At 42.0% G+C, this 144,179-nt stretch overlaps 1 protein-coding gene and 2 long non-coding RNA genes across 9 annotated transcripts; 1 reads left to right on the top strand and 2 right to left on the bottom strand.

The window, feature by feature from the left end:
• Nucleotides 1–38,364: 38,364 nt before the first annotated feature.
• On the bottom strand, nucleotides 38,365–40,999 carry LOC146642077 (uncharacterized). The gene is made up of 3 exons (XR_014909545.1): nucleotides 40,861–40,999; nucleotides 40,377–40,634; nucleotides 38,365–38,948 (listed from the first exon to the last, which is right to left on the bottom strand). It is a non-coding gene; the product is annotated as an uncharacterized LOC146642077 (long non-coding RNA).
• On the top strand, nucleotides 40,874–141,202 carry zeb2b (zinc finger E-box binding homeobox 2b). Of its 7 annotated transcripts, none has more exons than XM_085397557.1 (11): nucleotides 40,874–41,016; nucleotides 42,439–42,579; nucleotides 45,263–45,323; nucleotides 114,646–114,897; nucleotides 121,362–121,430; nucleotides 124,565–124,753; nucleotides 126,149–126,363; nucleotides 130,158–130,266; nucleotides 132,536–134,538; nucleotides 137,253–137,433; nucleotides 138,992–141,202. In XM_085397557.1, exons 2-11 carry the CDS (start codon nucleotides 42,529–42,531, stop codon nucleotides 139,564–139,566), a joined length of 3,705 nt encoding a protein of 1,234 aa, XP_085253683.1. In that variant the 5' UTR covers nucleotides 40,874–41,016; nucleotides 42,439–42,528; the 3' UTR covers nucleotides 139,567–141,202. The 7 variants fall into 7 exon arrangements, with proteins under 7 accessions (XP_085253683.1, XP_085253682.1, XP_085253679.1 ...); XM_085397556.1 differs by lacking the exon at nucleotides 45,263–45,323 and adding an exon at nucleotides 51,873–52,001 and having other exon boundaries at nucleotides 40,880–41,016; nucleotides 137,253–137,355; XM_085397553.1 differs by lacking the exon at nucleotides 45,263–45,323 and adding an exon at nucleotides 51,873–52,001 and having other exon boundaries at nucleotides 40,880–41,016.
• LOC146642076 (uncharacterized) lies at nucleotides 130,606–131,345 on the bottom strand. The gene is made up of 3 exons (XR_014909544.1): nucleotides 131,273–131,345; nucleotides 130,967–131,198; nucleotides 130,606–130,745 (listed from the first exon to the last, which is right to left on the bottom strand). It is a non-coding gene; the product is annotated as an uncharacterized LOC146642076 (long non-coding RNA).
• Nucleotides 141,203–144,179: the final 2,977 nt, after the last annotated feature.

Here is a 144,179-nt window from a genome sequence, read left to right as displayed (position 1 = left end):
TAATAAAAAAAGAGAGAGAAGAGCGTCCCACACAGCTCTGGGATTTCAACCTGCAACCCCGTCTGCTGCCAGGCCCTCAGCGAGCTGCCTTTTTCTGCTTTCCCTCCGTCTCTGATGGAACATCCTCTCGCCGGCTCAGAGCTGCGAGGGGCGTTTATCTCTGACCCGCAGGTTCGGCCTCGCTGTCTCAGCTGCCAAAACAGTCCCATTCAACATTGTGCTGAGTTCATCAATGCTCCGCTGACACAGTCACACACACACGCACACAGATATGCGGGCATGCTCGCACAGATGCACACTGCAAAAAATGTCCTCTGCAAATTGTTCGTCTGTGAGACTCGTTGGCATTGGGCTGTTTAGTCAGTGAAGGTGGGATAGACTGTGACATTTTCTTTATTTGTTAAGTTACATTTGAGCTTTTGATATTTTCATAAATTATTCTGTAACTTACTATCAACTTAATTACTATCTGTGGTACTTATAAAGTGCTTTTCCACTCTAATTGAGCACTCAATTAGGGTTATGGGTTTAGAGCTGGGTGGGACTTTATTCTCTTTCTTTATTAAAAGCTGCGTTCATGGATAATGACTAAATTACAGCTGTATCATATTTTAAAACTCCCCCCCTCATGTACGTTAATGGCGTGAAAGTTGTGAGGAAAACTGGCCGCTATAAAAAAAAGTTTTATGAGAAGCTTCATTCCCCTATTCTCACACATTCATGCAGCACTTTTAGTCTACGCCTGATCACAATCAGAATCAGGGGGGTTACTTATGTCAAATATGAACATGAAAGATAGAAAATTTAAACAATGCATAAAAAGGAACAAGTAAAAATAATTAAGTGTAATTTTAAATTTGGAAAAAGTTAAAACAATGCTATCTGCTGTATAGTGATTAGTAATATAGGAGTAATATAGGAGGCGGGATAAGTATTCTAAAAAATAGTCCAGGTGTGATAACGTGGAGTTTCCTGACTTTCTGCATCGTGGTTAATGAGTCTTTTACTAAACATTGTCCAGGGGCTGTGCAGCACGAGTGTGAAAGATTGTCCTGTATTGACTGTTACTTGGACAACACTGTTTAGCATTCACTCACTCACTCTTGTGGGCAATTTGGGGTTCAGTATCTTGCACAAGGTTACCTATGCCTCATTTAAATGTGCCCGATCTCCTCTTTAGGTTCCTTATTTTTAGATCCCTCCCTAAAAGGTTTTGATTTGGGATGCTCCTCACCATCAATCAGTCACACTGAGCATGCCCTAACAGATTAGGTTAAACTTTTGTATTGTTATGAGATCCTTTATTTATCTTGGTACAAGTCAAATTGCAATGAAAAAAAAATCTATTTTTTAAGAGAGCAACAGAGACTGCAACAAATATAAACACAAAGTAAAGAAAGAAGAACAAGTGATGCACAGTGCAGGCTGGTTGTATGGAATAAAATGTCAAGAACAAGAGAGACTTCAAGAGCAGCCACCTAAACTCCTTCTGACACCTCCAGCTCCTTCTGTACATTATTCTAGGAATCAGACGCAGAATATTTAAATGGCTTTTTTTCTGCTCTGACTCTGAGGACAACCATTTCCCAAATATTTTAAAATATTTAACAGCTGAATGAAGCTGTTACTATCAAATTTCCCAGTAATCAAACTGTGTTTCAGATGTGTGGCATTGTGCACAGATTAAAAACAAGGGTGAGTAATTAGCTTTGAGAAACTGAGACTGGCTCTCCACAACAGTCCCAGTTTCTCATGCAGCCCCTTGGGAAAATTAACTGCTCACCCCTGCTCTATAATGTCGTGCACGTTGTCGTTTGACATTGTACAAGTGCATTCGTTAGGAAGATCCTACTTTTCTCTCACCTTTATGGTAAACATGTAACTACAATACTAATGACTTTTTCATCGTGTTTTGGGATTTCTTACATCGTCTCACATAATGGCCACAAACAATAAAAATCTTGCAAAAAGAAAAAAAAAATCCTGGAAATCCCCATCTAAAATTCATCCAAAGACCAAACAACAGTTTTTCGGTGGGAATGCACACAATCTCCAAGCCTGAAGGCAGTGCATCAGATTAGGTACGTGACCGGGGGAAAATTGTTGCTTGACATTTGTGAATATGTCAAAGAGCTTTCCACTGTTACGGCAGTTTAAGGCCCTGCTTGCCGGATTTGCCTCCCTGTGACTTTGCATGAAATATGTCCTGCACTGTGTCAACACAGGAGCCCTTCAACTTTAAATTTCATTCTGGGTAAGAGAACAGTAAGTGCACAAGTCAAGTGACTCTAAGGGGACTTCCAGGGAACAATATGAAAATCTTCTGAGGAAAATGCTTTTAAGGGAAGATTGTGGGTTTTTTTCCCTTTATTAAGCTAGGAACAGTTGAGAGATGACAGGAGTGCAAAGACACACAGTGCATTCAAATCTGGGTCGCCTCGTTGCATATGGGTCACCTGGTTAACCCGGTGAGTTAAATGGCACCCTGAAAGGCTGGCTACATTCAAATCAAACTTTACTTCTTGAACTTAAAAAGCTGTAAAGCTTTAAATCAAACTGACATGGCTTTGTCACTGACAGTTGAGCCATAGATTATATAAAAGGAAAGTGTGGATATGAAAAGTGAAGCCAATGCAATGCAAAAATGGTAGCAAAAAGACTTGTGGTCTTATAAAGTCTATGGGCTCGACCTCACAAAACACTTTCCTGATGAGTTTATGAGCTCAATTACTGATTTCGGGTGAGTGAGCCCATAGAGATGGATAATCCAGTTTATACTCATGTCAAAGTAAGAGCCACACCTCCTATTTCAAATCCAATTACAACACAATAAAATGGCGATGGCAAAACTGGTCAACTCCAGTTCTCAGAATGAATGGGTACCATCCCAGGACAGCTACGCTGGTCTTTTTAGCTTCTACTGAAAATGAATCCCACAACTTCCAACTGGAATTACGCTGAGGACAGGAAGTTGGCAGGGTCAGAGAAAAACCTTTACCTACTTCCAGGTGAGCGACTGAAGCTATGATCAATGAGGATAACGAATATCACTGATTGACGTATGACCTGGTAGTAAAGAAATTAGAAGGTTACCTAGGCAACCAAAGCCTAGCATGTCCACGAGCAACCGGCTTCAAATTCCAGTGTGGACGCAGCTTTATATTGTCTACAGGTGGATCCCTACTGGATATTTAAAGCTATAGTTGCCTAGGTAACCCTCATATTTATTTACCACATCATTACCACATTATTAACATTCATCGGTCCCTGATCACCATGCTAGTTGCTTCCTCTGTGGATGCCTCTTTTACTCTTAATCCAAATAACAATTAAGATCCAACTATGTATTAATAAAGCTTCCACATGAATTTGTTAACCTAATAAAATACAGTCTCATATTCTGAATCTCGCTATAGCATAAAAAAAAGTCCTGAACCCAAATATAGACATATGTAAAAATACCTCACATTATCTATTTTTATGTGTTTACTGAAAACATCAGATAAATAGTTTTCTGTTAATCAAGCTGCCACTGATATAACATTTCACTTGTGTGTTAAAAAACAAAGGATTCAAGCTTCAGTATTGAATGCAGTTTATTTTTTATAGTGTACCCATAACTTGCACATTCACACAAAAACACAACAAATCCCAGGCAGGAAAGAACCGGACAACCTCAGTCCTTTTGGCTGGATATCTGGGGGCCTCTGTGACAACTCACGCCCCCTCCATCGCCTATACTGCCTATCAACCTCCGACAGGTCAGGTCCTCATGCACACGTTCGCCGAAGGTCCCCAACACACGACCTCTCCCCTGTCACAACTGTCACTTGACTTTAGCAAGCAGAAACCCCTTTTATCAGAAAACCTGAAGCTCGGCTCTGACAAAGCCGGGGAACTGCCAGAGACTGACCCTAGTGTATATTTAGCAGCAGCTTGGCAGTCGCCCATCCCAACTGTTGAGGCTGTCAGAGCCTCACATGCAGAGCAGCCTGCCCTCTTCCCCCACCTCACTTTGATTATGTTGAGAGGGAGTCACACAGAGTGGGCTCATTGTTCATTCAGTGGCACATAATCAGGTAAAGGCACATTTGTGGCATAATTATCCTGTTTAGCCCTGTTGAGACTCTTTGAAGTGTTGATATCTGAAAGTATGACGCAGGCTTCTGAAGGTTTGCTGGCAGTTTCAACATCTTGCAAAATTTGGTGTCCAACAAAGAGGTTTTGGGCTTCCTCCAGAGGAAAATCACTTGCTTAATCAGCTTTCTTTAAGTTCTGATTAATTTATTCAAGCATAAAATACATTTTATATCAGACAGCTAGAAAATTGACAGACTTCTGTTAAGTAGGGTCACACTGATGCTATGCCTACACTATATGCATACCAATTGTACTTAGGTTGGCTGACCCCCCCCCTAAAAAAAAAAAAGATAAAAAAGAAAAGAAAAGGCACATTGTTGCCCAGGGAAATCCCTGTTTCAATCCTTGTTAACAAAGATTCCCAGATGTGACAAAGTTTGAAAGGCCCAACTCAGTTTTCAATCCAGGCAACGATTTTGAAATCTTGCATCGCTCGTTTAAAGATTTATCTGCTTTTAAATTTAAACTAAATGTTAATGCTAGATGAGTAAAACTCCTTCTCATGTACATTTGCAGATTCTCACTAACTTACAGACTCAACCTGTATTCAAGATTACAGTCATCACATTGGGTTTCTGTTAGTATCCACTCCTACCTACAGATGTTCACCATTCACTTGCCAGGTCATCTTGTTTCCTTGTTATTCAAGTCAAGTCAAGTCTTTCCGGCTTTCATGAACTTTTGGACTAGTTTTTGTTTTGCTGTCTATAATTTATTGCCTTTATTTTATTTCTCTTTTATGAGCTCTGCCTGATTCAGATTAAAGACCAGATTTTAATTCCCTTTTGCTCTAGTAGGAAGCTCAGACCAGAATTTTTTTTAGGATATTCCTGAATGTGGCCTCTATAACTCTCGAGATATTTCACTTTAGATCTGAGTACCAGAACCAGCGACCAGACCAACATATATGATATTTCGCTAGCTATAACTAATGGCATCTGATCAAAAGTGATGATGTTTGGTCTAAAATGGCTTTAAAAGTCATGAGCTGACTGATTCATTTGATATATAAGGTCAACTGCCATCAGAGCTATCTCTTTGTGCACGTCTGGATGACTTGCAGCTTGGTGGATATTTTTAGCTCGGCTCCTGGAAGTGCTGTGTAAGCATACTTACCTATGCATTTGTAGTGGATCTCCCTTCTTGTGTCAAAATGACAAACATTCAACTTGAATTTCATTTTGGGGGAAGAGGACAAAGTCAACTATGGCGAACAGAGCAGGTGTAAGGATTGTGTCGGTCTAGCCAAAAAAACTTCAGTGTGAGCAGATGGACAATGTTTCCTCTGAGGTATCAGGATATTCACAGAACTTGAGCACAGTCCTGTGAATGTCCAAAAACAGCACTTCCCATTCACGCCCTTGACATGTTGCACCGTCTTCGGACCGGGACACTGTGGGTTCTTCCACTGAAAATTGCTTGTTTTTTCTCTGGTTTTGGGAAGAAGAACACGCTCTAATCTGCAGTTTTGCTCCTAAATGTGAAGGTTAGGTCAGTATGAAACAGAACTAGACGTCTGCTCTCTGTCCAAGTTTGAGGTCCATGGGGAAATCACAGAACACGAACGTGGAAGCACAAGACCTCAAGGGAGCGATCTAAAAATAAAATAGTGCTGGAAAAAGTCCAGACTTGCACAACAAGTATTAAAGCACCCGAATTTTAATCTGGAAAGTTTGTTTGCTTATCTGTATTTGTTTATTAGTTTTTTCCTGCTGTAAAATTGTTTATAGAGAGATTTAAAGAGATTATTAATGACTGAGAGATACACAAAGTGGAAGATACACAATATAGTATTTAGCTACTGTCATGGATATATAAAATCAAGCACCTAGCTATTCTTTTCTTCCTCCTAGATATTCCACCATCAACTTAATTGATTTATTGCAAAGTGGAAGTGCTAGCAAGCTTCTAAATTTGCTCAACCTCTAAAGTAGGGATGTTTTATAAAAGCACGGCACGTCTTTTATAACCGAAATCTGACGGTTTCATCTTTTATAACCCTCAAAACCCCATAACCCCGCAGTCTTCTGATGAAGTGGGCCAAAGGAAGTTATCTAAATTAGACATTCAGCATCAATGCAAAATGAAGCAGGGCCCCATCACCTTTCGAAGCTTTGAGTGACTTGCAAAAAAAAAGTGTGCTATCACATGAAGTTTGCCACCACTTGGGCATTACCAGGGGTGGGTTGTACTTTTTTTTCATGCTTCATAATGTTCTTCATAACATCATAATGATATGCCCTTGTTATGCCCTGCTAATACCTTTGCTTCCCTTAAACCCCAAGTCAGCTCAGCTTCAGCGTGATCTCCCCAGCATTCAGGACTGTGTCATCTGCAGCTTGTTTTCTACAGTAAGAGTGAAAAAGGTTCCAGTGTTATTAACATACAGGCTTACCTTTGTTCCCATGCATGCTTGCATTATTCCGTGTCAAATCGATGCAATGTGATGTGTGGTTATTGTGGCGAGAGGAAACACATGAGGTCTCCTTTGCTTACCTTCATCTCTGTAGCTGTAATACAATGAGCAGCAGTGCAGTGGTGCAAACTTTGAGCTTTAGATGATGTTCGTAGACACACATCTTTTAGCAAGAGGGGACGGTGTGAATTATTCAGCAGCGCAAGATGTCGTCTCTTCTTCCACTTTGCTTTTTTCTCTTCTTCCTCTGCTGTGCATGCTTTCCTATTTTTCCTCCTGATCTTTTTTCTTTTATGTCTGAGGTCTCTCTAAACTTCAAATAAACTGATTAATTTAATCTAGAAATGTATTCGTTATAATTCTTCTAACAATAAAATCTTAATTTGTGTCTTAAAGTTGGACGTCAGGCATTAAATTGGCACTAAATAATATAGCTATTTCCAAAACAAATGCTGCTTTTAAGGTGCATTAGATAAGCTGCATGTAGTAATAAACTAGAGGAAGTAATCTTTTATGAAGTGGAAGGTAGAAGCGCTGCCTTCGTCTTTTTCGGTGTGTTCACAGTCTTCCCGTTGAGTTACCTTGCAGGCCTCAGGGAAGTTAACACACACTGACTTTCACTGTATCCGAGCGCTCGCTCTGGCTGAGCGCCACACATTGCTTAGCGAGAATCTCAAATTGAACCTAATCGGTTCTCCAGTCACCGTGTTTAAATGGTCTTTCTGCCAGGTTAATGGGATTTCTGTTGAAAGGTCTGCGCTCGACGTCTAAAGTGGTCCAGACAATCGCAATGAGCTCCGAGTCAAGTGTGATTAACCCGCTGACCCGCCTGTAGCCATCGCGCCTCTGCTCCCTCTCAGCTCCACTGGAACTGTGTTCGAGTCAAGTCCGATTTACTTATTAGGATGTAAACAAGGACGCAATGAAACAAAGAGCAATGAGTAGAGCGGACAGGAGAACTTTATCCCAAGCCACAGGGCCTGCAATTTTTCTTTTTTTTCTCTCCCCTAACACCTTCAGTTCAGAAAAACAAATTCTGAATCCAAGTCTTGACACTCAACAGCCATCTTGGCAATGCCTAGTTATTCTGAAGCCCCTACAGTATCTCAGTGATTGTGGACAGATGGTTAACTTTCATTTAAAAGGTCTTAAAATCAGATCTGAAATCTGTGATGAAAATTAAAAGTTTTCTAGCATTTGCCTAAAATAAGGCCAAAAATGGATAAGACTTTAACTATTTCATGAGTTCCTCCTCAAAACACTTTGGCTGGCAATTAATTATCAGTTATTATTGCTTCTTCAGCAGATCATCTACCTCCATCTCACCCTCCCACGCCTCACTTTCTGCCCAGCAGCTCCATCTTCACCTTCTTTGTCCAGTATAGCTACTATCCCTCCTCTGCACATGTCCAAACCACCTCATTCTTACCTCTCTAAACTTTGTCTCCAATCTGCTTGACCTGAGCTGTCCCTCTGATGTACTCACTTCTGATCCTGTCCATCACTCACAGTGAAAATCATCTTCAGTTTGGCCTCCTGTCTTTTTGTCAGAGCCATCATCTCCAAACTGTACACCATAACAGGCCTCACTACCATCTGGTAAACCTTCCCTTTCACTCATACTTCTAGCCTTCTGTCACACATCCACCTGTTTTTGTTTCTGCTGACATTCATTCCTCTTCTCTGCAGAACATACTCCACCTCTTCAGGCCATTTTCTACCAACTCTCTACACTCACTACATCTCATTCTTGATGATCTGCATGCTTGATTAGGCAAAGATTTTATATTAGATACCCTTAGTGACGCAACCCTCCCAGTTTGTCCAGGCATGTTCACTGCCTTGTGGTGCCAGTGGATGTGTTACCAGTTATTATTGCTTACTGTTCTTAAAATAGTTAAAGCAGACAAACCTCTAGCTTCAACCAGATTGCCTTCAGTTTTTAAAAATTTGCGTGTGCAAGGCTAATAAATAGGTAGGTTCTGTCAAGTATTGGCCAATGAAATCAAATGTTTAAACGCTCTCAAGTGCACAATTCGGCTCAAGTCAAATTCTGTCCCTGTAAAAAAAAAAAGCCAAGATATTCTTGCGTTACTGGTGTCTTTACACCTTCTACCTGTGGTTTTGCTAATAGTACCTGGAGATATAAATGCACTAATTAGTAACTAGTCTTACTATCAAGGTTTTGCAACTGACTTCCTGTCCAGTGGAAGACAGAGTTACAGAGACAAGCTACATGAGGCAAGCACTATAAAGATAAAGCCCATTTAAAATGAGTTTTCCATCTCTTCCAGTGGTGCATGTTGATATCACTATGAGATTATGTACAAGTAATTCCTGCGAGCCAAAGGCTCTCTTGGATCAGGTCAAAGAGAGGAAATGCCCTTTATATGATCACCTCAGGTAGGTGGAGTCCCTCCCACCTCCTGTTTGTGAGGGACAGCCAGTATGAGGAATCAGAAGATGGCTTCTTGTGAATCATGCAAAGCTACTGGAAAAGAGCTAATAAGGCCCCATTTAAACAAATGTGCTGTACTTTCGTAAGCTAATGATTAATTTGAGTGGTATAATGGGAATTATCAACAACTTTGCAGGTGCTTTTAGGTTTTGGTGGTTGCAGTGGTATAGCCAGCGCTCACCTCACCAATGTCAGTTTTGTGGTCAGTACCACAAGCACAACTTTAACTTGTGATAAACTTGAAAAATGGAAATTTTCAGGGAGGCAGAAATGAACACTTGAGTTGTCCTTTAAAAGTCTCATTCAGAGGACATATGGGACCATTTCCAATTCCCTTTTGCTTTTATGTTCCGGTATTTTATCATCTTATTTCTGGTAAACTTTTGTTGCTTAACGTATCGTCTAGTCTCTTGTCTAGCTATCCAGCCCTGATAATGGAGATTTTTCCGCATTGATCCACACGGAGCTTTTATGGCGGTAATCAACCGTTTGTGTGGGTCAGTGTCTGTAATGATTTCTCTTGTCTTCTGCCCCCTGACCTTCATGTAGTATAAATCTAAGTGTGTGAGTGTGTGTGGTGTATTATTGCTCAGAATTAGCCAGTGAACCGTCGTCGTACATGTCAGGGAGGCAGAAATGAACAGTGTTATCACCTCCGACGGCATCCCCTGAATGAGTATTCACTTCTTTCTGATTCAGTATGTGAATCAGTGAAGCATTGCTGCTCCTGCATGTGTGTGAGCACATGTTTATTTTACCTTTATTTAACAAGTGAAGTCTGACTAAATGTGACAGCTTTGTTTTCTGTTTGCTACCAAGAGAAGCCATCAATATCGGTCTTGACGCAGGCTACATAAATGTCTGACATTTGAGCTCTACCTTAGGCAATTTCAGTGCCTTTATTAAGTCCTGCAACTGTATTTCATGTTAAAGATTAGCTGAAGATTAGTCAGGGTGTTCCTGAGTAGCACAGTGGTTAACACTGTAGTATCACAGCAGGAAGGTCCTGGGTTTAAATCCACCATCTGGCTGGCTTCCTCCCTCTGTCCAAAGACATGCAGTTAGTGGGGTTAGGTTAACTGGTGATCGTAAATTATCTGTATATGTTAATATGAGTTTGAATGGTTATCGCTCTGTTTTAGCTGTGTGATAGACTGGCGACCTGTCCAGGGTGTACACTACCTCTTATTCTATGACAGCTGGATAGGCTCCAGCCCCTCTGCAACGCTGAATTACATAAGTACAAGAAAACAGATGAAAGGCTGGATAGTCCGTGTAGCGGGTGCGAAGTCAAAGTCAAAATGGAACTTGTTTGATAACTTTACTGCTGCACTTTAAAATAAATTTCCGTTCCAGGATTTTGCTTTTGTCAGCAATATAAGAATTTTTTTTTTTTATGGAGCCACATGATCCATAGTAGTAACTCCTAAAGAGAGCAGGCGGAAGAAGAAGGTCCATTGGGCCGTTTTGTGTAGATTTCGCAGCTGGCCAGGCCTGGGACTTAAACCTAAGCAACGAGAAGAAATTTTTTAAATAATTAAAAATTATTTATTAACAGCTCAAATTAAGTTACATTATAGAGTAGAGTGCCAACAATGGTAAGAAGTAAGAGAGGATCCTTGGAATGTAGATGCTGGTGGCGGTGGCTTGTCACGTGACAAGGATGAGGTGGGTCACATTAATGAGGGTCTGAAAGGCAGAATGACAAAGATCACTGAAAGTGGGATTATGGTGTCTATGTCAGTGTGTCCGCTATGGTCCAGTCGGGTCTGAGTGATGATGACAGTGAGGATCCGTGATGATGTTCACATACCTGCTTGTTTTTTTGTGACCATACACCTAAATTGTTTTCCATGAAAGTAAGACTCTGTTGTCCATGGAGAACTAACATGACAATGGACCAACTCCACTCTGGTAGCACAAGTCTACTGTACTACAGCAATAACCACAACCAGTCATGTCAAAGCTGTCCAAAAATACAAAAAATACTAAGGAGGCTATGGGATTGGCCATGTTTTGTTGGTTTGCTTGTTTGTTAGTAGCAATAAACTTTTTAAGCTGATCTAGACCTGAATCCATTAATTAAAGGAAGGATTCTTTTTCAAATTAACAAAACTGAGAGAAATCATGTTAATAATCTCTAGTAAATATGACAGACTAATGGATTAATGAGGATCCAGTTATCTTGGGCTTCTGAATTGCACATTAACAACACTACCTGGACCAAAGAGTAGAAAAGCTTCTTTTCCATCCATAACTGCAGAGGTTCAGGCCCTGACAGCTGACGGTGGAGTCCTTCCCATTTGAGGCTCTAATTGGGAGCTTTAATAATGAGATTTTTTCAGCATTAACCTACCTAATATCTATTCCACCAAGAGTTAAAGAGATCAGGTAATATCCCAGCTCAAAGCCTATAAACCACTTTGTCAACCGGAAAGCTAAGACACACCTACTGTCCATGGAAAATTGCCATCATTTGTTTTAACTGAGCACTTTTTGATGTCGCAGTCACTTGTCAGTGGATATCTCGTTTGGGAGGAAATCTTCACATGTTCACTTCAAACGCTCCAGGCAAAGGATTTCCCCTCCCTTTTTGTCAAAAGGAGCTTGCTTTCAGAAATTGGGGTTGATTCTGTGACAGCTACAGTACATGTGTGAGAACTAGGTCACACAGTATTTAGAATACTTATTTATCAGCACTTAAAGAGGTTACTCGTGCCCACCTAGTGTGATTGGAAAGTGTTATTCCATCAACTTCTGTAAGTGAAGGGCTTATTTCAAATATTTTTGACCAGCTTAATAAGATGGTGAAAAAAATTAAACATGACGATAATTTTTTCTCGAAGTTCTTGGTGATGATAATAGGTGACATACAATTGTATTCCTTCCTTAATCAAAGAATGCTCACTTCCACACACATATTTTAATCTTGGACTCTTCTAAAGTACCAAGCTTTGGTACAGCCCCTCAATTCATCCACTCTCTTAAACAACCAGTTTTAACCCCTCCTTGACTTGATCCATGATTATGTTTGGAATCCCTGCTGTCTCTGACATGCATGCAGAGGCAAGAAAAAAAACAGTCAAAAAAGCAATCTGATACGTGGGCTTTTGGCTATCAGGGATTATTTGAACATATAAAGTCATCTTTTGAAATCTGAAACCATCACCTTGAGGGTGCAAGCAATAAGACGAATGTTAGCCAAGTAGTTGGCTAGCATTTTTGGTAGCCAAGTAGTTGGCGCTTTGCATGTTTTTAAATTATGGCATATTTAAATGAATAACTTTCGCATTTAAGAAAATCTGTGATGTGTATGACTTGAACTTGGATCCACAGCTGACCCATTCAACCTCCAAATCTGTTGGAAGTGAGGTCTTTTTGCATTTAAAAAAAAAGTGTAAAATATTACTTTAGTGTGCACAGACATGACTCCTGTGTTCATGAGAACACACAGATCAAAATTTGTGTTCAGTAAATGAATCAGGAACACAATAAATGGCAGTTTATGACTAGTTAATGAACTGCTGTGTTGGTGAAACACTCATAAACTGCTGTGATGCTGCATTGTGTAGTAAACCAGGAAACAAATAATATTGACAACTATTAACAAAAAGTTCCATTAATATTAAATTGAGACAAATATTTCAGAGCCTGAAATTGTGACAATACATACTCGGTAGACATTCTTGCTTTAAGCATACAAGCTGATGTGTTGGAAAAAGCATAGGCCTGATTTATTTGTGCATATCCTTTCTAAACCCAGCTCCAGGATTCCCCATTTAAAGCATTAGGATGTTTCTGCTCCGCTGTAGTCCTGGACTGAAGCTGTTTTAATTCTCCACAGCTGAACTCCGCAGCTTCAGTATTAAAAGGGATTTCAAATAAAACTCACGAGCCAAGTCTGCTGTATTCACTTACTAATGTTAACGGTCGTGCCTCGGGAGTGGCTGACATAATATTTGACGTGAGATGCCAAGTGTGAGAAAGTGTGTTTTGTTCTCCTCAGGGTGTGGAGGTATTAAACCAACTGGCTGGATTGGACTGGAGAACCTGTTGACTGACGGGCCAGAACAGATGCACAGGTACACACACACACACACACACACACACACACACACACACACACACACACACACACACATTATGTACAGTGCATGATGATACTGTGTTTGCCTTTCATGCCTCATTTTTAGATTGGCAAACCAAAAACCATACACAATGTGGATTTTTTTTAAATATTCTTCCTGTGTAGGAATATTGGAGGCTTAAGCAATAAAATTTTTTATTAATGAGTTTTGCTCAATATTACCTTCCTTACATCATATTTGACCACAGCCACGTTCTTCCTATACACCCCATGAGGCATGAAGCAATCATTTTTAAGTGAATTGTAAATGAAATGTAGAAAATCAGTGGTTGTTTGAACATCAATCAGTAAATAATCGTAATTAAGGTACAAACATTCGGTGCAAACTCAATGTATACCAGTCAACTAAATTTCATTTAACCAGATCCCATTCAATTTAACATTTCACACAGAGAGTGAAAAAATGTGAGTGAACACTCAGTGCATCATGGGAAACACTCATCATAGGGATATTGCCTTACCAAAAAGGAAAGTTTTAAGTCTAACCTAAAAAGTAGAGAGGGTGGGATATGTGACTGACCAGGTTGGAACATGAATATTTTTCCCTGGTGACCAAAAGTTTTGATAACATCCTCTAGGCCTGTGTGACTGGGCCTAAATTAGCTATAGAGAACAAACCAGTTTTTGTACCAGCTTACTTACTTATTTTTGTTTATTTCTGCTGTACAGCATATTTTAGCACAGGTGTCTATGTATATCTACAACTGTGGCTGAAATACTATATCCATGAATATCTAAATTGCTCGCTTCAGCCCTGAAGTTTTATCCTGAACTAAGAATGAGCCAAAATGTCATCACTAACTGCGATTACCCGTAAAATTCCTGTGCACAAAACCGACACGCACAGACACACACGCTATTTCCCAACAGGTGCAGAAGAAGATCAAGTTGCAGCACTTTTTCTTCCTCCCTCCTCCTCTTGTCCTTCCCGCCTCTCTCTTTCTCAAATTAATGCCAGCGAGAGCGGCTTTAGAAACATTTCTGACGTGCTTGTGTATGTGTGCGAGGGGGTGAGGAGGAAGGAGGGGGGGTTGCTAATAACCAGGCAAGGTACACTAATCTCCGATGGCAACATTTGGTTTACCTTAAGCTGGAGGGACAGCTGTATTAAAAGCAGGAATTATCCTAATCAGTTCAAACTCCATCCTCCTCCCTCCCCACCTCCCTGCTTCACCTCTTTGCATATAAAACTTCCACATTAGGCTTAAGAGTACAACGGCTTAGCTGCTGTTCGCCCTACATCTGTCTTCCCTCTGTGACGACCAATCAGAAAGGTGGATAGAGGAATGAAGGGAGGGAGGAGAGACGGGGGGAGGGAGAAGGTGGATAAAAAAAATGAAAGATGGAGAAGAGTGGAGGGGAAGACAGTATAGGAAACAAGAGAAGTAAAGGGGAAGAGGGAAGGAAGGGAAAACTGAGAGTCGAGGATACAAACGTGGAGAGCTTAGTGGTAGTTTTGAATATCTAGTTGTATCTTCTACTCGTTTTACAGTTTGTGTGTTGAGTTGTTGCAAATAAAGGCATGTAAAGCCATGATATTTTCTAAAGAGAACCGGACAGTCTCAGTCGTTGTGTCCTTGGGCAAGACACTTCACCCGTTGCCTACTGGTGGTGGTCAGAGGGCCCGGTGGCGCCAGTGTCCTACAGTTGTGTTACATTATGCTTTATTTACCTCTGTGTTAAACAATGAATATTGCACCCATGGCACTAATAATGCATTGTGTTGATGGATTAATCAGACACATGTGAAATTTAAGTGTTTCGCTCATCTCACTCAATGTATCTCCAAAAAGTAACAGTAACTGTTTAAATTCAATTGTTAGATATGTAATCTCTAAATGAATCTGATTACTTAACATGTTGCTTTTGTGTAATATTTAGTGTAACTATTGCCTTTTCAAATTCATCATCCATTCATATTTAGTGATGAGTGAAACAAATTTTGGTGACTGTAATGTTACGTACGGGCTTATGATAATCATTACAGATTGAACAAATGGGAACGCGGAAATATTACGTTCACAGGGTGATGATGAGTTTGAAACTCAAAAGAACTGTGTTTTATCATACATCTTTCTTAAAACATATAGATGTTAATAATGGCTGCATGTGTGTTTATTGGGCAAAGTTTCATACAGACTGACTTACCGGTTAAGGAAGAGATATAATGTATGCAGACATATAGACACTGATTGGCTACATATTAAATATAGCTTATGCCGAAAGGTTGGTGAATAAAAATGAAATTCTCTAAAGAGGAACAGAAATATAATATGGCAAATAAATCACCACATGCAAGAATCACGTGCCTGAAAAATGCAGAAATTTAATGCATGAAACAAATATAAAGGCCATATTTCCTGTACTGTGCTTGCCACTATTTTAGGTTGGGCTGTTGCTCTTTTAATTGCACAAGCTCTTCCTTTGCAATGCTTTAAAGGCACATGACTCAGAGTAGCACAATAACTTGTCCTAATATGCTGGATTATAACAGGAATAAATGCAAAAGCACATTAGTTTGTATTTTATTTAGCAGACTTTCTGAAAAGAATGCCGTGCATTTGAATTGAAACTCATGCATATTTTACAACTATTAATGAGTCAATTTTTTTCTTTCCTACAGCATCCTTTGGTGGTTGAATTGACGCTCTGGCATTGGCGTAGGCACTGAAAAAGGAGCATTTTGCTTATGCTTCTCAACTCTACATTAATGGGGAACACTGGTGCATAATTACATCATTAAAGTGACATGTACTCATACCATGACTCTTAAAATATGAAAGTATTGAAATAATCCATTTAAAATTCTAAGGAATTTATAAATCTTTACCTTCAATACTTTTGTATTTTATCTTCTATTCTGACCTACCTTTAGGTTCAAATGTTCACAAATGGTTTTAGGTGTAATTAATTTATGTACGTATTAAAAACTTCCCATTTTAGTAATTTTTTTTTTTTTTGGGGGGGGGGGGCACTGTGATTAGTTCAGGTGCAGTAGGAAGCAAGATAAACTCTGCCCTTAAACAGTTTTTCTGCATATGAGGTATGTGTATTTCAGACCTGCTCTGCAAACAGCTTCTATCTGGCTTTTTTTTTTTTTTTTTGCCTCTCTCCGAGGCCCTCGGCACCATAAATCCGACTGATTACTCCGCACCCCTTTTGCTTGACTGAACCTTCACAATCAGCCGTGGCCGCCAACAATGAGGCCCTGATGAATCAAACATCCATGGCATTAGTTTCACCTTGCTGCCCCTTTCCCATGCGCCACCGCCTCTTTGTCAGGCCCCGGTTTGATGAGAAGGACTACTGACACTGGCTGCACCTATTGATAGACAATTCTGTAAAGACAGACCTCAACAGCCCTACCAATCCACAAATGCTCCTCCCTCTTCTGCACACACCACAATTCTTTTACCCCCAAAAATAGGCAACAAAACTTGACTGGTACACCAAAACCCCTGATGTCTGTTTTGCAGGAGGCCTTGTGTTAAGGTTTGAGCTTTTGGGGTGCTTGATTGCACTGTCCGAGTATTTGCCAGACTTTTATGAACTGCCCCTACAGTGCACACAGGCAGCATTAAACACATTAAAACTTAATAGATAATGATAATGGACTCAGAAAAGTAGTTTGGCAGTGAGGCATTGCTTTATATAAAGGCTAAACAATTCAGCCATTAATAAGTCTTAAACCCCGATTTCTTTTCCAACTCTAAGAAAACCAACCTGTACTTGCCCTAAAAAATAAAGCAAAGTAAAAGATCAAATCTTACTCCATTAAAAGAAAATGCAACATTCAAAATTGTACCACAAACCATAGATGTACACTCACATCTTTATCTTTTATAAAGTTCAAAAGTTTCTTAGTGTAAATATCAGCCAATCACATGGCAACAACTCACTGTGTTTAGGCATAGGGACATGGGTGAGCACGAAGTTCAAAGTGAGCATCAGAGTGGGAAAGAAAGGATTGTTAACAAACTTTAAATGACTGAATGGTGCATGGTTGTTGGTTGTTGGCACTTCTAAAAAATAGCCGTAAATGGCTTGGTGACGCCAGAAGTAAATTCATACAGGCTCACCTGAATTGAATAAGAGAAGATTGAAAAAATATTGTCTCATCTAATGAGTCTTGATTTCTGCTGCAACATTGAGATGGTAGGGTCGAAATTTGGTGTAAACAACATGAAAACATGGATTCATTCTGCCTTGTATCAAAAGTTCAGGTTGCTGCTTGCTAGATTTACACCAAATGTTGTTATATGTTAAAATTTAAGTACCGTACATGGACATGCAGTGTCAGAACCAGTTTATGCCTTTATCCCATTATCCCCTAATGGTGCCCATATTCCAACACTTTAACTGTTTCTGGCTATGGTTATGCTAGGGTAAAACCAAAAGTGCAAAGGTTAAGCTGGGAGCTTCTCTCAGTTCATGGACCTCTTTTGTTTGAACCTCCAGCCCCATTTCCCTCTGATAAAAAGCAAATCTTTGAATGTGAATATAACGTATATTTAATACTTGTGTGGTTTTAGTCAAATTTGGCACCGAGCTTCCTCAATGAGCTTCTTAGGTTACACGCTCCTGTCCAGAGATGGGCAGTAACGCGTTACTGTAATCTGATTACTTTTTTCCAAGTAACGAGTGAAGTAAGGGATTACTATTGTAAAAAGGGTAATTTGATTACTGTTACTTTCCCGTAAGCACGCTGCGTTACTAAAACCGTGATTTTTTTGCGTGTCTCATGCCAAAGATGTAAGCGAGTGCCACGTTCGTGGCAACAGCTGTGTGCAGATCAACAATGGATAATATAATGAGTGCGGGAGAGAGTATGAGCATGCAGCGTTTAAAGCGTGGAAGTACTGACCTTACTTTGAGTTTGATTCTGTAAAAAGTGACAAAAACATTAGTGTCTGCTGTACAGTGTGTGAGAAGAAAACTTCTTTTTACAGCGAAAAAAACCCCTAAACTTCCGAGCAAGCACTGACAGTACGCTGCTACGGGAATGTGAAATTCCAGGATCCTTCCACTGAACGCTACGACACCTGCACCAGGGTAAACCTCCGCCTGCCCCACTCCTGCTATACAGGTGAAAATAGAGCAACAGGACTGCTGAGACTTTGATTTTATTTATTTTCTGCTGTGTTTCACTTGCATTTATTTGAAAGACTGAGTGTAAACACAAAAAACTATTTTATTTCATATGCTGGAATGTGCAGAAAATAGGTTTAAATGTTAAACAAATTTATTCCAGTCAGTGAATGTTGCATATAATTTAATGCTTGCTTGATGCATGAAGTTAAAAGATTAAAACTAATAAAATAAGTTTTAAAAAGAGACTTTTCCATTTGATTACGTTTTATATGATGGATTATGCAGAAAAAATAGAATTGGGCTGAAAGATCTATTGTTTTATTACCTATTCAGGTTGTAAATCATTTTTTTTAAAGTAACTAAGTACTTTTGAAATTAAGTAATCAATAAAGTAATGGGATTACTTTTTGGGGGAAGTAATCAGTAATTAGTTAGTGATTACTTTTTTCAAGTAACTTGACTAACACTGCTCCTGTCAGAGCACTTAGATCTGCTACCCAACTTCTTCTGGAGCAACCTCGTTCTTGGCTGAAGCCTCGGGGCGACCGTGCATTTGCTGTAGCTGCCCCAGTCTTATGGGACAATCTTCCTGCTGCTATCCGGGCGTCTGACTCTATGCCACTGTTTAAATCACGGTTAAAGGCTTATTTATTTAATCTTGCTTTTCCACCTAGCTAATATTTGGTGTGCTTTGATACATTTTTATCCGTTATGCTTTGTTAAGTACTTTTATGTATTATGATTGCCATGGTTTTATAATTGCTACGTGCTAGCTCCTTTCTCTTTTCCCTCCCATCTCCTTTTTCCTATCTTATTTTGTCAAGCACCTTGGTATACCCTTGATTTTTTTAGTGTGCTTTATAAATAAAGTTTATTAAACACCTACAATAAGTAGCAACACTGATGGGTTAGATAGAGCTAAGTACTGCAACAGTTACAACCTTGGCTAAATTTTTTACTGCTATATTTTCAACTTTCCAACTTATTTCATACTTCCTGTTCATAATCGTTTTCTCCTTAGACTAATTTTAGCTAATGTTTTCTTTAGTTTGGTGAACTTTGTCACCACTCAGTCCATACTGCCTGACAAATTTAAATATTTATCACCCGCATTTTCTTAACCATTTAATTTGGTTATTCATATTATTAGCTATCAGTTTCAGGTGGTAGCCTGTAGTTCTAGAGAGCTATTTTCACAATTTGTTTATTTTTTGACTGTTTTTTAATCAGTTTGAATTTATTCCTTTTGCCTGTATATTTCTACAGCTTTTCTGTTATGTGTAGTTTTCTCAAAAGCTTTTATGTCTGCTCAAGTCCAGTTAAATATGTTGTCTATAACACAGGTGTTTTTTCTACCTGGGTTTCCTCTTCAGGGAAAATGAAGTCTTCGCTTGGTGAAAACCTGATTTCAAACAGCAAGTCCTTATTATCCTCTGCAGCCGGCACAGAGGTGAGTTTCTATACGGGTTTAAGTGGTCCTCTGCCTGTTTCTATGGATTGCCTATACCCTGTGCAGCAGGCAGCTCGGCCATGCTGCGCCATCATATCACTAGCAGAAGATCAAACTCTAAATGTACTGTGAAACTGTTTGGGGCCACTAACAGCGAGCACACAGCCTGGTGGAAATGTGTGTGTGCGGGGAAGCGACGAGAGCGAGAGAGAGGGAGTTGCTATAATGCTCAAGGCTGGTTCTAATGAGAGAGAAAGAGAAATGGCGTTCACTGTGAGCAGCGAAAGCTCATCCAACGTGCTACCCACAATGTTTTATTCATTGAGATATATTTGATTATATTTGAATTTAATTGACATTTGGAGATAAATGAAGAGTTTCGTTCCAAAACGAGACATCCACTATTTAACAAACTTAACACCTCTTCTTAGAAAGTGATGACTGGCATGGAAGTGAAATCATATTTAAAGCCTATTGTTAATTGTATTTATTACCTGAGGATACATTTTCTGAATAACAGTGAATATCGCGATTGTTGAGAATTGGTTAGTCTTTTTAAAATCTGTTATAGAAAGCAGCAGTATATTTAAAATAAATTCATCCAACTTTGCCAACAGATACAGTAATACAAAGAGCCATTCTGCATACTCTTTTTTACTACTTTTACTTTTGGTAGCTGTAATGTACACCTATGTACCTACTCAAAGATCTTTAAAATGTACTCACAGCCAGTGAGCTATTATTTCAGTCTTTTAAGAAATACATGAAACATTTTTACGTAACATAACTTTTCCATATGTTATTACTCCCCGTACTGAAAGTAGTAGCGCTGATGATATAATAGGTTGTTGATTTTTAGTTGATCAAATTGTGCCTAAACCCAAGTTTATGGTTAATAAATTGCAGGAAAGAAAGACATTGTATATGGGACATTCAACATAACTGTGAAAGTTAGTTTGGTATTGAAATAAAACACAATTTATCCAAGAGAATGATAAACTGAACTGACTAATTAAAGTTGGTGCCTTAATCTAACACATAGTTGAGTTTTGGCCCCGAAACCTAGCTCCCAAAGAAGTAGAGTTATTGGTGCTTAAACCTCATTGATTGGTTCAGATTAAATGTCTAAACCTAACTAAGTGTTTTAGTTTTGGTGCTTCAACCTCATCGAGTAGTTTGGTTTTTGTGCCTAAAATTAACCGACTAGTGTGGCTTTTGGTTCATAAACATAACCTAGCAGTTTAGGTGCATAAACCTCAGTGATTGGTTTGGTTTTAGTGTCTAAACCTCACTGAGTAGTTTTGTTTTTGTGCCTAAAGTGAACTAGTTTAGCTTTGGTTCATAAAGATAACCTAGTACTTCCTGGCTAGGTTTGAGAACCAGTTTTTGTGACTAATCTATCCGAGTGGTCTAGTTTAGATGCTTAAGATGTGGCTCTTGATGCTTTGTAGTGGGGTCCAGTTTGGTTTTGTGGTAGACGAACTGGTTCAGGATATCTACATCACAAAGTTCTGCTTAACAAGTCCTCTAAAGCTTCAGAGGTCTAAAATTATTGTATAAGTAGTAAAACAACTAGTATACGAGATACTTGCACTATTTTGACCCATAGTTTGTCCCTTGCAACATGATATTTGGAAAAACTTCAGGGTATTTTCTCTTTAGAGAGAACTAGGCTTGCTTTTTGCACCTATTTCCAGATTTTATGCTAAGCTAGGCTGAACAAGTCTTGGCTCCAGCTATGAACAGATATATTGAACTTTAAATATTAACAAACAAAGTAATTTGTTAGAAATATTGAGGTTTGACCCTTTTAGTCAGAGGTTCAGTCATATTTCTTATGACAAATTGTATCTGGCATCTTATGTGAAAGAAAGGTCAGCAGGTACATTCATGGGAGGCTAAACTAGACAGATATTTCAGGACATCTAAAGCCACCTTTGTGCTATTATAAAATGATGCCCAGTCTACATTTTTTATATATTTTCCAGTGTTCCATAATGTATTCGGCAATTCATCCACTATTTTCTGTGCTGCAGTTTGAAGGTTTCAGAAACAGCACAGGAAACATTTAACAATGTTGCTTTCATTTGATTTCATTTTTTTTTCTAACCATATAAATGCTGTCTCTTCCTCTTTCTTTACTGCACCTCTCTAATTTCTGTATGTGTGGGATAAATCAGTCATGTTTCTCTCTTTCTCTCTCTGTCTGTCTCTCAGTAATTTCTGTTTCCTTTCCTCCCGTGGAGGCGCTCAGCAGGTCGCTTCACATCTCCACCATTCCGGATGGAAAGGAGATAAAACACAGGTAAATATGCAGGGACGTGTTCAGTTAACCAGGCGGTGTGTGCGTGGGGGTCGGCAACTAGTTAGGAGGTAATCTAAGTGTGTGTGCATGTAGACTGGACTTTGCCGAGTTTGTGCACAGCAGTCTGTGCTTTTTTCTCCATCTACAGTATAAAGAAGAGTTAAGCTTTGTTAGTAAAACTACTACTAAAATCAGAAATAATGCTAGTGTAATGCAATATATTTGTTTTTAGTGTTCTTGTAGTCCAAGTTTTACCTGTTTATCGACTCTTTCACCTGAACCAACAGAGGAAAAGAGTGGTACCTAAGACACCAAAGATGATTTAGGTTAGAAACGTGTTAAATAGTCATAAAAATGTAATCTATTCTTGTACAAGGACAGAAATTGTCTATTTTTTACATTACATTCAGCATGACCTTCAAAGTATTTCTACTGGAGGAATGTGATGTAAAACACATTGTTTCCATTGTGCTTTTCTGCTCTTACTGATTATTAAAGACTGATAACAGTAGGGATGTCTAATTGAGCAGACTTAGTATCTAAACGCAAGCAAATGGTTGTGGTGTTTTTACCTAACTTCCATACCTAAACCTAACCAAGTAGTTTAGTTTGGTGGATAAACCTTAACCTGTAGTTTTGGTGTATAAAGCTAATGTATTAGTTTACTTCAAGATCTTAAACCTAACCAATGTTTTCTAGTCAAACATCTACACCTAAGTGATTGGTTTCTGTTAACAACGCACTTTGGTTTTGGTGCCTAAACCAAATTTATTTGTTTTCTGTTGGTGAGTAAACCTAACACAGTAGCTTTGGTGAAAAAAACATAACCAAGTGTTTTGGCTTTGGTACCCAAACCTAATTAATAACTTCACTAGTCCCTAAACCTGACCCGGTGGTTTTGTTGAATAAACCCTGTGTGAGCAACAAAACGACTTCCTCTTCCACCAGCCGCTCCAGCATTCAAATTTGGACTTTTTGACCCTGAAAGCATAAAAAAAATCACTTCCTGTTAAGATACACAAATCATATAAGACTGGGCAAAAAATGATAGTTATGAAAAAAGAGGCAAATACCTATGCAGGAACATGAACCTGTTAAACTTTTTCATAGAATTCATAGAAAGTGTTAGAAGTAGTAGTAGTAGTGGTTAAAAACTGCACCATTATCAGAAGCTGAAGAAACCTTTAAAGCGCCCGTGTAGCCTATCAGAACTTCATGTTTAGTTATTGTTTTGCCACTGTAAACTTTTGACAGTGGTAAGTTCAGTGTGTCACCTTTGAGCATGGTGCCATGAATGAAGACTGCAGTTCGAACAATAGCCATTGAAAAACAATGTGACCGGGCTCCTTTATGGAGAGCCTTTCATGTGTTTAAACACCATAAAGGTCCTGTGTGGAACCCTGTGAAATGGTACTTGGCAGCAGCAAATGGATTGTTGAGGCTTACATTCGGAGCGCTGTTTTGAACAGTTTCTGTTGCATGTACGCAGACATTTGGAGTTTATCCATGGAATGAAAAAAGAAAAATCCCTCTTTGTTCGGGATGATGGCTTCCCTTCAGTCTCAACATGTGTCCAGCCCAGTGAGGTTTAAATCTGCCCACCTGTCCACACACTAATCCTCCCAGCCTTATTACAAAACTGTGCAATTAATTAAAGGCTCAATCGCCAGGATTAGTAACCTACATTCAACCTGATACTCATATCAGTATCTACAGAAATGATGTTTGCAGGGATTTAGGGAGGGAGAAAACGCTGAATTTAAATGTCTCGAATAACATAAAATCCACAAAATGAGTGAACAAAAACAAACCAGAGGTGGGTTTCATGCAGCAGCACTGCTGTTCTCGTTTACAGTGGCATTACAGAGATTAAGATTATCTGTGCTGTATGTTTACAGCATAATGAAGCAGGTCTGATATAATGACCATCAAATCTGGATTAGGTCATTCACAGCAGAGGAGGGAATTTATTCCGGTGATTATTGTGAGCGGGCTGAGCTCCACGACAATCCCAGGCCAGGCTGACGTATGCCTGAACACCACACACACACACACACACACACACACACCTTTGGATACACTTATTGACTTTGTAACTAGATTGTTAGATTTTCTCAGGAGTGATGAAGAAGATTCCCACCTTGGATTTCTTCCTGTTTAACTCGTTCACATGTAGAAAATCACACACACACACATTCACACGGAAGAGGTGAAGCGTGCGTGTGCATTTATGTGTGTGTGTGTGTGTGTGTGTGTGTGTGTGTGTGTGTGTGTGTGTGTGTGTGTGTGCCGTTACAAAAGCAGGTTATGGCGGCACAGAAATGACACGGTGCAACAGATGATGGGCATTATCCCATCAACCTGCTGTTTCTGTACACTCTCTGTCCCCTCTGTGTTCTCTTTGAAAGGACAGCAGGAGTGTGTGTTTGTGCATGTGTGTGTGTGTGTGAGAGAGAGAGAGACATGGATGAAGGGAGGGAGTCCTTTCACACACACACACACACACACACACACACACACACACACACACACACACACACACACACACACTCTGCACCTGTCACAAACAGCCTGTCAGAGGGGAAGAAAAGAAAGTTCAACCATGAGGAAGAACTGAGGGAAAAGGGGTGTTTGTTTGAGCCGATTTGGGGTTTATAAGGCCATAACTGACTGCATGTGTTGCTAAAATTAAAAAGGTTTTTGAATTCATAATTCAGTAGGTGTGGGCAATCAATCAGATGTGATTTTCAGTTAAAGCAACATTTCATTGTCTTCCAGGAATGATCAAAACAGGATAATTGACATAAAAAAAAGGATAATTCTGTGTTATTAATCCAGCACATCCCTTTTCAGTACAGTGGTGACTTTGCTCCCTTAATGTGTATTTATTCATTTATTTTTAGTTGACACCATCCAAGTGTGAATTTTTAAAAATCTAAATGGCATATCTCATATAGGACGTGCTGTTGAAGCTGCTTCAGCCTGCCTGCAGTTGTGACACGTCTGCTGCTTTGCAGCCCACCTTGCCATTCATGCCAGCTCTTGCTGTTATTACAAAGCGTAAACTACATTTGTTGTATGGAAATTGGAATTTTCTCTTGAATGTAGGGTCTTGATTGAGTTACCGAGTTGTTATTCCAACTAGTTACAAATAAAGGCTTGAATTGTTTTGGCAACAAAAAATTTCGACTAGCCAGTATTGTTCAGATATAGCAATGTGTTCTAGCGTCATGATGGATCCTTTGGCGTTGCTGCCTTAAAGTGGTCGCTGTTGCATTGTTGAATAACCACAGATAACAGTGCTCTTTTAAAGAGTTGCAAAGATTTGTTGAGTAGAGTAACTCAGTAGGAACCAGTAAGGAAACAGCAATTTGCTTCCTGTTTGGGAGATTTTTGTTTGTGCTCATTTTCCATTGCTTGGTTTATACTTTACCTACTATACTTTCCTTTTCTTTCCGTTTAGCTTGCTGGTTACGATCAAAGGCAGAGTTCAAAATTAGTCTTTGGCTTAGTAAATTTGTACTACCTTATTTGACAGAAATCTGTGCTACTTCCAATCGCTTAATCTTGGGTAAATAATACTCCAGTTAACAAAACTGGATAAGTAGTGGGGTGGCTGTGGCTCAGATGGTAGTGTAGATTGTCTACTAATTAGAAGGTGGGTGGTTTGATCCTACCCGTGGTTCTTCCTTCCCTTAGAAAAAAGGGGGTTGCTTTGAAATGGCAACCCCGGCTGGTGTCCATAGACTTTGTCTAAATCTTTTAAACAACCATTTTAAAAAGAATGAGATTGCAATTTTATTCCACACAATCACAATAATTTAAGTCTTGCTGCTTAGATCTTATATCATTGACACTGCCACGTTATTGTCATTACAAAGACGAGAGTGTTAAGCTTTTGGCAAAAGATTTTGATTTGGGTTCAAAATTCGCCTCTTCACACCATGTTAAAAAACAAGAATGTGACCCTGGCAATAATCATCAAATTTTACAAGCTGTCCCACTGTTTCCAGGGAGTTCTGAGTGTCACCAACGCCAAGGGACACCTCAAGGGTATCTTAAAGTTGCCAGTGACTTGGAAAAACGTCAGCATTTGACTCCATGTGAATGGAGATGGAAAGGCATGAGGACAGTTGAATTAAGGATCTCTCACAGCAGGAGGAGCGACGAGGATCCTGACTGATGGACATCCTGGTCTTGATAAAAGACCAGTATCAGCGCAGCATATCAGCAAACACGAGAAGATCTGCATGCGTACGAGTATAAATGTACCTCACCAGAAGGTTAAGTTCACTGCCTGTAAATTGCCCCCCCGCTACCCCCTCTGTCACCCCCCCGCCACTACCACCACCACCGGACAATAGGCTCAGCAGTGGCCTGGTGATTGCCTCTTTTCAAATGGAAATGCCGGTTGCCTCTCTTCTGCCTGGTTCCCCTAAGCAGTGTACAAATTACAGTTTACAAGGCATGCAGGAATAAAAAAAAAAAGATGGAGTAGATAGACTGAAAAAAGAAGAAGGTGGGAGGGAGGGTGAGCAAAAGCAGAATATCTTTTCTCCCGCTATGTTTTTTTCTTTTTTTAATTCGGCAAAGTGACATGTAAATTAGCCTTTAAGTGCTCCACTTGGGGACTGCGATCGTGCCCTAATTGTCACAGTCAATTGTGGCCAACAGTCTCTTCAATCCAGGCAGCTTTTGACAACAAGCACGCTAGGATCAAAAGACGAATCATCGACTCCCCTCCTAACACATACGCCAACACACGCACACATACAAAGAGAAATAGAAGCGAGAGGTGCGAGTGATGGTTTTACTCGGCGAGGACCAAACGTGGAAGGAAGTGTTGAACACAACAGCAATTTGCTTCCTACACCAGCTTATATTCCCCAAAATCCTTTGAGTGTCAAGATAACAAACGCCATGGATGACAATGTTGGAAGGATAGTGCGTCTAAAATGAGCAGTGGAGGTATACAGTGCATCCAGCAGAGCGTGAACTGACTTTCTACGAGTTCCTACAGGGCCATAAACTTTAGCAGAGGATGAAACAGATCTGTTTGTCTGAGGCAGCTCTGAAAAATAATGCAAACATCTGAAAGCCCAAATGAGCAAACTGGGAACTCTGTGAAGTCTTATCGAAGAGGCCAAGGGTTCAAAGCTGACTTCTCTGCAAAGTTACCCCACAGTTGATGGCAAAAACAAACAAACATTCATTTGCTGCAGTCTGGTTTAAAGTTAGTGATCCTTTGGGAAGACACACATAAACACACTCAAACCAGTTGTAGTCATGTGGTCCTAGGCAATAAATTAACTGATAGTGAGTTTGGACAGTTGTAGGTGATATTCTGGGAATCAGTTTGTTTTACTGAATTACTTCTGTGGTATAATGTGCTTGTTTTACGCTTTACTTCACCGATAACACCAACACCCTAAACTCTAACCCTTTGCTATCATAATATGTGGCGTTTAACTAACACACATCAAACACGTTTTCCAAATAAAGTAATTTTCCTTCCCTCCAGACCTTTTGGGGTTAAAATTAGGGGTTCAACCATCCAACGCACCAGACTCACTCACCGTGAAACTAGAAAAAGTGCAATGCAAACTGATTGCCTTCAAAGAAAAATTGCGCCTCACCACCAAGTTTTACTTACACCAATCAGGCATAATATCATGACGACCTGCCTAATATTGTGTCGGTCCACCTTTTGCTCCTAAAACAGCTCTGCACCATCGAGACATGGACCCTACTAGACCGCTGAAGGTGTGCCTGGGTATCTGTCACAAGGTATTTGGAGTCCAAGTCAACACCCAAACTTGGTGTTGTGCTACTCAAACCGTTTCTAAACCACGTTTGCTTTGTGGCAGAACATTATCCTCCTGAAAGAGGCTACAGCCATCAGGGAATACATTTTCCATGAAATGGTGTACATGGTCTGCAGCGATGATTAGGTAGGTAGTACGTGATAAGGTAACATCAGACCAGGCCACATTCTTCCATCGCTTGCTCTCTAATATATCCCACCCACCAACAGGTGCCATAATGAAGAGATTATCAGTGTTAGTCAAATGGTGTCCATTTCTGGTTTGTATCACACATGTTGCAGTTTCACCACCACTTTGGCGAGCAGTTTGTGACTCCCTTGCGTCTTCTATGCAAACAACAGGTGACTGTGGCTACGTCCACGCTAATGCGTTTCCGTCCACACTGAGACGGCGTTTTCGCTGATGGAAAACGCGTTTTGAAAACGCTCTCAAAAGCGCATACATTTGGTAACTGTGCTTTCGTGTTGCAGTGTGGACAGCAAAAACGCAGACTTTCTAAAACGATGATGCATGTTAGTCATATGATGCAGTCATGTGACCTATTAAACTAAGGCTACGTCCACACGTACCCGGATATTTTTGAAAACGCAAATTTTTCTATGCGTTTGCACCTTTCGTCCACATGTAAACGGCGTTTTTGGTCACTGAAAACGGAGATTTTTAAAAACGCCTGCCAGGGTGGATATTTTTCGAAAACTCAGTTTTTGCATTTACGTTTGAACGAGAAAAACGGAGAAAATGCAGCGTCCAAAGGTGCGCGCCTTTTTTGACGTCACACTGTGCGCCACATTATTGTTTCGGTGAAATGACTTTTTACAATACTGTTACTGTTAATTGTACTCTCTGCAGTGTTTAAATGCTTACATATACACACACAGTTTCTGTCCCTCCACACATACGACTCAGTTCTGCTTCTATGCCCCAACTTTGTTTACTTTTTCCCACCGAGGCTTCTAGACTTCTGATTGGCCAACATTTCTGCACGGTTAGGAATATATCGCCACCTGTTGCTTTGGCATGTTCCTAGCAGCGTTTTCTTTTATTTCTGCGTTTACGTGTGGACGGGATTATTTTTTAAAACGAAAACGGAAAATCTCTGTTTTCAAAAATACCCGTGTACATGTGGACATAGCCTAAGAATAGCGGAGGGCATTATACAGCAGTTGTTTTGTTTGCTCTCAATTTTGACTGCCCTATTAAAGATTAATATCAGTCGGTACATGCTCCAGATAGCTTTTCTTCAAATTCTTTAACTCTCACTCGCTTTTGCTACTTTGTACTTTTGTGTTACTCGCAGCAACAACTCCACCTCATTGTTAGTCCATTTAAAAAAAACTCTGTGCTTTTCCTCGACCTTTTGGCGCGACGTTTCAAAGAGGCAGGTCGAATCTTCTTGCGTTTCACGTATGCGCAGTACTGGAACGTAAGCGTTTTTTGGCCGTTTCAATGTGGACGCACAACTCTGTAAAAACGACTGAAAACATAGATTTGAAAAAGCCGTTTTCAAATCTATTCGGGCTAGTGTGGACGTAGCCTGTGTCAGACTGCCAATGTCTAAAGCAATCCACAGGAGGTTTTTGGTCCAGTGCAATCTACCTCATTTTAATAAGTTTCCCCTAGCAACCGTTTGGGGAATATAGAGGGCCTGAGTCTCTTTCCCTCTGAGTCTTTTTCTTTTTCCGTGAGTTGGCTAAATCACAAATTTCCATTCCTGGAGGCAACACCAGTTCTTAAAAAGTGGCCAGCATCCAACCCTGGTTGAGAGGATGGTTAGCTACTGTGCCAATCTGAAGAGAGTACAACGGCCCTCCAAACAGTTAGTGACAGAGCAAACTGGTTAAAAAGAACTCGTGTCTATGTATTTATAATCTGTCAACTTGGCCTATTTAATGGAAGCTAAAATGTTATAGCACCTAAAAGTAAGACTTTAAAGAGAATAAAAAGTGAATGTTGCTCTAAAAGCGAGTAAATGCCCCATAGACCATTGAAAATAACAAAACAGAGCATCTAATTTATTGCTAAAAATGTTTGCCACCAAAACCCACCCAGTGTTTGGTTCAAAATTGATTGGTTTGATTTCAGCCAAATGTGTTTACTTTTTAAGATATCTTGCTAACAAGCAGACAGGGGAAAAGCTTTAAAGGCTGATATTATTCCACCCAAGACTCATCCACTTCATACCCAACAAACTTTTAATACAGCTAATCATTTCAGCCTTTTTAATCAGTCCACATATACTTTACCTATTCTTGAAAAAGAAACGATACTAAGGAAAATTTTTAGCTGCAGTTGCATGTATTTGCATTCCTAGGTGTTGCAATATTACGTGGGATTGCAGGTCTTATTTTTCGCCTTTATCCATATGTTTAGAAACTTTTCCTCTCTGAGCAGTGCTTCTTTCCTCTCTGAGTGAGAACTCGCCGAGAGCCGGACAAGGTTTCTGCAGATGTAAGTTAGATCTTTTAATTCTATCCGTGCGTCCTGAGAGGATGTAAACTCATATACGGAGGCAGATATTAAGAGCACACCGATATGCAAATGTCTGTCGAAATTAGAGCTACAACAATTATTCAAATGTTTGATTAATTATTCATCGGAGACGCCGTCAATTATTCATTTCGGTGAGCGATAAGTCGTCTCTCTTTTTCTCCCCCTTCATCTCGGAGTGAAAAGTTTTCTTGAGGGATCTATCAGAATCCCAATCAAAACCATTTTATTTGCGAAGTGCAGTAAACGTGCAGGATTTGTTTTGGTGGCAGCAGACAGACGCTACACTTTAAATACTGTCTCTTTGTGCTTGTTCAAAAATGCTCAGAGCGTTTCTGATAATGGTTTTTACAAGAAATAACTGATTTCTCTATATCTCTGTTCTCTATATCTATATTCCTTAGATCTAAATATTTCTATTTTCTCTGTGATCTGCATCTTTCTGTCTATTCTTTATTTTTCCATCTCTTCTTTCTATATCATTATCTCTATGTGTCTATTCTCTGTATTTATATTCTCCATATCTCTCTATATTCTTTCTATGTAGTTATCACTCCCTTTTCTGTATCTCCTTTAAGGTCTGCCTCAACATAGCTGTTCTCTATTGAAATCAATCTGTTTTCTAATGCTACACTGCGGTGTAATTATCTTAAGCCACCCCTCCTTTCTTTACATTTTGCTAGGATAATGGAAAACAGATGGGCTGGTTTATTGACATGTGCAAATATACGTGTAAATGCAGCATATAAGGCAAAATCCAGAGTTTGTACAATTCTAACAAGCTTGAAATTCAATATTTGTTGTGACCACCTTTATTCTTCAGCACAGTCTGAACTCTCTTAGGCAGCTTTCTTGTCATTTCTTTAAGTCATCTTCAGGAATAGTTCTCCAGGCTTCTTGAAGGACATTCAAAGCTCTTCTTTGGATGTTTCTGCCTTTTGTTCTGTTCTCTGTTCAAGATGACCCAACACTGCTTCAATAATGTTGAGGTCCAGGCTCTGGGGAGGCCAATCCATGACTGATAGTGCTCCACTGTGTGTTTTTCTATCCAGGTATGATTTTACTGCATTGGCAGTGTGTTTGTGATCATTGACATGATAAAAAATAATGCTGTTGACAGGATTGACCAGATTGTATTGCATAGCGAATCAAACCTGATGGTACTTTCTGTGTTCATAATTAATTAATTTTGACAAGATCGCCAACACCACAGACCCAAATGTAGCTCAAACCATGACAGAGCCTCCATTGCATTTTACAGATGGCTGTAGCCACACACTGTTGTTCCTTCCTGCTGATCTTTGTACATACTGATGATGATTTGAACCCCAAAATGTCAAATTTGGATTCATCACTCCATCAAACCTACTTCCACTGATTTTCAGTTTAGTGCAATCTGCAGTCTTGTAATTTGGCATACCTCAGCCTTTTCTCCGTGTCAAGAATGGCTTCTTGACAACCATCCTTCCACAGAGACCATTTCTGATGAGGCTTCAGTGAACAACAGATGAATCAGTTGAGGGTTCAGATGGATCTCTTAGGTCCTGTGTCAGGCCTTTGCTGGATTTGTTCCTGTTTCTTAAGGTCGTGACTTTCAGATACAGTTCACCTGCTGTAAATAGTAGTTTTAGTAGATAGTAGTTACTGTAGTTTTTTTTTCTTCTTTTGTCTTCCACATTTCCAGTTTCCTCAATTTTTTAAGGACACACTGCACACCATGAGAAGTTTTATATGACAAGTTTTCAGCCAATAGCTCTTTGGTAATCACAAAAATTGTATTTTAAATTTGTCAAACTGTGTTATCTTTGACATTTTTCATAGATTTAACTGAAAAATGACTAACTAACAAAATGTCAAATAATTCATAGGTCACTGCTTAACAAACTAGAATTCCTCTGAAAATGGTGAATACAAGAACTGATCCAAAGAAAAACTTTGAAATACCTCGAGGAAGCCTGGAGAACTATTGCTCAAGACCACATTAAAAAAATGACAATGAGGGGTTGGCTCAAGACTTTTGCATAGTACTATACATCTACTCTAAATGTCAGTTACGTCCAAGAAAATAATACATACGTACATACAGTTATGTACTTGTACACTGAATATGACATATTTAAAAAGCTCACGTTTGACTTTCCTAAATTACAGTTTAACAAAAATTAAATAGTCCCGATCTGCTGGGGTTTCTTTACTCTGTTGCTGGTTAACCTTTGTGTCACGTGAATATGACAAAAGATGTCAACGTGTGTCTGGCTAAAATAAAAGTTTTCATTCAGTTTTCTTTCCCACACGGTTGCTTTTTTCCCCTCTTTTTTGAAGACTGTCCACAGGAGAAAAGGGCACAGGATGTGTTTGTCTTTCTTTTTTTTAAAGTGGCTCAGTCGTGGTCATTTGTAGAAGACTCTGCTCGGGTTTTCAGCTAACAAGAACAGCATGAAAAATCAATACCTTTTTTTAGTGCGAGCATTTGTTTCTGCACCAATCAGCTATGCAGCGATCTTGTTCTCTCTGCGAGCTTTCTTGTCCAACTGAGAGAGATCAGAAATGCTCAGAAAAAGAGCAGTTTTTCCTCCTCTCGCCCTTTTTCTTCCTCACGGCCAATGTAAACTAAATTCATTTTGCATGTTTGAAGAGTCCTCGCAGATCACACGCTCCAGCCTTCGCCTCTCGCTCTTTAATTGTCCGTCAATCTCTGGAGTTGTTGTGGTGCCGGGGCTCTTGCGGTGGCTATCACAGAGCCAAACCCCGTCGAGAGATTTCCAGTTTGATGTTGCAGAGCTGGAAGAGCCACAAACGAGTGCAGAGAGGAGCCAGAAAAGGAGATGTGATCTGGGATACTTCTGTCGTGCATTCAAACCCTCTGAACGCCAACAACAACCGTTATTTTAATTGAAAAGAGGCGAAGCTCGCTTTCGGGGCTAAAGCACAAACTGTATGCTGAGGCTTTAACACTCGAGGGGCTGAGCTGCAGCCACTTGACAGCTGTTTTGAATTGTAGAAGTGCATTTTCAAAAATGTCCCTCCTCTTTTTTTTCTAGACCCACTTTCTGGTCAAACCAGCTTTGTTTGATTTTCTACATGAAGTGGTTATAATTGTATTTACACCAGCTCCCTCCACTGCAGGCATGTTGTTCAAACTCTGTCCATCCTCATAACTTTGTCTAACCTCTGTCTTTCTCCATATCGCCATAAAACAGGAGTGGAGCAGATTTGAAGTTTCTAGCAGTTTAACTCGACACCTAGATTTCCACCCTGTGGGCAAATCTGAATCATTGTGATGATCGCCCAAAGATAATAAAAAAAATCCCCTCTTACTTAATGTCTAAGAGATGTCATATGCCCTTGACACATGAGCAAAGCGACACCACCCATCACATGAGGTGGAGCTGGTGTATATTACTGTCAGACTTTGTGGTTATATCACAACTGAACATTGAGCAGTTGTTGATTGAAACTCTGCAAGTGCCCCTTAAAGTCTCCATGCTCATAAAGGAGGGTAGGTTTTAAGAACAAATGCTGCTTAATGCTACAATCACACAGGCAGCGGCACGACCACAATTATGGCGGCCGAGTGCAATGAACTTGTGATCCTGACAAGTCCTGCAATGACTTGTGGTCAGTTGACGTCCTCAGAGCAACCCTGGTACATCAACTCAGTCGTAAAATACGATGGAGTCAGCGTGCTGTCAGTTTGTGATTGATCAAATTGGTATTTAAATGTAATTGTCACACACACACACATATATTCTTTGAGTCGCTCTTTTTCATGATTCACACCACTCAGTGCCTAGTTGCCAAGAAGTTGGTGTTTTCTATGCAAACAATGTTCAACAGAAAAAATCTGCTGTCATCAAAGCAGTCACGTGACATCCTCCTTGCAACTGATTCGACTCCCAGGAACTGCTTGCCAACTAGTTGAGGAATGGACGGTTTTCCCTAGTGACCAGAAATAAATGGTAAATGGACTGGTGGGTGGATGCAGCTGACATTTGACATCCAATTAGAGGATGACCTGCACAATCACCTGAGCTACAGCCACCCCAGGGGTTGCAAAGAGGCCCTGGTATGTAGTTGCACATATTATACATAAAGCACGTATTCTCACACATGGTTAGAAAGTAGGGTTAGGGTTAGTCCTAACCCTACCCTCTGGTTTACCCGAGTTCTAGATTGATCAGCAGCCTGGCTCACTGTACTATCATTCATCGATCATTGATCAGTGCTTCAAATGTATCTTATTGGCGAAGAATTCGCGAAGAATTCGTGGCAAAGCCAGGTGTAGCTATGGCCTCGCAATCATTAACAAGGAAAGCCGACCCTAACAGCACTTACGGATTAGGTAGGATTATGATGGAAACCATGTTTATCAAATGTACAATGATTCTGTGTAGTTAGACAACTGTTTTATGGCATGTTTTAAAATTCAGATTTTTTGCATAGCCGGTATAAAGAGGGTGGCTATCACCTCTTCGTTTGAAGAGTGAAACCAGTGCACAAATGTGCAAAAAGCAGGAGGGTGACTCCTCTAGTTGTAGAGAAGCCTGAAAAAAACAGGCTTACTTCTCACTTACTTACTTTCCTAATTAGTTTTTAGGGTAATTTGCTACTTTCTAGTCTAATTTACTACAACATGATAATAATTTTGATAAATTATGGTTTAAAAAAATAAATTAAAAAAAGAATGTTTTAGGTCAAAAGTTGCAAATGTGTGTGATGTGTTTGCAAACCAATATGGTGATAGAGAAAAAACTAAATAGTCTGTAAACCAATGAGAAACGTTACAGTTGCCATTCTTTATATACCGTCTATGATTTTTTAGTTATGTGTATTGTCACTCATATTCAAAATAGCAGTTTTTATAGGAGTGGGGGATTTTCTGTACAGAACTGAACAGTAGTTATGTTACTGGGACATTTGTACTAATGCTACTTCGCGATTACCCTGAATTTCATCTGAATCTCTCATTTCTCCCTGGGGAGTTTCGGCTTCCCATGTCGGACAGAATTCTTTGTAAGGCTATTTTCTGCTTTGATGTCATGAACCAAACTGAGAGGGAAACGCTGAATCATTGTTTTGCTTGGAAAAGTGTCAGATTTGTTTTTGCCAATAATTAAACTATTAACTGTGGGCACGAAACAGCAGTTTCAGCAGCTTCAAGCCAAATGCATCAGCGTCGGGATCGTCCTCCGTCTTGACCTTTGACCTCCATCGTGTCAGTTGTGCGTAACTGCAGATAGCGTTGAAAGTTTCGCCCAAATCTGGGCATTGGCGTCGACTGACAGCGTTTTCTCGGCATCAGCTCCACTCCTTAATGGATGGATATCGGTGTGTCGTGACACTTGCAATTCCCCGACTGAGGCGTCGGTGCCAAAACGAGCTCAGCTTTGGCCCGAATGTGTCTGCTGTCTGGCATCTTTAACCTGATCTGTAGTCACATAAAACCTTTCCTCTCTCTTCCTCTCTCTTTGATGTGTCATCAGCAGTGAAACTCCTCTCGGCGACCCAAAATGAGGCGTATCACCCCCTCACCGTCATCCTCCACGAGGCTGATTCTACAGCTCTCGCGGTGCAGATCTGAGCGGCACAGGTCAGTTTTAGATAACAGACACACCCGAATGCATCACTGTCATGCAACACTCTTTTATTTCTCCCTGAAATTAAACCATAAGAGAACAGCACGCACAAACGACCACAATGAGTATTCCCCTCATATTGTAACAGGTTTGGTTGAGCTGCTTCTGCTACTGATGATGCTGCTGCTGCCGGACTGGGCATAGATTCATCACCGCTGCGTCACGTGACGCTCACAGTACTAAATTAGGCCAATAATCAGGGACGCCTGGCGGCTGAGTTGTTGACTGCACAGCATGTACATGCAACAGTCCCGAGGCGTGTTCTGCAATGGCATCCTTCTCTCTCGCTCCCTTCTTGCCTTATTTCAGCGTGCAGCAAAAACCAGAGACGCACACAGACACGTTGATCCCTGCAAATATATCCCTAGCACATTGTGGGCCTTGTTAATAACCACACGCACACACCGGCGGTGTCAGATGGCCAGTGATGTCGGCCACGGAGAGGGGAGAGCGGGCACGGCTGTAACACAAGCGACCACACCAATCAGGGAGGAGACGGGAGTTGTTTGGTCATTTAAGGTTGGAAACAGGTCGACGTAGATCCTGGAGGGTTTTTTCTTAGTTATTTACACTATTCCAGATTAATTGATGTGATTTACACCAGAGCGAAGGGTGCAATTTGCAGGCAAAAGCGGGGATGGAGTGGGTTGTAGCACACCTGTAATCCTCAGTGTGTGACCCTAATCCCAACCATGTCTGAGACAAATGGCATCTGATTTTTTTTTAGGGGGTGTAAATGTAAAAATAATATAAATAATAATTTGTTTTAGTTCCCTGATTGCAAAGACTGAGAAGAATAATTTTCAAAAGCCCACTCCCCCCAAAAATCACCTTTTTTGTGAGGGTTAGGGTTTGTATTTTATTCAGTTAGTGCAGATTATAATATTATATTTTTATTATATTAGGCACATTAAGACTTTATTTTTTGCTTCCTCCTTGTCCGTTTAGCGTGAGTGCACACCGTTACACTGAGAGACTGGAGAACACCACCCGACACGAAATCAGGAAGCTTCCAGGATGAAGATCTAGCCGTCTTCTAATCGAGAGGTCGGAGCGTCCCCGGGCAAAAATACTGAACCTCAGACTGCTGCTAACAGATCCCTCATCGTGTGTGTGGGGTGTGTGAGCACCGAGTAGAAATTCATATAAGTACAAACACATTTACACTGACAGAGGTATGCAAATTAATATTTTCAAAGGACAAAATCACATGCAAAGTTTTTACAAACCTAAAACAAAACCTTGATTGATTGAACAATTGGAAGCCAGAGGAGAAGTAAATATTAGCACATATGTGTGTGTGTGTGTGTGTGTGTGTGTGTGTGTGTAGTCTCTGTTTTCTTTCAGAGACATTGCAGATTAAATTTTCACAAGGCAAAAAAAGAGAAAAAGATTCCATGTTTGTAAAAGCTTTTGAGAATAAGGGTGGGGTTTAAAAGTAAGCTGTAAGAGGATCACTTCTCAAAGGATACCTGCACGGACAGAAGTTAAGCCGCAAGTGCACGAACGTGTCTAACAGGTCAGCTTGTTACAGACGGACTCCCTGCACGCTTCTTCTAGAGCAGGAAGTTCGCAGCATCGGGTGAAAGTAACACCGAATAGCGTCTATCACAGATTCTTCTTTAATTCCAGCAAAGTGCTTTTTCTTATTATTATTTTATTTATTTTGAATTTTTTTGCTTGAAGCACAGCACGCATCTCTGCCTCTGATTCGGCTTCTTATTGCTGATTTTTTTCTCCTGCCCCATTAGCGGTAAATACGCTGCCTTTTGTAGGTTTGATTTGTGGTCGTTTACGTGAAATCTTCTGAGGACTCAGTCGCTGTGGGCAAAAACGATCTGCAGAAAACCCACTAAAAGTCAGCTGCTTTGACCTCTGACCTCCCCCGTTCGCCGCCTGTGATCTCAAAATTGCATCCTATGAGTGACGTTTGTTATTATTAACACGGAGGGTTTTTTCTCTCTCTCTTTTTTTTGTAACAGCAGCTGACAGCGAGCGTAACCCGACTGCTCAGCAGTCGCACAAACAGAAGCCGTAATTAGACCGACAGATCCTCCAAATACTGCGAGACGTTCCTGCAGAAGCCTCTGCACTGCTGTCTTTGTGTGTTTACACCGTCGAAAAAAACTAAAAGTGGGCCTTCTCTCTCTCTCCCACACACACACACACTGAGGCTGGGAGAGAAAATTAGGATTATAATCTCGGTAATCAGCAGTCACGCCTGAGGCGGGCAGCTGCAGAACTGCAGAGCTCCAATTTAGGCGTCGGACATTAAAAACCATTAAAACCCAAGTGAATTTCCCACTTATTGATTTTTCTGGGGCAACAATTCAACTTCAGGAAGGAGGAACAACAGAAAAAAGAAAGAAAGAAAGCCAAAAGAAAAAGCAACAGCGGGTAATGTGCTGCGAAATGTTCTTGTTTTTATTTCCAGAAAAGAAAAAAAGCCATAAAAAACACACGTTTTGATCATTTTCACTTCAAACCTGCACAGTTATCTCACACTTTTTATTCTGCAGGTAATGCGCACACACACAAAATGATGAATCATGCATGTGTTGTTTCGGGTACCCCCCCCCCTTCCCCTCCCCTCCCTTCATTGAAACCAATATATTCATTAAGCACAAGGTCCCCCTATAGGTCACACACCGACTGTAATCCGTTTTCACGGTGAATATGTGGTGGCCCCACGGACGATGGAGGGGTGGGGGTGTGGGAGAGGTGCCACTCAGTGGGGGCAGAGTTGGAGCTGCGGTTCAAGTGTGTGTGTGTGTGTGTAAGAGAGAGAGTGAAAGAGGAGGAAAAAGGGGGTGGGGTGGGGGGATTATGGCGTGACTGCTTGGTTTACACCGTGGTAGCAAATTACACGTGACAACAATTCACCCGGAACCAGAACCACTCTGGACCCCGAGCAGCAACAGCAACGGGGGGCGAAGCAGCTTCGCTGGTCCTCGTCATGCTCAGGTTCCTTGTCTTCCTCCTACGACATCATCCTCATCAGGGTTTAAGGAAGGAGACGAGAAGAAACGATGGAAGTGATTAAAAAAATACAGAAAAACAAAAATAATGAGAGAGAGAGGACACTTCCTCTCCTTGCAGACAACAACAACAATAATAATAATAACAATAACACAGAGGAGGGGTTTCTATGCAAAAGTTTCTTTTGCAACCTCTGATGTTTTTGTTTTGTTTTTTTGGTGTGAGTGTTGGGGGGGGGGGGGGGCATAGGGGTGGAGGTGGTGGAGGTGATGGGGAGGTTGAGGTGAGGTGGGGGTAAATCATCCAGTTCAGCCCCTTGATTGATGATTTAATTAGCCATACAGTGGCGAACTGCAGGGAGGACAGGACGCAAAATAATGCTTTATTTACATAACCAATCAGAGCACTGCAAAGGTGGAGCTTCCTCCCTCTCTCCCTCTCTCTCTCTCTCTCTCTTTCTCTCTCTCTCTCTCTCTGTGAGTGGTGCAGAGATGGTTGACTTCTGTAATAAATGCGGGATTCATCCTGTTAAGTGGCGTCCAGAAACACACACACAGACAGAGAGGGAAAAATCACTCGAACCATCCCGGAATATTCCTCTGATATTCCTGCGCGGGCTCGTGCGGCTGTGGCGGTGTGACATCACACTCACTTTATTCCAGTTGGGGTCTTTTTTTTATTTTTTTTTTAAATAAAAACAAACAAACAGAAAAAAATGTATTGATTTCCCCCCCTGCCTTCACACACGCGCCGAGGCTGCGCGGCAAGCATCGGGGGGAACAAACGGCGAGGACTCCTGCAAACCGGCAAACATGGGACTATTTTTTTTCGTGTTTTATTTTCAGTTTTTTAAGTTGGATAATGCGCCGAGTTTGCGCGCAGGTGCATTGATTTAAACACACCTCCAGAAACGAACCGCAAAAAAAAGAATAAAACTTGTTCCAAAAGGATCAAAAAATAAATATGAGGGGGAAAAAAATAAAAGAATTAAGACGAGCCGAAAACAAGAAAATGATCATTTCTAACATTTTTAACTAAAAAACGAAAACATTTTTTCAGAACCCAAAAACTAATAAAATTGAGGAAAAGCTGCGTTTTCACCAAATTTACATATTTACAGCGTAAATAAAAACCGAACATCCGCCAATCTTTTGCAGCCAATTACAAAATAATAATAATAATAATAATTAAATACAGAACACATGTAACTGCCCCCCCCAGCTCCAGCATCCCTCTCCTGTTTCTGCGACTTAAACCACATTACTCCTAACAACAGGCACACATTTCCACGAGCGAACACATATAAAAATGAATCATCCTTATGAGTTTTTTTTCCTTTTGCCCCCCCTCCCCCAACCACCACCACCTCACCTCCTCCACCTATCTTCTCTCTGCAACACAAACACTCAGAAGACAGGGGTTAAAAAAAGAAGTACACTCACTGTCGCCTGGTTCTTACTCCGTGTCGAAGCCCGACATAGTTGGTTTCACGCTCCAAAAAAATAAGAAGAAGAAAAAAGGGAAAAAAAGAAGACGAAGAAGAAGAGAGAGAGGGAGGGAGGGTAGAGAGAGAGAGAGAGAGAGAGAGAGGGGGGGGAGGGGGGGAACTTGAGCCCAGAAAGATGCTCACGTTTGGCTCTCCTCAATTATCCCCTCCCGTGAAGATAGGTGGCGTGCGTTTCAGGGGGCTTCTCCTCTCTCTGTGTGTTTGCACGGCAAAGAAAAGGAGGTGGAAAGGGAAAAAAAAATGTCATTAGAAGAGGCGTAACACGTCAGTCCCTACCCAGGTTTGTTTCCTGGAGTGGGTGTAAGACATCAGTTGTAAACCTGCCCTAGCAGGAATAGCGGTCCCTCCCTCCTCCCAACTATTTCTAAGGCTTTTATTTCTAAGGCTTTATCAACACCGGTGGAACAGGACCCGCTCACCGCCGCCAAGCTCCCGCTATCAGCCCGTCCTCGCAGCTCCTCTTCCCCGCAAAAAGAAGCCTCTGGACCCTCCTTTAAAAAAAAAAAAGCAAAAAAAAAAAAAAGAACAAAACAACAAAAAGAAAAACCCAAAAGAGAAAAAACAGAGCCGAGCAGGTATGTGCATCCTTACTTTTCTATCATTTCCACTCTTTTTTTCTTTTATATTCCTCCTCTCTCGCGCTCTCTCTCTTTCTCTCTCTCTCTGTCGCTCTCGCGCTGTCGCTCGCTGTCTCGCGGACAAATTGTGTCGGATATTACAACTTCCACGCGCTCGCGCCAGAGTTTGGGAGCTCCGAAACTTCGACTTACCTGCGCAGGTGGAGAAAGGTGCGCTTGGGTTTAAAAAAATTATTTATTTTATTTTCTTTAAAGGAAAAAAAATCCATCCGCTTTTTACATTTTTCCCACACACACACGCAGACACACGCCTCCCTGCGCTCTGCTCGCCGTCTCCCTCCGCGGTGTCCTGTAGAGGCGTCCTGCGGGGTTGTGACAGTCGGGGAGAAGCTGCTTTTTGTCGGGCGTCTGTCGCCGCACAGCCCCGGAGACCCGGAGAAAAAAAAGGCGATTCCGTACGGGTGTCTTTGTTTTTTTTATTCATTTATTTATTTCCTCTCGTTCTGGATCTTATTTGAACCATTTCTCCCACTCGCTCGCTCACTCAGCTCTCCACTCCAATACCCACTTTTCCCAGTAACGGCGATTTGCGCTGATAGATTCGCAGGCGAAACGCGCAATTTGGCTCTAATCGCTTCTTCTACTTTTATGTTTATGCGCCATTTGTGCCTTAAAGCTTTCTTTCCTCTCTCCTCTTTCTTCTTCTTCTTCTTTTGGCACATTTGAACAATTATCTCTCTTCCCCCCCCCCCCCCCCCCCCCCCCGTCCATCTGTTATTTATTAGCAGAGTTTGGATTCACTTTATTAAACCTGAAAGAGCAATTTTTGCTCAAGTGTTTATCGGGTGTTGCGTGACTTTTAAATCCCAGGGAAAGCCCTCCGTTTTTAAAAGAACAGAGTGACTGAAATGTGAGTTTGTTCTCCCTAAAAAAGCGCAAAAAACTAGAAAATGATTGTTTTGAAGTTTAATTAAAAGAAGTGGATATTTTTTTTTAAATATTTTGCTTACAACGGAGAGGAGGAGGTAGAGAGCGGGCTGTGAAACTTTCCTGATTTTAAATAAGAAGAATTCCGCTTCTCGTCCTCAGCCCTGATCTCTGAGCCGATCAGCTGAAAATCTAAATTAGACGGACACGGATCTCCCCCCCCCACCCTCCACCTCACCGCTCCTCTCCTCTCCTTCCTTTCCCCTATTTCTCCCATTTTTTCTTTCCTCCTCTCTCTCTTTGAAACGATCTGTCCCTCCGATCCAACACGCATTTTCAGCTTCTCGTCCGGGGCGCAAGTGGATGTGGATCACTCTCACACCCCTCCTCCTCCTCCTTCTACTACTTCACCACCACCACCACTACCTCCTCCTTCCCTTCACCCCAACTCACATTGTTGGTGCTGGTGTGTGTGTCTGTGTGTGTTTTCAGATCTCAAGCTGAAATCAAGGAATCGAGTCCATGCGAGCTGCCATCTGATCCCACACACACACTTATCAATGAAGCAGGAGATCATGGCGGATGGCCCCAGGTGTAAGAGGCGAAAACAAGCCAACCCGAGACGGAAAAACGGTAAGAGAAAAGATGACGGGACGCAAAGCTGCTGCTGTTGTTGTTGTGGTGTTAGTGATGGTGGTGGTTGTGTGTGTGTGTGTGTGTGTGTGTGTGTAGTGTAGAGGTGGTGGTATCTTTGGATGTAAGCCCGCTTTCAAGGCTTCTCGCTGCGGTTCAGGGGTGTGTGTGTGTGTGTGTGAGAGAGAGAGAGAGAGTCCGCGTTCATTCGGGCTTAAAAAATAAATTATTATGACTATTTACTTTATTTAGTTTTTACGCGTGGATGTAAAGAGAGCGTTACCCCGGGAGAGAAAGTGTGCGTAAATGCGTCCTAGGATTCAGTTTCTCTGTCCTTTTTTTATTTTATTTTATTTTTTTTAGTTATTTATAATTTGAAATAATAGCGGCTTTTAATTGTGGTGAAGCGAGGGGGAGGGTGGAGGGGGTGAAGATTGTCAGGAGGCTTGTGTTGAAAAAAACAAAACAAAAGAAAAGTCCAAAAATGTTAAATAGTGAGAATAAACTTGTGGATGTTGGAAAGTTTGGCGGTTGCCGGCTGCTTTCTCTTTGGGGAAAAAAAGAGAAAAGACAAGAAAAATCGGCCATGGGGGAGGACTGAGTGTCTGCCTGAGTGTAGCGGTCACTGGCTGTGGAGGAAAAAAAGTCCAGTCTTGTGACTTTGAGTTTTTAATCCACGCGCTGGCACTCCGTGACCACCACACACAAAAACACACACACACTTTCCCCCTCTATTTCTATAATAAATCCACGCTAATGGGCCTTTATATTCTTTCTTTTTCATTAGTATTTTTCGAAGTCTTTGAACGCCTCACTGTCGCTGCTTTTCCGGGACATATCTCACAGGAGGTGGCACTTGGCTTCTCTGGTTCACTTTTTTCCTTTTTTGAATTTTTTTTAAACGATTAAAAAAACAACAACAACAACAACAACTTTATTTTCCTATCAGTAAGTGAAGGCAGCACGAGAGGCTTGTATAAATAGGGTGACATGTCCGATAAATGCTGGACATTAATTGGGTCTGGACTGGGGAGCGCTGGAGGTGGAGATTTGTTGCTTTTCTTCCTCCATTTGACTGCACCACACTTTTCCCCACAAGAGGCAAATCTGCAGTGACATTTCCTGGCCCCCGTTATTCCTGATTATTCCATACAGGCTCAGAGAGAGTGTGTGTGTGTGTGTGTGTGGAAGTGTGTGTGATTCAGCAGGTTTTTATTTGCAGTTTTTAATTTTAAAAGAAAGGAAAGACAGAGAGAGAGAGAAAACTGTGCCCCCACAGGTTATTTATCTAGATCAGATTTCACTTATTGATCCCGCACAATCGATGGCAGACAAGCATTTTGTTCCACGCTTAAAGAGCCTCACAACAGTGCAGGAGATCTCTCACGTTCTGGATCTGCGGCAAGATGGAATAACAAGGACGGAAGAGATGTGTGTGTGTGTGTGTGTGTGTGTGTGTGTGCATTTTAGCCTTGGCCACCTGTTTTGGTTAAAAAGGAAATAAAAATAATAATAATAATAATAGGAGCACAAATATCATTTTCACACCCTTAAACCTGACGGAGCTCTGGCACGGCTGCAGGGAGATTATTTTTATCCGTTGTAGGGAAAGCATGCAGCGTATTCCCGTCTTCTTCTTCTTCTTCTTTCCTTATTTTAAAAGAAAGTACATTTATTAAAAAAAAAAAGTCAAACAAGCCCTCTCTGATGACACCCCCCCCCCTACTATTCCCTTCTTCCTCCTCACTCCTCAACCCCTCACCCCCCCCCAACCCCCCCAACCCCCCTCCTCTGGGAATTCAGAGGCTTATTGAGGCTTGGCCACTCTCTCCTCTCTGTCCTCTTCCTGCCCGGGCTCGGGTCGCTCGGAGGGGATGGCGGTTTGTTTACGGCTCGGCTGCCACACTTAAAAACAAAACACAGATTTAAAAATGAAGAAGAAGAAGAAGGAGGAATGCTAAATATTCCAGCAGATGGATGTCGAGTTAGGCGCAGTAACTGGCAAATCAGATGAATGTACACAAATGCGATATACGTTGAATTAGAGCTGGTGTCTCTGAGGCGGCGGTGCGCTAATTCTAATTTGTGTGCCACCTGTTTTGTTATGTTTTTTTTTTACTATTTTTTTAAAAATAGAAATAACACACACACACACACCCCTTCCTCCTCCTCCTCCTCTTCTTCGGTGGAGCGCTTTCTTGGAGCCCCTCTTTGACATTCTCCTCCAGATGACTGTTGGCCTTCAGGGTTGGAGTTGCTGCGCTCGCTCTCACGTCATGTGGTATTTAACAGCGCAGTTCGCCACTTATCCCTCTCCCAAAAAAAACCCGCCTCTCTTGCAGATTTCCGAGGAAAATATTTTTTATGAAAAAGCGCAGAAATGACATTTTTTTATTCTCACACGACTGTTAGAACCACCGCAGAGAGAGGGAGAAGAGAGAGAGAGGGTCTCTTCTTCCTGCTGTGAAACTCGATCTCAGCAGCGTGAAGCGTTTGAGAGTTTGGCCTTCGCCAGGTGTTGCTTGTCACATCCAGCTGTGACAGCACACACACTCACACACACACACACACACACGGACACACACACACACAGACATACACACACCTGTCCTTATTTTCTTATTACTCAACCAGCATCAAAAACAAAAAAGAAACCACGAAAAGCTCGACTCTGTTTTTGCAGTTTGGACTCCCTGCACGAGGAGAGGAGGAAGGAGGAAACACACATGTTGCAGATGTTGCAGGTGCTTTTCCCATCCTGCTTTCTTTTTTCCTTTTCTTTTTTTCTTTTTCGGTGATTCTTCGCCCTCCAAAATACTCCTATTACATAATCCGAAGCAGTCCGAATCCTGCTCTCTATCTATTGCTGACTCTTTCTCCTCAGTTGTGCGAATGTTGTCACATATTTATGAGTAAAATGGAGGAAGAAACCATCTTTTTATTCTTCTTCTATTCTGCTTGTTTTTTTTAAAGTTGTGTTTGGAGCATCTGCAGTCAAAAATTTAGGGGGGTGAGGGCGACTAAGCAAAAAGAGAAGGAAGAGGTTGGGGGTGAGGAGGAGGAGGTTTCACGGGGCGCTCGCGGACAATTGATTGTCAGCGGTAATGTGTTTCATTTACATGTTTATACCGTCAATAGTGGCGAACAAGGGGGGGGGGGGGGCTGGGGGTGTCCACGGCACGCCATTCACTGCTGCCATTCCCATACGGGCTGGCGATTGTTGTGCACCAGCAGACAGAGCAGGAGAAGAAAGAAAGAAAGGACAGAGAGAAAGAGTTCAGCTGTGCGTTATTTTCTTTAAGTGAAATGATGACATCAGGCAGGGACGACTCCTCCGAGCCTCCTGCCTGTCACTGCACTGCTTCGGCATCGAGAGGCCCGATATTCCTCCTGCACGGAGCTAAATATATCTGTGAATGAGATTGCTGTGGAGGGAGGAAAAGCAAAAACATAAACAAAAATATATTCAAAGGAAAATAGAAAAGGAGGGACTTTTTATTCCTTATAAAATTCCTGTGATTGGGATTTATTTCGGAGATGCGGTGTGATGTCTGCTCCTCTTAGCGTGTGCTTTCCACCAGGAATTAAATCAGGAATGTTGCTCGGGCTGCAGCACATGCACGTTTTTTTTCTTCGACTTCTTCCTCTTTTTTTTCATGCTTTGATAAGGCAGATAAAAGCAAATAGCATGGCTTGTGGCTGTACCCCCCCCCCCCCCCCCCCCCAACACACACACACATATTTTTAAAAAAGGAGGAGAGGTAGAAGCTAATGATCATCTCACCTTCATCCTAAACGCAGGACAGCAAACTTTCATCAATTCCCTCCTCCACCTTCTTTTAATTTTTATTATTATATCCCCCCCCCCCCCCCCCCCACACACACACACACACACACACTCACAGACACACACACACACACACGCACCACACACCCCAGGGGAAAAAAGGCATTTTTTTTACACTTCTTTTCTTAAAAAAACCAAAAAAACTCCTTCCTCCTCTTCTTCCTCCTTCCTCCTCGACCGCCCTGCCTACTTGTGTGGAGATATTTTTTCCGCCTGGCGGCCAGAGAACACACACTCGCAGAGGCACGGCGAGCCCGGACCCCCTGACACCGCGGGTCTTTGGAATGCCTTAGGTACGATTTCACTTTCGCTCACATCAATGCTGACCTGAATGCCTTTCATATCTGATCCGCCGCGTCTCTCCTGGTAAACATCCCCCCGGGGGGAGGAGGAGGGAGGGAGGAAGAGGAGAGTAGAGAGGGGTGGGGGGGAACAAAGAAAAGGAGCTCCTCTTCTCCTCCTTCTTCTTCTCCTTCTTCTTCTCCTCCTTCTTCTCCCTCTTAATCACAATTCAGCCCCTTTCGCCGCCAGCAGCAGGGCTCGCACATTTGCATTCAGCATCAGGAAGAAAAAAAAGGGCCTGAGATGAAAAGGGGGGCGAGAGAGAGAGAGAGAGAGGAGAGAAAAAAGGGAGACGAGGAAAGGGGGGAAAACTAGAGGTGGGTGGGTGGTGGGAGAGAAATAACTAGGGTGTTTGTGGTTGTTTGTTGGTTGTCCCCTGGTTACAAGCCTTTTATAGCCTCCCTTACTCCATTGCAAGGGTCCCCGGGCCCCTCCTGACAGACAGATAGTGTTACGAGATGCCCACACTATTCGTGGCCACTCACACTTAAGAAGAAGGAGGAGAAGAAGAGAGAGGTATAAAAAAAAGAAAAAGATCCTGGCTGCGACCGATTGGATTGTGCACAAAGAAGGAGATAAGAGTCGGGAGCAGGTGTCTGCACGATGCGCTTTTTTTCCCTCTGCTTCTTCTTCCTCTGTTTGGCACCAACTTCTCGGCAACTTTGCACGTGAATTCAAATAAATAAATAAAATAGTAGCCGCAGTCTTTAATTATTTATCTGTTATCGTCGGATTGCCAGAGCTGTAAAGTGTTGGATGGATGGAGAGGCGGGGGTATCATGTGATCTGGATTTCAGTTTTCCTTTCATCCCTTCCTCACCCACAACTTTCCTCTCTTTATTTTTTTTCTTTCCTCTTTCTTTTCGGTTAAGAAGAAGGATTATCGGTACACCTTCCCTCCCTCCCTACTGGCCCAAGCTGCGCAGGATTTAGGCAGATTTACTTCAGCAAACACCTTTGGACACTGGGGCTTGTTGGTGGTGGTGGTGGATTGGGGGGGGGGGGGGGGGGGGTGAGAGAGAGAGAGGAATACGAGTCTGTTTGCAAAAGGGGCCTTTTGTTCGGAGAGGTTCTGGATAATGCCTTACCAGGCAGCCACGATATTAACCCGTGCGTTGGAGAAAACAGGGGTGGAGGGGTTAATGCTTTGCATGAGAGCGCTGTGACCATCCCTGCCGCCGCCTCCTCCTCTCTTGTTTTCTGGGTTTAGTTAAATAAAATTCCCATAATTTTGAAAAAATTCGACTCACATATATATATTTTTTTTCATGCAGAATGTATTTGGGCTGATGCACACTCACACAAACACGAAGCAACTGCCAAGAACGATGAAAGCGAGAGCGGTGGCCGGGATCCGTTGCCTGACTAACACCGAGGCATGAATCAGCCAATAGTGAGCCAACTCTGCCCCTCTCTGACTTGCCTTTATGCTTTTAAACCCACTTGCAATGACACGTCAGACCAAAGAAAAGCAACTCTTTAAAAAAAAAAACTTTTTACTGTATCTGTTCCCTGAACCGCCGGTAAGGGTCGAGCTCGGTTTGCTTGGACTCTGGCAGTTTGTGGTGGTGTAAAGGCGGCGGCAGCAGTAAAGATGGAGCAAAGGTGACAGACTTCAAGGTGTTTGTGGCAGCCGGCTTGTCCCCTCCTTCCTTATTATTTTTTTTTATTCCACCACCACCATCCCTGAATTTGACAGCTCCTATCAACTCCCCCTCCACCCTCCCCCTCCTCCTCGCTCTAAAAGTTGCACTCAGATGTCTTTCTCCTGCTTCCCTGACTTTATTTCATGCCTCCATGCGTGTTTTCTTCCACCTCTTGTTTTTTCTCTCTCATTTTTTGGGGGGGACATAAAAAAAAAAAAGCAAACACAGAAATTGAAACTTCACTGGTCCGGCAAATAATTGCATGCATTTGGACTTTTCATTTACACTCTTTACCCTAAGCCCAGGCATGTTTTATGCATCGCGTAGGAAAGATGGTAGGAGGAGGGAGGGAAAAAACATGCATTTTCTCATTTTTTTCCCTTAAAAAAAATATCATGCCTCATTTGAGTCTTTCTCAAGTGAAGATGCAAAGTCTTTATTTGGCCCATCCGTTCCATCTCGTTCCTGCTGTTTGCACTTATTCAGTCGTTGCATTTTCTACGCCTGTGATTTTTCTGTTTTTTCTTTTTTTAAAAATGCTTTTCGACATTCTTTCCACGACTTTTTTCCCATTTGCGAGGGAGTCTGGGCGCGACAGGCGACAGGTTGCTGAGCAGGTGTAAACTAACGTTCAGATTTCATAATTACACAGGAAGGAGGGGGGGGGGGTGCGAGGAGAGGCAAAAAACAGAAAAAAAAGAAGACGAAGAGAAAGAAAGAAAGAAAGGAGAGACAACTTAAAAAACACTGACTTCCTTTTTTCTAACAGCGCCGTCTGTGTGCACGGCAACTCTTCTAAAATGTCCCGTTTCTCTGCACATTCATCACGACTACTGCGGCTCAGAGTCCCCCCCCACACACACACCACAAATATCGATCATAATGGGGGGGAGGCGAGGCGTCAGCTCCGATTATGAAGCGCTTTTAACAAACAAGATTGAGTCTTAATAGAGCAACAAAGAATCAAATATAGATTTAATCAAAAGAGCAAACACCTCACAGCTGCTTTGAGCTCGTGTGCTAGCACGCGTGCGTGACTTATCGCTGCTGCTGTCAAGTGTAAAGCAGGGCACAGCTTCATGAAATAATCTATTAAAATAATTTTTTCCCCATTTCTTCTTCTTCTCTCCCCGTTTTTTTTATTTGGCGGCAGCTGCTTCAGAGATGACACCTTTGTGCAAACAAGTGTTGAAAGGAGCCTCCAGTTTTTCTGCTCTGATGTCGGCGCTGCTGATCTGCAAGCGCCTGCTCGCTGCCACATGTACACACACTCTCTCACACACACACACATTTAGTAGGAAACACACACACACATACTCTTTGATGTATGTTTGATTGTCGGGTGGAAGAGCTCTTCTGGCAAGGTCACGACCGCGTGGAACAATCAATAACAGATCGGCAGATTAAGGCACGGTGACATCTGGAAATCTAGGTCCCTTTTTCCGCGCTCGCCTTCGTGCTTCCATCCCACCTTTAATTCTGGATAATAGAACATGCTATTTGATCAGGGGGCTCGCTTTCTTACCATAGTTTATTATTCAGAAGGTGTCCCGCTTCTCTGCCACCTAAGTGCGCCCCTCTTGTTACCTTTTCCTCTTTTTTCTTTCCTTCTAACGAGGACTTGCTGTCCGCTTCTCTTTGTGCTCCGGTCTCCCCCCCTCCCAGCTCCAATCCCGTCTTGCGTGGAAGTAAATTCAGATGTGTTATCTCAATTTAATTGCACCAGATTGCCAAGTGAGATTAGGACAAAATTAGGTCATTTTGCGGTTGCACAAATTTCACTCACTTTCATCTCGCTGTTGATCAAGCACCTTCTTAACCGGAGGTTGCAGCGCAAAGAGGGAGATGGTCAGAAATTGCCCCGACCTCCTTGTTATTCAGACGTTCATTTAACCTTTTGGCACGAAGGAGAGCTGGAACACGGACAGGGAGCGCACCCTCCCCACCCCTTTTAAATGTCATCTGTGGTGCAGGCAGTGGACTCTGAGAGGTGAATCCACGTGTTAATGGGTTCTGACTGGAGAGGGAGCCCCCTCCCCTGAACGCCTCATGTCCCGTCGCTGTCAAACACGAATGTCAAACAAACACCTCCTCAGGTAGAGGGGGGATAATCACACCGACAGGCCTGTCCTCAGCCTTTCTGACACGCAGGAAGAACAGGATGGGGGGGTCTGCAACAGAAAAAAGCTTTTTCTGGCAAGAGCGCAGGTCAAGGTTTTTCGGCAAGGTGGTCTGGCAAAGAGTTCGTGGGTTTGAGTGTAAAATACACGACGGTAAATTAAGGATTTTTGGAGCTGGAGGCTTAGGTTTGACAGGGTCGAGCTTTTTGTGGTTGTGGTTGCAGTTTTGGTTTTCAGGAGTCAGAGCACGATTCTGGTTTTGGATTGGAAAAAGCTCTGAGGCTGAATTATTATCGACCTTTAGAAGTCATGATGAGGTGATAAACCCAAGGTTTGTGTGGTTGTAGCTGCTGCTTGCTTTTGAGGTCTTGAGAAATCCGATGAGACCTTTTGGCTATGGCATGCTGTTCACGCTGGATTGTTGGGACGAAAGGGTATTTCCTGACCTAGAAACCTTGCAGGAGACAACTTAGATCTGGTCCGATATGAAGACTCGAGTTCATACTTGGCCTTGTGACTCAGTCTAAGACACAGCCTGGTCTTTGGTTGAGTCAACATTTTATCGCTTGATAGCCTGGGGATGTTTTTGTACATCGCTGAGGGTTTATTCTTTGGGGTTTTCAAAAATCTTACGAATTCCGTAGGGGGTAGCTATCAAGTCAAGGGTTCACCTCTTCTCTTCTGTGTTTTCCCTTCTCATTTTTGGTTGGAAAACCTTCAGGTTAGACTTGTGTTGCACTATCAAGTCATTAGATCGGTGCCTAAACTCTAAACATGAACAACCAGGGGGAATCTAACTCTCCTTTTTGCTCCTCGCCCCACCTTTGTGTCGCCCAACCAGTCCATTTCCCCTTACCTCTACTTCCATCCATCCCAGTCAGTCATCTAATCAGTCAGCCGTCTCTAATTACTTCTCCCCCACCCAAGGGAAGCTACTTCCTTATCGCCTGGCCGTCTTGCTCCGGCATTCCTGAGATAAATTCTCCACCACTTTGTTATTCTTACTACTTAGGGGTATTGGAATTAGCATGGCCATCAAAGCAGACCTTGTACTCTGCCTTTTTTCTCACACACCCCCTCACGACCTTATCTGTGGTCATACATTACAGTCGGGCATGGGGGGGAGGCGTGCCCACAGGCCGCAGAGGTGAATAACGGACAGAGGTATCGAGCCGACTTCAAAGACGTGTGGGATGATGAAGCGATGCAAATGTGCAGCTTGTGGCCTTTGTAGCCATGCAGGTACTCGAGGGCTGCGTGGTAAAGGATTAGTCAAATTGCACTCGGCGGTCCAGGTATTGCATGTGTCCTTTCATATTTCCATGTTTGTATTTATAGAAAACGGCACACTAAAGGGCTTCCTGCGCTGCCAGAAAGCTGTCATTTACGCACCGAGCCAGTTTCACAACCTCACCAGCTCCTTCATACCTGTTAAAACCTCCACTTGGCAATCTCAAGCATCCTGGGGTAAATAATCAGTGCTCCATTCATCCCCACAAACCCCACTTTCTTTTTTTTTTGCTACCGCTTCTTTTTTTTTTTTGCAGATGTACGGGTTCGCCCTCGCTTCCTTCCTTCCTTCCGCTCCTCGCCGTATGTTACCCAACATGGTTTATACCTCAACAGCAAGCAGACGCCGCCTTATAAACTGGCAATCACAGTATCCCTAATGTTATTACTTTTCATAATTAGTTACAGCAACACTCATTCCACGACTGGCGGAAAGGAGTATTCCTTAGTAATTAAGGTAATGAAATATTCATTTATGCTACCTTTTCAGCGGTCTCACAAATGAGCCAGCCATGCTTAATGTCCGCCCTGCCTCTGATTTTATTATGATGGCAGACTGGCACATCTGCAATTAGTACTCGCGCTGACAGTTAGCGTTTCAGTTAGCGGCACTAAGCAGAGGGAGGCGAGGTGAGGTAGCGAAGGGTGGGTTGGGTGCACCCCGGTGCGATTACATGCCCCTCTGCCACCCTACCTACCCCCCCTCCACAGCTTGCAGCCTTTACTCCACTTGTCTTTTTTTCTTTTGCCCCCCTTTTCTGCTTTTTTCCTGTTACCTTTTTCTCCTCCCCGACGGAGAGGTTACCTTTTCCCAACGGTGCAAAATTGACTTGACATAACTGTTCATCAGTTTAAGTCCTCCCCGCTGCTGTCACCGCCACCACCGCCGCCCTCTCTCTCCCCTAGCTCACCCCAAGGTAGTTTGCATCAAATCAGGCCCAGTCAAGCTTCAAGTGGAAATTGGCAGGCCAGAACCTGACAGTGGAGGAGAAAACGAAGGAAGGGAGGGAGGAAAGAAGCAGGCAAATCACAGCACACAAGGAGAGACCTGAACTACATCCAAGATGGTGATCGGGAGGTCAAGCTTTGGGGTTAAGTGCTAATAAGTCAGCTCGGAATCAAATCTTATTAGCGAGAATATAGCTAACAGTTTGGATATTTACTGGGCCAGATTGCCACATTTCTTCTTGCTTGGAACCACTGACACGAGCAGTTTTCCCACCGGCTCGGAGCCACGACGTAGTGAAAAACATAAATTTTAAGGAAAGTATGAATATTAATTACCAGCTGGGAGAAAAAGGAAGTCAGAGGAGTTTTTATTTTGCATATTTTTAAAGGGGTAGTGGCCATCTTCTTAAAGAGGGGCCACAAACATGCATCCATATTTGCATATTTTTGGACACATGTATTTATACGCCACCCATCTGTGCATGCTCACTGGCACGCAGGTGCACTTGTTTTCCCCTCCTCCTGATCCTCGCTGTGGCCCGCAGTGGGACATTTAGTGATGAAACTTTTAGCGACTCTTTGCATTTGCTCCAGTTCTGTCGCAGCCATGTCACACGAAGCTCAAACCCCTCCTCGCCTCCCTCCTCACAGCTGCTATATATTCTTATTAAGCGAGAGAGGTGAGTGCTCTTTTTCTCTTTTCTTGTTGTTTTTTTCTTGCCCCTTTAATGGCCTCTGAGGATTTTTGACGCTCCTTCTTCACTCTTGCGTCGCCCCATCACACCTTCTCCCTCTTTATCTTCATCTACTTGCGTCATCTTTGCTCCTTCCTCGCCACTTTCTCCTTTTCTCCCACCTTCTATCTTAATCTCCCCCCCCGCCTCCCTAGCCTAACCCTCATATTTTCGCCCTTTCTCTCATTCCCATTCCCTGCCTCCCTGTCCTCGGCTTTGCATGTGCCTCCGATGGGCTGATGGGCTGTTGCGACAGGGCAGCATTGAGGTAAAACGGTGTGACGGCAGAGTTTTGTTAAGCCGAGAACAAAGGCCTCGGAGATGCCGGGGCCAAGCCATTGTCGTCCCCCCCCTTACCCTCCCCCCCCGTCCCCATATTGGCCTTGCCACAGTTTTGCAAGATTTAATGCTCTGTTTACCTCCAGCCAATCACCACTAATATTCAAAGAGGAGCTTCTTCCTTTAAGATAGATCCCTCAAAAAGGAGAAAGAACTGCGGGTTTGCTTGTAGAGGAGTGTAACGCAGGGTATTCATCGAAAATCATAAAAGGAAGTTGTATTCAAATCAAACTGTCAACCTCGGGCCTGCAGTTGTACGGAAGTAGTGGCATGCTCCTTATATACATCTCAAACTTCCTGCGAATCCCATAAATCTTTAAAATAACACCAAATGCTTTTTGCAAACAGCGAGACTGACGGTGACTGTGAGAGAGATAGGGAACAAGTGTATGTGTGTGTGTCACACAGAGGGAACGAGTGTGTGTGTGTGTGTGTGTGTGTCTGGTCCGTTGGAGTTACCCTGCATGGTCTTTGGGCAAACTGAAAGCAGTGCTCAGTGGGATTAGAGAATGAGTGTTGCTGGGGGTGGCGGAGGGTGGGTGGAAGGGGGGCAGAACACAAGAGGATTCTGGGAGGGTTTTTTTTCCCCTGTGCTATAGCAGCAATCTGCTAAAGAGAGAAAACAACTGCTTCCTAAAGGGCGCGTACAAAAAAAAACCTAGATCCTGATCGCTCCTGATAGCAAATCATTTCCCAAAAATGTAACCTGGGAAGCTGGGAGTTTTAAAGAAAGGTGCTTAATTTGCACGGAGTGCATAAATAAATAAATCTACAAGTTAAAATACAAATATATATATATAAATTTATCACATTTTTCCTCTAGCAGGTCTCTGTCTTCTGTCTACACCTGCATCACTCTACAGGAAAAAGTGTTTATCTACCTTTGATGAGAGGGCGTACTCATTAATGGCTTCCCTGGCTGGCGGATGTAGATAGCAGACAGAAAATAGTTCCTGCATGCTAAAAGCTACTGCTCACACAATGTTTGTGGATTTTTTGAATAACCTGGTCATGAAAAGCTACTTTCAGCTGCTTCCTCCTCTTTGATCCGGCTTCTGACACAACCCTGAAAGGATTAGTGTCTCCTGCTGGAATCAAACCAGTGACCTCATGAAGGACCAGGTCCTTCATGAGGTCCTTTTAGTGCCATTTTACTCAAATTAATCACTCCGAAACTGTGCAACTCACACCAGAAACACCTGCAACACCTAAATTTGACCTTTGTGGCTCAGAGTAAAAAAGTCGCACCTCCAAGCTTACACAAGCATTTTAAGGATTTACTCCGCAACGTGGCGCGTTTGCTTTATTTATTTATTTTCGCTTCAAGTGACTCGGACATTAAAATCAAAGTTTCCGAGAACAAGGGGCCGTAAACGCAGTCGAAAGCGCCGTCATCGAACCCAATGATATTTTCACGAGCGCATAAAGATTATGAGTCCATTTTGGTCGCACCCCATCTGTGCTTTCATTTGCGACTATATGCCGAGCAGTTAAAGGGGGGAGGCAGAGTTAAGACGCGCCGGTGACTTTCACTCGGTTAGATAGTTTGTTAAGGTCAAACGAGATGGTTTAATCCACACGCCCTTCCTCCCTCTCCTCGAAAAGCCTTAAAACCTCGGGATGATTGACAAGCAAGGAAGTTGATGGCAGTTGTTCCGAGGTGGTGGTGGTGGGGAAGAAAGTAAATAAGACACTTCCTGCCAAATCCTCCCCATACTGCGGCAGCGATTAACGAGTTAACTAAATGAAACAATTTGTCAACAGACGAGTCTATCCAAACCCCCTTTTTTTCCACTGCTGGTTTTTGCCTTTTTTTGCCCCCCCGCCTCCCTCCCCGCAAAACAATTACAAAATTACAGTAGATAAAAACTGAACGTCGCTCCGTATTTATGCAATCAACATAACGAAGAAACAAAACAATTTAATGTGGAAAAATCATCATTCATCTGCATTATAATTGCTTCTCTTTCACATCTACGGGGATGGTTAATTAAAATTGTGATTAAATGCGCCTGCACTGCCTAAGATGTCTTCCCCCTAAACAGGTGCTACAGAATTTAAAAGTAAAGAGAGAAAGCTAATTAGCATTGGAAATTGAGAAATTGCCTGCAAGAATCGGTGTTAATTTCAGTCACTGATGAGGTAATTTATAAAGGGGGAGCACCAAGGAGAGGCTGAGATTGCAACATGGACTCCCCCACCCCACTGCACCTCACCCCAACCCCTCCATCCACATAACTGGCTTCCCAGCATGCAGGTGAAGCTGTTTGCAAAACATCGAAGCCGCTTGGTATTCTGTCTTAGTTACCGCCGCTTTAGGAGTAAAGGCAAACACATATTTTCTTTCCAAGAGGTTAAAAAAGGGAGTCAGGAGAATCGTTTCCAAGCAGTAAGATAAGAGGGGGGTTGAGGAAGTAGGAAGGAGAGGTTGCATCCTAAATCTGCCTAGAAGTTTTTTGGTTGTAGCAGCGCTCAAATGGTGGTTGTAAATCTTTCAATCCAAGTCAGGGAAAACACGACATCGAAGCTGCGGTGCTGTGGGTTTTTTTTCCCCGCTCGGGCTTTGTTGGCCGACGTCCTTCGTCCCACTCAGAGTTTCCAGAAACTTCACAGATACCGCTGATCTCGAGTTCTCGTTGTACGCTCTCCACCCCTCCCAACACTAGTAATTACCTGTCATTGTCCATCATTATAGTTGGCCTTGGAGAAATGTCAGGCCTGGAACGAGACCGAGCCAAGCTGTTCCAGCGTGTTCTGAACTTGGCCGCAACCGGGTCACATCTCCCGTTTCTGAACTCGCCCCGTTGACCTATCTGTCTCATTTATCTGCTTTATCTGTCTCTCTTGAAACGTGTCAGAGTTTGCATAAGTTTATATGCTTCTGTCAGTGGCTCTTCTTTGACAAAGACAGGCCTTGCTCCCGAATAAAAAAAAATTCTTCTTTGATGCTTGACCTTTTCTGATTTGTCACCAGCAGTGGTTTTTGGAGCAAAAAAAACTTCAGTGGCATCAGCAGCTAAAGTTTTCACAGAAATTGCCGTTTTTGAACCGAGAAAGGGGGTTGGACAGGTGGGAGGAAGGGGTGAGCTAGCAGGCCGGAGATCATTAGGCTTCCACAGCAGTGGAGCTGAAGCATCAGCCAGCGCAAGGTTTAAAGAAAAAAAAAACTAGGAAAGCCAATTTGCTGAGACATACTCTGTCGACCTTTCATCATAACTGGGGCCTTTTTCTTTTAGATTAAGTCCAGTGAGCAGAACCCAGCCGCCTGTCAGCCCGTTAAGCCCCCCTCCTCCTCTTCCTCCTCTTCACTTTTTAACAATCGCCTCTCTCACTCAGCCTCAAAGCTCCCCTAACTTTCCACAGCTGCTATGTGACAAATCATCTACTTTATACCCCTCTTACCCCCTGCTTTTGACACCAGAGATGCTTGTTGCAGCATCCACTGGAGTTCTCTCATCCTAAAACATGAGGTGTCTAGTGTTAAAGCCTCACAGTGGTTGTAATTTGTTCAAACATACTGAAAATGTCAGGATGAATTTGTGGGGGAATATTTATGTATATAATTCAGAACAGTGATTCCAAAGCATGGACACCAGTATTCCTCATGGACTCATGGAGTATGTGGACAGATTGGTTTTAATTACAAGAACTGACTGGTCCTGAACAAGTTTAAGCTGTAATATAACAGACCTGCAACAGAAACAGACTAAATGCATATGTGATTAAAGTTAAAAATAATGATGATACTTGAAATAGCTCTGTACAAGTATGGCTATAATTGTTAGTTAATAGTAATGAAAACTTTTTGCTAGAAATATGGAAAAGCCATTGTAATTGTTATGTAACAGTTTAGATCAGCTAATAAAATTGTAAACTATAGATACTCAATAAACTATTAGTTAAAATGGTATATAAAATATTGGATTTACTGGCTAAAAGTGGAAATGGATTGCTAAAACTTCAGATTAACACACTGAAATCGGTCAAACTAGCTATCAGTATTGCTATTGTTAGCTAACAATGTAAATAAACGAACAAAATTGTTAAAATGATAGCAGGTGAATAGTTAGCAAAACCTTTTACTTTAAACTAACTTGGTCCTAAACTGATAATAGCTAAAAATATATGGATGAACAAGATTGCTCCTAAGTTGAAATACCTCAAAGTAAAATGAAATGTTGGTAATTATTAGTTAAAAATTTAGCTAACAGTTGAAGTTAGCTAAAGCTACAAATTAGCATTTTTTAGTTAGGTAGAAATATAGCTAAAGGAACATATCAAAGTATGTATCATGTATTAGAGCTAAAATTGGTCGGTAAACATAATATATAGCAGTTAAATGGATTAGGCTTTGAAGTCAGTAAGCGATTTTCCTAAACATAAGTGCTAAATGATGCTACGTAAAAGTAGTCCAGATAAATTTTCAAATTAGTTTCTGAATATCTGACAGGCCTCTGACGTTACATCTCGTGAAATAAAGTTGGGCACCGCTCATTTAGAAGCCGTTTTGACCTTTTCCATGTGGTGCACTGGGCAAAAAAATTATCCTAGGTTTGATATTTTCAAGCCTTTGAGGCAGCTTTATGGTGAAACAAAGAAAAGGAAAAGCTGGAGTACATGTCTTACAAGTATATTCCAAAACAGGAATAAGAACGTGAAGGAATTTGCTGAAACTGTTCCATGGACATCACCCATAGCAGAACTCCTTCATGATTATTTTATGACCCCCCCCCCCCACCTCTCCTTCCTCTACATCCTTGTCCATCTTCTTCCTCGTCTTCCTTTCCCCCCCCCCCCTCTTTGAGTCACTTCGCTGAACAGGTCAGGCAGTAAGTGACAAGGTATTTCGTCGTTTTGTGAACCTTTGCCAGACTGATTGTTCAGTGCAAGTGTAGTGTAACTGAGCCGCTTGTAGCTTGCTGGAGTGTGGAAAATAAGATCGAGGACTGATTTTTTTTCTTTCTCCCACTACCTCCCTCCTTTCTCCCTCCCTCTCTGTCTCCGTCTTGGTTTTACAACAATGTAAGATAGTAAAATAGATATCCAGTGGCTCAGTGAGCGCTCGCTCCCGTGCTCCGACGTTGCTGTCGCTCTTCATACATTTCCGTTCCACCTGACAGCCCACTGTATTGCTCCAACATTTACACTTGCACCGGTTTGACCCGTGACCACTTGTAGTTGCCTATTATGCTATTACCGGCCAGGCGGTAGCCATACTGACTCCTCTGTTTTCACCGGGGTTAGGCATGAGAGCCGTCCCTGTAGTGTCAGAACGGGTCAGAAACTGTTGTCAACATGTTTCTGCACCAATGAGAAGGGGCCAAATTCCACTTGTGTTTCTTGTTCCCTGAAACCAGTTTGTTTTATGGACTACATGAGGAAATCCCTGTAGATACACTTGTAAGAGTAAAAAAAATCCACTTTCATTGAGTATTATTTAATAAGGATCTTTGATTTAAGGGATATTCTTTAACTTTGTGAGGTCTTTTCCATGGTTTCAATCCATCTAGCCTCTTTGTGAAAAAATACTTGTATAATCTTACAGCTTCCAAGTTTATGCATCATTTGTTTCAAGATAACCTGTGCTATCAGAATATATGTACTATAGCAATGTCACGTGAATGTATAGAAAGTTTTGTGTCTATAAAGAAAAAAGAAAAAAAATTGATTTCTACAAGTTCCTAGCTCATGGCGCTAGGTTAAAGGGGTTGATTTCTCGAGGAAAGATCCTTAAATATTCTCACTATACTGGTGCTCTTTTGCTTTTTCATCCTCTCATGTGCTAAAACATGATTTGCAAGGCTCACTTTTGCTGCTGCTACTCTTATAGGTGACCATCTCGAGTAATAAATCCCCAATCCTTGGCTGAGTTAGTGTCTCGCCTTCATAACCAGCTACTCAGTGCCACAAAAGAGTATTTATCTTACAGGCGATGGGGTAAACCTCCTGTGTGTAGTACTGCAAACTCTCTGTTTATTGCTCGAGGCGCAGTTGAAAGAAGAAGGTGTATCAGTGTGTATTATCAAAGAAAATCATCCTGTAGCTTGTAACTGTCTTCCTTTGTGATTAACGTTTTAAAGAAGATCTGAAGCGGCCATTTTTTCCCTCCCTTCAGCTGAAAATGAAATTTATGCTTTTATATGGCTTTTAACGGAGGATAGGATGTGATGTTAGTGTTGATGTAGTGGTGGCAGAATTGCAGTTTATAAAAGGGGTGAAAGGGATTTTCTACAACTTCAAAAACAAGCCAGAGGAGGAACAAGAGGAAAAGCCTCCCTAAAACCCCTCCGGGAGAGACTCACACAACGACACCAGGGGGGAGAAAACAATCGCTAATATTAGGAGGAGAGGTGGCAGGGGGGGAAGGAGGTGAAGACACTCTCTCACACACACACACAAAAAAAAGAAAACCTAGAGTTTGTTTATGTGCACATAATGCGAGTCTGTGCGCCCGGTGAAGCGCCGCAAATGGGAGAAGTATGCGTGGGTTTCTCAGGTAACAGGATTACGTGGGCACATAATTGATCCATTTGGGGGAAAAATGACAGGGCTCTAAAGAGGCCTCGGCTTTGGAAATGGAGTTTATGAAACAGGCATTCGTAAATTCAAAGGAATCAATATGTCAATTTTATTACATCTCCGGGCCAGATGGGCATTAAAGGCACAGCTCATCCCTCTGCTTCTCAACCTCTCTCTCTCTGTTCTGTCATCTCATTCGCGGGGTCTCTTTATCTCTGTCTTTCTTTCTCTTTTTTTTCATTTTCTGCTGCTTCTTTCGCTCTCCGATTCCTCCCGTTGTTTTCTTTTTTTTCTTACTATCTGCAAATGTTTGACAAAGGTTTATTGCCTCCCTCCTCTCCCCTCAGCGTTTTACTGTTTCTTTGTCAGCCTCACTGTGTTAGTTGGACTAAGCCGACCAATTCTGAACACATTTACAAAAGGAAGGCAGCCACCCTAATGTTTTCAGGTCATTCATGGGAAGCCCTCCTTACAAACAGGAAAACAGCCATTTTCCCCTTTATTATCACATTTATTGTTGGCAAAACTATACATTGAATAGTGGTTGTGCTTGACTCAAAATAGCAGGAAAAAAATGGATTAATCTACCGCCAGGTTGAGAGCTAACAAATTTGGGGTAATATTTCGGTTTGGTTGCATTTTAACCACATGCTAAACAAACCTTGTTTCACAAACTAGAATATGTTACCTCTCAGATTAAAATCTGGCCTTGCAAGTTTCCGTCTGGGTAGGTCAACCGGGTGCAGATTCCATATAAAGAGATCTTTTAGAGATGGCATAATTAAACTGGTGATTTTTATTGTTTGTTGCAAATAAAGGGTTTTGAGCTTTGTTGTGTTCGAGCCAAAGGTTTCTTTAAGGTGTTCTGTAAACTAGTCTCACTTAGGTTCATTCAGTGAGGGCTGTCGTCAATTGGCCTTGATTCTGAAATGATCAATAAAAGTATATTTACATCTTAAAACTGTCCAGCAACTAAGAGCTGTTACATTTAGAGGTTTGATTGACCTAACAAGTGTTTTTGGGGTTATTTCTGGGGTATTTTGGTGACTGGATAAATCTGCTGAAGTTACAGGGCTGGCTAATTTTACTACTTTAACGCGCAGGCTAAGCTAGACTCCTGTACTGGAGTTCTAGGGTAAAAAACAATGCAAATCTAATCTCTAACATGCTGCCAACAACCTGGTGGAGGTTAAAGATACCTGCTAATTAGCTGACGATGCTTTCTGGCTTATGTCATGGATGCAAAAAGAGGGCAGGCAGTCTCCACAACACATTTTATAAGTTTTTTTTCCCATTTCCATTTGGGTATGTCAAAGATATCATACAAGATATAAACATTACTTGGACAAGGAAAAAGATTATGGTCAGGGTTAGGGTTAAAGTTTCACGTTACAAAGGAAAAGACAAAAAATGCTTTAGTTAAATGTAACTGTTCATGACAATACGAAAAGCTATTGTGTAGGCAGGTTCCAACCCCTTTAATATCCACTTGGTTCGTGATGAACTACTTAGGGGTAGGGTTATGTTGTTACCTTCCAAATGAAGTCTCTTCATTTGGAAGATAAAAAGCAAGGTAATGACGTGTTACTCATACGTCATTTCATGATACCAGACTGATGTGCAGGCAAGTTTTTAAAAGTTTACAGGTTCCAAACTCATTATTGGTTTTGCTCATCCTTCGAATGTATGACACAAGTCTCCCGCCCCCTCTCGCTGTCTTCTTATCGTCTCACTTCTGTCGGTCGTCCCTCTTGTTATCTTTCTGTCTCTTCCTCCCTAATTCCTTAACTCTCTCTCTCGTGATCTTTTGCTACATTATCAAGGTCTCCCTCTCTCGCCGATTCTCTTTCTGTGAGTCGAAGATCCTCAGTGCCCATTTTGTGGGCCAGATTTTGTATGCCTCCATACATGCGTGTGGAAGAGGAAGCTGAATGCAAGCATGTGGGTCTCCGAGGTATCAAATAACCCTGCCCAGGCAAATGCATCAGCTGAAATATGCTCATCAATGCAGCTGTTGACTCAACACTATTATTCTCAGGAAAAAAATCTGCGAGAACAATAAACAGTTTTAAAGCTTGGCCAATAGTCGAGCTCTTAAAAGGCAAAAAAGAAAAGGATAGAGAGTGGGTGGGTGGGTTGGGGAGGGGGCAGATTAAGCATTCTGCATTTCCCCCGCTAAAATATTCACATTTCATTTAAATACAACAGCATACCAGGCAAGATTTAATTACCATCCAGCGCTATAATGCAAATGAATAATGCAGCAAAGACTGATGCAAACGGATAGAAATATAAGACTTCTGCGCTCAATAGGGGAATGTGAGCGAGAGACAGAGAGAGAAGGAAAAAGTGGGGGGAAAGGAAAGGGAAAAGGTTAAAAATGCCTCTTGATGCTCACTACTTAGCTGGATTTGAAAGGGAGAAGGAGATTGACAGGAAGGAGGAGAGGAGAAGAGGAGGAAGAGGAGTTAGGGAGGCAGCAGCAGCAGCAGCACAATTACAAGGCCCAGCTTCCCTGGCGTTTGCCAGGATTTTCCTTCTCCCATTCCAGTAGTTCATTTTTGGAGTAAGTAAATAATAAGAAGTTGGTGATGCTTGCATTTTTAATTCCACCCCCTCCCCTCCCTGCACTTTTTTTTTTTTGTTCAGTTCACTGACTGACATCTGCTATCAATGCTAAGCAGGTGTTCCCGTGCAAACAGACGTGCCCCTGTTTGTGTTTCGCCATCCCCGCCACCATGCACCCAAATGAGCAACGTGATTAAGAATCCTGTAAATTTTTGAAAGGAAACGGATGGCTGCCCGGCTAGAACGTAATTACACCGCCGCCGACATCCGCAGCTCACCGCTGCAGCAGCCAGAGCCAAAGCAACAGCAGAGAATTAATAATATATAATGGCATCTTTCCTTGTAATTCATAAATGAAATAAAATGAAGGAGGAGTAACTGCTGATAAGTTTTTTTTTCCTCTTTTCTTTTTCCTCTACTCTGTCTCTCTCTCTCTCTCTCTCTCTCGTGGGGTGGGGAGTGAGTGGGGGTGTAGCAGCAGTGGCAATTTTCAGAAATTGAGTCGAGACGATCATCTTCTGCGATGCGTTAACTCAGCTCAGGCTGTGTGTAAGGCGAGCTTCCTTTTCCCCCTTTAGCTCATTTATTTACTAAATGACACCTTCACATATGTCCCCTCACTTCTTTTCTTCCTTTCTCTGTTTTGTTATTATCCCCCTCTTTTTTTCTTCTCCTCCTTCTTCTTCACTTTGCTCTATGATCTTGTATGCAATGGACAATTAGCTATGACATCTCAAGTGGCGTGTAACTTCCTTTTCCTTGAACTTCAAAGGCAGTCGGCACATTAAGTTTGCGCTCTTCTTTGAGACTTTCAGCCTGCAAAAAGGTAGCGCCTTAAATAAAAAGACAATTATAGAAAAAATATTAAAACAAGGGGGGCGTAGAATGAAAGATGAAGCTGAAATGTGCAGCAAAAGGCAGGGAGAGGAGGGGAGCGGGTACAGATGGTAACCTCTGGGGATGCGAAATGAGGTGAAGGGAGTGAAGCAGGAAGAGGGAAGAGGAGTGTAGCGTGACATACAGGCCGACTAAAAAAACTAAACAAAAAACACAAACCCAGAATCCTTTCATTTACTTCTTGTTTTATGTGCTCGATCATCGCTTGCAGGTGCAATATAATCGAGATTTACAAAGTATGGCACGGTGATTTATAATAGAAACCTGCTGCAAGTGCAAAGGGACATTTGTACAACATTTTCTGCTACGCCGCTACGCTCCGCCTCCACGCAGGGATTTGTGGGGTTACCAGAGCCTTGTAATGCACTTTTCACCCAATTTATATCCATTTCTCAGTCTGTATTGCAGTCCAGGCACCTTGGCTACTGTTTCCTCCCACGGCAGCTATTGATAGTGGCTGACAGACATTGTTTGGACAGTGAAAGGTGCGCCTCCCCGTAAACGGTGGCTTGTAAAAGGGAGGCGACACTCCTCTCCTGTCCCCTTTAATCAGAGCCAGAGATGGTTGCATCCTCCCATTCGGATACACGATAATTACCCTTCTCTGTGAACGCTGGGACTTCACTCTGAGACGGGGAGGGACAGACGCTGACAATTATATTAGGCATGTGTGTGTTTGTTTCTCTGTATGTGTAAATCCCTGTACGCTGCCTTGTAGCTACCTTTCCCCAAACCACAGCTGAGAGAGTTCGGAGCTCATGATGATATGAAATAATAAGGTGTAGTTATGTGTGCGGCTCCCGGCTGTAGCAGGACAAACATTGTTTTTGTCTGTTTGCTATCTCGATAAAGCGCTGCTGTGGCTGGGATCAGTGGGCTGACTGTATGTGTTGCTCAGTGGGAAGAACAAGGCACTAACACAGCTGGGGTGAAAGGGTTCGGGTCTATTTGGGACAGCAACACGAAATATGGGGACATTTTTACATAATTTCTTACAGTTCATTTAATATAGAGTCTTCTATGGTGTCCTCGAACTACATCAAAGTTGCTGTAGATCACACAAAGTGATGCACATAACTGTTATTGGTATATTTTTAAAGTGGGGGATGTTTGTTGTTGACGTGTTTTTGTAGTTAACTGTTGTTGCAACTTATAGTATTGTAAGAAAAAAACTGTTACTGTCATTTTTTAAAATTAAGAATCAGTTTTTGTAGATTATAGTCCACACAAAGTAAAACAACACTCTTGTACTGTTCTATTTGTTAAAGTAGGACGCTTTTGTTACAGATTACACAGACAGTGTAAAACAATGTGTTTTACAGTAAAATGTCTTAAATATAAAGCTGTTGTTAGATTAAAGTGCTGTAAAACAACAGTGTCTTGCTATTACCGTTATGTTTTCTAAGTGGGAAACTGTTGTTGTCCACACAGTGTAAAGCAACTGTTATATTTTATAAGGTTGTTAACCGTTGTAGATTACAGTGGAGACCATTTAAAACACCCGTTATTGCTATATTTTTAAATGTCCCCATAATATAAGAAAAATGCTTTTACTTCAAATTTCTAACAGTAGGAAACATTTGTTGTACATTGCATTAAAGACTGTAAAAGAAACATTGTATTACTATTTATGTTCTTAGCTTATTGTCTCTATACTAACAGTAAAAAATTTTAAAAAAAAATGAGAGTATTGCATTTTAGCTCTTAAAATCTATACAGCATGTTACAGTAGAGTAAAGTAGGGGCACTGTAAAATAACGGTTTCCTATAGAAAAGTTTCACAGTGAGGATCTGCTGTTGTAAATTACAGTGCAGACCCTGTAAACCACTTTTTTGTTTACAGTACGACACTATTATTGTTGATCACAGTCTGCTCAATGTAAAACAACAGTATCGCACCGTTACTGTTGGCAAGTCTGTTGCATATATTATAATATAGCGTCATTGTGTGTTTAATGTTGAATAGTACATCTGATATGGGAATTTGAAATTGTGTAGGATAAGTGCACATGTTACTGGACAGGATCCTTTTATAGGGAGCGTGCTGGAGCCTTGTGTATGGTAATGTGTGGCTAAATGATGTAGCAGGTTTTATCATTAAGTTTACTAATCTGCAGAGACTAAGTGTGGTAAGAATCTTCTGTTTCCACCTTAAAGCGTGTGTTGTAGTAACCATTAGAGCAGTATATTACTGTGCTGTAGCCTTTAGTGTTAATATGTAACAGTTGACTGGTGAATCTAGTTAACATGTGTGACAGCTGCGTTAATGAATGAATAGGACAACACTGCTGCTCCTCTGCTGGGATGATACAGTAGCACACAGGGGGCTGTTGTAACCTATAGAAAGCCTTTTTAATAGCAGTGACAGCCTAAGCAGTGTCCGAGCTGTGTTAGCTGAGCAGAAAGACAGCGCAAGTCTGTCTCAGCTATCTCTGTTTGGGCTCGTAATCGTGTGCAGACAAGGTTTTCCTCCTCCAGCTGCTGGGAGATGATTCGGGTCACTGCGGGCTGCTTGTTTCGGGGGGGTTGGGGGGCAAGCTGACTGAATCAAGGGGGCAATTGTGTCTGGTGCCAGTCAGTCGTAATTAAGAGCAGGATCAGGGGGTGGGCGCACATATACAGATAGACCTAGGGACATAAAATGGCAAAGATACACACATGCACGTAGACGTTCACACACGTACTTAAGCCGGGCCGCCTATACAGAGCAGCTCACCTGAAAATAATCGCTACGAGGGGCAGCAGGGGATGCAAATGAGGCCGGAGGTTAGCGTGGGAAAAGTGGAGTGGGGTAGCCTGGGACTAGGTGATCCTCCGGGCAGGGGGCTGGCCTCAGGAGGGGCCTTTGTTTCCAGCCTCCGTTTAAAAATACCCACCGCCGCCTCCTCCTTCTCCTCCCCCCTACTCCTCCATCACCTCCCAGTCCAGGCCAAACAGGGAGAGAAAAGAAGAGATATATGGTTTGTTTAACAAAGAGAGAGGTGTGTGTGTGCATCCTTTCAGTGCTTTTTTTTAAAAAAAATTGGAATCACGGTGACAGATTTTTGGACACTTTGGATTTGAACGGATGATATTGTGTGCCAATAATAAATATTTGTGTTTCACCAGAGTCAGAAGCTGACAATTATTCAGTGATTTATCAGGATTTTAAAAAATCTGAACATCATATTGTTCACTGAAAGTTGATATTGGTTCAGTTGGGCAGCCTTTGACAAGCTGCTAGGAGGTTGTGAGACAAATTCCAGGACTCAAAAGATGACTGAAAGCTTTAAAGTGGTCATTTATTAATGAGTTTCCTCTTTGTCTTTCTCTTTTTTGTACTCCTGGTTCATGGACTCATTCCACCTGTGCCTCTTCACTCCAAAGCAGGTAAGCATTTCATCTCCTCACGCATGCTACATTATGTAAACTGCACCTGCATTACCCCTTTTGTTTCACATAATGCACACAGACCTGGCTATCTAGGCCCAATAGATTCCCAAGCTATAACTAAGAGGGAAATACTGCTCCGTGCACAACACAATCTCATAAATATTCAGCACAAGCCAAGCTGTAAAAACGTGTGTATGAGGAGGGGAAAAGTCTCCAAACAAGATGCTCAGCATAAATGTAAGAGTGCGGCTGCAACCTGTTTGACTGCACAACAGCGGATACTCTTCTTCCCGTCCTCTAGACACCCTGCCGCTGTAATACCTCTCTCTTAATTATTATTTATTGGCACTACCTCTGTCCCTTTCCCTCTAAATAATTTCTACAAATGAGGAGGTTTTCTCTACTACAAGCACGCACGCCCGTCTGCCCTAACCCGCCTGCATGCTCTCAGCTTTCACTCATCAAAGTTTAATCGGAGCCTGCGTTTTAGTTTTTTCGAATAAAGCACACTTAAAAAATTTAGATGCAAATTATTTTGCATTATTCATGCCTTCTCCCAGTCCTTGTAGATTTAAACATTTCCGAGGCCACCTTGATTCAAGTAATTACCTAGGCCTCAGCCAGCTCCGTCATGAATAAGGTATTTCCTACAAGCCGAGTATGTGCTTGATGAGCTTTTAAAGTGGCTGTACACCCAACTTATGTATTGCTTCTCCCGCATGAGTGACTAGAACATGCATCGCAATTGCTCTCAGGTGGGGTGGTTCAGAGAGCTGGAAGGGTGAGGACTGCTGGCAGGGGTTCCCAAGAGTGACAGCACTCTCACTTTCATACACTGGAGGCTTTCATGTCACTATCTGTGGTCTGCTTTGTCTATGCTCAGTCCCTTTGCCTTTTCTTGTGTCACTGCTCTGATGGTGTCAGGTTGCATTCACATATTGGAAAAAAGAGCCATCTCAGCAAGTCCTGCCAACCCAGTTTTAACCCATTTCCAACATAAATGTGCTCAAGAGAGGAAAATTAAACTCTTGGTACAGTCTGTGTTAACCTGCAGGTAACAGAGACTTTTCACTGAACTTCTTTATCTGCCTCCAAGCGAACTTTTATCTTACCACTGGAAGGTGACAAAAGCAACTAAAAGCAGCCACCTGTACTCCAGGTCTGATTTAGTACCATATGTAGCAGTGGCTTCCAACCTTTTTCATTATGGACCCCCTAAGCACTTTCAAATTAAGTCAAATCTCTGTGTTAATGATGTCAAATGTGTTTATTTGAACTCACTTTAAAGTTGATCTGGGCCATATTATTATTCCTCTTTTAGTAGTGTAATTAACAGTTTTTCTTTGTCTTGCTGCGTCTTTCTTTATTTGTGTTGTTAGCTTATCATTTCAGCTGTTAATCAGTACTTTCAGCTTAAAGTTTAACAGTTACATTTTGACATTAACTAATGATTTGACTCCAAGATCATATAGTTTTTAATTTTACTAGACTATTTTTAATGTTTTTGTTTTTATTGTGTTTAACTAATAACCTTAATCCAAACTTTTAGCTACTAGTTTTAGTTTTAGCTAACTACATTTTTGCTAATAGGATTCATTCTTATGCCTTATTTACATTTTTAACCACAAGATTTACTTTTAGCTAACAATTTAGAGTGCTAGCTATACAGTTTGAACATAATTTTACATTATGTTTGTTACACTGTGAGCTAATCATTTATCTGCTATTTGTACTTTTAGTTAACAGTTTATGTTAACTGCTAGCTTTAGTTTTAGTTAAAATTAAACTGCAAGTTGTTAAATGTTATTTTTTCCCAACTTTATATTCCTAATCTTAGCCAGCTTGGGGATATTTTAGTCGACTAAAACCTCAAATTATGCCCCTGTCATATAAGCTTACACAGAAACTGATAAAAACTAAACTAAAAATAAAACATTTAAAACTATTAGAAGCTAAAATAATTTAAAAAGCTACACTCAAAATGAAATCACAATAAAAAATTAACTAAACAAGCATGGAGGTATAGTAAATATACACCACGGGTATGGTTGGGAATCACTGACGTAGCACATAGCCCACATTATATGGTCTAGTGCTCCTTCCAGACAAGTTAGAAATATCAGTTAAACCCTCAGCTGCAGTGTGAATGCAGCCTCTCCTTTTCTAGGTCTGCCTTTGCCTCCCTCTCCATCCTTCTCTCTTCCAGCCCCTTCTCCTCCCTTCCCACCTCCCCCCTGCCCTCAGCTCTTTGTATCTTTATCCATTTCAGTCTGAAGGATCCCAAAGTATTTCAGATGTGAGCAAGTTAATACCCACCTTTAAGCTGGCAGCTTTGAAATCTCTTTCTGACTAACAAGGGAACTTAGCTTCCCTCCACTTTACCTGAGTGGCGGTGGAGATCCTTCTAAATCACACCTGGCTTTGTTGGGCAAACACTTTCCCCTCCTTTCTTCTCGGTAACACCCTGTAAGCACTTCTTAACGTCTGAGGGGTTTCATTTAGAAATGAAGCGAGCTGCTGCTGCGTGGAAGTTATCAGCAATCTGAAGTCATTTGCACAAGAAATATTAATATTTTACTGAATGATATCTGTAGAAGTGAGGCTGTGGAAATGAGCATCAGGTGATAATTACTTTTTGAAATTTATTCATAGTGTTTTTGGACTGAAACCACTTCATGTCCACTCTGTGAGATGACAGTCACCTTGACAAAAAAAGAAGAAGCACTTTTTAGCCAACATAAGCTGCCGTTTGTGACTGCGTCTCAAAAGGAGTCTTTTACATCAAGTGCATGTTGTTGTAGCACTTGAAATGTGACCTCACCTTCGGTCAAGACAAGAAGTATTGATTTTCAGATCAAAGTTGCTCAGATGACACGTTAAACCCTCCGGATCCTTTCAGTATTATCACGTGCGGTACAACGTTCTGCTTAAACATCAAAAATTAACATGTTGAGCTGTGAAAGGAATCTGCTGAGTGACCCTGGGTGCAAAGAGGAAAGTGTATTTTTCTGCAGGAACAGGGAACAAAGCGAGGTTAGATGGGAAAAAAAATAATGCAGCTGTGGCCTACAAGCGGGGGGAGGAAAAACAAAGTAGTTGACTCCGCGACTCCATCATCTTTACTACCCAGCAGAAGAATTAATATTTAAACATTCTAATAATGTAGCTCGCCTTGCATGCACTTTTAAGCAAAGCAACAATATTTTTCACCTGGGGTAACACAATGATTTTTCTTCCCGCTGTGCACAATTTCCCTTTCTGATGATCTCCTCCAAGCTTCCCACCTCCACGCTGCAGCCAGGCGCGCATCCCCCAAACCCGTTTTGTGATTTCCACGTTATTTTTCACCTCACAAAGAAAAAAAAAAAGGATGAAGAAAACGAAAAATATTCATGGAGATAAATATTGAAATGAATTTTCCCAGTTATATGAGCAGAGACGGCCGGAGCCGTGGCTTTAGGAATGCACAATGTGTTCCCTTGAGGAGCAAGCAGTGATTCATAAAATCGAACCTGTTTGAAGGAGGAACTCGGTGTGAGGAGAGAAAAGAGAAACAGCAGAATAACAGGACAGCCTTGTGGTTTTCAAATGTTTTGTTTATTTTTTACATCTGCTGTTGAGCTGCTGAGGCTTTTGCCCTTTCATACTAGGAACTTTTTTTCTTACTACAGGCAGCAGATAATTCAAGCGCTGGTATTTATCTGCTAAAAATGTTTAATATTTCCTCTGGATTTTTCATCCTACCCATCACTGGGCGCCCAACATCACTAAAACCTAGATACATGAGTCTCTCTGTGTTAGAAGCTTTTCAATAACAGTTAATTTATTTGATAGTTAATTATATAATGGTCAAAGAAGCTTTAAGACTATGGATTAATCTAAAAATCATCAACAGCTCAAAGGTAGATGACACTGACTAGATATTATGAAACAAGCTACTGTCAATCCAACAAATGGTAATTTCTCACGTTACATCATTTGGTTCTCAATTTGAGTACCAGATGAAACAAGAAAAGGTCAAAGTTAGGCACAAAGATGAAAGATCAGGATTAGGTAAGGCCTAACTCTTAAGCAATGAGAAATAAAATGGAAAGTCACGCCACAAATCTTCTTTAAAGGACCAACCGGTGATGGATTTGGTAAATTGCTGATAACCGATAGAGTTGCCCAGTCGCACAGTGTTTGAGAAACAAAGTGGTCAAAGTCAGGTCCAAAGGTCAAAGGTCCGGATTAAGATAAATTCTCCAGCAGGCAAAAATCAAACAACCAAAAGCAAAAATCACCTCTGAAAGACCAACATGCGATCCGCTTGGCCTATTGCTGATAGCCGACAGAGATCCCCATTCACCCAATGCTTTAATCTAAAGAGATGTCAGTGTGGCTATAACATATCAACTTCAAACAGAAAAGGTCAAAGTTAAGTCCAAAGGTTAAAGGTTGGGATTTGGTAAAGCCAAATTTCTGAGATAGACAGACCACTCAATTAGCCAGATAAAGGGCCAACCTAGAAATTCCCTTTTAAGAGACTAAACAATGGTGAGCCCATGCAGAATATGGCAAGACATCAATATAAGCTTAATTATATCATCTTGAGTGGCACATCAACAACAACAGGTCATAGTTGGGTCCAAGTTTTTTATCTTTTGCCATTTTTATACATCCTAATTGGCGGTAATGTTGATAATCAGGTACGTAAAGTAGTTAATAACCATTTTACCCACTGCGAGATTCTTATATCTTCTTTGTCCCTGAAACTGGCCATTATTTGCTCTTTGGCTCAAGTCAGATATCCAGAATCAACCCTGTTCTTTGTATCTTTGCAGTACAAATTACCACTTTGCTGCTTGTTTCTCATCTTGTTTCATACAAGCTCAGTCAGCTGCAGACACACCTCACACGAGTGTGCGAGTTCAACACAACACAAAGCCTGCTATTAGCATCAAAGGTGTAGGTAACTGTTGACTCCCGGGGGATAAATATAAACAAATACTCAATGAAAAGAGAGGAAAATTCGCCAAATCAGCCTATTCTCATAGGCGCTGGAGTTGAATATTTTACAGCTGTGTGTTTGAGCGAGCATCTGTGAACGCGCCCTGTCAAGCCAAATGCATTACAGATGCCTTTAGGTTTTGTAATTGATCATGAAAATGAATTGCCAAGCGACTGGGGCTAAATTGAATGACATAAATAAGAGTTATGCATTAAGCCAGACTCCCTGGATTTGTTTATGTGTAGCTGAGCGCTGAAGGCTTGTGATCGGGAGCTGAGGAGGATGTATATCTTTCAGAGACCACAATGGTATTTACTCTACCCCTGCACATCTCACCTTGTCTGAAACCTGCACACAAGAGCAAGCTTTCTTAAAAGATCATGTCGTAAGCTGATTTCGACATCTTATGCAAGGTGCCTCGCTGAGGAAAGAATAGTTTGTCTGGTGCCTCGGGCGGAGATTAAAGTCGCTGCTAAGGTGTAGAGGCACCTTTGTGTTGGTAAAGACTCCTTCCCTTTGATACATGGTGTAACCGAGTGAAATCCAACAAGCTCACTGCTAAACGGTGCAGAATGAGGCTAAAACCCTTCCTACCCTTTCCCACAGGTTTGAAAGTTTTGGTGGCGAGTGATAGCGGTATCAGATGTGAGCTATATTGAAAACAGAAACAGAGGGCTACTTGGAAAGAGGCTAGTGGTTTTAAATGGAGGGTGACAGGGTGACCCAAAGTTCATTAGGAAAATAGTCGTTTTAGCACCAGCAAAAGCCTGAGCCATAACAACTCAGCTGTTTTCAGTTTTCTACTTGAGTGATCTCTGCATTCAAATTGGGCCCATGACTTCTGCTAGAGCCACTTTGTGTTCAAAAGTGTCACAAGTTTAGAATCGCGCAGGAAAGTCGTCGTCATATTTTTAGGCACCATGTTTTCCTCACGTTTGGCAGTCTGCACTAGAGCTCGCTTGATGTCTCCAGGCCATTTTTTATTTTTTTGTCTAGACTGCCAATTGTGGATTGGTGACCTGTCCACAATGTAGCCTGAAGGCTAATTTAGATACCTCTCTCTCCATCCCAACACCCACATACAAACATTTTCTTAGCTGCTTATCCAACTTAAGGTCACGGGGAGGCTGAAGCCTATCCGAGCTGTCAAGAAAACTCTGTTGAGGGATGAAAGATGTAAAGAAGTTAAACTTTCAGCATGTTCCTAGGGTCCAAGAGTCAATCAACACTAAAACAACCGTGTAAACTTGCAGATCAGGCGAAACGGCTCTGCCAAATTCACAGTTATGTGCTTTGCTTACGACAATGGTGCCATTGAGGTGTGTGATTATGTGTGTGTGTGGTTTCTATTTTACCCCCATGGGACTACCCTTCCATTCTTTTCCTCCTGCCAGCCTCCTCCTTTCCCCTTCATTCCCTCCCAGGAATAAAGCCAGACACTGCATCCAGGAATCACCTTTTTAAACCTTAATTGATTTCCTTAAAAAAGAGGCCTTTGCTGCCACCCTGCATTAAAACCCCGGAGACGGGCTTCATGTCAGATTGGCCTGCCTCTCTGCATTTGTCCCTCTCCTGCTACTGCAGCCGGCGGCGGCCTGGGACATTAGTGCCGTCAAGAATTCAGTCTAGACTGCAGAGCAGAGGGGGGATTTAGCAGGGTGAAGGTTGAAGCAGATGACTTTCACCAATTAGGCTAAATCCCCAGCTAATTTAAGGTACCTCTCTGGCCATTGCAACTCCCACAGTGTTAAGCAATATGTTATTTTGGTGCGCACGCTCATTGGTTGGAACAATAGCGACGAGCACGATTATAGGTGTTAATTTACCTCTGAAAAGTAGAATCATGCCGGAGTGCTTGGAAACCGCAGATTTGAGGCTTGTTTGTTTAGTCATGTACTGTAGCTGGCATGGCTCTGCTCAGGTGATTAATCACCCAATGTGGGTGTGGAAAGAAAGGTTGTTGCTTTTAAACCTCCTCCTGTAATATCTGTTGATCTAAGCGTCTCACTTCTTGTCCAACTCTGATAAGCAATCGGTGTGGATATTAAAAAGCTGGATTTAAGGTTGCCCCCCCCCATCCGTCCCTATGGGGAGCAACTTGTAGATCTTCTGCCATGAAGTGCACAATGTGTTCCCGTGGAATGCAGCAAGTCGGCGTAGGAGCTGTTTACGGTCGTGGCTTTTTGCAACGTGTTGGGACGCCCATCTGGTCTGAATCAATCAGGACCTCGTCCCCACGCTAGCATCTCCTCTGGGTCTCCCAGCTGTAATAATATGCCCCGGCTTCACCAAGAGCCCACGGGTCAGATGACCCAGCACCTGAATAGAAGGACACTGAAGAGTCCTAAAGAGTCTTTTTTTCCCGTCTTAACTAAACTTTCTACTCATGATGGAAAGTTCAAACCAAATATAGTCTGCTCTTATCCGTCTGTGATTTGAGAGCGAAATGAGAGCATTCAGTCTCACCCAGTTTACCAACAAGCTAAAAATAAAACCTGTTTGATGTTGAAACTAGATCAATGCATCAGCTGGCCTCACCGGCCTTAAGGAGCTGCTGCAAACTTCCACTCCAGAGCTCTCGTGCGCCGTGATAGCGAGGCCTGAGCTCTGTGGCTTTCTCCCCTAAGAATAAAACAAGCAGGAATCTTTGGATTTCTTTTGGCACCGTAAGCGCCCACATTACATGCACTAAAATATCAGCACAAACTACCACCTTTGCAGCTTTTTAAAAACATCTGGCTTCACCTCTGTGTCACTCCACGCCACCACTGGGCTGCAGAGACGTGACCAGAGAGTTGGCCTGATCGCTGGCCGACATGGCCGCCTCCAAGTTCCAGCGGCAGCAACTCTGGGGCAGCGACGCGGTTGCTCTTTTTTTCTTTTTATTTTTTCGAGGCAAAGAAGAGCAGGTTTTCTCTGTGAGAGAAGAAGGAGGAGGAGGTGGAGGATGGAGGAGGAGGCGGAGGGAGGGAACATTCTGCATGACAATACCTACATCTGTCTGCCGTTTTGTTCTTTGTCATATCGGGGGCTGTCTTTGTGGCAGAGCGCTGTCGTGGTAACAGGAGGTTAGAGGTACGGGGTGGCGGGCGGGCGGGGGGGAGAGGTGGGTGGCGAAGGAGGGGTTTGTCGAAGGGAGACTTGTGACTCAAACGCCCCTGTGACACAGCTTTTGTTGTGCTTCGATATTTGATCCTCTTAGCAGTTTGCCATGCCTCCGCCCCCTTAGTACCCTCCACCACTATTACTACGACTATTAACACACACATACACACTTTCATTTGCTCTTTCTCTCGTTTTCTCTTGTCACCTGTTAGAAAATAACCTCAGCGTGTTTGTTTTGAGCGCTGTTACCTCCCAGCAAGGTGGGAAACACTTTTCTGTGATTGTTTAAAACCGAGGTGTCAAACTTATTTTAGTTTGTGGGTCTTAAGTAGGCCAGACCAGGGGATATATTGCCTAATAGCCTACAAAAAAGCACATGCAAATGAGTTCTCATGGTGGAAAAAAAGTTTATTCAGACATTTAATAAATCATTGATTTAAAAAACTGATGATAAAAACACCCTGAGAATTCGAAAATCTGAGGTTTAAGGCATTATAGGTGATAATCCTAATACTGCTCTAACCTTGTATTTTGAAGATGCAAAAAGTGACTTTCTTGGAAATATGTCTCTAGTTTTTAAGGACGTTTTGATAGAATAATTATTTTCTTTGTTCCCTGAACGGAGAGACTGGAAACAACCCTGATTGTCTAGGGTTGGGGGTTACGGTTGTATGACCAATGATATCTTTGACCTCAAAGGGTTAACTTGATGCTACAACTAGATATCTGCCATTTAACAAAGTAGAAGCCAGTCTTGGATGCCAAGCTGTGGCATTTATATGGCTTTGTGTGATTTCTCGGGTGCGTTGAATTAAAGATTTTAACACATTGAGGTCTAAGTTGAGTTCAAATGATGACTTCAACCCTAACCCAGAACCTTGTACTTTGGAGACCAGAAAAAATGACTTGTAATTCACAGTATGTCCTTTCTTTTTTTATTGTGGACCGAACTGAAAAGATAAATAGTAAGAAATCAGGAACTTTTTGCTCATTTAATGGTTTACCTTTTACTTTGGTGTAGCATGCCAGGCATTCAGTCAAAAGTCTAAAACTTTCACATTTTCCATATCCATCCAGTGGGCTGGTTTTGACACCCCTGGTCTAGACTTAAAAGCTTTGCTATCGCTATCATGTATCTTCTAGGTGGCACCGATGGGCACGGTTGGTTAAAGAGCAAGAAAAGTTTATAACCCGGCCCTTTTTCTTTCTTTTTTTTCTCTCCCTGCCTTCTCACACTTTCAGGAGAAACAAAGTTGAGGCAGCAGGCCTCATGAGAGACCATTACAGGCCCTTTATTGTTTCAAAGCTGAGGTCATCCTTCTGCTCAGCGTAGTCGAAACAAAGGCCAAGGGTTTATTGCATGCCCGACTGTGTGAAAGGAAACACACTCCAACATTGTTTGATTCTCGGAGATAGTCGGCAGCCATCCCTGCTGCTTCCTCTGAATGCTTGTACGGTATTATCGCTATCAAGCAGGTCGGTTTACATCTGAACCGAGAGATGTGGGTTTTGTTTTGATGTGGGGTTTTATTTTTATTTTTTTTCTGTGTGGATTTTTTCAGTCACGCCCGCGAGCGCCCCAGCCAAAGTGTCGAGCGTGACAGTTCACTCGTGTTGGGATGTCATCCCCGTTTTCCCTGACACGTTGACGGGCGTCAGGGAGGAAAAAAGAAAAGAGAAGAGGGAGGGTGAAGGGCAGTAGAAGTCAAAATCAGGAGGAGATATCTGTGTGAACTGTTTTTTTTTTTTTGCCTTTTCACCTCAAATGAAACAAGGATTTTGAGCTTTTTTTTAAAGTTTTTTAGAAATTATTGACCTATATACAAAAGATAAAACACTCGAGCCTTTATCTGTATTTATCGCCATCACATATAACAGCACCCCCCACCCCCCCACCCCCCTTCTCTGTGATCAGGATTCATAATAAAGGCTCATCAGACTCTATTGCTCCGGTCACAATGTCAGCCCCCTTTTGTTTTTGATGCAGTGACCTTGATAATTGTGATGGTAATTACAATAAGTGGCCATTATATTTCAAGGTGCGGCGACCTTCATTATCCAAATCAATTTGAGTCACTATCAATTTGATAATACCCTAAATGCGTGGCCGCATGGAAGATGCACACTCGGCACGGCTGTCGTCTGCCATATAATGGAATGCTGTTATTGAGATTGAGCCGGCCCCTACTCTCGTCCGCGGCGGCAATCAATATTAACAGCTTGCAAAGAGTTCGGCAAAGGATTAGCCTCCCCCCAACAAATGGAAAGAGATACTTAAACAAAGTGTAGCAGATCAGATAGAAACTCAAGCGTTTGTGGTTAGTGAGGAGGTGGTTAGTGAGGCAGCAGGTGGATATTTCTGAAAATGATATTCACCAGTCGATTGGGAAGACTTGACTCATCCAATTCATGCTTTTTCCCATTGGCCTGTGGAGCTGTTTTGGGGAGATGGCTTCAATATAATAGATGTAGTCTTCTGAAGGACTCCAGGAATCAAAAAGTACTAATACATCTTCATACAGGAACTACTTTTTTCCCACAGCCTACATCCGCCAACCAAAAAAAGTATCCATTTTCTTACATTTCATTAAAACCAGCGTCTTTTGTTTCAGTTGATGTGTATTGGAGAAAAATGCTTAAGACGGAGGCTTTAGCAGGGACATTGTGGACATTTAAAGGGCCAGTTCACTCAAAAAAAATGCTTCTTTGGTAGAAAGAAACCAGTTCCTACATGAAACTGCTCACAGTAAGGTTTGTGGAGTAACTAGGTCATGGTTTCTGCTGGGGTTTTAATTTTTGGTTTCTTTTTGGCAGATTTAAGTGCTACAAGGTGAGCAGTATTTAGTTCCTTCATATCCAATAGTAGGTGGATATCTCTGCAGCTTCCAAACCACAGGAGAAATATGTAAATTTGGTTTTGGAGGTGAACTGTTCCTCAAAAAACTTGGAGTTTTTACTGCGTATGCAACAGAAGTATCTTTTTATCAATATATTAATGAGACTCAAAGTTCAACTGGATCAGAAATGATATATTTAAGCATTTATAATTTGAATATAAACAAAAATAACTTCACAGAAACATAAACCACTGATATATAAGTTAAAAAAGAAAACATCGGTTAAAAAAAAACAAGCCAAAAAATCCCTGCTTTTGATTTTTTTTTTTTTGATTCTCCTGCTTTATTATCCACTCATATCCATGGTCATTTCTAGAAAACTATTTTTTTTAAAACGAGTCTCCTAGGAGTCAATTTTAGTCAGAAGTGACTCGCTGAGATGGAGTTTGTTCACACTAGCTCCACTGTGGAGGATTGCCAGGCCCTGCAGGCTCAGGGAGATCTGTATTCATGTCTTTAACTGTGTTAGGGGAATAAATGTGGGGGGACTTGGCTCGCGAACACGATCCACCTGGATTTTTTGTGACCTCGGCTTGAAAAGGAGCAGGCGTCCTGGCGAAGGCCTATCTCCCTCCTCAATAGAGCCGAGCCACAACACAGCCTGACAGATTAGGACGTTTTACAAGCCTCTTTATGCTGCAGGAAAATCCACACCACTGAGCTGCACCTGTATTGTGTTGCAGGAGGGGGAAAAGAAAAAAAAGTGCAAGCCAGGCACTTCTCCTGGCCTTGTCCAGCAGCAATATTCGAAGCTTATTAATAAAAAACAGACAATTGTTTGGCAGTTCTTTTGATGTATGTGCCTATTCGCTGCGTAACCCCCCCCACCACCACCACCACCACCATGTCTGACAATGCAGGAGGGAGATTGTTTTCTTCAAACAGACCTCCCCCGCCATCTCCCAGCTGAAGCAACTTAGCCGGCCACAGGCATGATTTGTGAGGTACCTGACATCATTTACTGTCCGGGCGACTCATATTTCAAAAGATGAGGACAAACGGTATTGAATGAACCGCCAATATAATTAATGGCGATCATGATCGTGCGGAAATTGTTCGCCCACTTACCCCATTCATGCATTTAGCAGATGTAAAATAGTGATCGGGCTTTGTGTTCAGGGTTACAAAGCAAAAACAGGGCAAAGGGCAGAATCCGTCAGACTGAATATAAAAGATGGATGTAGCCCCAGAGACCCCACCCTCTGGTTTTGAAGCCTGAGCTCTAGACTTATGGCTATGACCATCCTGTGGTTTTTAATTTTGTATTTAAAAAAAATACGATCAAACTTGAACTTATTTGGAGGCAAGGGTGCTAACTGATTGGCTAATGCTTCGATAAGTTGGTTGGCAAGCTTTATCCACAGATGCACACCCCCGATGAGTACTAAAGCTCACTGATCCCAGGTAATTGCACTAAACGAGCTCCAGAAGGCTTCAAAATCGCAGGGCAGAGAGGTCATCTTCAGTAATTTGAATTGGCTGAAGTGAGCCTAGCATGAAGCTATGGCCTGTGCCTAACTCTAATGTACTTAAAATGGGGGCGATTCACCACCCTTAAAGCTCTCACAAGGGTGTAAATTAGCTTTAGAAAGCAAATCTGTTTGTCGTGGCAGGTGATAAATGTGTTTATTTCTGTTATAAAGGTAGGCTTTTTAACATGGTATTCTATGGGGATTGACTTACTTTCCGAGCAAGCCTCTAGTGGCCATTTGAGGAACTGCGTTTCTTAAAAACATCAGCGTACATTAGGAGTTACCTTAAAATAATTCTTCACGGGCTCAGTTTGATAGTCAAACGAGTTCTCTGTCATAAAATCTGTCCAGAAATCCCTGCAACAGGTAAAAACACTGGTTCTTGTTTTTCTTTGTTCTTTTGTTTTTTAATCACTTAATTTGTAGGCACTACACTTTTTCTGGAGCCCAGCAGCGGAGCAGGATTTGTACGCCTGTCGTTGTTACTTACATTACGCTGTGCAGTTATAAAAAACAACATAAAAAAACAGCAATTATTTCAGTGACCTCATTGTCATCCACTGGAAAAATGTGTAATTAGCGCATGTTTACAAGTCTGGCACACCTGCAGCTCATCTTTCGTTGTAATGTTTGCCTTCAAGAAGCCGGGCGGCTGCCAGCCACTGTCACTGGCTGTCACCGGGACGAGCAGGAAAAAAATAAAACGAGAGAGAGAGAGAGAGAGAGAGAGAGAGAAGCGAGGCAGAGAGAAAAGAAAAAAGAGAGAGAGAGGGGTGAAGTAGAAAAGAGAGCGCCACTGTGTGTGCCATTCTTCCAGAAATCTCTGACTGGCTTAATGCCGTCGTTGCTGTGCATGTGAAGAAATGGGCATTTACATGGGTATACAATAGAGACTACATTACTTACACAGTAGCCTCATTATATCCCCGACGCCTACCTTCTGCCCTGCACTGGTTTACTCACTCCTAGCTCTTATTGTTGGGGTATAATGGCGCTTGGGCATTTCTGAAATTCCCTCATTATTCAGCTTATTAAGGCTGCACCAACTCGATAATCGTGCCGCATTTCGTGTCAAAGGGGGCGACTGTGCTGATTTGCCACATTTGAAGGCTAGACAAGGCTCCGAGCTCAATCCTCCACGCATTGCAGGCGGGATGAAATTGCTCTGTAAATACAGGCGACGTGTAATGCTGCTTTTTTTTCTCTGTCTTTCCGTGACACAATGCACGCTCCTCCCCATAGTCGAACCCGAGGCAAAGTGCACCTGACAGATAACCCCGCCGATTTGGATGTCATTACAACGGTGGGCTGCAGCAATCCGTCAGCACAGACACACATATTTAAACAAGAAAAAACAGAAAAGAAAACACAACAAGCAGCATCTGATGAGCGAGGAAGCATGTTGAAGTGAGGAGGAGGCCATTTGCGTCCTTCCTCTGACTTCAAATGCTCCATAGTTTCTGGGCGCAAAAACCTGAGGGGTTTCGCGGCAGGCTGACAGAAAACGCTGAGAGATTTGAGCAGACGTGTGTCGAGCTGTCACTGAAATGTTGCTTTTTTCCCTTCCTCCTCCTCCTTTTTTTTCCTTTTTTTTTTTTACAGTAGATTCACTCTTTTGCGATCAGAGACGATTGTCCCACATTTACTTTGAGACAAAATAGGTGTGTCACTCGTGCTAATGGCACTGACAGCGACTGTGAAGCAGCAAACAGGCATGTCAGTGGGAAATATACAGATTTTTTTAAAGAAGGAGAAAATGCCACCATGACGAGTCACCCTGTATGTTTAAATAACAAAAAGAAAGAAAGAAAGAAGAGGGGTGAACGTGCGCTCTCTCTAAAGCTTTGTGGCCTCCGAAACGGAAAATGGGTCACAAAGAAACAATCCGCCGCACAAAGAGCGTTTTTCTCTTTCTGTCTTCACATGCATTGAGTTTAATTATTGTGTGAGGCGCTTAAGCTCTCTCCCTGTTTCTCTTTTTTCTCTATTTTTTTTTGAAGAATATTCACAGGCTGCTTGGGATGCCAAGAATATGTGGCCGCCTTGGGCTGGTCGAGGACTGCATTTTGCTATGTGACATGTTGTCATATGCGGAGAGGAGGAGGAGGTGGATGGGGGGGGGAGAAAAATCAATTGGCAATTAAATGATACACCTTGTGAAGATGACAAGAGGCATTTGGTTGCACAGGAAGAAGTGGGTAGTGAGGGGCTTTGTAATGAAGGCCCTAATGACTATTCATAAGCGATTTTCAGACCGCTGATCCACTCAACTGGGAAGCTCTGCCCTGGAGAGTCGGTGCTGTCACTTTCCCTCACCTCAAAAAGGCGCCGCAATCGACGGTGTAGGATGTGAGCGAGAAATTACCCAGAATTCAGCCCCGGGCCTGTCTCAGGTCACATGCAGGAGGACGGGAGTTGGAGTGGAAGTGGGGAGGGAGAATCGGCAGAAGGGGTGGGGGGGGGGGGGGGGGGTGGTAATGCACATCTGGCACACTATAGGTGCCACCGGGGGACAAAAAACTCCAAATCAGGAGGCTGCGAATGCACGGGATTGACAGCGGCGGATACCTTTTCACACAACAGCGAGTTCGTAGCTTTTTGTTCTTCTTCTCTGCCTGGATCCCGTTCGTATGAAGCTGACAGAGCTCCATCTGTAGAGGCAGCAGCGGGGATTTATGACTTTGCCGTGAACTGTGGTCAATAGGTGATAAATCTGACAGGGGCTCTTTGCAGTACTTTAAATGTGAGCTCTCCAGGGGTAAGGAGGCAGCAGTCCAGCTGAAGTAAAATAAAAAGGCTTCAACGGTGACCTTTCACCTCCAGCGTCAGAGCATTAGGCCACTTACAGCCTACTGACCCTTTCCCTGATTCTGAAGGATTTGGGGTTTTTTAAAAAAAAAAAAAGATTTCAATCAGATTTTCTGTGATTGTTGACTGTTCAGGGGCATTTCTAGGATTTCTTTGAATGGGGGGACCACAACCCAGCTGGGTGGGGGGAGGGTGAAATTAGAAAATTTTCAGTAATCAGTGATAAATACCAAACTAGCCCACTTGAAAATTGAAAAATCAGTGAGCTATAATAATTTTAATTGTCAGCAGACCACCTGCCTCCATAAATGCACATTAGGAGATACGGCAGCCCCGCACTGAAGCACAAAATTCAACCAGGGAGGTAATGGAGCCAACAGAATGCAGTGTGTTTACAAGACTGATTATGTTTGACTCTGCTGAGAGGAAGAAGTACAGATCAGTGTCTCACATTTCTTTTGATTTAAGTTAGGAGGAGTTAGGGAATAGTAGCTAGTGGAAAAAACATGCTGCGATTGGGGAGGCGGCGCTTTTTAAGATCTATTATATTAACCACTGATTCATAGCTGGACTTTAATTTCATCAGGCTTTAACTTCACAAGTATATAATGATATTTAAACAATTTCTATGACAAATTTAAAAAATAATGCCAGTACTAATCTAAATTAACAAATGCACCAATGTGTGATCAAAAAAATTGGCAAAGAACAAAACTGGGGGGGGAACTAGTCTAGTTATTACAATTTTTTTTATACTTTAAATTAAATATAATCTTGGAAATCATACAAAAACAACAATTCCACTGTGTGTATTATTGACACAACAAAGATTTCTATTTTTACAGCTATATTTGCAATGACTTCAACATTATTATCCCTGAAATATTAAACTCTTAAACTGATATGACAACTCTATTTGTTGTGGTAGGGCTCACTGTGGGGTGGTAGTTAAATAATAGCGCCCCTCTTCACCCTCCTTTAGCCACTCCCTGTCTCCCCTTTGATCCAGGTGTATCACATTCCTCTTCAACCTGCTCACCAGATACCAAACGATCCGCTGCGTGTATACGTCCGCTATCCAAACACAGCATTATCTGTCTGTTATCACCTCGGGTGGCTCACCTTATCTAAGGTAAATACAATAATGTGCTCATTAGGATCTGCTTCATGGCTACTTGGCAGGCGTGTTTGCTCAGTAATAAGAGCCTGTCAGAAGCAGGCCAGGGCAGCGGAGAGAGAAGGGGAGCGTGTACACTTCCAGCACTGCTCTGCAGAACAGTAATTGAATAAGTACCTGAGCAAGCCTGCAGCCCACGTGGCTTTTAAACCCTGATTCAAGCCAAGGGTCTACAGCTTCTTTTCTTTCTTTCTTTTTTTTCTTTTTTTTTTTTTACCTCTGCTGCAAGTGGCACTCCGCCAAAACGACTATTACATAATTAATCTGCATTGATCATCTGGTTAGCACATGAATCAAATGCCGGGAATAATTGAGTCATGAAGTTTTCAGGTGCCCCCCTTCCTTCCCACCCAACCCGCCCCACTCCACGCTCGCTCTGTGCGTCTCTCTCGATGGTCCGTGGCAGCACGGGTTGGCCAGACAATGCTTTAACATTTTGAACTCAAGGTGACGAGTCAGTCTCGGGTCTTAATGAAGGTTACAAGTTGAGCTTTTAAATTAGGGGAAGCTCAGAAGAATCAGCTCCCCGGAGGAGCGTCGTAAAAAACTTTTCTGCATTTATTTTCTTATTATAAACCGCTTCAAGAATCCAAACTGGGTCAGGTTTCCTCTCTTTATTTGGATTGTTTGGAGCTTTCAGCATGAGCAATAAAAGCCGCACTTGCGAGTTTTAAAAATGGCCACCTTTTATCGTTCTTTTATTAGAATAATTTACTGGTCAGGAGTGGGAAACTTCCTCTTTGTGAGGCCTGGATAGCAAGTGCGGCACGTGAAACTGACCTCATCAACAGAAAAAAAGAAGTCAAGTCGCGTTCACTGCTGCAGGATTTAGCAGGAAATGTACAAATATGTGCAGGGGGACTAACGGCGTCCCTTTACAGGCACGGATGGTGGGAGAAGGTAGTCGGCTGCAGTGAAGGGGAGAGAGGAGGGAGTGAAAGTGAGACGTGTAAATCAATGCCTGCTCTATCTCATCCAGATACGAGCTGTGTGTGTGTGTATGTGTGTCTTTTTTCTTAAATCAAGTGAAAATCCTTTTCATGTATACCTCTTTCTAACACAATACAAGAATTTAACATCTAACTTCTTTTGCCATTTTGCCTCATTTTGTCCTATTTCTAGATACTCAAGCTGTTTTGGAAACAATAATATTAGCTCTGAAAACATTTTGAAAGAAGACAGGATGAGGCTGAGAAGCTCTACGTAGACTTGAAAGTTACAGAAAGTCTAGAACTGCCTTGAAAATAGAATAACAATGCACTATACATTTTCTTGCTAACACCAAATTTCACTTTCGGATTTTAGCTATCAGTAATAAGTGTTATTGTCCCATTATGGCTTTCTTCCATCACTAATTAGCAGCTTTTGCTGTGCGTTAGTCTTCCTTACGTTTGTTTTGTCAGCCACTTTGAAAGCACTTCATTTATTTCAAAAGTTTTCTTCAAGTCAAGCTTGAATGATGCGACACAGAAGGAAATTCTCTCTTCTAAGTAAATTTAGACTATTTTTAACACTTGAAAAGAAAGTTTTATTGACACACGATTAGTATTTACATAAAGGCGATTTAACTTTTTTCGATGCTGTTAATGCATTACAGGGATTTTTTGGGATGCTGATTGTAGCAAAACTCCAGCACTTTATGCTGTGTTATTATCTTTTAAGTTGGTGTAACAACTGTATTCTCCCATGTCTCTCGTAGCGTACTAGGTAGGTATTTAGAAGACAACCAAAAGATAAAAAGGCAAAGATTGGCTAGTTTTGCCTGTTTTGAATGCTAAAATTCATATTATCAGTTTTTCCAGTCCAAGGTGTTACAGCTTTGCAGCTGTTACTGACTAAACTTGGGAAAACATATTTGGGAAAGTTAAGTTGGCAACAGCTGGGACTCACACCATTAAGAGACTTATGGCATTTAAATCCATACATGGAGCCCAGGGCTTTTCAGTTAAAAATGTCGGAAAACAAGGGGTTAAACCAAACTTTTGGATCTTACTGCCAAGCAAAAACAACGGAGTGTAAGATAGAAATCCTCCATCCAATCGGCTGCTTTAGTCTGCATTTGAGCCCTAAAATATCGGTTTTATCAAAACAAAATCAGTGTTCACAGTAAATTACTTCCAGAACTTTATTTTTACTGCAGATGTTTGCCCTGAACATGCTGTCAGATCCTGACCTGCACTTGATTTTAGCAAACTAGTGCAACTTTAATCCCTGTGATTATCTCTAAAGTAGGTATAATAACGCTAGAACAGCGCCAAATGACCCTTCATCCCAAACTGTTCTGGAAACCAGTCGATCTCTATTGAAAATATTCTCACTTGGTTTAAGAGAATTAGGCTCCACAATAGACTCCAAATGACCTGATGATAAAAGGAGGATTTTTTCCCGTGAACAAGGGAGACGGAGGACTAGCTTACCTCTCCACTCTCATGGGCTCAGTCGGGGTCAGCTGTAGTAGCTAAGTAGTTTTAATTGAAGCAGCAGTGCCATCATTAACATTGCTATCATTATTACAAAGCGAGCAGTTCGGATCATACTTGTTTCCCCAGCTGCCGCCGCCGCCATTGCCGCCGCCGCCGCCTTTTACCAGTCCACCCCCAGACACCAGCACATCATTATGCGGTGGCATCTATCAGATACTAGCTTAATTAGGGCCTGTACAGCACATTAAGCAAGGGGAGTAGCCAAGCTCAAATATTTATAAGGTTGAGTATATTTATGATCTGTGTCATAATCCCTTATTGGAAGATTTCAGCAGAGGTTTCAGAAAGCAGACCCTCGCTCTCGCCGTCACCCTCCTATACATTACCTCTCCTGCATTTAATATAACGCACCAATGTCCACCAAAATGCACTTTCAGCAAAGTTTCTTCAGGTAAAAATATATTTGTTGCGTTGCTATGTCTGTTGTTGCTACTGTACATGCACAGACAATTTGAGCGCCCCTGAAAACAAGATTAGCTAATCTAAGGAGACAGAGAGTCTGAACTTTTACCTGTTGAACTATGATTGTTATTTTTGCCTGATACGCCCTATCTGCAGGCACACTGTGGTCTTATAAACAGCTCAAATACTTAGATTATACTCTTGAATGATGAAAATACTCTTGCAATATAGAATTCCTTGTCTTTATTTCTCCTGTCCTGAGTGCAATGGGGTTAACTTTGTGCTATTTTTAGAGAGTGCAGGTCTGAGTGGCTCTGAATGGCACTTCTGCCTCCCCTCTCTGATAACTCTCCTCGTCTCTTTTTGTCCAGGCGAAGGTATCATTGTTGTTGTTGTTGTTGAGAGCCCTTCTCTTTCTCTCTCTTTTTTTTAAATGCCTCGCCTTGGGAGAAACCACAAGGGTCATGTTTATTTAAAATACAAAAACATGTTGCCTGTCCTTGTCCTTAAAACCCACTCACACTCTCTCTCTTTTCTATGTGAAAGGGGGGAGGCAGGTAAAAGTTGTGGAGGAGTGCAACCAGGATTTTAAGCTGGGCTATTTCCTCTATTCAGTGGGAGACAGAAAACGTTGGAGTTGAATGAGAGTGAGAGCAATTTAAATGTTGTAAGTGCAATGTTTTCCAGTCAGGGATACTCCAGGGGTGTAGTTCAGTAAACCTGAACAAAGTTAACAGTGAGCCTAAACGTATGGATGAGCAGAAGAAATATATGACAGTAATGGTCAAAAACCAAATATAAATGTTTGAATAGCTAGAATTGTTGTCAATAGATGAAACTGATAGCTAATACTAAGCTAATAATGAATTAAAAGATTCTTAGCTAGCAGTAGTGCTACCAGTTGATGCTATTAGCTACAAATGGCTGGCTAAACATAAAGGATAATACATGACATAGCTAGCTAAAATTACTTATTGATAACAGATTAACTGTTGAATTAACTAAAAACTAAAGTAAAAGTAAAATTTGGAATAAAAAAACTGGACTAACTAACCGGACTAACTATTTAAACTTGTAGATAAACATAATGGATTGTTGGCAGAAATAGTTAGCCAAAATTGAGTCGTTAATGGACAGAAACATACTTATAAGTATGAATATAGATATAAACAGTAGAAATTGTTGGCTAACAGTGTGAATTATTAACAGTAATTACTGGCTGACAATGTAAGTGGGAGAACTGGTAACTAAACATACACAAAAAACCTGTTAAATTGAGTAACTTCTAAGATATGATATACACAAATGGTTGAAATTGCAGTTTCTCTGTAATAATAAGCCAGCTTTTCTTTTAAAGTATTTTTTTTAATTCCTGGGGAAATAATGGCTAAAAACAAACTACCAAACAATCAGACCGCCAGAAAAGTTTCAGTTCTCCAGCGTAACCTCCACCTACATCGCTCAGCTCGACAGCCGAGGGCAGTAGCTGTGACCCTTATAGCAGCTGGCCATGATGCGGTCTCGGCGTGGGCAGGCCTCTGCTGTAACATCCCAGCATCCAGGGGATTGCTGGCATCCAGAGCCAAAACCTTTGGAAGAAAAAAAATGAAGGAAAATTCTCCTGGTCACTAAAATCCTTCCTTTAAGACGCTCTAATACAGATTGCAGTGGAGAAATGAGGAACCGTAAGAGGCCATTTCTGCTGACCTCAACCACAATACTCTCTCCTCTCGCCGGGTGAGTGGAGAAAAGCACCGCTCTTAAGAGTTCAGCCGGTTGTTGTTCACCAATCACTCAGGTGGGGAAGTAAAATGGTGCTCACCTCTAGGTGTAATTGAGATTAAGTCGCACTCTCATATTGTGTGGGAGGAAACAAGTACTCTCTTTACAGGGTGCAGCAGCATTTTAGGGCGAGTCACAGTTGGAGTGCATTAGGGGTTTTATGTTGTTTTGCCATATGTTGCCAGAACAGTGTGTCAGAGTGGAAGAGAGAAGGAGGGAGGGAGTGTTGAGTCATATTTTGATTTTAGCCATTCAACTGTTATCCAGAGGAGCTCATGCATGATGTCAGAGGGAAATACTCTGAAACAGCCAGCGAGGAAGGGTTTCTGACTGAAACTGAAGTAACTGGATTTGGCACAAGCTGGTGAAGAAATTAAAAGCTGTAAAAGAGCCAGAGGTTGAAAAATACAGCAAAAAGGGAAAGTGGAAAAACCTCAAAGTCTTTATATAAGGCTTGTTTATATTAAAGTCACCTCAAAGCAATAAGACATTAATGTCTCTGTAAGGGTTGTACAACAGGACGAATCTATTGATTATTGATCAGCAACTCTTTGGTATTATCTCTCACTTCATCTAGCAATTTAGACTTCTGCCTTAAGGTTGGGATACGAGATGGATGGATGGATACCTCGCTGAGATTCCACTTCAGTAAATAACTGCTTTCAAAGTAACTGCTTTGGATTCAGATAGACGTCAATAGATATATTGGCAGTTGCAGGTTGTTGAACACATTTTTAACTGTAGCTTTAGTGCTTTGTTGGTTTGGTCAGACTGGTGGAGCTGGTCTTAACTTAACAACCCTTGTGGATGCTAACCTGAACTAGCAAACCAATAATGGTTAGCGTTGGTTTTTAAACCTTTTATAAACAAGGCTAGTTTCAGAAACTAGAAGATGTTACCTTACAACTGGAGCCTTTCTAGAAAAAACGTGGCCTTCCAGTTCACATGTGAGTATGTCAGAGGAATAGATCTGAATCCTACCCTTAGCCCCAACAGGTTGTTCTCAAACCACTTAGGGTTTGCTTGGACTGGAGTCAGAGGCTAAACAAGCCTAGTTTCAAAAGCTAAAAGATGTTACCAAACTGCTCAATTCCACTTAATCAAAGGTTTATAACCCTAAACCTTACTTTGGGTCACTGGCAACCTGGTAGATGTTAATAGGTTAGAAATCCACAGCCAAAACGAATAATTTAAAAAAAAAACCCACTGAATAATCTCGAGAAAACTACTATCGAGGCAAGCCAAGGAAAGCTGATAAGATTTCTTGATAGTTGCCAAACAACGTCTGACCTCAAAAGTAAAAACAAAAGACCTGATGTAAGCAAAGAAACTTTCCAAATAAAGATCCTTTGGACTTGGGACAAACGCAGTAACTTCTCAGACAGGTCGATTTGTTTTATTGAATGTTTTTTGCTGTATGTACAACTAAAACACAATTTTTTTTCTTGCTGGGCCTTTAAAAACTTTCTTATAGAAGTGCTTAAGATATTTGGTTTTGATATTTAAGTAAACCCTCCCAAACTCTGGTTTGCTTCACCCACCTTTCATTTGCAGAATGTAGTTCACACAGTACCACCCACACTATTAGACTGCCAAGTGATCTCAGCTCAAAATACCTCAACAAAGACCACTTAGCACCAGAGATGGAAACAGCAAGGATTTTGACTTCACAACCATCGCTTTAAATACCTTGAATCTGACTGTAGGTAGTAGTGCTGATGGTAATAGTATCCAAATGATCTGTGGCCTTCTGCCCCGACTCGAGAGCAGTGCAGACAGCCCATGGGCAACACTGTGGGAGGAGCCCAGCAGCTCCTCCGGCCTCCTGTGAGGCTCCCCGTGGTCTCCTCTTCTCAGCTCCTCCATGCTGTAGCTAGCGTAGGAAGGAAAAACCTAGGAGGGAAAGGAGCAGGGCTCGTAACAACGTGTATGAATACAGCGAGCCTTTGGCCAGGTGGTTGGTGGTGGGGTCTTGCTTTTATTGATTTTCGTTACTTTTCTGACAAACATCCTCCTCTTTGTTTGGCCACTGAGGGCAACGAGCAGCGCGAGCAGCGTGGGGCGTTTAGAGTTTAAGAGCGAAAGCCGAGAAACCGACTGTGCTGCCTGGCCCGGGAAACCTTTGCCTCCTTATCCTCGTCTTCTCTGCGTTTTCTGTGCTCCCAGTGGAGCGCTAACACATTATTATGCATTTTGCTTTATTTTACTGCATTGATTCAAAGTAATTTGAAGGTTCTGCAGGGACTGGTACCTGAGTTTTCTCGCAGAGAGCTCAGTGTGAGCTTGTGTGTTAAAACAGCGGGGCCTCTGCTGGATACCGGGCCTGTTTATCCCAGAGGGAAATTTTAAGTGTCAGCGAGAAGGTGGGACACAATAAATACATTATATCGTTGAAATACTGAGAATCCAAGCTGTTGGAGTGTTACTTACTCTCCCTAACGGTTAGGCAGAAAGGACATCCTGCTATGTTCCCAATATATATCATATATTCTCTCTTTCATATCTGCTCGAGAGCCGCCACTTCAGGAAACCCACCAAGGTGTCCAGTCGTTCACAGTTCCAGCCCTTCAACCTGTCAGACACACTTTTATGATGCCAAATCCCTCTATTCATTTTTCTCCTCTTCGGCACAAATATATTTTCCCTTTTTATCACCTCCTTTCTCTCTTTTATCAAGGGCAAACCTGAACTCCATGGAAAACACACACACACACATCCAGGGCTGGGAGATCTCCAGGGCCTGTCATTTTACATTTACATTTGAGCCGTTTAGCTGACGCTCTCATCCAGGGTGACTTACAGAGACAGTGCAACGGCAGGGCTGAACGCGAATGGTCAGATGTAGGTGAAAGCAGGAGAGCCGAAGGAGGAGACGTCAGGTTTATATGTATTTATTACAATTTGGGGAGCTGGTTTGGTGACCTTCTGATCCCTGAAATCCATCTTTCAAAAATTTAAATTTCAGATGGGTGTGATAAATTCAGGACAACCCACGCTTTTGTTTGTGCAACACCACCTCCTTTGCTTACATCTATGTTAAATGTGCTGTGGAAATCAAGCCCTTTTACTCAGCGGAGTTTATTCTGAGAGTCTGCACCTGGCCACTTGAATTATTTAAAGGTGCAAGGAAGCGCCTCTCTCGCAGGTTGTAAAGACCAAAATTGCTTCATCACGCCCGTCAAATGAAAGTATGCATACATTATTCAGTTGAACCCGAGGAAGATCAGATGTTTCCCCTTCTTCCCTTTTTCCAAATGCTAGCATCAAATTGAAAATTTAAAAAAAAAAAAAAAACTCAAAACAATCCACGTTTCTTCTTTAAATGGTAAATGGTAAATGGCCTGTATTTATATAGCGCTTTTACTAGTCCCTAAGGACCCCAAAGCGCTTTACATATCCAGTCATCCACCCATTCACACACACATTCACACACTGGTGATGGCAAGCTACATTGTAGCCACAGCCACCCTGGGGCGCACTGACAGAGGCGAGGCTGCCGGACACTGGCGCCACCGGGCCCTCTGACCACCACCAGTAGGCAACGGGTGAAGTGTCTTGCCCAAGGACACAACGACCGAGACTGTCCGAGCCGGGGCTCGAACCGGCAACCTTCCGATTACAAGAATTATAAAATTAAAGAAGAAATTATAAAACACGCACACCTTAAATTGCTCCATCTGTACTCTGTCCCTGGACTTTTCTTCCTCTAATTGTTTCTCCTTTCTATCGACTGCCTTATTCATCCACTGTTCCACATAATGAGAGATAAGTCGCTTCATGCCATCAAGCACCTTTCTCATTTGTCTTGCACGCTAACACACACGCACTCATATATATCTGTGTACAAACACACATCCACCCCCCAAACACACACACATGAGACATCCGTACGCACACAGCATTGGGCCTAGGGCCTACTGTATGGCACTCTTATCTGCAACGCACAGACTTAGCATTGTGCCATCAACAAGCTGGTGTCTCCCAGACGCCACCGCCGCACTGATCTCCTCTCAGGTTGGACTTCTTCTCCCCTTTTCTAAATTGACGTTAATTTAGCATTGCTAATCAAATGGGATGGTGTCTTTTTTTTAAATAAATCGCCAAATTCGCTCAGTGTCAGAGGTCCTTTTCCACACTGGCAATATTGTCTCTTTTTTCCTTTTAATTTGCTGCTCATGTATGCTATGAATATCCCCACGCCGTGCATAATGTAATTAAGTATGACCAATGCTGCGCGGGCAGCCGTCCCAGAGCCAGTCAGTTGACTAACTCAAAATATAAAAACCTTATGAACTGCCACCGCTTTGCTGTTCTGTCGCTGAGCTCTTGTGGCAGTGACACCAGCTGCGTTTATCTGAAAAGCTGTGTTGTAGTTCCGATTTACGACGTTATTTGTCTGAACTTGATATGTATTTTCTATAAATGTGACAGTTAAAAGCATCTATTAGATAAATACGTATTGTGTGGCATTGTGTGATGCATTTCAACCTAATCTGGGCTACTTTTGGCTCAGCTACGGCACTGACAAACACAGTGTGGGCCAGACATGGGCCCAAAAATTACCAGCCAGATTTGACACAGGTTGTGTTGGCACAAGTTTGCTCAGTTTTCACACACATTTCGATCTAATCAGTGCTATTTTGAGCATTTACAACCTTGACAAATGTAGTACAAGCCAGACATAGGCCAATGTGTTATGGAAAGCATTGTGCGGATCAGAGGTGGCACAAAAGTCACGGTACACCTCACATCTGGCCCATTAAAGGTGGACTTGGAGCTACGACTCACCCTGCCGTCACACGAGGCCAAATGTGGGCCACGCTCTGTCTGTAGCAACATTTCAAACACAACATAAGTTTGGCGCACAAAGTTCAACTTTTCTTGATGATAAAACAGCTCCCGTTGCTCAAGAAAATAATTTCAAAATGGAAAGCTAAAGTTCACCGGAAAGCTGTGGGAAACACGAAGCTGCTGTCTGCTGTAAAAGAGAAGGGACGGGCGGATATATGTGATCCTGGTGATATCTGGCAGGTTATTGTTTAGACTTTTTTCCTAAACAGCTTGGAAGTCATGTTTGCAGATTAGTGTAGGTTTGCGTTCTTGAACATTTTGACGATCTTGCAAAATTTGAAACTTGGATGCTGTTTCATGTGAGGGAGAAAGCAGAGCAAGTGTCACAGTGTAACAGCTCAAGAATCCCAAAAGGAAACAGCTGCATGGACAGGCTGAAGTGTTTCTGTGTGTGTGTGTGGTTGTGTGTGTGTTTGATACGGGCCTGCATATTGCCAGCATGTGTTTTCCCATAGTTTCCCAAAGCCCCTGTGTGATTACGTGTTCGGGGCAATGTGTTTGCATAAGAACGGCAAAGATTGCACCAGATATTTTGCAAGGTTTAGGGTAAAGCCTGGAAGTGCAGTTGTTTTTAAGGAATATCCTGCCAGGTGTAGTCTTCGGAGTTGGAAAGACAGTGTCTTCCAGTCTTCTCAGCTGTTGTTCTGTCATTCCAAACGGGACTCGGGAGAGATTTCGGGAGGGGGGGGACTTAAGGGAAAGCTTGGCTGAATGTAATTTCTTGCCATCCTGACAGCACCACGGAATAAAGTGGCGCTCTCCTCCTGGGTGATTTGGGGGGAATTGCTTCTCAGGGTGACAAATGATTAGCCATTATCTTGAGCAGGATTTGATTCCTACAAGCAGGAAGGCAAGTCAGCTGACAGTCAGTTGCCCGCCGGACAGACTGCGCTGAGTCAGGTAACTTCACGGGAGGATACAAGGGTGTACTCACAGGAAATGAAGTTGCCGGCCATGGCTAACCCCCGCCTCCTTCTCCTTCCTCCCTCTATGAGGGTCCCTCCAGGACAAAACCTAATCTGCTCTGTCAGGGGCAGATTATGACTGTTTAATTGGAGATGGGCTTCGCAAACAATCGTACCTGTTGTTGCTCAGTTGTGCAGGTGTTTTACCGGTGCTTTTCATCACCATTGAGCATCCGAGAGTTGTGGAATAGGCCCCCAAATTACAAGGTTTTAGGCAGGCTGATATCTATGACCCCCACTCGAAGGATCAGATAAATGCTCGAGCTTGAGATCCATTGAAATCATGATAAATACTGAGGTGAACTGGTATTTATCATCATTGTACATCCAGTAATGACTCTTAGATTCCTAGAAAATACCTCACTGAATTACTAGGTTTCGAGAGACTTATATCTGTAACCCTGAGTGGAAGGATCAGGTAAATGCTCAAGCTCTTGAAAACCTTCAAATCATTTGAAATGATAGTAAATGCTGAGGTGAACTGACATTGCCTCTCTTTCCTTTATAGCGAGACCTAATAAAGAGAGCTCATTGCAGTGTAAGGATTTCTGACGCATTAATCGCCGGGTAGACTTCAAGCCTTTGTCCGTCTAATGGCTCTTTGGCACCTTGGATTCCTGTTGGAAGCCAATTTGTTGCACTGACATTGAAGCGGTGTAGCGGCTCAGCAGCGGCGGCCACATTCGGTGAGAAGAGTCAAGGTGTTAAAGCTTGATTGGTTCCTCTCTGTGGTGCAACGGGCGGCTGATTGTCACCCCATGAACACATGTTTCTCAAATGGGAAAATGTGTAGACATTGTCCTCCTTTGCACCTCGCCGTGCCCTGCACAGATAAGAGAATTTGAGAGTTGTAGTCACATTAGAGGAAGAGCTTGAGAGGAGGGAGAAAAATGTCTGAGCTGAAATATTCCTGTGTCGCAAGAGTAAATAAGTTCTCCCCATGCCAGCGAAGCCCCATGGGATCAATTAGCTGCCCATTACCATAGATACAGAGAGTTTCTTACGCAACAGCTTGCTTCAAAATTTGAGTGGAGGACGGGTGAGGAGGAGAAGAGGGGGAAAAATGTTTAAGGATCTTGTCAAACCTCACCTCTGGCTTGAACAAGCGTGGCGGGAGGCTCTGGCACGTTGTCCAGGTCATGAAAACAACATGAAAACGTCTCTGTCAGCCACTCTGTTTTCATTACCTGAAACAACAAACAGTGTAGAAAAAAAATAGGAGACGAGGAAGGAAAGAGTGAGTGCTCCCTTGGGGCGCCATTTACTTCCTGTGTAGATGAGGAGATAGGTGAAAAAAGACTACTTGGCTCCTGAGATTGGGTTAAGATTCTCACTCTTGTCTGTTCTTTTTTTCCACTTGCTCTTTGTCATCTTTTATGGATCCAAGCTTTTTCATCCAAAAATCCTCATAGTCCTGGCAGATGGACTGAAGAACAACTTAATTCAAATAGCTTTATCTAAACTCATCTTTAAACTAGATCTGAATTAATTTCAGCTTAGCATTTGCTCTGAGTATTACATTCAGTTTACCATTTATCACTTTAGCATAGCTAACGCTTTATAGTTTCAATAACGCATTCACAGACTACTTTTACTACTTTATTGACTAAGCATTTTATTTAGTCACACATTTTAACTACTTATTCGTCAGGTTTTGCTTGTTTATCCATACAATTAGCTAACAGTTTAGTTTACACTGTTATTTCATTCTTGAGGTAAAAACACAAACTGATAGCAATGGAAAAAGTTTAACCACTGACCGGTACTTACCATGACGACTTCAGCTGGTGTTTATAAAAAAATTATATAAATCCGTATTTTTTGGGATTCAATATGAACTGCTAGCTAGAAAAAAATAATTGGTAGTTGTAATTATAAGCGGTCATTTTGAACTTTTAAATCTTTCTTTTATCTGTTTCAACCAGTTATCCACATTTAGCTAAGTATTGTATTTTTCTCTTTTTCTGTTAGCTAACAACAATTCAGCAATTTGTTCGCTAATATTAGCTTGCTATTTTAAAATTTTATTTACTTTTTACCATGTTTTTACTAATCCAGCTGTTTTAGCTAACAATTTTAACTGCTTTTAGCTGGCAATTATAACTACTAGCCATACAGTTAGCTCAGAAAGTTTGAGCTTTTTTCATACTGTTGGCTTTTACTGCAAGCAAGAATTTTAACTTGCTATTTCAGTGTTCCTTTTTACTTTTTAACCACTACTTTATTGTAATATCTGTTACCTACAGCTTTGACCTTTTAATTGCTTCATGTCCATATAAATGATTTTTTGAAAAATATGTTGCAAGTGTTTGGTGTGTGATTCTGCACTGGGTTCTCCAGGGTTAAAGGTTCAGCCCTCCTGGAGCAACAATGTCAGACTACCAGTCTAACTCCGACTGGTGTCGCCCATGCTAAAATTGTACGCAGCAAAAATGCTTTGGATAAAAATGTCCACCAACTGGCTCAGGCTATGTTAACTGCACTTGAGGGAATTGTCCCGCAATAACAACCACCCACTGGAGGTTCTGCATGTATCCTCCTCTCCAACCACAGGGAAGAGGGCATTGTTTGGCAGCCCCCACCTTCACTGGGCTGAGGTTGCTGATATTTTAACTAAGGTGATGATAGCCTTAGTTGTTTTCCTCTGAGGGGCGTTCCCAATCCCAAAACCCCTCTCTTTTCTCCTATCTCGCTCCCTTCATGGGAGCTCAACTTTTCCAACTTCTTCTCCGTGATTTATGACCTCTCCATCAGATCCGTCCCATGGGCCCTCCCCCAATGTGCACACAGCCCTGCCACAGCGACTCCTGACTAAAATGGATTAGGTACAGTTATCCACAAATGGATTCTTGACTACCTCCATCCTGTTAGCCGAGATGTTGCCTGGTTTGATTGCAAAGGTGGAGTGGGCCTGAGCAGCTTGCTCTGATCCGTGGCGTCTCTGTTTGCCCGCCGTAATTACCTGTTTTGAATGAGTTAATAGCCATAGGAAACCCGTTTGCCGGGGATAAAAGGGACAGTATCTGGCGTTCAAAGCACTGAGAGGTTTTTAGCCGCACTGGGGTGTGCGTATATGTGTGTGGGAGGGGGATACTTTCCTTTATGCACTCTCGAAAGGGAAGAAAAAAGTTTCCTTATCAGGTATGTACTTAAAAGGATCCCACTGCTAGAAGCACACTGTCTTGGGGGGAAAGCAGAGAGAAAGATGAAAGGCTTTTGTTAAAAGTGACGCTTGGCCCAGGTTTCCTGTGCCTTGCCTAGACTCCCCTGTCCCTCCCTGCCTGAGTGCTCGGCTCTCTTCCTCCTTCCACTTTTGCCTTCTCTGTCTCGCAAAGCTGTCTTTGAGGGGGGGAAAGTAAACCCTTCTTGCCGCCTGCCGGTGTTAGATTAAATACCGAGATGGCGACAGGAAAAAGGCAGGGAGGAAAAACAAAAAAAAAGAAAAGAAAAAAAAAAGAAAGTGGCTGCCTGTTTAGCTGGCTGGCTGAGCTGCGGTGAGGGATGTTGGAGGAGAGTTATCAGGTTGGCGATGGAAACTGCCAGTTAGTCAGCAAGACTCCCAATCCGGTGTAGTCCAAACATGCCGCCGCGGGTTTTCGATGACACGGTAATCTGTCCCAGGGAGTTCAGGGTTGATCTAAAGAAGAGGGCTCATCTTTTTTCCTCCTTATCACACCGACATAGCAAACTGGAGGTGCCTAAGGCCAGCGACACAATAACAAGAGAATAAAATGATCTTCTTGAGGAAGGTTGTATTGAGTTCATTTTTCATGGCTGAACTATGTGTGTGTTTGTGTATGTGGTGCTTTTTGGGGGGGTGGTGAGGTGGGCTTTAATTCACTGGTAAATACAGACTTAACAGGAGCATTTGAACACATTTCCTCTCATTTGAAATCATTTGCCTCTTACACAGGAAAAATAAAAATGATATGACTTCCGGAAGCTGTGGAGATCAGACTACGGCGAGCTGATTGAGGGGCCTTCTCAGGTTTGGTTTGTGAGGGGAAATATCAGGAAACAATAAGACTCAGATCTAAGATGTCTCTGTTTTTCTGCCTGAATAATCAGGACTGCTGAGAAAAATGCTTGGTGACAGTGCCCTGGCAGGTTTGTAAGCATCTCACAAGGGAGAGGGGGGGAGAAAAGAAAAAGCAGCCGGGGCTATGCATCCTAGAAATGAGCCTCGGCGAGCGCTATAATGTGTTTAACTTGTAAACCAGTGTGGGTGACAGATTACGGGCGGTCCAGGGAGTGTGGCGAGGAGCCGCCGTCTCAGCCCGCTCACCTTTTGCCTCTACATCTGTCCTGCTAATGGGCTTCGCTTCCACACTTCCCCGCCGTTAAGAGAGCGGGCTCCTAAAATCCTCAGGCGAAGCGCTCATTCCATTTCCCAATTAGACGCGAGGGCATGATTAGTTTATTAGCAGTAGCAAAAGCTCCGGCGAATGTGTTTGCGGATTCTTAGCTGTTAATGAGCAAATTCAAACCCTATTGAACGGACGCAGGGGGAGGAGGGTTGTACGCGTGCACAGTTGGCTAATAATAGCATCCCAAAGACAAAAGATGGAGGAAATAGCATTATAGGAAGAGAAGGTGGAAGAGGAGGGGGTAGAACAATGGAGGCCTACCGGCGCTCTTAATGGCATGCTCTTTCATTTTGAAAATTGTTTCCCTTTTGGAATTATGTATGCTCGCCATCCTCTCCTTCAGGGTTTGGCGAAGCGTATATACACATTCCCCTCTTCCACTAACACCAGGGACCAGAGTAAGGTCTGGAAGCACAGGAGACAGTAGTTCCACCTGTGGGAAATGAACTCTGGTGCAACCCCTCCTTTGTTTTCCCTCTGCCTTGGCAGGCTTAACCACCTCCTTTACAAGCCAGGTAAATTGTTCATTAGGGCCGAGGTAAAAGGAGATGGTGGTGGGGTAGGTGGGTGGTTGGGGGGGGACTTTCTTTCTTTTTTTTCCTGCCTTTTCCTCGCACGGCGACCGAGAAGTGCGAAGAACAAACAAGTCGGAGCATTTGTTCAACGGTGTAATCTACACATCAATTATCCTGCCGAGCTAATTAGCACCTCTGCATACCCCAGGTACCTGAGCACTCACACATGCTCGCCTCTTTCAAGCCACTGATCAAAAAAAAAAAAAAAGCAGGGGATTGACAGAAACACGGGGAGGCAGAACCCAAGGGTAGGTGGGGGGAAAAGCCTTAGATCAAAATTTCCTTTTTACTTACAGTATACCACAAGTGTGCGAGTGAGTGTGTGTGTGCCCGCGTTTCAGCCATTCACATCATGCCAATGGAGCTGCTCAATTATGTAAGCCCTATATACATATACATTCATACACACATGGGGGTGAGTGTATGCAATCATAGCCTATAGTAGGAAATTCTCATTTTTGCATAGACTGTGACCTTTGTTTGTACTTCTCTCCACGAGAAACCTTACCAGTACCTGAAATTTGATTGGAGATATTATGTTGCATCTATGATGGAAAATATCATGTTTGGAGGTGACTTTAAGAAGCACATACATTCACCAGCCACTTTATTATGTTGACCTTGCTAGTACCGAGTTGGACCATCTTTTGCCTTCAGAACTGTCTTAATTCTTCATGGCACTGATTCAACAAGGTGCTGGAGACATTCCTCTGAGATTTTGATGCATATTGACACGAGAATCTCCCGTTTCACAACATCCCAAAGGTGCTCTGTTGGATTGAGATCTGGTGACTGTGGATAGATCCATGCGATTATTATGCTTATCTGAAATTTTGACCCTGCCATCTAAATGTTGCAGCAGAAATTGAGACTCATCAGAGTCCAATTCTCATCTTCTGTTGTCCATCTTCATGAATTGTAGTCACAATTTCTTGTTCTTAGCTGACAGTGTGGTCTGCTGCTGCTGTTGAGATGCTCTTCTGCATACCTTGGCTGACCGAGTAGTCTGGCCATTCTCTTCTGACTTCTTCAACAAGACATTTTCTCCTTGAGAAAACTGCTGCTCGATGGGTAGTTTCTCTTTTTTGGCCAGTTTTCTGTAAACCCCAGAGATGGGTGACGCAGAAAAATTCTCATCACGTCAGATTCAAAGCCACCTTTCATCTCCATTCTGATGCTAAGTTTGAACTTCAGCATGTCACCATGCCCTAAATGCACTGAGTGGCCGGCACATAATTGGATAATCAGATTTCTGCCTTAAAATGCAGCTGAACAGGTATACCTAATGAAGTGACCACACAACTTATGTAGTTACAGTAAGAAATGCACCACAAGAATTAACCGTTGTACTTTTCTCTGCATCGAGTAAAGCGAAAGCACAAGGCTTTACTTCATTGCTTGTATTTTTTGATCTAGGGATTAATGGTAGGATTAGAAGTACAGCCTAATACCTCAAGTCAAGTCAAGTCAAGTTGGCTTTATTGTCACTTCAACCATATACAGTTTAACAGTACACAGTGAGGCGAAACAACGTTCCTCCAGGAACCAAGGTGCTACATGCAACATAAATTACAACATAAATTAACAAAAAAATAAAAAAATAAATATATATATATATATATATATATATATATATATATATATATATATATATATATAAAATATAACTAGAAATATTATAACTTTCTTAGATGTTGTCTTTCTTGGGTTTTTAGCCAATTATCTTGCAGGATTTTTTTTGCGCATCTGTGTCCACAAAATATAGTTTGGTGTTGCTTTGAGGAGTCAGAAAAGGTGTTAATTTTGCTGTTAACTGCTAAGCTAATCAAATAAATGGCTTTCACCTGTGCACATCGAGGCTGTTGCTGTTTTGAACTTTGCCGTTAACGTCTGAGCTCCCTTATTAAGGTGTTTTGAAAAGAGCCCAAGGTATTCACACACACACACACACACCTCCCTCCTTCTCCTTCCCTCCATCCCTCCACTGCTACCGCCTGCTTCCACCCTCTACTCCCACCATGTAATTAAAAGTGTAGCTTTCGCCCTCCTGCAGCTAGATAAGAAAGACAGGTACAACATTAAAAAAAAGCATCTGGCAAGAGGGAAGAAAGGAAACAAAATGCCTCGATCTGCTCCTGTTTACACCCACCCACGTCATGTGTAAGTCATGGGCTCTGGGGCCCTCCGACTTCAGCGCTGCTTGTTTGCGCCGTTTACCGAGATCGAGAGAGAGGTTAAGTTGTGTCATCTAGCTACTGTCTTACACCTGGCGTACCTTGCCGCTGGCACCATCTAACACATACACACACACAGATCTGCACATATGAAGGTGTGCAAAATCTCATTCAACTGGAAATCAAAATAAGAGCTAAAATCAATTGAGGAAGGCTGTAAATATATATTTATAAGCATTTTTTTCACCTCAAGTTCAAGCTTTGTGTTTTTTTTTTGTTGTTTTTTTTTTATTCCTGGGCTATTAGCATGCTTTGCATGATTTACAAATCAAAACAAGCCTTTATGGCTCCTCCCCTCAGAAGGCAACTTTCTTTTAACTGGCTGCCGCTCACAAGCAGGTGGATGGGGCTTCTGTCAGATGACCATACTAGGGTTATATGATTTCTCTGATGTCATAAAGTTCCAAGAGGAGAGAAAACTGTCAGAAACAGCATATTTAGAGCACTTTTATGTGTTTATTTAGCCTGGAAGTAAGACCGGTAACCTGGCATGATCTCAGCAGTGTGAGAAACCAGATAAGAAAAAGCACAATAGGTCCCATTTAACCAGCTTTTATCATTCCTAATTATGATTTTGTAGGTCTTTGTCACGCTTAAGGGCAGCTTATTATATCATAAGGTGCTAGCAGACAAGCTGTAGGGGATCATCACGTGACCTTTGGGTTACAGGGGCACCTCTAATGCTACCGAGCCAGATATTTGGCACCGAATGCTGCTGAGATTTAACTGAAATCACCTCACAAAAGAGCCCCTAGGAGATGGTTGTGGATGCTCAGGTAGTTGCTGTGACAATAAGCTGTGCCCCTGTCAGCCCAAACCCTAACACCCCCCTCCTCATCCACCTCCTCTTTTCTCTCCTCCCTGTGGCTGGCTAGTAGCTAATTGGGAAGTTGGTAACAGTGTCAGAGAGAGTTGCCTTTCTCCAGAGGGCTTTCCCTCTCTGCAAGGGTCCAGGCCACCTCTTCTATGTGTGTGTCTGTGTGTGTGTGTGTGTGTGGGGTGAGCCCAGTTTGCCCGCTGGGAACGTTACACACACACACACACACACACACAAGCACACACGTACACACACACACTTCCCCATTTCCTGGTCCTTATTTGATACCTGGTGGGGATGCTATTCAGGTGACAAAGAGCTTCAGTGTGTGTGTGTGTGTGTGTGTGTGTGTGTGTGTGTGTGTGTGTGTGTGTGTGTGAGGGGGTAACAGATGTGATTTTACACTCTCATTACCATGTGAATGAGGCCCCAGGCCCCCAGATTGGCTTCAACCACAGAAGAAGAAGCAGATTCAAACCTCCTCCTCGCTTTAACGTGGTGGCCCCTCACCTGGACCCCCCACCCTCCCGGTTCATCCTGTCTGATCTCTTTAGTCCATCTGAGCTCCCTGTTCATTCCACACACACACTCATACACACAGACGCACACACAGATCGACCTTTAAACAGCTGCTGATTGGCAGTTTTATGGCTGCGCAAGGTCCCACTCTGCTCAAAGAAATATTTCACAGGAGCGTTTTCTCTCTCTTTCTGCCGCCGCTGCCGCTTTTGAGGACTGAGAAGTGCTCGCTTTCGCTCTCAGGTGCTGTTTTGCTGAGATAAACGCGGCCGTGGCCCCATCGCTGTGGACAAGAATGCAAAACAACCTTGGCCAGATCAAACCGGTTGTTGTGTTAGTGTGTGTGTGTGTTGTGCTTTTTTTTCCCCTTGCTGCTATCTGGCCAGTGCGACAGTTTTGTCGTCTGAGGAGAAAGGTGAAAGGAGTAACCACGGTGATGTGTCTCTAGCAGCGAGGTGGCTGGTTGTCAAAGGGTTGGAGGGGGTGGAGAGATTACTTCAGACACTTTTATGCAAGCAGAATGAACCAGACTGATGTTTTACTGCTTTTTTTTTTTTTTGCAACATTTTTTTTCTTTTTCAGACCCCCAAAGTGTTGCCCAACTAGGTCTGCAACTGCTAACCTTTGCAACAATTGCTCAACTCGCAGACCAAACGACTTCTTCCACAAAACGAAGTCCTCCAGCTTTCCAGCTTTTGGAATTTTTAGCAATATTAAAAGATGAACTTCAAGCCTCGTGATTAATTCCTCCAAAATAGACGCCTTCATTTTTGTTTCCTTTCACCGCATCCCCATTCTCCTTCCTCACGGTGAATGAAATCAGCATCAAAAAGCTCCCGTTAGCCGGTAATTACAGCTCAGGTTCTGCTTAACTATTATTAACAAAAAAGTACAGTAATCTGGCCTGGCAGTGCAATATGTTACCGTCGCTTTCTAATTAATCTTACAGGGAGCGTAATAAATTTACAATATCAGATTGGCGCAATACTGTATATAGATTTATTAAAGCTTTTAATCAGTTCTGGCAAAATTAATTTTGCAATGATTGCTTACATTTGAATTTGCATATACTTAGTGCGAGTAATTTATTTTTATAGATTCTTTTTTATTAAACTGAGGCACGTGGGAGCCGTCAGAGATGAGGAATTGCTGGGGTTTTTTTGGCTTTCCGTGCTGCGAGGGAAAGGGTTTCCTCTTAGGTGTGAGGAAAGGTGTCACAGCACCTGTCCTGACAGGAGGCGACGGGTCACGTGGTGGCAGCCCGGGGTGTTGTGAGGAGGCTGTTTCATCCCTGTTTCCTGTTGTTTGTAATGTCTCTGCCTGCACTGAAGGTCACTGCGTATTAGAGCCATGGAGGAGTGTTTTTAACACCGCTGTTTTAGGGTTTACAGATTTTTATTAAGGCTTGAGATATGAGCCTAAATGTATATGAACATAGAGCTTCAGAAAAGCTGCAAAGCAAGTTTCCTGTTTCTTTACATTCTGACCTGTAAATAGTTGTTTCCAGAGAAAAATGCCCATTTTCTTTCAAAGTGTATTCATTTTAAGTTTATTACTGGGGGATTTCTTCCTTTCATTCTTAAAAATGTATTTCTACATACATAATGGAGACCAAATTCACCCTATTGCAGCACCAGTTTGTCATAGAAATACTCTTCAAACTTGGAAATGACTGACTTGAGTATGTAATGTGCGATTAAAATTTAGCGTTTTCAAATTATTTACCAATTTCTTGGAAAAAAAACTTTCACTTTAATGGGCGGAATGTTCCATTACCAGTCTAAATTGCTTGCCTGTGACCATAGCAACATTCTAGAATACTTCCTTCGGTCTGTTTTGACATTCTAGAATCTTGCCATAGCAACAATCCCACTGCAATTTAAGCAGTTGTGTATTTTACTTTTTCTCATTCTTAAGGGATTCCTGGAATCTTATTGATCATGGAAGTTAGCTAATATTTAATCTCTAACTTTGGTAAAAATGTTGTTCAAACCTGTTGAGTAATCCTGATAAATTCGCAAATCAAAGAAAGCACCTTAAATGCCACTTTAATGCCTCGTACCTTACTGAATGCTACCCTTTGCTGCCCTTTTGGCCTGTATTATCATAAAAATGCAAATATGGCCTGTAACGGATTCAGGTGTGTTTGCTACTTGATAAAACGCCACCTTCCTCCTCGTCTCGCTGTTTTCCTCCCGTGTAAATGCTCACAATAACACGAGCCTACAAAGAAACACACACTTGGGTACACAGGAACGCAAATGTACACACATACACAAGCACACGCACACACACACTTGCAGGGCAGATAAGAGTGATTCATAAACAGATGAACCCAAAGCAGATGTGTTATCATGGTGGCACTGTGCACAAAGTACTGCAAGGCCACACCAGCTCTCCTGGGGCTCACACACACACACACACACACACTCACACATTTGATGAAGTCAGGTTTAAACAGGGAGACCTGATAACAGAAGGCTGCCTCTATCAATTTGTTACCCCCACCTCCAACTTGATCCAAGGCTCCGTCAGCAGATTCCTCCACCTGAGTGTGTGCTAACATGTTTGTCTATATTTAAAAACGCTATTTTTATACATGCATGTTGCGGCTGTGCAAAGGTGTGTGTGTGTGTGTGTGTGTGTGTGTGTGTGTGTGTGTGTGTGTGTACATGTGTGTTTTTTGTGGGGCGTGGACTCATGGCATTGAGCCACAGTGTCCCTTTGAGACTGGGCAGGAGGAGGAGGAGTGGACACTGAGAGAGAGAGAGAGAGAGAGAGAGAGAGAGAGAGAGAGAGAGAGAGAAAGAGGAACGATTTAGATAACAGTCTCAGCTTGTGGCATGCACACACATACACACATGGACACACACACACACGCACACACACACACACACACACACACAGCTGCTATCAGAAACACATTATTATTGGAGAGAGCTGACCACAGGAGAATCCTGGCAAGCACCCCGAGATAGGCTCTTATATTCTTCCTCCCTCCCCAGGGAAGAATTCATGAATTAAATCTTTCTATTAAAGGTAACTCTCTCCTCCTCCCACAAGAATACAAACAAGGGGGAGAGAGAGAGGGAGACGTATTCAGTCTGGACCTGAAACTGGTGATTATTTTCATTACCAAACAATCTCCTGATTATTGTTTTGGTAAGCTGATCAATAAGTTGTTTTAAAAAAGACCCAGCCACTCTACTGTCAGCCGTCGGAGCTCAATTAAAGTCAGCACAGGATTCAGAGATGTTCAAATTGAAACAGCATGTTTTTACACTGTTAACATGTAGGAATAGATGGCACTTTTCTTCAAGTTCTTATTAGCAAGTTGTTAAGTTATGTAAGAAGTGTGCAGATATTTGTGTCAAAAAATGGAAAAAATCCAGCATTATATTCAGTGCAAGTGTTTCATATTAAGAAGCACGGCATAGATCCTGTTAATAATTTTAAAAAACGTGTAGGGAGAATTTAGTTATTTTATTTTTCATTTTAATGAGAATCAAGTTCAAGAAATAGATTGAAATATTAATTATAACTAGCTATAATTTTTTGATTAAAGTTGAGAGGTGTCAAGAATAACGTTGAAAAGTAGGAGAAATAAATAAAATCAGAAGTAAAGTGGAAACAAAATGTAGAGAAATCAGTTGGAATTGAAGTTAATGTTTAGAATACAGTTAAATTATTAAGAGTAAATTTAAAATGTTTCCAAATAAAACCAACAATTTTGCAAAACTGACTTGTTGACAAAGTTTAACAAATAAAGATTCAAAATCTTAATATTGGGAGTAAAGTTAAAATTTTGAGAATAAATTCTGAATGCTTACAGAGAATGACGACAATGTGAGTACGGGTGTAATATCAAGAACAAAGTCAGAAAGAAAATGACACCGTTATATAGTATAATTTAAGCCTAAATAAAGTTGAAATACTGAAAAAAAATACCATAATTTTCAAGATTCTAGTTGAAATGTCAAGAATAAAATCACAAATGTAGGAAAATTAAATCAAAACTTCAGAAGAAAGATAAAAGAAGAAGAAAGTTGGAAAGTAGATTAAAATCAAAATGTTAAAAAATACAGTTAAATTTTTAAGAACAAAGTTAAAATAAGTTTGAGAATAAAGTCAAAAAGTTGAGCAGAGGGTAAAATCAACATCTTAAACAAAGTGAAGTACAAGTTAAAATATCAAGACTGAAACTTGACCGTACAATAAAGTCAAAATGTTGGAAGATGTAGTTAAAACTTTTAAAATAAAGGAGAAATGCTGAGAACAAAGACGAAAAGTAGAAGATGTGATGAGCGTGTCGAGAAAACGTGAAAAAGTAAATAAAAGTTTTAATAATGGGACTACAAATGATGGAGAGAAGACAGGAGAAAGGTAGAGTAAACAAAAAACGATGGAAAGTTCGAAGAATAAAGATGAAAAGAGGAGGACATGATCAACTCATCCACAAAATGTTTTTGAAAAGTACGTAAAATTATGATGGACTAAAAGTTCAAATGTGGGAATAACATCACATCTTCTGATTTGTTTCCTTTTTGTTTCTAACAAACAGTAACACCGAAAGTCCTCCTTCCCTAGCGTGGCCCTGGTACTTGTCCATACTCTGGTTTGAATCCACGTGCGATCATTGTGTTTCGGCTCAGCTGTAGACACGCGTGTAAACATGTCCGTCTCTTTATTATGCTCGCAGCGGCTCCACACATCTGTTTTATTAGCTGTGTTTCCTTCTTCATATTAACCCGCAGGTGCTCTTGTCGCTGCCTGCACTGATGCTTCTTCTTCTTCTTCTTCTTCTTCTTCTTCTTTACAATTCACATTAATACCCGCACGCACAGAAAAAGCCCCGCAAATTTCAAATAGTTTAAAGCACTTGCTGCATTCATTCAGCTCCGAGCATTAAAAAGGGCCTTTATAGTGGAGGGGAAATTAGCGATGGTCTCCCTTTATGTGTGTAAGAAGCCCTGCTTTGCCTGTGACGACTCCAAAACTGGAAGCAGTTCACCCAGCAAACGTTTTTTCCCCCTTCTGTGTGTGTGTGTGTGTGTGTGTGTGTGTGTGTGTGTGTGTGTGTGTGTGTGTGTGTGTGTGTGTGTGTGTGTGTGTGTGTGTGTGTGTGTGTTTGGTTAGTTACAGTAATTACGGCCCAATAACTGACAGCCAAAACCAGGCAGGAGAAAGTAGAAGGGGGCTGTTTTTCCTCAGCCGTGCGCAGCCTCGCTGCTGAACATCTGCTGAGAGATTTGCATATTAATTAACCCATATTAACTCTAATTATTCTGGGAAATTATCAAATAAATTAAATTTTCTAATTTTAACCGTTTTTTCCCCCTTCTTCCCGTTGCTTGACGAGTGTCAGGGTAACGTGAGGAGACGAAGGGGAAGCTCACCTGTGCCGAGAAAACATTTTATATATGTATGGATATATATATATATTCCATCACCACCTCCCCCTTCTCCTCATCCTTCCCCTTTGCCTCCCAACCTTTCCCTCCTCTGTTCTTCTTCTCTGAATCCTCCCTCCCACTCTCCTGGCCTGGGAGTCCTGAGGGCAGCCAGGGGAAGCTTTTGTGTGTCTTTTTTATTCTTCTTCTTTGGCTTGTGTGACGAAGAGGAGGCAGGCGGTGGGGGGAAGGACGGGAGGTTTACTTCTTCGAACATTTGTTGGAGGCAGGAACATGTGTGAACTGGGGGAGGAGGAGGAGGAGGAAGGGGCGGGGTGGGCACAGATGGTGAATCCATGCAGGACCCGGCAAAGGTGGGACCTCTGAGCTGTTGAGCAAACCTTGAAGCTTTCTGTGCCTCCCTCGCCCTCCCCAGCCTGTTGCTCGGGCCTCCTCTGCAAATAAATGGCGCTTTAATTGAATTAGAGTCAGGGCTGCGCGAGGGGCTCCTCGTGGACACAACCCAGCGGCGATTCGATGCAGTCCAATGGGTCGGAAGATGCCACAAATATCGATGCTGCGAGTTTTTTCTTTGGTAGTCTCTAACAGAGGAAGAAAATCTGCCATTTGGTGGCCTCTTTACCCCCTTATGTGTCTCCGTGTAAAAATCCTTCTGTAATCTCAGCTTAATTATGCACAATCGAGTTATGAGCGTCGTTTGTTTTCGGGGCAACCTACGCTATCGTGCTATAGTGCTGTCGTATTAAAGTTAAATGACTGCAAACACGAAAGAAAAAAGGGCTACGATTGCCTCATTTGAACCCCGCAATCGGTCCTTTTTGCAATGCTTTAATGTCATCTGGTCAACAAGACTTATCAGACACATTAGTCGGAGCAAATTTCCTGAAAAACACTCATGCTGGGAGGCTTTTCTTGGCATGAAAACAGTGCAGTATTTCTTACGTTTCACTCTCTTGCAAGCAGAATGATTTAAATTCCGTCAAAACTCTCATCACGTCGCAGTTTTTGGAGTTTATTTTGTTTGCCTCACTCTGGATGTCCACAGTTAGACTTTCTTTAACTTACTAAGCTTCGACAGTGACTTCTTTTACTGCTATTTGCTCATAAATCTGACTCAAAATTAGCTCTTAAACACCTAAAGGTGTCGTCCCCAGCAACTTATATCCGTCACTTACTTCACTTTGCAGCAGCACACCTCCCCCTCTCTATAGACGCACACATGCAGTGCCCAGACAGACGCACACACACAAACACTCCCAGGTTGCGTTTACACTTCACTGAGTTTTCACCATTCATCGTCTCTCCCTCCCCTTTCTCCGGCCCTCACCCCTCACTCTCCCCCTCTGTCTCCTTTCAGAGCTTTTGTTTGCCCTCTGCCACCGTCCTTTCACCGACTTGGCCCTGATTTGCCCCTTGTGCTCGATCACACCATTATACTGAGACAAGATAGCACAAAATATCCAAACATGTCTGCTATCCTTTTGTCTGGCCTGATTTGGGTTGGGGTGGCTCTGGTTTATTCTTGTTTTGAACACAAAGGTGAAATAATCTATAAAATAGTTCCTCTTTAAGGAGCGCTGTTAGCCCAGTTTGAGTTTTATTTCAGAAAAAATGCCTTAAAGTCTGTCTAAGGATATGTATAAAATAAGATTTAACCGTCTTCGCTGTAGGTGTGAGCTTTCCATCAGACAGGAGTAAGACTTACCCGAGGAAGTGCTTAAACTGTTGCAGACAGGAACAATGGCAGACAAAAGGTCATCGCGAGAATCCACTACTGCTGGCGGTAGCCACAAGGCAGCGACCTCGCTTCCACCTTAATGCCCTCCCACACACACACAAACACGGACACACTCTGACTAACAGAGCGCCCCTGCTTCCCCATCTCCCTCCCAGCCATCCAGGTGATCCGCTTGGCTCACATTCATGAGACAGGGAGCGAGCGCGAGCAGTTATCGTCCAATAGGGAGAATGTCCTGGCTCATTATCGGCGTAGGAGGCCGAGCGTGTCACCTGGAGCTAAGCCTCGACACTTGACTAAAAAGTCAGCCGGGGTTAGCGTGAGAGCGCGAACGTGGGTGTTAGTCATTCTCCCCGCAGCGATCACCTCCACCGTTGGCCTGCCGAACAGTAAGAGCTCTTTTTCCTCTCTGGCTCGGAGACTCCAGCAGGAAGGGCTTTTAGCGCAGCCTCCTCTGGGCACCTGATGACTACTTTGGGATTGTTAAATAAATGTGATTATACCTGTTAGCATTGTGAAGTGGTTTTTCTTGGCAGAACGCAAGTGGAACACCTCTGAACTCGGGCTTTAGAGCATAGGAGGGTGGATTTTATGGCATAGAGTAACCTAGTGTACTTGGGCATTGAAGAGAAATGTTCTTGATTTGTTGTAACCCAGCTTCATTTAACTTGATGCTACAATCAGATATCTGATATTTAAGGAAGCAGAAACAAGTTTTGATGCTTAAAATGAGGCACAGATATGGGTTTGCATGATTTTAAGAGTTAGATTTAACGACTAATGACCCAAAATACAGCTCTGAACCTATTTGCAACCTTGTAGACAATCATATCTCATTTTTTGCTTTTATTAAATTAGAAAATAATTTAATGATTTAAAAGAAAATAATCATTCCATCTGACATACAATAAAAGTTGTTCACCTTTTACCAAAAAAGTCAATTTCCAGCCCAAAGTCTAAGTCATCAAAGAGTTAATGTGTCGCTACAACCTGATTTCTATTTTTTAAGGAGCCCAAACCACTTTTCTATGTTAAAAATAGGCCAAATGTAGGATTTGGGTGATTTTAGGGGTTAGGTTTAAGTACTTAGACACTAATGTATTTTTTGTGATGAAGTCACAATTAAATGATGAGCCCAATCCCTAATGATGAGTTTAGGAGACAAGGAAAAAAAGTCTTTTTGATGCATATCAGTTAGAATGATCCTTTTTTGTTTTGGTATCCTGATTGCCAGAAAAATAGCAACAAAAAAAAAGATATTATAATTGCCTAGATTTAGTGTTGTGGTCATAACCAGTGATTACTTAGACCTCACAGAGTTTAATCAGGTTTCGCCAGATGTTTTAAAAGCAAACTTTGGTATCAAAGGCCCAACGGATCTGAACGTAAGCTCCTTTTTTGACTTTTTATTCTGTGTCAAGCACGCTCGGCTTGTACAGACTTATCATATATGCAAAAGTTTTCCGACAAACAGATGCGTGCGGTCAACATCAAAGACGCAAGTTGGTAGCTGCCTATTCCTCCAAGTGACTTTGGGCATCTTTGAACGCAGCATGTGGCCTGACAACTGTTATCTTTGGTGGGGTTTTTTCTTTCTTTTTTGTGTGCAGGAGTCAATTGTGATTCCAACATTAAAAGCGTGTTTTGATCACTGGAGCTACTCGTTCCCTGTCAAACCTGAAGCTTTGTAAATACAATCATGTTAGAGTTGGACTAAATTAATTCCACTGGCTTCTCTGTGTCTGCAGAGTGCAACTGTCACAGCTGAAGAATTGCCTGCGCCATTGTTTTTTTTTTTCTTCCTCCCTGACTTTATCAAAGAAATGATGAGATTTTAATAAGACTTTGTCCCTTTGCACTCTTGATTTTTTTCTCAGGCTGTCATTGCTGATGCTTCCAGCCGTACTAATCAATATTAGTCCTCACTCTGTACTTTTTTTGTGAGTGACAGAATAATGCTGGGACTGTGAAAGGGTTATGTCAGATAGCTTAAAACCTGATATTAAACAAGAATTGCGCTGCTACACATGTCACTTTAATTATCAACAAAAACGCAAGTCGAAGAACCCCCCCCCCCAATTTACCTTAAGAGGAGTAGAAGAAAGCAAACAGGTAGCGGCAACAGTTTGCGAAACGTCGTTCATAATTGCTTTTGTCAAGGATGACACTTAAGGTAAGAAAAGGAGAGAAGAGGAGAGGCACTGGAGAAGTAAACACTATCTTTTCTTTGTCTTTCGCTCTCCTCGGCAACACAAAAGACTGATTAAGAGTGAGGTTCGGGGAGGGGGATGAAATAACTGCCTGCGAAATATTAGTAGGTTAGAATTACTTTGTTGCTTGACACAATACCAATAGATGCTTCATGCTCAGAGAGGGAGAGGCTCTTGTCAGCAGTGGCACCTAAACAATGGCAGCTTTCTTGACGTTAATACTGCGCGTTTGACTTGACGAGCACCCCACTGTCATTTTGCCTTCTTGGAGGTATACGTTGAATGCGGAGGAGACAGCTGACGTTCGGGGAAGATTGCATCCACGGAGACAGTTCAACGCCCCCGTGTTTAAATTTGTTCAGAAACTTGAGGACAAGACGTCACGAGAGATAAGAAAAAGCAGCAGGAGACATAAACTGGTGTCAAAAATAAAAAGAAAGCTCCTCTCTCTTTTTTTTTCTTTTTCTTTTGCTTTACTTTGAGGTCCGGTGTTCTCAGTCCTGCCCTGAAAAGTTTGCTCCGCTCCCTCATTCCTTATGTGGGAAGTCAGAACGGTGTGCATTGCTGCGGTGGATGTGTTGCTAAACAAAAAGAAGCTCCCTAGCTCCTTTTATTAGGGAAGAATAGGCCCTTTAAAACCTGTCCAGCCTTAGATAATTTCATTCAGCCGGCCCCTGCCCGGCCGTCATTGAATCTGCATCCAGAGATCAGGTTCACAGCAACGGGTTGATAGCTTCCCAAGCCTCTTGGCCTTTTGTTCTACCAATCCTGTGCTGCTGCCCCCTCCTCGGCAAGCTGGGGAGGAGGGGGATACAGAGCTGATGGGACATTGCTGAGGAAAGTTCAAAACTTCAGGGGTGAAGGGGCGCAGAGAGGTGAATTCCAACAATTTTTAAGTTAAGAGATTTCTAAGTCTGGCAAACTTTCATCTCATTCAGACGTCTAGACGTTTGACAGGTAGAGACGGCTCTCTTTCAATCCAACCTTTCAAATAAAAGCACAATATCAATTGTACCAAGGTGGATGTGGACCACCCAGGAACTCCTAACGTCTCTCTCCACTCGTGGGTCTCCTGCCTCGGTTGCCTTTTTTGTCGTCCCCAAGGAGCATTACTGAGTCTGAACTTGCCTAAACCCTTGTGATCACACCTCTTGAAAAGGTTTTGTTTCCTCCGTCGATTGGTATTCGAGGCAGGTCACCGCACTCCCACCCTCCTCCTCGTCCTCCTCCTCATCTCCTCCCCCACTTTCTGCCTGCCTGCCACCCCTGCCCACCACCCCCAACTGCCTCCCCTCCCACATTTGAAAGCCCTGTTTTCATTTTAATTTGCACCTGTTGTGCAGTTGTTCGCTGAAGGCAAGTGCAGACCAGTCAATCGCACAGAGACGTGTCAGAAGGAGATGTGGGGAGGCTTATCTTTTGATATGTATAACGTTTTCAGAAATGCCGTGCATGAACTTCATCTGGTTGGCACTCCTGATTCTCAGAGAGTTCAAGAGGCAGGGACACTTGTAGCTATAACTTTGGCATAAAAACCGCCTTAATTAAGCTTGTTGATTCCTCGCAGGGTCACAATGTGAGGAGTTCTGCATATTTTCCACAAACAAGATATAAATCTATTGATTTTCACCGAAGCTCTGCTGACTTGTGGGCTCGCTAAGGCTTTTTTTATGACTCGGAAACATAAATTCAACGAAAGCCTCCACCTCTTCACTTCGGTGGCTCAGACTCTGGGCCCTCCCATGATTGGCTCTCACCACAGAACATTTTTGCACAAGCTGCCAATGAGGTGTGTCCCCATGTGATGCCATCCATCTACACTGCTCCAATAAGTCCTCTGACGTCCCTTTTCTGCAGTGATTTACGCCGTGGCGCGTACTCGCTGAGAACCAGCCGATGGTGGTGACTAATTTGCACGAGAGCCACCTTTGATTGAGTTCACAGCCCTTATTTACAGGCCGTCTATTTTAAGAAATGCAGGCATATGTCTGGGACCTGGGTGTTGTGGAACTGGGCGAGCCCTGCTGTTGGAGTTTTGAATGTGTGTGTGTGTATGTGCCTAAAGGCGCTGCCATGCTTTTATATTTTAATATGTTAGGAAACATTTATATTAATGTTCATGGTTCACTGGCAATGCAAATGTGAAGACATCCGAGGGCTACATGCAGTGAATAATCTAAATCACTATAGGTTAAGCCTTTTGTATGCATAGCAACAACAGTTGTAATATTGTACGTGCTATGTGGAGCATCTCAAATGTGAGCGGTATGCTCCGGAGCAGAGCCATCCTGAAAGGTGCAGCTCGTTGGCATCCAAGGCATGTGAGCACGGCTGAAAATTAGTGGCTATTTTGGCTCGTATCTCCTCGACAGCTGTCTGCCCACCGCTGTGGTTTAGTCACAAATTCCAGCCGTGGATGCTGTAATTGGGGTGTAACCCACCAAAAGAAAAAGGGGCCTACACCTTGCATTGAGCAGTAAGGTGGGGTTATCCTTTTAATCTGCGGATAGACCTCAGTTTTCCAAAACTGGTCTAAATCCCTCGTCAGATTCATCTGTCCACAAGAAGTTGTAGAGAACTGCATTATTTCTCCGCCGTGCTTTCCTGTACTGACCAAATTTGTTCTTCCTTTGTATCACAGCTCTCAACTACGAGAATGTGGTGGAGACCGGATCAGAGACGGAGGAGGAAGACAAGCTGCCAGTGTCTGAGGAAGACCCTCTGATCAACGGAACCGGCAGCCCGGCCAGCCTCACCAACCCTGAGGTCTCGCCACGTATCGAGGGACACGGCCTGCTGAACAAGGACGACGATGACGACGAGATGAGGGACAGCGGCGTGGAGCACATTTGGCCCGACAATGACATGCTGAGTGCTTCCGTGGACGGTACTGGTGAGTGTAGAACAAGTAAATTCAGTCATGTCAACTGTAGGAGTTTGGTAATAGTTGGGTTGCAAAGCAGCTTGCACAGGCAACCTTAATGGGACACTTTAAAATGAGCCTTGGCAGTTGTCAGATGTGTAGAATGGCATCAGCTTGATGTCGTGATCGCGGATAAGCTCTGTGACTTCCCAAAGTAACTCTGTGCTGGATTTTTCTTGAGCTTGTAAAGCTGGCAAAACGGCAAATTGATGATTTCCTAATTAAATTCTGCTTGGCTTTCAGTCTAGGTTTTGTTGACTAGAACAGTTGTGGATCTGCCCACTGAGGTTCCTAAACAGGCAGCAATCTGTTGCCTGAAATGACAAAGAAAACATATGGGGGTGTTTATTCCAAACTCGGATATCCACTATTTGAGAAACGTGACCTGCACTATTAGAAATATCAGAAGATGATAGAAGAATATATTTTAAATCATGCAAACATCCATGTTCTTTTAACCCTTTGCGGTTTAAGTTCTTATAGGCGGTAACACTAACACCTTCCCTACCCTCAGCCTATGTTTTGGGCTTTTTTGTAGAAGAAATGTTAAGTTTGGTTGATTTTGGTCAATTAGGATGGTTATTTTCTTTGTACCCTGATTGCCAAGACTTAATAAAGCAAAAATTAGATTTTAGATTTTTTTAGGTTTCGAGTTAGGGTTGGGGTTGGGAAGATTTAGAACCATAAGAACTCTTGGCTTTTCTTACCAGATGTGTGGGGTTCAGGTGAGCTGTCAGTCAGAAAAACTACCACTAAGCTCACTCATGGATACTCTATAGTGAATGTGTGCTCATCCTGCCACTTGTGGTATCATCTTATGCTGTAAACCCCACCCATCTGGTGCCCGAGCAGACTTAAACAAACGCCACGGAGCGTTTTGCAAACAATGCTTGAGCCAGGTCTGACGGTGAAGCCCCGATGACGCTCCCTCAGCAGACAGACATGATAAACAGTTTCTCTGTGAGCGGCAGAGACCATTTGGTTCACGCTTAGAGAAAAGCCAAACAACAAAAAAATATTTACAGTAATGTATAAAGAGGAGGTGGAGTGGGGAAGAAGCCTGTGCGCTGCAGGAAATGAAATCTTAGCGTGTTTTTATGGTGTTTCAGCAACGTCCAGCAGTGACTGATGCTGCTTAATTCGTCTCGCCCCTAACAAGCTGCCTAATCCCAGGCAGGTGATACCTACCCCAACTTGACTGACTTATTGTCTTTTGTTTGAGCAACTCCTTCTGCAGGGGCCCCAGTCACAGATGCTTGAAAGATAAATACTTTTAATTAGGGGGCAGGGTATAATCATTAAAGGAAGCCAGACTGCTGCAAAAAGTCATTAACAATCTTAAATGAAATTTTTATTTTTATGATAGCCATTTACATGTATAATAAGAGTCAATGATTCTTGGAAGCATGTGACAGGAACAGAGTATGGCGAGAAGTCATGTAAGACAGCCCATTTAAATGAGCTGGGCTTTGCTATTCATTTCTGCTAATGAACTAGCTGTGCACAGTGCCGAAAAACGGGGGAACATTCAGCAGTCTTAAATTTTAATATGGGGGAAAATTGCACATTTATTAGGGATAAGGGGGGGAAAAACTTAGCGGGTATCAACTTTCACTTCTCCTAAATAACCGTTCATATTGCCTCCTTAAGGGGTGGAAGAAAGAAAAGACAGTTTGGTAAATAAATCAAGATAAAGGATAAACAAGCTGTCATTGCACACGGTAATTGTTTATTTGATAAAGACCTGCGGTGCCATAATGTCTGTAATTCAACTATGTTGCAATTCCCAGATAATATGCTTCTTGTGTGATAAAGCGTCTGACATATTTCGGAGAGCAAGTCAAGTTCATTAGAGCGTTTGGGAGTCTCTTTCCCAATCTTGCGGGTGCTGTGTTTCCCAGCCTGCCTTTTTCTTTTTTTTTTTTTTTTTTAACATCCGCGGTGCCTAAGTGTCTACAGTGATACCTCAGCACATAACTCAGGCCTGAGATAAGTTAGCACCCTCCCTCCTTCCTACTCGGACTGATTTGGTCGTCACTCCCCTATCGAGAGTTTTTGCACAGGTCTTGGAAGCGTGATTGAATGAAGGTCCTGGGAAGGGTTGGGAATATTCGAGCCAAATAGAAACTGTACGGGGCAAAAACAGCCGAGGTGACTCTCCCAGACACGACTACAGCATGTAAGAAAGAAAAAGTTTATCGCAGAGCCTCGTCTGATTCCACCGCACAATCAGAGTCTTGTGTCTGGCATTGTCCTTGACATTCCTTAATCCCACAGTGAGGCTGGACACGATGTGCTGGAAAGCATGACATCATTATCACTGACAGGCGTTTTCAAATAAATCACCTGTCTTCCCCCCATTGCCCTTTTTAAACCCCTTCTCCCAGCCGTCGGTGGGGGGGCAGGGGGATTTCTGACAGCAGCGCTGTTTGCTTCATGTTTGTGTTGTTTGCAAACAAAACAAAACGAAAAAATATATTTTTTTAGCCAAATTTGGCCTTCTGTTTTCGATCAAACAGTGGTTCTTGTTTTCTTTGCACATCTATCGAGTTGTGCAGTTATTAATTTGTCATTTAAACACCTACTGCAGTCCAGGACTTTCCCATAGCGTTTTAGATGCCTATCCATCCTGCCAAGAATAAAATTCAGAGGAAAACACTGTGTTCTTTGGCTGCTAAATGCTCAATTTTGAAGCGATGGAACAGAGTATCTGCCATTGACAAGTCTAAAAATATCCCATTTTGCATTAGCCTTCTAAAACCTTTAATCCTGCCACTTTTGTTTTGTTTCCGAGATTCAGAACTATTAGGCGCTTGACTCAAACATGACAGATTCAGGATAAATGAGGCTAAATGCACAAAGGCAGAACTTTAAAGCGCCTGTGACTGCGGTGACCGGCCATAAAAACAGGAATGTTTTCAAAATAAACAGCATCTGAGCTGCTATGAAAATAGGTGGAATTACAGTCGGGCCAAAGGTAGTCTGGACTCCTCCTGAGTCCAGAGTCGGCTCTCAAACCTCAACATCACTCTTCAAGGAGGTGTGTACCTTACCGCCTCAGGTCTTCAGTGATTTACTGCTAACAAAACACACTTTTCCACCATTTAGCGGACACTTTCATCCAAGACGCTTTCCATGACCAAGAATAGGCACATATTTGTGGTATAAGTGGATCCAGCAGAAATCAGATGCCTCTCTTCTTTTGCTTTTCTGACATTACTTGCAGTTTTTGTTTTCATAATGTAACATTTTTAAGCTCCCTTTCAAGGATAAACTCACTTTTCTAAGAATTCTTCTCTAAACAGAAGCTAATAACACTAATGTTGGACGTTTTTATTAGTTTAAGGCAGCAATTCCCAGCCAATGACACTAATCATAATTCCCATCCATTGCCAAGGGCGTGTTTCTATATTCTGTGCCCAGCCCAGCTAATATGAAAAACGAGAAAATACAGTTTATTTTACAAACTAAATATAATTGAACTGGCTAGCTTATTAGCTTTGCTAATAATATAGCTAACAGTTAGCTTAAATTGTGGACAACAGTTGAAATAGGTAGCTAAAATTAAGAATTTACAGACAATGATTTTTTTTAGTAAAAGTATAAATAACAATTGAAATAAAGACTTAAAATTATGAATAGAGAAATGAAGATTTTAAAGCTGCCAGGGTATTAGAAATATAGATAACTGTTTGAAATAGCTAAGAGACTTAAAGATATTTTCATGGTTTTAGTCCAGTTTGGCCCATAGTTTCTTTGGATATACACTTAAAACAGTGAACTAAAATTGCAAATTTTGGTTGGAAATAAAGTTGGAAATTCTTTATTTAACAGTATGGCTAGCAGTCACTTTGAATTGCAAGCTAAAAATGTGGATTAACAAATGAAATAGCTAGACAACAACATGGAGTAACAGTTATTACTGATCCCTGTCATGTCGGGGGGAAAAGCACAACTTAACATAATGATTAAATTGTTATAAATACATCGCTAAATAGAATAAAAAGGCATTACACTCAATGTAATGCCTTTTTAGTACCAGTTTTAAAACAAGGAAACTAATTTGAGTCTCTCTGAGAGAGGATTGTGCGATATGTAAACAGAAAAAGTTAAAAAGAGCAATGAGCCACTGTCACTCACTGCAATGGCACTTTGTCCCATTTGAATGTAGCTCAGCACTGGCATGGATCTATGTATTTAAGTGTCCCAGAGGCCATAGCAGAGAGGTGTATGTGGTGTTAGTCTACCTCCTACTGGAAGCAGCCGTCCCTCCCTTTAGACCACAGATAATAAAAGTTCTCCAAGGTAAATAGGGGAGAGTGAAGGGCCAGTAAATCCCACTGGTCATCCCCTTGCGTCAGACTAAAAGTATGCAGTCAAATTTGATTACCCAACGCAAACACGGTGCCTACGAGGACACAGAAATGTGAGGGAGTTTTAAGCACAAAAGGGTGGACGGGGTGGGGGGAGGCTTTTCTACATTCTGATATCTGATACTTGTGGGTATATTTTAATCTGTGGTGGAAGTATTTTTTTAAATCTGTTTTGTTTTGTTGTAGCTTTAATTTATGTTCTTTAAAACCCATTTATTTTCCCATAGTGCGACTGTGGTTTTGATGCTGTTTGGCAGACGTGCAATCAAATGTACAGCATGGGGAAAGTTAAACTAGGACATACCCCTGCAGAAGAGTCTGTCATTATTCTCTGAAGCCATTGACAGGGGTATTTATCATTTCACCGCAGAAGCCAAATCTCTAATTTCAAGCAAACCCGAATTGCAAGCCTTAGAAAGCATTCCACAACGATCAAGCCCATTGTTTCCAACTCCAAATAAAAACTCTTTTTGCTTCTGGCTTTTGTGCAAAGCAATGTAAGCAGGATAACATTATTATCAACAACACACCCACCACCTTTCCTGTATTATCTCAGCCAGGTTGCTCTTATGTAGGCGCTCATCCTGTTTTAATAGCCAAGGGATAGTCCGATACATCGGATCCTGCTGTCATCTGGGAAAAAAATAAAAAATGCTCACAATGCAACGCTTGTAACCTCCTTGCAGGAGCAGCAGAGCAAGAACAGATGCGTGAAAAGAAGACAATGCAGGTTTTTTGTTCTTGTTTTTTATTTTAAGACAAAGGCCTCATGTTCTCGGAAGCACCTTGATTTAATTTTTACTGACGAGGCAGGAAGGAGGGACCAGGGACTTCTTAAGCTGATTGTCAAGTCTCTGTCCTCCTGTCGACCGTGAGGTGGAGGTGGAAAAGAGGGTTTGTTTATGAGCTTGTCAATCCACCCTTTATTTACTGTCGCCTCACCTGTGCCAGGGCAATATCTCCCCGTCTGCACAGACCGGGAGCCATTATCCTGATTGGCAGTAAGAACTTGTCCTGCTTAAACCAACATTTCTCCGAGGAAGGGTTTCTTTGAGATGAAGGAATAATCTGAATAGCTGAGGTCAGGCTTGAGTAGGTGGAGCCAAAAAAGGAAAGCCACAGATTCTTAGAGCCTAAAATCTAGCCAGAGACTGAGGAATATTGCTTGATAACTTTCAAATAAAAGGCTTTTATGAAAGGCTTTCAATCAAGATAGGTTGCTGTAGAATAAGGAATATTCAAAGGCCTGTAAGGCCTGGAAAAGTGGTAAATAGGGCAGATCAAATGTGTGTCTTTTTTTTGGTTAAAAATGCACTTTCCCCTTCAGTATCGTGTGTGCGAGGCTTTGAAATAATAGTTTCCGCCTGTTTTACATGTTTTTCTGTATTGTCGGGCTTCATACCTCACCAGAAAACATTAATTTATTTATTTTCTGACTCCACCCACCTGAGGTTTACCCCAACCAATGAGGTTATTTCTGCCCGGGAGAAATGTTTGTGCAACTAAAACTCTTAATTTGTGGTTAAGGGTTGTATTCCTTTTAGTTTCGGAGCAAGGCACTACTAAGTCTTTGCCAGGGCTTGTGGTGAATCACAAAAATGTGCGCGCTCACAATACTCCAAGCTGCTTTGGATAAAAGCATCCACCAAAATGACATATGATAAAAAACAAGCGTGATCCTGCATGCAGCGGATTGCAGCGGCGTCACAGCCGGGGAGTAATAAGCTCAGCCTGCGTGTTGGCTGGAGCTCTATGATTGCTCAGGTGGATGTGTTCCGTGTTGTATTTAATCGCTCTGTTTGGCGATTGAAGCTTTCTTCGCCTCCCCCGCCGCTTGTTGTCACGTTAAAGGTAAATAAGTCTCTGTCTGGCTCAGATGATAGCATTCATTAAGCATGCTGAATAAAGCCGTGGTGCACTGCGATGCACAGCGGTGCCTTTATTGGTTTCACCATACCTTCTTCTTAAAGGCCTCATTGTCAGCGTTTGTCAGCGTGCATGGTACATCGAGGTACTCACCCTCCCTTCTCTGCTTTTTCTTCTTCTTCTGTTTTTGTGCAGATGAAATAAAAGATGATTTTGACACCCTGGGGCCTGATACCACTTTGCAGACAGTTGGAAACGGTACAGGTGAGTTCAGATATTTGCTGTATGTGTGTCAAACCTTTCATATTAAGCCATTCTTGTCTGGTGCCTTACGTGCATGTTTCTTTGTCAGTCTGCAAGTCTTTAAGGTCTGACAGCCCTATCGTTGATGATTAGTACTCTAACCTATTGGAACAAATAAACATAATAATGGAAGTCCTTTGTTTTTAACTCCGAAATATAGGGTAAGGGTTCTCTACCTCTACGTCAAGGATTGGATATTTTAGTTTTCTTTCTCTTACTGTCTTTTACCATCTTTACATCTAGCAGGTCATGTTAAGAGGTTAAAAACTTACTTCCAGCAGCTCAGCTGCAACTTGTAGGACCTCGTAGATGTTAAGAGCTTCTCAAACTGAAAGTGAACTGTTCAACATGACCATTTCACGCCCAACACTGGGTTCAAATTCAGCTAAAGTTGTACATTTTAAAGACCCCAAACTACCGACTACTGATCTAGTGTTAGGCTAAGCATATGTTTGTAGTTTCTAGTTTATGAAAAATTGACTATTTAGTAAGTGATTGAAACTAAACAAATCCCTCCTTCTTAGATGTGTTGCTGGTGACCTGGTGGATGTTAAGAGGTTAGAAGGTCTTTGATGTGCCATCAGGCTGAATGTGGCTTGTTTCAGTGGGGTTGGATTTCAGCTAATATCCAGCCCTTTGATGGCACTTCTGCCTGTTTTAGATACTCAGTTGGATAATCTCAAAAAAGAAGAACTGTAATGCCAAAATGTATGTAAGACATTTGATTAATTTGAAGGGTCACTAGTTTGTAATTCTAACCTTAACGGTTTATTGATAACCTGCTGAAGACTGATGGGGTCAAAATGACTAATTCCAAGTCAAAACTGGGTTTAAAACTAGACTAAATTTGGCTGTAACATAAAAGGTTGTAATAGTTATAACCACTAAACCACAGAACCTGAATCTCTTAAGATCTACCAGGTCACTGCCAACTGATCTAGAGCTAGAGTTATGGGTTTCCAATTTGTGAAAATTTGCCTAATTAACATGTGGATAAAAGAAAAATCAAACCTAAATGGGTTGCTGGTGGCCTGGTGAATGTTAATAAGTTAATACAGGCCTTTTTAGCTTTTTGCAGTCCCTGGAGGAGTTCCTGAACAGAACAAAGCAAACATATCCACAAACTGCGCGCTGTAATTAAAAGGAAATCTTCCTCTGCTGACTCAGTGATCACTGAGGCAATCCCGTGTATGTTTATAGGCAGCTGAAGTGATTTTGATTTTAATAACCATTGATTACACATGCTACTTTCAGCTTTCCCAGTTAGCTAAGTGTTTCTTCTGGTGGAGTCGAACACGATCTGCCATTTTTCATTAAGCCACCAAAGCTGATTTGTCGCCACATACCCTCCCTTCCATGATATCATCCTGGCCACCCTGACAATTGGCCTCGGACGCCGTTATGGTAAACCGAACTCGCCCCGCAGAACGCCATGCAGCCCTGAATCAAAATCCTCCCTTCAGCTTTAATTACCGTTACTTTCTGCTGGTGTTTTCCTCTTCGCTTTCTTTTCTCCTCTCCCCTTCTTCATGTTCTGGAAATTCAAGCCCAGCAAATGTTTTCCATTTAAAGGACTTTTGGAAACAATACTGTGGCACCGCTGTGGAAGCTCCCCGCCACTAGATCACATGTGATTTCATTTAAAGACATGAGCAGTTTGATCACGTCCCCCGATGCCAAAGCACACTTTGATCCAGGTGATTTCCTCGTCCGTTGGAAAGAAAGCTGGTCGTTTTCTCCTTAAAGAAACACTTTGCATGTATGTTTTTTCATCCAGAATATGTCCTCATTTTATTATTCCTGACGATAGAAGCTTGGTCGCTTGCATCAGCTGAATGTTAAAGTAAACCATGTTTCATTACCCTGAAGCTTTTCAGCTTTAAGTCCAGGAACTGCTTGCACTGAGCCGCACCCAGTCAATCATCAGTCAATCATCACAATTAGCTTAGCACTTCCTCCAAAGCTACAAAGAATCATCTAATGAGAAGACTGAGAATTATGCCATCACGGTTATCAAAAGCGATCCATTGGCACCGATGACATTTCGGTGCCATTTTTGACATCCAAATATGTACTACCTTGACCTTTCGCAAATTGGCCTGCAAAGTCATCACGGTCTAACAAATCGCTCTTTAAACTTCACCTTGGCTCGCAGTCTAAAAGCCTAATTAACGGGGGTGAAGTCTGATGAGATGTCACTTGGTTGTTTTTGTTTTGTGAGGATTTTTTAAAAAAATATATTTTTGGTCACCAAACATCCTCCAGGATCTCTCCAGGTTGTAAACAGTATGTGTGCGCGCGTACGTGTGATGTTTTGAAAGTCGGCCATCCCCTTGACTAATGAAGGCTGCTGATTTTCTTTTTGCTCCGGTTTGTTGTTTAGGAGGCAGCTATCTCCACGCTGCAGCTTAAGAGTTTCCCTGAAGAGAAGGGACTGGGAAATAATTTGAGAAAATGCATTGTGTGGCCTCAGCACTTTGGTTGGCTTAAGATTCATTCAGCTCAGCTATGGCAAAGCATGCCCCCCGCCCCCACCCCCCACACTCTCTCTCCTCTCTCGCCCTTTTTTTCCCTTTTTTTCTTCTCTTTTTGTGGTTTGGCCCTGGTAATCTGTTCAACACAGAATCAACAAAAGCCACAGCCTCTTGATTGACCTTATATGTGAAAGTCGATACTGAGAAACGTGGCTCTGTTGCTGATTAAACCAGGCTTGTCTGTATGTGTATGTATATGAGGCTCTTTTTTTAAAAAATTATTTGAGTAAATTAGGTCAGTGAAGGTTTTTTCAAGGCTCATGGTAGCACCTTTATCTCCCAACTTTTGTTCGGATTAAGTTACAGTTCTTGTTTTAGCCGACGTGGCGTGACAAGCAAGCCCAGTAATTTAGATGCATTCTCCCCAAAGCACGGCTGTAATGTTTTAGGGTGGCTATCCTCATCACATTTCCACCAAGATGTTCCCAATATCCTCCTGTAAGACATTTCTCTGGGGACGAAGGGAATCCAATTTATTCCTCTCGCCTCCCCCCCACCCTCCTGTCCTCAGTCTCCTCCTTCACAATCTCCATCTCTCTCTCTTCCTCTCTGTCACTTCAGTCAAGAGCGTCGATTGCACTTCAGAGTTGGAGGACTTCTTTGCCAAGCGGAAGCTGGATGACAGCGACAGCCACGTGGTGAGCATCGCCGAGTACCTGCAGCGGGGTGACACCGCCATCATCTACCCGGAAGCCCCCGAGGAGCTGTCCCGCCTGGGCACACCGGAAGCCACTGGACCGGAGGAGAACGGTACGGGTCCTGTCCAAGGGTTTGTAGGAAGGATCTGGGTCGAAAGATTAGGGTGAGAGGAAGGAAACAAGACAAGATGTAACCCAGAACAGCTATGACTCAGAAAATATTGGGAATTGATGCTAAGTTTGACCTAATTTTGATAACCTATCTATGGTTCCCTGTGTTAAGGAAGAGTTACAGGTAGGTTTAACCTCTCAGAGTCAGGGTTAGGGTTATTTTTAGTCACGTGTTAAAAGAAAGTAAAGTCTAAGTCATTGGGGTCATTGGCACTGACCCAACCCGAACCCTAACCTATCAGAATTTGTCATTATGTTTTTTTAATTGTTCTTCCAAATGTTCACAATCATGGGATACCAAAAAGGATCCTTCTAGATGGCAAGCATCAAATCTATTAAAGTTTTTTTCCTCTAAAATATAAGTAGGTTTAGGGTTAGACCTCACAGGGCTAAACAGGCATATTTTCAGGAAGGATAATATGATATCTTTCAAATTAAGCCTCATGCATTTGTTCTGGCATCATAGTTTTTCAGTTCAAGGTTGTCCAAGTAGACAAAACCTAACCCAAACCCTGCTCTTAACTCTAGATGTGTTGCCAGGAGCTTGGTGGATGTTTTTTGCAGAAAGACACCCACAATAACCTTTAAACTTGAAGAATGTCTTAAAACGTTCTTTAAACCGATGCATTTAAAAACCTTTCCTATTACTCCAGACCATTTTAAAGGATATCCAGCCTTAAATGTGCCTACTCTTATAGCATAACTGCTGCAGTAACTGAGGGTGCTTGCTCAGCTAATGTCCTGGCAAATGTTAAAAAAAAAAAGAAAAGAAAGGGGGAGAAAAAGTCTTCTCGCTGACACGACCGGGCAGCTGTTGGTCCCACAGATTCGCCGGATGCCTGGGTGTTTACCTACAGTCTTAAGCAACAGCTGGGCAGGGGCTTGAAATCAGATAGCACACCTCCGAAGCTCCCCGGAGGGAAAGAATTGGAAGAGGGGGGCTTGAATTTGAGCGGGATTGTGATTCACGCTACAGACACTATGAACGTGCCAGCGGTGGTGGTTAGGTGTGGGGGGACTAGAAAATGAGGGCTGTTTAAAGAAATTCGGACTATCTGTGGAATAGTGTGTGCATCCAGTACCGTGTACGTGTTTGTAACTATGTGGAGGAAAGTGAGAACGAGTGGGAGTGCTGTGTGTGAGTCGGGAGGAGGTCGTAGTGCAGCGGATGCCAGCCTGACACTGTGACTCTCATGTGGAGCAGATTGCAGAGATAACTCCCATACCACTCTGGGCAGCCCGCCCGTTAGTTGCCATTGATTCGCTGACCTTTTGGCCCGCTTTCCTTTCCCCTTCCTCCTCCCTCCTTCTCCTCCTCCCGCTGTCTCCTGTGCAGACCTGCCACCTGGAACGCCAGATGCCTTCGCCCAACTGTTGACCTGCCCCTACTGCGACCGGGGCTACAAGCGTTTGACATCGCTAAAGGAGCACATCAAGTACCGCCATGAGAAGAACGAGGAGAACTTCGCCTGCCCCCTGTGCAACTACACGTTTGCTTACCGCACTCAGCTTGAGCGGCATATGGCCACACACAAGCCTGCAAGGGATCAGGTGAGGGGGATATTCTTTCTTTTTTCTCCTTCTTCTTCCTCATCCCATCCCCTTCTTGCTGTTTTTCCCTCCTTCCTTTTCCTCCTCTGGCTGTCCCCTGTTTCATTTCATTTCTAATGTGCCCCGATCCCTCAGAGAAGGGAGATCATTTTTTCTGATTGGCAATCATTATTAATTTTTCATGGCATTTTGAAGATGCAGATCCTTTAATGGTAATAACTTTAATTGAGGCCCTAAATGGTTTTTTGATGGCCCTCCCTGATATGATTTTCCAGTCTCGTGTTCACGATCGAATGATTGTGTTAATTTCCAATTTGGAAATTTTTATCAGCTCCTTAACTTCACTTCACTCCTGGCCTTTAATGTTCTTCTGGTGCAGCCCGCAGTCGTAGCACTCCATCAAACTCCACCCCCCTCCACTTCTAATTTCATGCACTGCATAAACATCTGTGTATACTTTAATTTTTTTCTCCCACGATTTATATCCTGTACGTCTGAAATATAATGTGAATCCGCTGGCAGTTAGCATGAATCACCTTAAAGTTCTGTGAGGTGAAAACGCATCCAGCAGTTACGGGTGTTTAACTCGCTTGTCAGCTTTTAGTTGAAGATGTGCGCTGAGATAGATTGTGGCAAAAAAAAATTGCACGTTTTTGCACATTTGGGGATAATTATAAGTTCTCAGTAAGCTAAAATCGGAGCAGTAAATTTCAAAGTAGATGAAGTTGATGTTTTTGCTTCGGAGGATAATTATAATTGAAGAATTTTTGCTTTATTAAAAACTGCGACTTAACCTCTAAATGTAAAGAATCCACTTATGCAGACATGTAAACAGCGCCATGCAACAGTCATGCCAAACTGTATCGTATTATGAGTTAATGACACTTCAGCCAGCAATCCATTGATCCACCTATGAACAATCACTTGATGAAAGTAGGGACAAGAAACTCCCTTTTTCTCAGGAAGAGACCTCTAGCAGGCAGCTGTTTGGCCTTTAAAAAAAAAAAAAAAAAAAACAGAATTTTTTTTTCACTCAGACACCCTGAAATCATTGGCTAATAATTTGTAAAAATTTGTTAATTTATTATTTTTAACTACATAAATAATACAATTCTGTAATAGTTACATTCTGATTATATAACAAGCTATTAATGATTAATAAATGTTACCATTACTTTCCTAATTTTCTTAGCTCACCTATAAAACCACAGATTCAGTCAACCCTGATCTGAACAGCCTTCCCCAGCCTAATGTGAACCTAGACTACAAACAAAACCAAACAATGAGTAAGACAGGAAATGATGTTTAACCATCTATAAACACAAACTATTAAGTAGCAAATAATATTGTCATTTCGTGGTTTGTTAAAAGTAGAAAAACTGATGTAAATCTGTGTTGCAATGGTTATTGTAGACATGCCAGTAATCAGATTATGTATGGGTCTCAGTAAGAAACTTAGTTAAACATTTTATTAATAACTAATAGCAGTAATAACTTGGCGGATTGTAATAATAACTAGACTAATGTAGGGGGTCCAAAATGAATGTAATGTACTTGTCTGCCAAACTAAGTGAAAAATCAAGAATGAATTGGTCCTGGAGAGATACAAAGGTAACTACCAATTTATCGTTTATTACCAATGTTTATTATAAAATGTTAGACTTTTTTCTTTTACATACAGAGAAACTACAGCTCAAATGGGTCAGCCCCGTTTGGAGAAAAATAATCTGTCACGTCTCGGTGTCCAATTTTCTCTTGGACTTCCTCTGCTAGAAAAACCTTGTGATGCAAGTAGAGTTATAAAAAAAGAACTGAGCCATTCAGCCAATAACAGATGATATCATGTACTCTGATGCTTTGCGGTGTTCAGTCCCAGGTCGTGGGTGTTGTGTTGTGCTCTCTGAAGCGAGGATGACAGGCTCAGACTGTGGCTGATTTGATCAGATGTCAGCAGCCAGCACTTTCACCTGATCTACCAGCTGGGTGTAAACGTGAGCAGATGGGCCGGCCGACTGAGCCGCTGTCCCAATCCTCATATTACAATGCTGTTGCTGCTCCCCTCCGGAGTCCAGTCAATGGCCAAAGACTCCTATTCAAGCACCGTGGCTCCTTCTACAAAGCCGGTTATCTTGATTTGTAAATGAGCTGGATTGTTTAAGTGCTAATCCTCCAGATGAGATTGAGGTGATGTCTTACTCATTTTGATTCCTTTCCCTAGGTGGCGCTCTTGTTTTTTTTTTAGCCTGTCCTCTAATTATCGACACTGACAAACTCCACTGTTTGCTTATATTAGATGTACATTTGGCAATTAACAACAAGCCGAGCCGCAGTCAGATTAACATAAAGAGTAATGTTCTGATAGGTAAACATGTGCTGCTCCATTCTGTCTGCTATGTTTACAAGCGTTAATACTCCTCCTCCTCTTAAGCAATTAGCTGAAATATGACTAATTAGAGGTTATACATATGCAAACATCCAGTCCAATCCAGTCGGGCCCCCGCCCACAAACAGCAGTGGTGGCATTCACACAGACAACAAGCCATGAAGGAGAGACGGAGCGTTTTCGCCAGTGCCATTCACAATTATGAGCGCGGAGCAATTGTGTCTTATTAGCAGTGGTGGCGAGACTAAACTTTACCGGGCAGGGGTCCTCAGGGAGGGGGAAGTAAGAGGAAGGTGGTGGCGGTGGCGATGGAGGTGGGGGCGGAGGTAGCGAAGCAGCTGTTGCTGTTTGTTTATGCAACTCAGCAACATACGAGCGGTGGGGTCCCTCTCCGGCGCTTGGCGGGGCCTCGACTCTCCCTGCTTGATCTTTGAAGGTTGGGGCTGTTTGAACAATTCCTCCCAGTCCTCCCAGTGTCCTGCGCGCCACCATCTGTCTCCCCAGGAATGTGGGTAGAGTCAGCACACACCCCAGCATTTGTCAAGGCTGAACTGGGAGGAGGGAGTCGCTCTGCTTTTCCCCCTAGCAAGCTCAGAGAAAATGTGTCTCTCTCTCTTTTTTTCTTTTATCCATATTTACTAACCATTTAACATCCCTACCTCCCACTTGGAATTAATTGTTTTGTGAGTGACGAGCCAGGTTTACACACCCCGTGTTGTTGTTGCTGAGTATTATTATATTTTGATTTTTCTTTCCCTTTTTTTAAGAGAGGAAGGCTCTGTTTGAATTGCAAATGTGATGGATTGCAACTGATGTTTACCTTTTTTTTGAACAGCAAAATCAAGGCCGGGCCCATGTGCTGGCTTCTTTATCCCAAGATTATTAAAGAGACATTTGAGGGTTTTTTGTTTTTTTTTTTGGGGGGGGGGACCTAATTACTGCAACACATTTGCAGAGGGGAGGAAAGAAAAAAAAGTGAAATTCAGAGATGGTGTGAATACAGGTATGCTGGCGAGAGAGAGCTCACAGATGATTCTGAATACATTTTGGACTGATTAGACCCCAAATTAATGAAAAGTAGATCACATCGGCACCTCTAATGAAGGAGAAACGCTCTAAAAAAAGACTCTTTTCATTTATTCTATTTTCTGGGCTGCCAAATTCTAAAGGCAGGCCTCCTTTGGCTGTGCAGCCAGGAAATTAAAAGGTATGTGATTCTCTCTGTTATCGCCGCCGCTGCCTGTAGTTGCTCAATGGAGGTGGGAGTAGAAAGCCAAGATGCTTCATTTGCGACAGGAGCCATTTGGCTTGTAGCGTGAACTGAACTCTTACCCCCTCCATGTTTGTACATTTTTCTTTTTTTTAAATCTCTTTCTCTCTCTCTCGCTCTTTTTTTTTCTCTCTCTCACAGCACCAACTGCTCAACCAAGCAGCCGGCAACCGCAAGTTCAAATGCACCGAGTGCGGCAAGGCCTTCAAATACAAGCACCATCTGAAGGAACACCTCCGGATTCATAGCGGTGAGTTGCAGGAAGAACGCTGCCCTGCTCTTTGAAAGTTTGTGGCGAGACGAGGTTGGGATATAAAGTAAATACTCTTCAGTTTTAAAGAACGACAACGCCACCCTGGGAATTTCACCCAGAGAATACTGGAAATGACACTAAATCACCAAAAAGGCACTTAGGTTCGCTATACTCAATCCAGAGACGAGGTTCAATAATAAACAAATTGACAATTTATTGGTAATTATTTAAAACACCGAATAAAAACATAATCATAAATATTCAAATACAAATATGCTTAAAAAGGTATTCAGAGCTGAGGCTTACCAGTGGAGGGGCAGGGATGCCACACACAACTAAAGAAAGAAAACACACCAAAACACAAGTGCAACACACTATCACACACTCACACTAATAAACTAGACAAGGCAGGTGTGTACACTCAAGGGATCCCACCACCAAGGCACCCTAGTCTCCTCCACGTCGGCACTCCGCATCTGAATAAAAGAAACAAAGAAAATGTTTAATATATTACAACAAACTAATGTGTAGCACCGGGGGATAACCCAACTGCAGGACCACACTGGTGATCTACAGCTAGAAAAAGGGCCTCCCACCAGTGGTGTAACAGAAAATCCAAACTACAAATCAAAAAGCAATAAAACAACATACAATCTGAATAAAACTCTAAAATCTGGAGCAAACGGAATCGCCGTACTGCTCCAACTTGCCGTCCACACGACGATAAGTTAACAGTCAATCAATATGCACGCCAGCTGACTCCGATAACCGGCATGCATATGGCCGTTGTCCACGCCGACGTCCACTGTAAAAGCTGACAGCAGCAGGGAAAGAATTCTCACAACGGGAACAGACGGTAAAAGCACAGCAAGGCAAAACAGCAGCACTTCAGTTCGCGTAGCTTGGCGCAAAACTAAGGCCCACACTTCCTGCGAAACATAATAAATAATTACTATAAAAGAACAATAGAAGGCAGAGAGCGTAACAAAAGTTGATTACGTACCAAATAAGCCGGGTCACAGAACGTAAGCAGAATAGCTCAGAGGAGGCTTCTATAGCTACGACCAGCCGCGATGGAGGCTTCAGAAGAATAACCCACAAATGATCTCCACCACACCGAGGGGAAGTCAGGTGACCAAAAAGGAGATCACAGGCAAGTGACGCAGAGACACTCAAATGGCCACTATTTATACCAGCGCCCCCTAATGGGCCAGGCTGAAAGTGGGTTGGACCGAAGGATAACATTCATCCTGCCACATTCTCATAACGGTGATTTAAGGATCCACAGATATTCCTTTTGGTTTATTTTGGACACTCGTCGGCTGTTAATGGACACTGAAGTCCTCGGGGTGTGCAATATTTGCTTATGTGTGTGAAGCTTTTAAATTGAATTGAATTTATTTGTTTACTTGTTGCAAACTTTCCTTTTTATCAGCCTTAAACAAAGAGTATTTTGTTGCAGAGTTCAGATGTGTACATTAAACTTACTTCAAAACTTCATGTACTGTGGAGCTGTTATTCTGGTAATACAAGCATGAAACAAATAGTATCCTTACCTAGGAAGCCCTATTGCTCAACTATAATTTATTATTTTATATAATTTAATTTAATTTTAATGCAGTTTTTTCAGATTATATTGACTTTAGGTTCAAAGCAAAACATGAAGAATTAAATAACTTTTACATTTTCTTAACAGTGCCCCAACTCTTAAGGAATTTGTTTTTTCAATTAATTCCTACAGTTTATTGGATGGGAGCCTTTTTCCCTACAAATAAAATCAAATAAAAATAATTTCATGTCCATCACACTTGTTTGAACATGCTTAAAATGTCCAAAACAAAAGTAGTCAGTGAGGTTTCCATGCCTTTGTGTTTAGTGTCTTTGTGTGCTCACTGAGCTGAGCAGAAAATGTTAAAGCTAATAAATGTTAAAGAATGGTTTACTTTCACTCAAAACATGTAAGTACAAAAAAAGAGCAAAGATCTCTAAACCAATTCAGTTTGGCAGAAAATAAAGAAAACACAGACACTATACTGGAAGATTACCGGCTCTAGCGCATATCGCACATCTTGGCACAATTCAGTTAATTTCAATTCTGTTTTATTTACATAGCACCAGTTCACAGCAACAGCCACCTCAAGGCATTTTATATTGTAAAGTATAGACCGTAAAATAATATGAGAGAAAAAGCAAAATTGCATGACCCCCCTTTGAGCCAATTGGTTGTTTACTGGTCTTGGCTAACCATCTATATTTCTTGTTTCAGGTGAAAAACCTTATGAGTGCCCCAACTGCAAGAAGCGCTTCTCTCACTCGGGCTCCTACAGTTCCCACATCAGCAGCAAAAAGTGTATTGGCTTGATTGCAGTCAATGGCAGGATGCGCAGCAACATGAAGACAGGCTCCTCCCCTACCTCTGCCTCCGCCTCCCCCACTAACACTGCCATCACCCAGCTGCGACAAAAGCTTGAGAACGGAAAGCCACTCAGCCTCGCCGAGCACAACAACCACCTGAACATCAAGACGGAGCCGCTGGACTTCGACTACAAGCTGATGATGGCTTCTCATGGATTTGCCGCTCCTGGGCCTTTCATGAATGGAGGAGTGGGGGGAAACAGCCCACTTGGGATCCACCACAGCTCGGCCCAGAGCCCCTTGCAGCATCTTGGGATGGCCGGACTTGAAGCGCAGCTCCTGAGCTACCCGGGTCCACTGGGGAATAACCTGAGCGAAGTACAGAAGGTTCTCCAGATCGTGGACAACACTGTGTGCAGGCAGAAAATGGACTGCAAGCCAGAAGAGCTCTCCAAGCTCAAAGCCCACATGAAGGAGCTGGGATCCCAGATAGAGGAGCAGAAACAAGCGCTGACAACGGCTCAGGTCGGTCTTCCACTTGTCAATCACAATGGCGCCACCAAAAGCATCATCGACTACACATTAGAAAAAGTGAACGAAGCCAAAGCCTGCCTCCAGAGCTTGACTACAGACTCAAAGAGACAGATTAGCAATATCAAACGAGAGAAACCCAACCACATGCTTGAAGGAGGTGTGGATGAGAAGGTGCAGGAAAACAACATGTTTACACCTTACGCTTGCCAATACTGCAAAGAAACCTTCCCCGGGCCAATACCTTTGCATCAGCACGAACGCTACCTGTGTAAAATGAACGAGGAGATCAAAGCTGTGCTGCAGCCCAGTGAGAATTTGATGCCCAATAAACCAGGGATATTCATGGAGAAGAACACTCACTTACCCTCCTCCGTGTTGTCTGAGAAGGTACTCACTGGGCCTCTTAACCCTTACAGGGACCACATGTCTGTGTTGAAGGCATACTCTGCCATGAACATGGAGCCCAACTCGGAGGAGCTGCTCAAGATTTCCATAGCGGTCGGTCTTCCTCAGGAATTTGTCAAGGAGTGGTTTGAGCAGCGAAAGATGTACGAGTACGGCACTAACAGGACCCCACCACTAGAGCACAGGAACAACATGGATATGGTTGTCGGAACAAATAACCACCACACTCCACCAAAAGACTCTTTGGCAGCTAGGTCGCCACTGTCTCTAATCAAGCCTACTGACCGCATCACATCACCCTCCATAGCAGAGCTCCATAACAACGTGAACAACTGTGACAACTCGCTCAGACATTTGAAAAACCACCAGTTCAGCGGCAGCCAAACCAAACCCACAGGTGAAAAGTTGGACCACTCCCGCAGCAACACCCCTTCCCCGCTAAATCTGTCCTCCACTTCTTCCAAAAACTCTCACAGCAGCTCCTACACTCCAAACAGCTTGACTTCAGAAGACCTGCAGGCTGAGCCGCTGGACCTGTCTCTGCCGAGACTCATGAAGGAACCCAAGCATGCACTGACTGTCAAAAGCAGACCTAAAGTCAACAGTATTACCATTGACCATAACAGCATCCCTTCTCCCCGAGAGCACTTCGAAGAGCCTTTGAACTTGGCCTATCTCAAAAAGGATTTCTCAGGCTCTACCAACAATGGAAACTTAGAAAAAAGCACTAGCCCCATCTTCGGCATTAACCCGTTTGCGGCCAAACCCTTGTACACGTCGCTTCCACCTCAGAGCGCTTTCCCACCCGCCACATTCATGCCCCCGATGCAGGCCAGCATACCAGGTCTTAGGCCCTATCCGGGCATGGATCAAATGGGCTTCCTACCACACATGGCCTACACTTATGCAGCAGGGGCAGCTACCCTTGCCGAGATGCAGCAGAGGAGAAAGTACCAGCGGAAACCAGGTTTCCAGGTAAATAAGCCACCTGTGGTTTTGTGAAAGCCCCAGGCTCACTCAGATTCTCTGAAATGATCTGAACTCATTTCTGTACTAATTAAAAAACCACTCAGGAGTTAGGAGAGTGAAACGCTCACCTGAGGTAGACTGAACTGGCATAGGCGATGGAGATAAACAGCTGTGACACAACCCCGGGGTGGAAAAAGTGAGGCGTCATTAGTGGGAGGAAAGGAGGGCCTGTGCAGCCTGTGTTCAGCTGTTTTAGCAGTAATATCATTCAGTGATGAAAAAGAAAAAGCTTTGAGGATTGCTTCTACTTCCTTGACTTCATTTTAACTGGATTATCTCATCCCGTCTTAATGAGCCTCCAGCCCTTCTACCAGAGTTTCATTTGCAGATTTATGAATGTTAGTGGTGTTTTAATTTTTACCCTCAAAAAAACACTGGCACAAAATATCAAACAGCATCAGGTTAAAATATATGACAGGACCCATATTGGCCCTAAAGTTTAATCTCGTTAAAGCTCTAATTGTTACCACTCTGCACAGTAAATTTTACCCGCTGGAGTACATTAATGCTCTCGACTCCAGTCCTCCTCCAGAGCTGGCCTGAACTCACATATTTTGTTATTAAATATGGGTGAAAGGCCTTTGTAAAAATGACAAAGGTGAGCCCCGGAGCTGTGCACTTCTCTGAAATTTCCCATTGCAACTTTGCTGCATTTTAAAGAGAGCCAAAGCCAAAATGAGCTTCTACATGTGGATTAATAATGCACAGTCTCCATGTTCATTACCAGTGAATGCTGAAGGCTGTTTAACATAGAGGGAGCCATTTTGATGAAAAAAAGTATTAATAATGTTTCCTATTCTAAGTTATTAAATTAGATTTTAAAAATACAGCTACAGGCGTTTAGTTCAAATTGATTGCAGAGTGATAGTGGTCCCTTCTTAAAACACAGTGCAGTGCTGTCCCCACATTATCACACACATATTCATTAAGGAAAGCTTCAGTGGCTCAATATTGGCCATTAAGGTGCACCTTCTGATTTTAATCATTATATGAGTTTGCAATGTCAAGAATGGCTCACTGTGCCTCCTCTAATGTTATAATATTGTTCTCCATCAATTCATATTTAAGACTAATCTTCATCATAAAAGAGAATTTTAAAGGAATGTGCAGAATTAACGCTCGTGTACAAAATTAGACCACACTGAATACACCATTATAGCGGTGTTTCATAATGAGGAGACTGTCAGTTATAGATGGGTGATATTACTGCAGAGCTGAAAGTTTTATAAGAAATAAACGCCGGTATGTGCTGGTAATCAAAAATGCATGAGAACATGTAGCGTTGTGTGATTGTTTGGGAGGAACGCTTCAGTGTAATGATCCTATGTGGACAAATGGTGTCTGGCTAGATATTTTTATGATCTTTCACCAGCTATTGTTTAAAGAAAAGAGGATATTCACAACTAAATAACTTCCTTTTTTTGCGTTGATCTTCTGGACTTTCCTTTAAAATTTAACAGTTAGTTTAGAAATTAGCATGCTATCAGTAACTTTATATTAATGTAATATGAAGCAGTTATGACCTAAACTCACAAAAATCAGCTAATAATGTAAATCAATGTAATTTAAAATAATATAAGTATCAAGTATGAGCTTTTCCACCAATGTAGATTGAGCTACAAAGTGTTTGTAGTTTTGCTAAATGACACTCTCAAAGCATACTAATTAGCTAACAAACACTTAGCTGTTAATATAGCAATTAGCATGACACCTAATTGCTAACTTTTTGTCAAACTTCATACAATTTTTCAAGATATATCATAGCAAACCTAAATATAAGAAATTGCAACTAAAATTATAAACATTAGCTTTCTCTCAAATTAGTATTAGGAGTTAATAAACCGGCACATGAACACAGGCACCTTATTTTTCCTTAATTTAGTTATAATTAACTGTCACCTTAAATGATTATATAGCTTGAAAATGTAACTACTAGTACAAGGTTGTTTTTCTAGCAAGACAAAGTTAGCAGGAAAAATAAACTTTAGCATTTCTAACATACATATTCTAAAAAAATAAACAACTAATAAACTTTTTTCACATTTAAAAAAGTATACACTGCTTATAAAGAGCTTATAGGTTTTATAGCTTTATAGATAAAATAAACTCCACTTTTCATTAAAACCAGATAGTGGGTTAACAAATATTAGCTTTTTTGCTACAGCGGCTTAAGGTAAATACCCTTCTAAAGGGGTTAAAAACTCCCAGCAGCTCAGAAAATATTTATTGTGTTTGCTAAAAAAAAATTTGTCACACCTTTTGAGATTATAACACGAACGCTCTTTGAGCAATGTGTAGCATTTTGATATTTACTCTTAATTTACAGTTAGCTTAGCAATTTACACTTCAGAAAAGGGTGTCTTCTGGTTAAACATAACTATAAATAAATAAATTTTTGTTTGAGTCACATTAAGAACATAAACTCATAATTTAAGTAAAAATTTAAAGGGATTACATGTGGAATAATGTCAGCAACAGATATTAGCAACATTTACATGAAGCTAGCTTAAGCTAGAGTCATGTTATTTGCCACACACACAGTGACCACCTCACTGTTTTCTCACTTTTAAAAGAATATACAACATCTCATCATCACACTAAATTCATTATTGTGTTATCCTTTCTCCCTTTTTTTTGTTTGTGATTTTTTTTCTTTTTAGGGGGACCTGCTCGACGGTACACCAGATTACATGTCAGGGCTGGACGACATGACAGACCCCGACTCCTGTCTGTCGCGGAAGAAGATTAAGAAGACCGAAAGTGGTATGTACGCGTGTGACTTGTGCGACAAAACATTCCAGAAGAGCAGTTCCCTTCTAAGACACAAATATGAACACACAGGTATATACTGTTCTAGACCCTTATTTTAAACCCCATGCTTTTTTTATGTTTTAAATGTTTGTGTTGCCAAATCCTATCAGTATGAATATATTTTAATATATATAAATATTTTTTTATGTTATCCCCCTTTTCCCTCCTTCTTTCCTTCTCTGTTTAACCCTTAAGTTGTATATATGTAAACCCACACCTAACTTGCTTCTTCATTGACAGGGTTGAAATCCAGCGAATGAGTAAAGGCTTTGTGTGTTCTTTTTCTGTAATTTTGCAGGTATAGGCAGGATTGTACCATTTATTTCCCAATCATGTCTTCCTGTATGAACCACTTTGCTATCTTTAAAGACACACATCAATTCACCTAGATATGTAAAGCCAGCAAAAGGCCCCCTAATGCCTTTATCGGCCCTATTATTGACGATAGATCACATCAGCGGAGTAGTGCTTAGAAGCTTCAGAGCACCGATAACAAGTCTTTCATTATAGTTATTATACAGAGATCCTCTTTCACCAAGTTGCATCATTTATTTTATCCACTATCTGTAGAGAAGCGCTCTGTGCTTTACGCAGCCTTCGTGTTATCTGGTTGGACATAAAAGGGAGGGAGGCTCCACCGTCAGATCTCCTCTTCATTTAAAAGAGAAAATATGGGGTGGGGCGCGAGGATGCGTTATCTCCACTCCTGATGCGTCGCTGTGTGTTTTTAACAATATCGTGCCAGATGTTGGACCTGGAGTGCAGTTTCGGAGCTGTCAGAGGGGGGAGTCATGTGATTTGTGCGAGGCAGGAAGCCATATTTCCACACGTGGTGAGCAGCAGTTAGGGAAATGCCAAAATTAGAGGCTTCTTTGTAGCTTTTTAAAAAGAATCCAGGTATATTTTAGGTGAAGGAGTGTGGGGAAAAAGTGCCATTTAGCCAACCATAAAACTATCTCACCCTGCACTCTTGGACAGCTCGGGTTTCTCATTTTGAGCCTTGGCATCTGAGCCGCGCCGTCATATTTGGTAGGGAAGGAGCTCCAGCTCAAAACCTAATATAGTCCCAGGCCTCGCCATGAACTCGAATTGCAATTGGAGATGAGCAGGGTTACCCCTCGGAGCCTTCCCCGCCCCACAGCCCCATCTCGGGTTTGTTTACCCCTTTGTCGCCTTCTCTGTTTGTTTGCTTTTGCAGTAGTTTATTTATGTTGCATTCATCAGTGTGGCACGCAGGGCCTAAAATAAGTAGTTGCGGTTGAGTTTCTGCATGCTTCAACCACAGGAGGGGAATTTCCATAATGTAGGCCTGTGAATGCGAGCACGCTTTTCTCATCGTGCTCCCAATTTGAATAAACAAATAGCCCAAAGTCGTAAGTTGGATTTAATGCTCGGTGATGTCATTTTTACTCCATGCCATCCAGTTCATCAGAGTTTTTCCTCAATATTTTGCTTTGATTCTGACTTGTGTGTGTGTGTGTGTGTGTGTGTGTGTGTGTGTGTGTGTGTGTGTGTGTGTTTGATTTGCTGTGGCTGCAGGACGCCTCTCACGTCCCTTTCGTTTTTTCTCTGCTTTGTGTCTCTGCAGGCAAGAGGCCGCACCAGTGCCAGATCTGCAAGAAAGCCTTCAAACACAAACACCATCTCATCGAGCACTCCAGACTGCACTCGGGGGAGAAACCTTACCAATGCGACAAGTGCGGGAAGAGGTTCTCGCACTCGGGCTCATACTCGCAGCACATGAACCACCGCTACTCCTACTGCAAGCGTGAGGCCGAGGAGCGGGAGGCCGCAGAGAGGGAGGCCCGCGAGAAGGGCCACCTGGAGCCCACCGAGCTGCTCATGAGCAGGGCGTACTTGCAGGGCATGACTCCTCAGGGTTACCCAGAGCTGGCGGAGCGAGAGGCTATTCTGAGGCATGACGTGGTGAACGGAGGGATCAGAGATGCAGGGCGAAAGGAAGTGGATGGAACGTACGCAAAGATTGGACGGAGGGACGACGAGTTTGAGGAGGAGGAGGAGGAGAGCAAGAGCATGGACACGGACCCGGACACGTTGAGGGACGAGGAGGAGAACGGAGAGCACTCGATGGACGATAGCTCGCTGGACGGCAAAACGGAAACCAAATCGGATCACGAGGACGCGATGGAGGATGGCGTGTAATCGGCGGCGACACTTCAGAAGCTTCCCATCTTTAGAAGTTTAAAAAAAGAAAAACTAATGAAAAAAAAAAACAAAAGAAAAGAAAAGAAAAAAAGTTTTTAAGTTTCTCTCTTTTCGGTTCAAGTATTCTTACCTGCTCGGTTTAAAACGCCGTGTTTTAAGCTGTACGTGCACGTGCCTGAAGCTTCCGGGAAGCTTGACGGACTCCTCAACGTGGACTCAAATATCAATCCGGAAGAGGAGGAGGAGGAAGAAGGAGGCATTGAAGGGGGAAGGGGGAGGCTTGGGTTTGTGAAATAAGCTGCATTATGCAAACCGAACAATGAATAAATGAATACATTTCAAAAAATGTACAGTACTAAGGCCTAAAAATATGTGTGGTGCTAACCTCCTCAAATAAAAACCCCTGTGTTCCATAGTATTTATAGCACAACTAGTGACTTGTACAAATTGCACTCCGCTTCTATAATCATGAACAAAAATAATAAAAAGTATTGCCTATGTATATATTTATACAGTGTTGGAAAAAGAGCAGTAGTATCTGCACTACTACAGTCCTTCAGTATTACCTTTGTTATCACCAACCTACCTACGGTGTCGTCTTTAGTTTTCATCTCCAGCCACACTGTTTTAGGCCTCTTGAATCAAATGAAGGAATTAAAATTCAAAGACTGTGTGAAGGAGCTTTCCCCCCCCGTTTATTTTTTTGTTTGTTTCTTTATTATTTTTTTTAAAAGAGACCTTCATTTTAAGGGAAAATACAGTTTTACGGACAGATGTTGTTTTTTGGGGAGGGTCAAAAAAAAAAATGAAGGACGAAGCCTTTGTAAGGTGTTTTTGATAAGAAAAAAGAAGCCTTATATGCAAACCTTTTAACCTGTGTGTTTTCTGCAAGTGCCACCCTCGTATTGTGTAAAAGGAAGGTTACTTTTTTTCACCAGCTTCAGTATTGATGAAATGGTTCACCGTTGTTCTTTGAAGCACCCGTGTCAGTATTATAGGCAGCAGTTCCTTAGTTTACATTATGTTGTGCAATGTTTTCTCACCTCTTTTCTTTGTCAGTATTACACCAAACCATTTTTTCTTCTTTTTTTTTTGAAAACAACAAATTGCATTTCATTTATTTGTAGGTTGAAAAGAAAACATTATTTATGTGGCCCATTTTATATTTCCTAATTTTATTTATTTCATACTGTTGTGTACAGTACTATAGTTCTTCAATATATAGATATATTTTAGTAAAAAGGAACATGGTGTCGATCATAGGGGCAAATTTTACGTAAAGAGAGCATTTATTGTGTTTTGAAACATTGTGAAATGCGAAGTTTAATCTTATTTTATTTTTATTTTTTTTTCCTTTATTTTCCAGCTACTGGAAAATTCCAAATTTGGGAACTTTTATACAATTGTGAAAACACTGTATTTTCGACTGAAAAATTCCACTTTCTTCATCTTTGTTTCTTTTTTTAAGCTAAAAAAAATGAAGAGGGACTGTTAAATACTATGTATGATATCATGACTGAAGAAGAATCTTTCCTGAAATGTCTTTGTAAAAGTATTATTGAATTCTTAATTTGTAATTTCTCTTGAAAATGACCCTGCTCGAATAAAAGTAGCCAAATTACAGAGTACCAAACCCTCGGGGCTTCGTGTTTGTTCACAAACGGTGAGGTGTGCTTGGCTTCGTCACAATGAACTCTTTCTTTTCAGATGGATTAAAGTCAACTGAGCCCAGCCCTCCTGCTGATTATCACTATTTTAAGATGAGAAAACAACATAAATGCCACGACCAAAGTTTTAAACAATAAAGCCAAAAATATTCTGTATTAGTTTCTTAGTAAATCACATTAAATGACTAAAACTTGGATTCCAGTCACTGGAATGTGTGAATGTGAATCAATCTGCCAATGAAAATAGTCTCATCCTGTTTTTACTGAATTTGCTGAAATGTGCTGTGTCCAGCTGTTCTGGAAGTGTTCTTTTACAGGTTAAAAAATGCTGTACATATAAAACAAATTATTAATTTAGACAAGAAAACACAAAGTGAAGCTTTTTAAAACCTCTAAAAAATATTAAAATCATATTTGGAAGCTTTTCTTTTGAAACAAATGACATTTTAACGCTTTAATTAAAGCATCTTGAGCAAATTGCTGTAAGCAGATAACATACTTATGTAGCTGTCAGCAGGTTTAAGAATCAAAATGATTTGCTTTGTTTCACTGAGTTACTCCCGCTGATTGGAGGACCAAATGTACACCAGAGCAAACCTACGACTACTACTTATTTAAAGGCTGGTTTAAGGCAAGAAAACACAAGGCGAAGACACATTTAAAGGTTTTTAAAGCATATTTGAAGCTTTTATTTTGACGCATGACAATTTTGATAAGCTCCTTGTTGTTTCACTGAATTGATCCGACTAACTGAAGGATCTAACATGCACCGATCCAACTTATCCCTGATAATTCTAAATAAATACACCACCTCCGCTTAATAACTGATTAAAAGCTACTACAAGAAAACTCAAGACACATTTAAAGGATTTAAAACCCTTAAAGGTTTTATTTAAAGCTCGTTTTGAAGTATGAGATTGTATGATAATATTTAATAGTTCATAATAAACCCCCCTCTTCCTCCCGTTATAGTGAAGCAGCTGAGAAGCTACAGTGATGACAGTAATAAAAATGCTGCATGTATCATTCAATATCAACACTGATTATTGAAAAAGCACGAATAGTTTAAATAAAAACACATTTGGAAGTTTTTGTATTAAAGTATTAAAATATGGTGTTTATTGAGCCTTTAACTATATTCTTTATATTGCTTTCAGCTAGAATAGATGTGTGATTTAAAGGCATCTTTTGCTGTTTCTCCACATTTTTGAAGTAAAGGGTAGTTCTATATATTCTATATGTGATTTTCAATTAAAAACCAATATTAAAAAAAAACAAGCAAATGCAACTGCATTCCCAGATTACTTTAAAGGCTTCACAAAACTGTCAAAATCAGTGAAATAACACTAGATAAAAAGAGCAGAAGCTTTTAAATGTAAAGAAACTTTTTTGTGATTTTTATTTTGAAGTATGACAACATAACATTAAAGCACCTTCAGCTGATCTGAGTTGCTGAAAGTACATTTAGGGAAGAAAGTATCATCTTTAGGTTAGGTTCAACTATCTGAGATCCTGGGACCTGCGATTTTTATGGTTTTGTGAGGATTATTTCAAATATAAAATGTTAGGAGCTGATGACTAAAATTTTCTGCTGCTTTTGTTCTACCAGCATTAAACAATAAATGTCATTCAGATTTAAAAGTGTCACATTGGACATGAAACATGTGACCTCGATTTTTTATAAAGTTTCACAGTGAAACATCTCTAAAAATTGAACATTTTTATAACAGCTAGTGAAAAAAAAAGGAACTTTCTGCCTTTTAATTGTTTATCTATCAATTGTTTACTTCAGTGTAGTCTGAATGGACATGAAGGAAGTGTTTATAAGAAGATAAAAGTTGTAAAACCTTAGAAAATAGAGTAAAAATTTAAAATTTATCCCATTTTCCAAAGCCTTTGCTGGGCTGACTCTGGCCCCCAGGCCTTATTTTTGACACCTGGGGTTTAAACCCTATCAAACTGATAATATCCAACAGAAAGACCAAAAAACTACTAATAATGAAATTCACTGCCTACAGAATAACACATGTATTAATCTGCTACTGAAAATAGTACTTATAAATAGTCCAAATGCACTACTTCATTTTGATTAAGTGTAAACTACAGTGATCAGCTGTTTTGGTAAATGACTAAACTTTTTCTTTGATGAAACTGTGTGTTTTTACCTGACTTATTCAATTAATATTTATTTGTCTGCACAAGACAGCATTTATTTTTAATGGAGACAATGGACGGGGTTAATCAGAAGCTCTTTTAAAGCTTCTTGAATGTGTGTGAGTATATAAAAGTTGTGAAATTACATAATCTTCTATTAATTATACGTTCTTGATTGTCAAAACTTGAGCAATCCTGCAATCTGCTTGAACAATTAAAGTACAAGTTTGTGAAATTGTGTGTCCAAATCAGAGCTGCCAACAAATTTTAACTGTCTTAATGTGGTTCGTTAGCCGAGGGTTCATTGCAGGGTGGTCTTCCTTGTCACCTAATAAGTGAAAGATCCTGGTTTGATCCAGGAAGAGAGATGCAAATCCCTTTGGGACTGCGTCTGGAATGATATCTCGTGTTAAAAAAATTTACATTTAAAAACCTGCCAAATCAAATGTGTGGAGCTACCATTTTCCAACTAGGTTATTTCGTGTCTAGCATAAGAAATGGCTTTACCTTTTCAGGCACATTACAAAGATCTGTAAACAAGGATTGACTCAATTTCTCCTTTCAAAATAAAGCTACCAATTTCAAATTAAAGCATTTGCAAGTATCTATTCAACATTATAATTAAATATAACAAAAACAAACACTGCAATTATGGTTCAAGGATGCCAAATGTAAGCATTTGTTTCTTTTCTATCATGACATTAAAGATTTCTTGGGTTTGGACTTGTGGCGAGACTGAAGAAGACATCTGAAGGTTTCATGTTGAACCCGTGACCTGCATTTTTTCAC

Source organism: Rhamphochromis longiceps, linkage group LG23, assembly GCF_057381845.1.
Source record: "Rhamphochromis longiceps isolate RC_006_pf linkage group LG23, R_longiceps_female_GT1.1, whole genome shotgun sequence".
Taxonomy (NCBI): domain Eukaryota; kingdom Metazoa; phylum Chordata; class Actinopteri; order Cichliformes; family Cichlidae; genus Rhamphochromis; species Rhamphochromis longiceps.
The sequence above is the reverse complement of the archived record's forward strand: the minus strand, read 5'-3'. Positions and strand labels throughout refer to the sequence as shown.

Bases quoted from the DNA above. Each gene is read 5' to 3' on its own strand.
- zeb2b (XM_085397553.1), top strand. From the start codon at position 42,507: ATGAAGCAGGAGATCATGGCGGATGGCCCCAGGTGTAAGAGGCGAAAA. The intron at 42,580-51,872 runs GTAAGAGAAAAG...TTGTATTTATAG, and splicing joins CAACCCGAGACGGAAAAACG to AAAACGGCACACTAAAGGGC. The intron at 137,434-138,991 runs GTATATACTGTT...GTGTCTCTGCAG, and splicing joins ACACAAATATGAACACACAG to GCAAGAGGCCGCACCAGTGC.